General features: G+C 39.3%; 5 protein-coding genes and 1 non-coding gene across 36 annotated transcripts; 2 read left to right on the top strand and 4 right to left on the bottom strand.

Annotated features, from left to right (window-relative positions):
• Positions 1–8,948: 8,948 nt before the first annotated feature.
• Positions 8,949–46,770, bottom strand: TECPR2 (tectonin beta-propeller repeat containing 2). Of its 6 annotated transcripts, none has more exons than XM_090141639.1 (21): positions 46,636–46,770; positions 45,581–45,999; positions 42,776–43,060; positions 42,507–42,635; positions 41,976–42,107; positions 40,869–41,026; positions 39,484–39,796; positions 38,579–38,711; positions 36,764–37,228; positions 35,134–36,119; positions 33,689–33,872; positions 32,057–32,230; positions 28,543–28,723; positions 27,063–27,204; positions 26,011–26,251; positions 25,191–25,280; positions 24,149–24,382; positions 20,606–20,754; positions 11,126–11,267; positions 9,710–9,859; positions 8,949–9,493 (listed from the first exon to the last, which is right to left on the bottom strand). In XM_090141639.1, the coding sequence occupies exons 3-21, from the start codon at positions 43,007–43,009 to the stop codon at positions 9,339–9,341; spliced, it is 4,392 nt and encodes a 1,463-aa protein (XP_089997765.1). In that variant the 5' UTR covers positions 43,010–43,060; positions 45,581–45,999; positions 46,636–46,770; the 3' UTR covers positions 8,949–9,338. The 6 variants fall into 6 exon arrangements, with proteins under 6 accessions (XP_089997765.1, XP_089997764.1, XP_089997763.1 ...); XM_090141638.1 differs by having other exon boundaries at positions 45,581–46,031; positions 46,636–46,766; XM_090141637.1 differs by having other exon boundaries at positions 45,581–46,179; positions 46,636–46,742.
• CINP (cyclin dependent kinase 2 interacting protein) lies at positions 46,691–51,733 on the top strand. The gene is made up of 5 exons (XM_031592982.2): positions 46,691–46,822; positions 47,359–47,527; positions 48,710–48,836; positions 49,826–49,955; positions 51,408–51,733. The coding sequence occupies exons 1-5, from the start codon at positions 46,816–46,818 to the stop codon at positions 51,608–51,610; spliced, it is 636 nt and encodes a 211-aa protein (XP_031448842.2). The 5' UTR covers positions 46,691–46,815; the 3' UTR covers positions 51,611–51,733.
• Positions 51,734–54,727: 2,994 nt separating this feature from the next.
• On the bottom strand, positions 54,728–69,201 carry ZNF839 (zinc finger protein 839). Of its 5 annotated transcripts, none has more exons than XM_031592972.2 (8): positions 68,352–69,201; positions 63,475–64,395; positions 61,936–62,187; positions 61,168–61,260; positions 60,676–60,828; positions 59,005–59,145; positions 57,915–58,053; positions 54,728–56,102 (listed from the first exon to the last, which is right to left on the bottom strand). In XM_031592972.2, exons 2-8 carry the CDS (start codon positions 64,354–64,356, stop codon positions 55,117–55,119), a joined length of 2,646 nt encoding a protein of 881 aa, XP_031448832.2. In that variant the 5' UTR covers positions 64,357–64,395; positions 68,352–69,201; the 3' UTR covers positions 54,728–55,116. The 5 variants fall into 5 exon arrangements, with proteins under 5 accessions (XP_031448832.2, XP_089997769.1, XP_031448831.2 ...); XM_090141643.1 differs by having other exon boundaries at positions 63,475–64,392; XM_031592971.2 differs by lacking the exon at positions 68,352–69,201 and adding an exon at positions 65,198–65,846.
• On the top strand, positions 65,810–86,719 carry MOK (MOK protein kinase). Of its 15 annotated transcripts, XM_090141655.1 has the most exons (15): positions 65,815–67,001; positions 70,244–70,375; positions 71,644–71,758; positions 72,352–72,456; positions 73,265–73,354; positions 74,552–74,622; positions 77,147–77,225; positions 77,709–77,757; positions 78,978–79,156; positions 81,540–81,641; positions 82,071–82,244; positions 82,480–82,591; positions 83,344–83,544; positions 83,631–83,721; positions 83,946–85,340. In XM_090141655.1, exons 5-14 carry the CDS (start codon positions 73,335–73,337, stop codon positions 83,718–83,720), a joined length of 1,077 nt encoding a protein of 358 aa, XP_089997781.1. In that variant the 5' UTR covers positions 65,815–67,001; positions 70,244–70,375; positions 71,644–71,758; positions 72,352–72,456; positions 73,265–73,334; the 3' UTR covers position 83,721; positions 83,946–85,340. The 15 variants fall into 15 exon arrangements, 12 of the variants coding, with proteins under 12 accessions (XP_089997778.1, XP_031448837.1, XP_089997777.1 ...); XR_016467064.1 differs by lacking the exons at positions 70,244–70,375; positions 72,352–72,456; positions 83,946–85,340 and adding exons at positions 85,349–85,494; positions 86,511–86,719 and having other exon boundaries at positions 65,814–67,001; XR_016467063.1 differs by lacking the exons at positions 70,244–70,375; positions 72,352–72,456; positions 83,946–85,340 and adding exons at positions 85,349–85,494; positions 85,634–86,342 and having other exon boundaries at positions 65,814–67,001.
• Positions 66,012–66,085, bottom strand: TRNAI-AAU (transfer RNA isoleucine (anticodon AAU)). Its single transcript has one exon. It is a non-coding gene; the product is annotated as a tRNA-Ile (tRNA).
• Positions 86,720–86,741: 22 nt separating the features above from the next.
• Positions 86,742–130,177, bottom strand: WDR20 (WD repeat domain 20). Of its 8 annotated transcripts, none has more exons than XM_090141648.1 (5): positions 129,804–130,177; positions 104,371–104,553; positions 98,324–99,601; positions 89,499–89,507; positions 86,742–89,134 (listed from the first exon to the last, which is right to left on the bottom strand). In XM_090141648.1, exons 1-5 carry the CDS (start codon positions 130,065–130,067, stop codon positions 89,066–89,068), a joined length of 1,803 nt encoding a protein of 600 aa, XP_089997774.1. In that variant the 5' UTR covers positions 130,068–130,177; the 3' UTR covers positions 86,742–89,065. The 8 variants fall into 8 exon arrangements, 6 of the variants coding, with proteins under 6 accessions (XP_089997774.1, XP_031448833.1, XP_089997770.1 ...); XR_016467062.1 differs by lacking the exons at positions 86,742–89,134; positions 89,499–89,507 and adding exons at positions 93,052–96,100; positions 96,571–96,637 and having other exon boundaries at positions 129,804–130,176; XR_016467061.1 differs by lacking the exon at positions 89,499–89,507 and having other exon boundaries at positions 86,742–87,756; positions 96,571–99,601; positions 129,804–130,176.
• Positions 130,178–130,511: the final 334 nt, after the last annotated feature.

Here is a 130,511-nt window from a genome sequence, read left to right as displayed (position 1 = left end):
GACTTAAGTGGCTTCCTAGGGCTGGGAAGCCACTGCATCTGCAAGGTGACAGGACAGACACAAATATTTGCAGGCTTGCCAGCAGGAGGGATGCTAGGACCTTAGGGACCACAGAGCTAAGGAAATGCACTGACAACACCACAGGGCTTCACTTGACAGCAGGGCATTGGTGAGATGAGAGGGATGGACAGACCTCTGCCAGTGATAACTGCAGCAAACACTTGGCCCCAGCAGTGTGACAAGAACCATCAGTGAACTCCAGTGCTGGAGAGGGAAACATGGTAACAGAAAAAGAGCAGCATGCTGTCAGGTTTGTCATCTTCAGATGCCCAAGGTTTGACTCAGCAGCAGCACTGGGGATGTGGTTATACCAAGAACACATGGGCAGAAAAACACCCTGTGAGACAGACGTGAGGTAAGGAGTTGCTGGGAGGCAAGACCAGTGAGTCAGTTGCTGATTCACTCATTGGATAGAATATTTCAAGGACAAAACCTCAGAGGTGTTTGTACACATATTGCTCAGGTTGTCTCCACTATGGAGAACTTAAGAAGTGGCTGTACTGTTGGAGCTCTGTACAGCCAGGCAGACCATGGGGCCAAGCACCACAACATCTGTGCCAGGAATGCTGTGAGGACCTGAGGCCTTCATCTTTTGGTACCATACAGTATCAGCTATGCTTTGGTACCACACAGCTATCAGCCATCACATCTCCTCCCTTACCAGTTCACTGAGTACACAAAACAGTTACAATCCCAGCTCTTCAGCTAGAGCTTCTCCCTCAAGTGATGTCAGCAAATGCTGTTTATCACCAGAGGTCTCTGTCTCAATAATCATCCTGTGGTGGCTGGTAATCTTCAAGCTGCACACAGGCAAGCTGGTAGTCTTGTCCTTGTCCTGCAACAGTCTGCTCTATGCTGTCCCTACAAACAACATTTTTGCTTCTACAAGTCTGGGAGCTGTCAGGCAAACATCTTTTCCTATTGCCCAGCTAAGCCTACGGGGGCAGAAAAGAGCCACAATTTTCCGTGCTCTGTTCTAACAGCAAGACTCTTAAGTTCCAGTTCTCTTTCTACTTCTGCTGAATGATGGGAGGTGAAAAAAGGAGGAGCAAATTCCTTTGTTGCCCTGACAGCGAGGGATTAACTTTATGAGTGCCACGCAAAAGGGAGGAGTAATGCAGAACTTGGCTCTGCCCATCTCCGACTCATGGGAAAAGTGTTGCTTAGAGAATGCTGTGCTTTCTAGGGGATGCTAAGCAGCACTGAACATTCACTTCGGGAGGTGACAGATCCCAGCTGGTAGTCTGGATCTGCATGCATTCACCTTTTCAGCATTTGCAGTTCATGCATGGAGAAGTAGTATCGCACTGTGCCAAAGCTCGGGTATTGAGCTGCAAGGGGATTCAGAAGTCTTTTGTTCCAGAATCGAAAGAACTCCTTCCTGCCTACTGCTTGGCATTTGATGCTTTAGAAACTGGTTGCTCAGATACCAAACAAATCTTGTGCAGGCTCCCTGTTAAAACAAAAGCAGAGAAATGTATGTAACCATATCCCTGCTTTAGACTGTGACCTTACCAAGTTCCATTTGTTATTTTAGGCCACAATGAAGCTTTACTCAGACACAAATCTGACACTGATGCAGTGACTCTGTGGGAGACACCCTTTCCCATGGGACATCACACTGAACTTTCACTCTTACAATGTGATGTTATAAGCACCACAAGTATCCCTGATGGCCTAGGCATTAACTATAGCGTGGCAGAGATGTGTGCCCTACCTTTGTTAGCTGGTCTCTGAGACAAGCCCATTAGCTATCTGAGCCAATGGCTTTTAGTTTGGCTAGTGGACTGCACTGTGAGAGGAAGACCTGAGCTCAGAACCTACGGAGAACCCATATCCTTTCAAAACATCAAAACATTAAGCTCTAACATGATGACTGTGGCATTTTTTGCTGCCTTCCTAGTTTCCTAATCTCTGCAATGGGAAACTGCTTTGTTGCTCACTCCTCTATTACTGTAGAATGTACTTGCTCTGACCATCGTGCTATCCTTGAGCACACACCCTTGCTGTAAAATGCAAGCTTGACACTCAGCTGAACTTCTGGTTAATTAGTCACATCACCCTGCTCACCAACCAGGTTTAAATCTGAGTAGTGTTTGGAAACCACTCCTGAGGACAGGAAGTCTGTCAGCAGCAAACCTTCACCTTCTACTTTCTGTTTGCGTGCCCTCCCTCTTCACCTGACTACAGGTAAAGACAAATTGTTTGCTTCAGAGTGCTGCTGCCCAAAGTAGGCATGGAGAATGATGCAGTGGCTCACTTTGATGCAAACCAAAAAATAAAAAATAAAGGGTAACATGACATAGCTCAGGCCTGATGAAGAAAAAGCTGATACTAGACATGAGCATCCACTTGTGGAAGGATAACATCTGGGAAGAAAGATTATAGAAGCCAGCACCTAGAGCCTGACGAAATGGACATCAATGTGAGACATGCATATTCCATACCTTCAAAGGCTCTTTCTGCTAAGGGCACTTCCATCTACCAAATAGAACAAAAAGGCACAGATACTTAGAAAGGAAAACAAAATGATGCCATTTACATAGAAAAAAACCATCAAGCAAAGCAAGAAAAGATTCAGTGGCTTGATGGGTGTTCTCACCCCTTGATAACCTTCATATTACAGGGATTGTTCCTTCCCTTTATCCAGTGCTAAATGACTCACAGAATGGAACTGCTACCATTTCTTATCAAAGACAGTAGCAGAGCCAAAAAGTCCTATTATGAGGACATATTTCCTGCCATTAAGATTCTTCTTCACTCACTCTTCTTCCGTAGGTCAGAATTATTCTTTTTAGCATCCCCTGAAACATCATAACCCTACCCCAAGTGGCATCTATGTCAAAACTTTGAGTCACTGCCAAGAAGAAACACTTGGTGCCTGGCTATCACTTCAAACAAAGTAGATGCATTTATTTTGCAAACTCTTCTGCCTGGGATGGTTTTCAAAAGCATCCTTTGTTTGGCTGAACACAAGCAGAGCTGCCTCTAGAGGTATCATATGGTGATACCTTAGATCCTACTAATAATGTTCCCAAAGCCATATTCATATCCATTGTAGTGAGAGCTTTCCCTATAGATTTATATAAGGCAAAATACGACAGACAAGTGTTCCAACATTCCCTACTTGTCTGGCTGTGTGTAGGCCCTAATAAGAACTGGTCCTAACAGGTATGACAGCAGAACTTGGGGACTGAACAAAGCAGGGCCTTTTAAGTGGAAGCTGAGCTCATCTTGCTCAGTATGCTTTGCAAAACTCATCTGAAAAGACATGGGCTCTCTTGCTCATTAAGAAAACAAAACAAAACCACACTTCACTTCCCATCTTAAAAGTTCACTGTTAAAATCATGTTTAAGATGCTACCATATTGCAAAGAGCCAACACTGGTGAAAAGTGCTGCAAAGGACTATGGACAATGGTGTATCAGATCACAGTTGGACTAGATGATCTTCTAGGTCCTTTCCAACATTGTGATTCTATGATTCTGTGATCAAAAGTATCACAAAACTGTATTGGCATTAACTTCCATTTACAAATTAGCAGAGCTGAAGGAGAAGGAGCAGCTCTGCTGCCACCTTGGACCTTAACTCCTGGTGTAGAGCAATTAAAATAACAAGATGGGAATGGAAGGTCACAAACAAAACCACTCAGAACAGCCTCTACAGAGTCTTGTGTTTTCCTCCCAGCAATGTTTTGTATGGGCACCATGTAATCATGCAGTTATGCATGGAGGATGGGAGAAAGTTCCCTGCACCAGGCAAAGAACAGGATGAAAAAAAGTCAGCAGGTTTTAAGAGCAACAGGATTCAGCTCTCCAATTTATCTGTTCTCAGCACAAACATTTCAGATTTCTATTGTTGTTCTTTTAAATGAACACCTCATGCTGACAGTATATCGTTAAGCAGCTAATTAGAACTGAAGCCTGAGATCTCCCCTACACAAGTACCTCTGGCATCAATGTTAATATTTAAGACGGTTGGCATTATTATTACAGTAATTATAAAGTGAATTAACAGTGGTAAACCTGTTATTTCAAAGCATTCCACCAGTCACTTCCAGTGCTCTCCCTAACTTAAAATACTTGACTTCCACTACAGCACAGTGGAACTTGGTGCAGATCTGCTGGTTCACGTTCGTTACTCCCAATTTGGAGTGCTGGGCACAGCTCACAGAGGGAACAGACTACACAGCCCATCTGTTGAGGCAGAGCACAGATTTAGCAGGACAAGCGTGGGAGCTGAGCAAATAAAATCTCCGTCATTCTAGCACTTACCCTACTTTGCACTTCCAGTGATCAGCTGGCTGCTCTGTCCCCTCTGACAACCAGGGATTGTGGGGTTTCTTGCTGGCAGTTGCATTCCGCCTGCAGCACAAATGAATTCATTCTTTTTCAGATGCTCCCCGGCTGCTTCCCCAGGTGCTTGCAGCAGGCAGCCTGCTGGGCACTTCCCTGGAGATTCCCTCCAAGTCTTAATTTTTCTGATTGTGCTCTAATTAGCTTGACTTTTCATCTGACCCAGGTGAGCTTTGCTAAATTTAGCCAGCACATGGCTAGGCAAGATACAGCACTGTAACAACTTCAGATAGGAATCATCTACTGTGTATTCTTACTTTATGCTTTACAGACATCTCTACCATTTCACCATTCTAATACAAGATAATAATAATGCACATACTCTTCCTGGAAGAAGCTCACTGTACTGATAAGGTTCCAGGTCTACGACACCAAACCAAAGTCAACTTGTGCAAAATCAAGACGATAAATACAGGATGTTGATAAATTTCTGTATCTTTTAGCATAAAGTTTTCAAGCACAAGCGTTGTAAACTGAAGACTTTTCCTTTTGCTGTATCTGCTGTATGTGAATCTCAGCTAAGGTCATGAGAAAGATGTATTAGAAAAAAAAATCACTGTTTCTATCCAATATAGAATTAATCAGTGAATAACATCTGAAAGATTAATTCAGCTTTATCCAGCACTGTTCAGTTGTGCACTATTTGGTGCCTCTGTCAGGCAATCACATACTACAAAACTCAGCACATTTTAGTCATTTCTGAAGGCCAAAAATAGGGCATTTTTTAATCTGGGGGAACTTATAATATCACCAAATATCAAAATCATTATCTACTTATTTTGATATTTATTATCATTAGTGTCAGCTTTTAGAAAACTTAAATAAATCAAAAATATTTGATTTGTAAGTTCACATTTCACTGGAATATAAAGTTTCTCAAACAGATCTTTACTACCTGTACAGTTTCCCCCCCCCCCCCACCAGCATCAAGTAGGATTTCAACTTTATGGCTAGAGTAACAGCTTTAATAGATGTATTCAAACAGCCTTTGAGTCAGACAACCTCAAAGACCAAGCATATTATATAAGTGAATTCACCTAGCTTCCACAATGCCACAGTCTGCAACTGAACCCCAAACCTCTCTATCTTCATTTTGAGTGATGAGAAAGCCACAGTTATTTCTGTGATAAACCTAGATATCACCATTCAGCAATGTAGGGAGATAGTTCTATTTATCTAGATATGTTAATCGTTATCAGAAGAGCTCTGGCTATAGTAATTCACAGAAGATAATGACTGCAACTCAACTTTCACTTTCCACTAATTAAAATCCAGTCCTCTAGATTACAAGTTCACTTCTGTTCTGGGAGAGTGCCATGGTTATTTTTAATTGGAGTAACTTAGTATCAACCAACCAGGGCGATCTACCTAGTTTGGCAAGGGATACAGCAGCTCTCTTTGCTGACTACTTGTTGCCATAAGACATGCCAAGTTTTACTTTCAGGAAGGCTATAAGGGGAATAAAACCTGCACCTCACATTCTACACTTTAATTAAGTGTCTTTAATTAAGATCTTATCTCTTTACTCATGAAGGCAGGGATAGGATATGGATAGGCATGGTTAATGGAAAAACTAAGGACCAGAGATTTTTCACCAACGTAATTAGTAGACCTGCATATCTTCACAGATTATTTATACTTCTGTAATGGCTAATTAAAAAGGCAAACCCACAGGCATTCAGGCAACTGAACTGCAGGCCTTTACATTCATAACATCATTTACTGAAAATCTATCCAGAACTCCAATAAAAACAACTAGCTCACTCATTAAGGGAGCATTTGTGAGGAAAGCAAAACGATAAGCCAGAATGCCATGCTACTCTGAAATAAGCCACGAGTGCCTTTGAGACACCTGAGCACTCAGCTGTTGGGAAAGCAATGCAGGAGAGTCAGAGTTGTGATCTGATAGTCACACATTTGAGAGGAAGTGGGTTTTTTGTACATTGCATCAAAGATGCTCTTTGAGAGGTATAAACACTCCAAATTCTCTGTGCCTGTATAAATAAGCCTATCTTTAAACGATGACATAAAGTCATAATTAAATATTCTAATTATCATTTTCTTAGCAGTAACAGCGTTTCCTAACAACTCTATTATCTCACTTAACCAATTAAAGCATTACAACATTTTTTAGTGAAAAACTTGCTTTGTACCATGTAGCATTATTTCATTCTACTTTTTGTTGCTGCAACACAGAAAAACAAGTGTTATTTATGTATCTACATGGGTGTTTCACACCAACTCACCTCAGGTATCTGAAATTCCGTAAGTGGTGACATAAGGATCACTGTTGTATAACAGAACAGGCTGATGCTGTAAGAAGACTAGAATTCCCCTGCAAGAACCAACAGAAGCAGATGAACCAGTTTGTCAAGATAAAAGCTATGGTAATTAGTAAATACACAGCCATCAGAATTTGAACAGGATTCTTATAACTGGAAGCAGGCATCAGCATCAGAATTGTCATTAAGCATGACTACACCTTCTTGTGAGAAACTACACAGGTCTTGGCTCTGTCAGAAAACAGCTCTCCTATGTGGGAAATGAAGGCAATGGTGCTTTTTTATGTCTCAGAAGCGGTTACAGTTAAAGGCCAGAATCACAGGAAGTCTTCAGGTAAGCTCTGATATTTTAGAATGCAAAGAACGGTATGGTTACAGGATCAGGTACAATGACCTGTTTTCTGCTTGACCATTTTTTACCATTTTTTCCTGGGTAACAGTAAGATAGAGGTTTCATAAGCATGTCTATCTTCAGCAGCAAGACAACTTCCAGACAAACAGAACTCTTTGTGAACCATACGACAGATGAGTCTTACCACAGTAATTTATTTCTTAAAAATCTAATTTATTGCACTTGTCTCAAAGCACAAACAAAACAAAAAAACTAAATACAAAAAAAAAAAGGGAAAAAATATATCCTAGTTTTAATAAAGCTACCCTAAAAAGTAGTCTGAAAAGAGCTCTTGACACCAATTTAATATTAATGACCATAGCAAGATACGGTATTATACAGTAAACAAACAACTAGCAAGCTCAAACCATTACTAAGATGACTTTGAATAATGCAATAGAAAAGTGTCACTACTAAGTAATGCCATTGTACTTAAGCACCTGGAGCTTGGCAAGGTGCAGAGAAGTACTCATATCCCTGCTCCAAAGTGGCTGACACATGTGCTGCCAAATTATACTGTTAAGGTAAATTTCAGCATCTTTGGGGTCCTCAAGATAGCAAGCTGTGCTTGCAGAAAACAGACTGGTTTACTTCATGAATCAATCCACTACAATCCACTGCCAGACTGGCTAAAAAAAAAAAACAAAAAAAAACAACCTTCTGGAGTAATCACCATATATAGATATCAATGAGGCAAACATCTAATCTGTAAAAGGGAAATAAGTCCTTCCTCTCTGTAAGACTGAAAGATCAAACTGAGACCTGACAGCCAGTATCACAAGTGGTACAAAAAAAAAAAAAAAGCAACAAAATGTGACATAACTTGGTTCTCTCTCCACAGATGTACATTCTCACCTTGCACCACATTTGTTCCAAGTTTAGTGCAGTACATGCACGACCTATTCTGAAAAAGAACAGAGGTTAAAAAGAAAACATCCTTCTCCATATGTGCTAAGTTCTGAAAACAGAAACATCCCCACAATTTAGCACCCGGCCTTTTTCTGAAGCTGGCTCATTTACAGTATTGGTTAGCAGCTGCTTAAACATTCTGATGATTTATACGCTTAGAACAAATACAAAATAACTCTTCCACCTACATACTGAACTCAGGTTCTCTCATCTATAGTTCTATTGCTTAAAAAAGATGAGGTATCTTTCAGAGAAGATTTAAAGAAAAATAAACTGCAATGGCTAACTTAGGTTACTTCCTGGTTCATTACATACCTCTGCTGCAACATCTGTAAGCATAAGACACTTCAAAATTTAGCTAACATAGCTAAAAGTTACAATATTGTTAAGTATTTTCTCACAATATCACAATTTTAATGGGATATACAGGTAATTCTATCAATTACCATTTTACTTTTAATACATCTGTGTTTGGTACTCAAAACAATTTGAGTCCAAAGGTTAAAGCACTGGCTGGAGGCACAAACGTAGCACAACAGGTATCATGAAAGCTACTCTGTACATTCCTACTTTGTACTACAAACCCAACATGCAACTTCCTTCTTTTCCAAAGTGGGACTTACCCCTGAAAAATTGTCAGCTCCCTGATGGCTGCATGAAAAGGGGAAAAGTTCCCTTCATATTATGTGCAATCCAAACTTCTCATGCTAGAAACAAAATTTCTAGATGTTGAATGTTAATATAGCCTTGCAGATGTTTATATGGAAATGGACCAAACTAAGATCATTTCAACACTGTGAAATCAGGATGTTCTAAGATCTCCCTAAGAAATACCTTCCTTTATTTTCTTCCATGCTGCAAGGGAAAAGTCATTCTAAACACATACAATAGTTAGTTGAAGAGCATTTCTAACAGTTTGGAGTTCCACATAAAAAAAGAAATTGAGAAATATTTAATGTTTCTGATGTAGAGAAATATTTAATGCAATAGAACTTCTTCTCAAAATAAGTACACATGTATTAGTGTGCATGCTACTGTGAAATAGTCATTTTCATTGCTAATCAGATTAAGTTAAAGAGTTATGTTTCCAAAGGAGCTGCTACAGTAGTACAGTATAACAACTGCAGTATGCCACACCTAAAGAGTCTCCCAAGAGAGACTGGAACAGACATCAGAACTCATAGCTTAGAGGCTATTTAACAGGTCAGTTTTTTTAATACAAAAGTGCTAATATGACAAGGTCCAGTATGAGTGGCTTTTACATCCAACATTCTGTACATACATTACAGAAGTTCTATATGCCCTTCTATTTTTTTCACTGCTTCACAAGCTTGAGAGACTTCATATCACTTCCCATTCATCTTCAAAATCATCAGGGTGAAGCAGAACAGAAGTATCGTTTTTCTGCTGGTTATGGGAATGGCTGAAGGTCTTAGTGAGGCGCTGGAGAAGGGATCCTGAAGTACTGATCGCCCACAGTTCATCCAGAGGGGTCACTGTGAAGCATAAATTAGACATTAGATAAGTAACATTTGCATTTATTTTTTTTTCTAATTGTACCTAGGAAAGGTTTTTACTGATGTGATAAAAGCACGTTGATGAAACTGCCAGGCCACAAAGCTCTCCCTGCTTATGGTCAGCTTGAACACCATCAGGCAGAAATCAAAGAAGACATCACAATGTTTTTGAATTACCACATAGAACCAACTTGCCTGTTAAATGTGCGACATTTCCAGGAATCTTCTTCCAGTAGTCACCTGCTGGATTCTTGTCAGTAATACCATAACGACGAGCTACATCTCCGTTTGGACAGCGTGCCCAAACGGTCCTTGTACTTATAGCCAGCTCACATGCCTGCAAACCTAAAGATAATCAGGCATCAAAAGGCAATAATCACAAGCTTTCTTCTGTACTAAATACACTCGCTGAAAAGTTTACTAAGACAGCAAGATTGTAATATTTTTATATACTCTTACATTAATATTAGAAAAGCACTTTCCATTATAAAAGACAGAAAGAAATAACTAAATTTCCCCATACGCTTTCCAAGAAAGGACTGGCAAGATGACAATTCAGGACTGCATTTTTCCTTGTACTAACTTTAGGGGAGTTGAACAGAGAAAGTTCAAATAGCATCTGAGCTTCTGGCCTGATGTAAACAGAATAAAAGAATGAAGCCACTTGCAGTACACAGAGCACTTAGAAACAAAAAGGTTTTTTAATTGCGGACTTTGTAGACACTGCATCTATCTACTGACCATACTGATCTCACACTGTGGATACACTCTGCTCTGTGGCCATAGCCATAAGCAACGACCAGACAGTCTTTACAAACCTATTTCTGGAACCTTCACTGTATTTTACTTCCAGATGGTAAAATCTGACATTTACAACATTAGTTTGCCTAAAAATGGTTAACATCATAGACATTGTGGACATTAGTGTCTGGTTGGTTTTTTTTCATTTGTTTTTTTCCACAACAAATTGTCCTCTTCACAATCAAGCAAGTTCTCTGTAACTGAAGTGCTATGCACTTTGAAATATCTTTACAAAGCAGACAGCGTCAGTAAATGGTTATTTAGAAAGGAACAACTAAAATTTAATTTTACATAAAGGCAAGGCAAAAATATAATTACTTAAATAAGAATGCATCCAGCACACAGGATTAACAGAAAGATGTGCAAAATAACATTAAGTTTCCGTTAGCCATATCTAGATGGGAACTCCCATGTTGCATCACTTTTCAATACCAAACTTCCCAAAGCACAGTGGTTTCCTATTGCTTAGGAACACTACTTTAATCCCAACTTAAAGGTAAATGTGGCATTTATTAATCCAGTGGCAGCAGCCTGAAATAACACACAATATAAATTCATGCCAGAATCAGATTTCTCTTCAGTTAACTCTACAATGTGTTTAAATAAAATCAAGATCTTCTTTCAAAGACAATCCTTATCAAACACTTCACAGGAGTTTCTATAAACAAACATACTTGATTGCTGAGAAACATATCTGATTTATACATCACTACCAAACTTAAAATGCAACACGGAAAAAAAAAAAATCACAGTGAGAAAACAGCAGAAAGCACAAGAAATTCATGCCTTACTTTTTTTTTTTTTTTTTACCTGGTACATGTTCCCAGTCGGTGCCTACAGGCATTTCCTCCGTAATTCCCACTCGTACATGGACATTCCATTTGCTGTCAATGGCCCACAACATCTGATCATTTGGACTTGAATGAATGCTGACCAAGTTGATTCCTACTGGCTATAAAATTCAAGTGCAGTATTTAAATTGTGTACCTATATTTATATAGGTATGAAAGTCTCATCTTAGCAATGGTACAGTGAACTCCCTTCTTCCCCATATGTCATTTTATAGGAATACAACTCTGGAATTCAGCACAGCCCACTGCAGTACTGGAGCAGCCACACTTGTAGAATATCCACACCATTATCTATTGGCAAGCCCAAGCGACACGCTCTTCCCGTTCTTTATTCTATTTGCTCTGATGAATATCTGTCTTAACTGCTGGCAAAAATCAGTTTTACTGACCACAGAATTTCAAAGAGATCAAAACAATGATGATAATTTTATGGCTAATATATTTAGTTAACAAGTTTAGTGAACGCAAATATCCCTTTGGTGCTGGGCAGGGAAGGGAAAGCCACACACTTTAAATAAAATGCAGGTAAGAAAAGGATTTTTCTCCCCATGAGCTTACAAAATACTCCCCCAAAGACAACAGTAAGATGCCCTGAAACATGTCATCATCTGACAGAAGCACTGCATTTCTCACAATAACCTCAGGCCTAAGCTCAATAACCAGTGTGACAAACCTAAGAGCAAGCTGCTCTTTATACGTATAAACATGTAAAGAGGAATACAGAATCATAATCTTTATGTTTATAAGAACACGCAATCCAATGCCAGATGGGCCTTCTGTGTACATAACAGTTACCTGCTTTGTTCTTGCTTTTGAAATTGTGCTGTTAACATGGGTCTGATTCAGTTATAACCAAGTTTGACTTGAAAATTCCAAACCAATCCTGTCTTAGGTTGTAAGACCTTTGACAGACTGTCTTCTCATGTTTGTGCTCTCATTAAGTATTTGCACATGTTGGAAGCATGGAGCTGGTAGACTTGAAGAAGTGTTTGCATCTCTGGTCACAGTAAATTGACAAAGGCTGCAAGTTGAACACTTACAGGAAAATGCTATTTCTATTGAACAGCACTGAATACATAGAATATATAAGTACCTAGTTACTTTCAAGTTGTTATTCTGTCATTTTACAAATAAACTACTGGATTGCAAAAAACAAACAAACAAAAAAAAACAAACAAAAAAACCAACAAAAAACACCCCCAAAAACATCCTCCAACACCAATGCACCATTGCCAACCCTCCCCCACCATCTCCCATGTGCTGACATTGAGGAAGGAGAAAGAAAAAAATAAAATAACCCACAAATATGCCCTGTCTTGCTGCCTCTACACCTGCAGTCATCCTCACACATGCCTCCCCTTCCTCTTTTCCTCCCTCTTTTCTACTTTGTCTCTTTCTATGATTACTTTGATTCTGACTCCTTACTTCAAGCCTGCCCTTCTTCCCACATCACTGCCATGCAGTGCATCTCACCACAGTGCTGTTTCCAGCTTCATCACATCCCTCTCTGTATTTCTGATGTTGTGGTCCCTGCTTTCAAAGAAGCTGTGCAATTAGTAACAGCTTGTGCAAACTGAGTTACTACATGCAAATTGCGAAGAGCAGCCCGGTGTGACCCTTGTTACTGATCTGCTGGGATCTATGCACCTTGCTCTTCACTCTTCCACATCAGCAAATCATTCCTCTCTTCCTCAATCGTTTGCCTAAAGGAGAACTCCCTTAGAAATAACTGGAGGAATATTTCCATCCAGAAGGACCTACTGAGGGCTTATTCCTAGCTGATAAACCTATGCATTACTATGGAATTACTGGTGCTGCAAGCTGGGTAAAGCAAACAAAATGTCCCAAAGGGGCTGCATGAAAGGAGTTGCTAGACAGCTTTTGCTTCAACTGCAGGCTTACGAATAATCAAACTACCTCTACCCAACCCTGCAGCACTGATGTATCTAAGAAATAAATGGAATTTATGGAGTCCTAAGTAAATCTACAAGCTTGGACAAAAACTTCTGTCATTCTCTGACTTTCTTTAAATAAACTCCTCTTCTCTTGTTGAGTTTTCCCACTTCTCAGGGTATTCTGCTTTTGGTTTCTTTTCCTTTCTCAAGCTACTTAGTTCTTTCTGACAAACCTGCATCAAAGAAACAATCCTCCTACTCACTGTCATTACAAAAGATCCAGGCAAGACACTGATGGCAGCATCCAATGCTCTTAGAAGAGAAGTCCCTACTCCACTACAGCTTTCTGATGTGTCACAGGCAGTAGAGGACAGGACCTATAGGACAGCTAGTGATGTGGTGATAACCAGTAGCTTTTGGAACAAAGCACTGACAAGACACCAGGAATCAGGGACAGGCAATTCTTAGAGGTGTTAAATACACTAGATGGCTATGCATCCTCCACAAGTACACATCCTCCTGTCCTCTGGTCTTGCACCTTAGTTACAAGATCTTCAGTCTCTCTCCATGTTTTGCTAACAAAGATTTCCCAATACAACATGTACTGCCACACAAGCCAGCTATATACTTTTCAGTACTTACAGTTACATGCTAAGAGCTGTGAATATCTTAATTGTCTGCTATAAAAAAGAATCATGAAAAATAGTCTGCTAGCACTCAAGTGTCTGATGACAAAACAGTGCTGACAAAATGAAGTGAACTTGAAGTTGTCCATTAACCTTGTATAATTATATGCAAATCATTTCCGTTCCTTTTGCAGACCACCGAGAAATCTTCAGTGCAAGCCCTCTGTTTAAACAAAGGAATCAAATAAAATCTAAAATAAAAACTAATGCTGTTTTCCGTCCCTGAGCTACTATTCAGGAATCCTGTCTTACTGTAGTTGCTTCAGTCACAGATGAACCCAAAACAGTTCTCTGTCAAGGAGAAAAGCATTAGAATATATTCCAAGTCACTATTCCGACATACATCAGCAGGCCTCCACTATCTCTTTTCTGCTGCAAATACCCAGGATGAGAAAGACTAAACATAATATTCTCAGCCTGTTTAAGTCCCTTTTCCCTCTTTTTTATTTTTAAAATAATGGTTTAGTGGTTGCAAGCAGCATGGATGTTCTACTCACATTCAAAAGACAGAAAAACCTTCAGATGCTCCAGGCCAGGATGAAAGAGTATCACATCTGAGATATTTCCCCCACTATCAAGCACTATCTGTAGATCAGACTAATATGACTATTTTGATTGCTAACAGACATCCAGACCCTATAAAGTAGCATGACAAAGAAAGAATACAACTTAGAGAGATTCTGTAATATAAACCTGACTACTGCTCGTTTTTTTCAGACCTTCGTTTGAAAGATGGTGGAAGTGTTTTACAACCACTAGATATCAAGAAAGCACAAGCAATGCGAGAGCAGTACCAAACAGAATGGTTTGCATTCAGACTTCAAGGAGAGCAGATTGCTAAGTTAATTACCTCTTTTTTTCTCTGTAGAAAAGTTCAAGGCAGTATACAAGAGCAGGAAAGATTACGAATCTATGTTTAGTCTTCCTGGAAGCCACATGTTTTTCAGTAATGCTGCCACATAATTGTCAGAGATTATTTATTGCCTAGAGCATTATTTTCCTCAGAAGCCTTACAACAAGCAGCACAATTCCTTCCCCCAGTTTTAGCCTTTAGTGAGTAAACAGACCACAGACTTAGCTCCATACCTCCAGTTAACGGCTAGTGCAACCAAGAAGAAAGGGCAAAAAGGCATGGAGTCTGTTTTCTTCACCTTTGTCAAATTTAGTTTTTATCCCAATCATTTTCTCACAGAAATATGCAAGAGACTACAACCACACATGGCAGGCATCAATTTCTAGAAAAGGTCACACCAAACCCATGCGACTATTCAACACACTAAAGCTCCAGCAGGTCCATAACATTCTTCCAGAATATTTAGTACAACAGCTGCTTCTTACAGGCAATGAGAATATTATTATTAATAATGCAAAGCATTACAGCACTAGTTAAAAGAAATATAGACAGACTGCAAGAGCTCAGATTTGAGGCTGCTGGCAGTATTGAGCAACTGAAAGTATGAGAAGGAAAGCTTCTCACTTTTTCTGTTTCACTGTTAAGTCAAAACACAAATTAAGATTTTATTTCTGAAGGATTTGGAAAAATCGTCTGCTCGGTTTTCTGAGTGTCTCACTTTGTGTATCCTTTTTGTGAACCAAGGCTCCTGGTGCTGATAACAATTACTATCGAATGTGACAGGCTACATGTGTGCTCTTCTGGACATGATGATAGCAATGCCTTAAAAAAAAATACCAGAAGGCTATAACTCCAAAGCAGTAAAATACAGTGAAATACAGTGACAACAGCTGCTCCTAACTTGCAATAAAAAGGAAGACAGTAAGCATTGAGCAATGGACACGAAACAACTTTAGTAACAATGCTTAACGTGCGTTTCTGTAACCTTCAAGAAAGATGCATGTCTATGGAGAACAGTATATATTTGAAGTTAAACATTGTGGCATTTTGAATAAGCTAAGCAAAACACATAGCAGCAGGAACTTTGATCCCATATGCTTATTTGCAACCCACCTCAATACAGCTAGTGTGACTGCTGCCAAATGTAGCTTTCCTTTACATCTTCTTGAAAACAGTGGGGAGGGGATTTTCCTGGAGGACTACTAATAGCTTCAAGGAGGCTTCACATGAGTAAACATATATGGAACAACAGATCAGTCCTGTCTACAGGTAACTAGAAGGCTTCGTGTGTGTTTTACCTCTCAATCTAAATATAATTGATCTAATGAAAGATACTTCCTGTACATCTCTCTTCTTAACACCACACCAAAGTAGAATTCACAGCAGTGCACAAAGACATCTACACAACAGTTAAGTAGAGCAAGCTATTCTGTGCTAGCAAAAACAATCTGGAAAGAACAGTCATGTGGATTATACACCAGAAATAACAGTTTTCCACAGCAAGTATTTTCAACACCAGTGTGGATGATTCTGAAGTACGAAAGACAAAGCATTCCCAGCAGAAAAATTCCTCACCCTTCAGATATCCAGTCCTTGCATAATTGTTTCAAAAGAACCTCTATTACAGTTCAGCTTTGATTTTGGAATCTATTTAAAAAAAAAAAAAAAGTGCTCATCACTTCCTCCTGTGAAGCACGACTTAACAGAGAACTGACCTTAACAGGAACCTCACTGAAAAATGCAATGCAAAGCAGGGAAGAAAGTCTCCAGATTAGTACTGTGTGTTCTGTATGGTAAGCAGTGCTCAAAGATAGGAAAGGAAACAAAAGATCTGACAACCATTTCTAACTGACATTTGTAAGGCATAACCACTCCCCTTATGCTGAACATAGATTATGAAAAATGAAGGTATAGAGAAGAAAGAAAATCCACTGTGCACTCATTTTTGCACGCAGACAGAATGACATAGAAATTATTAAAATTTCAAATGCCATTTCTAACTAACAGTTGCTCCTTAGTTTTAAGAATTTTTGAATCACAGTGAAAGCAATCCATAATTTAGTTTTGTTCTTTTAGTGTGTGTATATGGAAAAGATGGAACTCTTACTGAACTTGGGGAAGCTATCTTCTCTCAATTGCAGTATGAAGCTTAAAACAGAAAGACAGGCAACAGAAAGTTGGAACAGTAATAAAAGATTCTCTAACTTGAAACATCTATATTGCAAGAGTTCATTTTATGGCAAACTGAGTTAAGCAGCACTCTGCTGCTGACCCTGGGAGCTACAAAGAATCAAAAAAGCCTTACACAGCAGTTGAGCAGCAAATGTCATCTTAAATAATTTCCTTCTACCATTTGGACAGATATTTAAATAAACCTCTTGATTTAATAAAAGAGCTTTTATAATTTCATTTTCTATGAAATTTTGCTTATGAAAGAGCACAATAGTAATTAAACAAATTGCAATTAATAAAATGTTTATTTTTAGACTAAGATAGATTGTTTACAAGCAATAGATGACTGCAACTCATCACAAATGTGTCCTCATCTTTGCATCCATTTGTTCTCTTAAATAAAAGTTCTACTTATCTAACAGAACCCTTAATGTAAATTTTAAAAAGCATTTCTCAAAATCAGATTTTTTCTTCAGCATCTTTTTCAGTATGTGCCCAAAATCAAACCCCAAACTTATTAAGAATTACTTTCAAAGGAACCTTCAACTTTTAGAGATCTGTCAAAACAGTGTTTCAGGTGAAAGTAATTTTTAACTTCTAATCAACTTGTGCTCTACAATAACCCAAGTTAGTCTTATTGACTATTAATTTTGTCTCTGATTTTTGATTATTTCTTTTGATGACAAGTTTAAAAAGCATTACATTTAATGAATATATGTGCACCCTCATACACACATACTCCATAATATCTACGTTAATATTTATGCTGCTTGCTCAGTATTTGTCCTTTATTATGTATTTATGTTACTATGTATTTATGTAGATAAATGTTAACACAAACCTAAATGTATAACATTTATTTATAATTTATCATATATTTGTATCACAACGTTTTTTTATACTAAATGCAATTACATTTAAAGTAAGTGCAGACAATAGTTTTATTCTGAATATTAAGAGTGGAATGAAAAACACTTTCAATTTCCTGGACTAAACCCATTTCATCAAGGAGTTTTGATCAGCTTTGTCAATGCCTTTAAAGCTGCTTCTGAAAAGCAGCTTAACTACATAATTTTGACATTTAAACCACAGAATAGAACGGATGAAGTGCAGAAGACTACAAGACTATATAACTACTACTGTTCATGATACTGTAGTATTATCAATCACTTCTTTCTCTCATCCACGACTTCAGATGATGGAGTGCAGAGAACACAAAATGCTGTTTTTCATGAAGAGATACTGCAATCAGGACTTACGAAGGGAGCAAAAAAGTGAGAACAGCTTCAGTTCCAGATTTTGAAAAAGCCATACAGAATCACAGAACAAAGACTGAACTGGAATTACATTCACTGTTTTTGCATAAAATCTAAACAGAGCTATTGTCCCTGAATACCTTCGTGAAGCTGTGCAATACTAGATGCTGCTCAATTACAGTACTCCTCGAACAAGAAGTGACACTGTGCAAGCAGAGCCTATAGCTGCTCACAAGTCATGAGATCTGGGATATGGCAAGTCACATCAGCTTTGACATTTACTAGGGAATGAAATATCCGCAGTCGGTTTTAAATTATGTTATTTGAGAATGCTCCTGTACTTAAAGCAAGTGAAAGGCAATTTTCATTTCCTTCTTCAAGCAGAAAATGACTGAATCACTCACAAATACTTCTTACAATCCTTCTGCTGTTGTGAAGATAAAGTGATGCAGCATGAATTATGTCAATGTCAATTAAGAAACAGATAGCAGCTACTAAGAAGCAAATATTCTTCACTGAACAGTCCACTTCTCAATCAGTTGTTATCCAAACACTGAGCTAGTATTTGGAGATAATTTTCAAGTTCACATTCTCTTACTTTGCATTTAACCTTTGCAAAAGCATGGATAGTTGCTCCCTCAGTACTTCAATGATTTCTTTCTATGTGCTGGAATTGTCTCAAAACAAGCATGTAATCCACAAGTTTTCATCTCTGCAAGCAATGTTTGAATATTTGCCCTTTTATATTGACTCATTAGAGTTTGCAATGTCAGGAATTGGCAAGATAACAGAAAGAGAATGACAGTGCTCCAGGCGGCAGAAGGTTATCATTTTGGAAGGCAACATCCAAAATGACTGCCCATCTTCCTCAGTAAGAAGTAACCTGATTTTCAGCCTTTTCCAATTAAAGACTTTCTCCAGAAGGAAGGCACTGCTAAAGCCAAAGCAAATCCCACCTTCTTGCAAACATCTTCACATTGAGCAGTTTAATCAATTTCTACATAGGATTAGAGAATGCAGTCAGTACAGACAAAATAGTGTGACTGTTTTAAGGTTTCATGAAGTTATTTTCCTGGATAAACAAATCTCTGCTGAGAAGATACTGCACAAATTTATCTCTCTGCCTCTCTGCAACTCAATTAAGTGGAATATGTTCCCCTTCTTTTAAGAGTACTATGCTTAGCCTCCTCTTCCTGCTACCCTGCACTCTCTTAACAAGCAAATAACAAACATCCATTCCGCAGCAGTTAAATCTATCCCTTGTTGTATCACTCAAGTAATTTAATACTTATCAGCCTGTTCTGTTATTCTGCAAAACAAGATATCATTTCTCCAGGCTTGACTGACACATTCCCAACGCAGAACTAGCCTAACCAGTGCTGTGCTAACTGATAAGATGCAAAGCTGCAGTTTTGTTTCCTGGGCCTTCTTTGCTGCTATACCCCAAGATTCACAGAAGTAACTTACTTCTGCTCATCTCCTAGCAGCCAAAGAGAATGATGTTAAAAAAACAACAAACAAACAAACAAACAAAAAACTATTGCAACTACACTACCAGAGATCTACTTTTATGTCTTAGTGTGATCTTTTAAAAGTACCACATATTTCAAAATCTTCAGAAGAAATTCTATAACACTATAAAATGTAAATCGAATGTGCAAACACATCTAGTGCTACTAGATCAGCACACAGTTCAACTGATTTTGTGCCAAGGAGCAAAGAATGCAATCACTACTCAGAGGTCAACTCTCTTACAGCAGTCCCAAACCATGATACAGAATTACACCCATTTCACAGCTTGACTTGCTAAGCATTTGAGCAGCACTGAGGTTTAAGAAGAGATTAAACAAGAAAACAGACACTGGAGAAAATTATTTTGTCCAGTCTGTATTCAGAAAATACGGTCCTAGGATTTTAGAAGGCCTTTAGAAGGCTTACTTCCACCCTGATCCTCCCAGCTGGTAGGCAGAAAGGATGCTTTATTTGCATGTTCTGGGAACAAAGGAGGAAAAGAACTGCAGTTGTACTGAACAGTTCTAACCACTGGGTGATAAGGAAAGTCCCTAGATCCAGGCACTGCACCCTGGCAAGCATCCCAGACTCACAAGGGTGAGAATAAAGGAAGAGGCAGGAGGCACTACGCCATGAGCAAAGCCTTTCCACATCCTCTGCTTAGTGCTGCTTTCCAGTCCAGCCTCTTGGCTAGCAAACAAGAAGACATTCAATATACACTTCAAGGTTGCATTTTACTACATGCCTATAAAGGTGCTGCGTTACTATTAGAGAAATTTTTGGCTAAGAAAAAAAACTTTGACTTTTGGAAAAACGTTACTTGTAAGAATTAGATGCATTTGTAATAAGGCAGCACATTCAGAGTGCACTGTACTGACTCTTCGATTGTGGGGTTGTTTTTTTTTTTGTGAAGATGAGTAGATGTTGAAACTGAACATGTGGTTCATGTTTAAGACATACAATTAAAATGTGACCCTATTGTTTTCCTTAAGTGTTAACTTATTCCTTTTTCGAAGGCATAGAGCTAAAGCATTGTGTTATAAAGAATTAAAATCAACATTTTACCTGTATAGGTGGCTCAATCATTATCCACGCAGGAAGCATCAAACTCGGGTTAAGAGGTTGGGTTCCTACACGGAAATAAACACCACCACTGGTGTCACACGCCCAAACATGCTGATTTCCACAGGCCAAGCTGATCAGCTTCACAGCTCCTAACAGTAAAAAGACTGTTAGCAACCTGGCATTTTTATTTCACATTCAGTTAATAACGTGCACTTTCATTACTACTGCATATAATGATTAAAACCAAGAGGTAGTATACAAGAGGTATTTTTCTCTTAAATTTAAAAATAAGTCACAGGATACTGCCACTTCTAAAGCACACTATGAATATGCTATTAAAATAACCGAATTCAAGCAGTGGAAAAGTTCTGTAACAAATGTTATCAGTGTCTAGACAAACTTTCACATGACCTAATGTGAACTTCTCTCTGTATCTGGCCATGCCTATGTATTTTTCACAGTGTTTAATCATACATTCAGCAACGAACATTCCTAATGCTACCAGTACTTTAAAAATACACGAGCACATGGATTGTACATCTCTGTGTTAACATACCAGTGTCACATTTGTAAATAAAGGAGTTGGTTTTCAAATGGGTTTATATTCCATGTACATATCTATTATTTATTACATCTATGTCAGAAGCACAGAAGTATTTTAACTCTGTGCAAGTCAGCAGAATGAAGACAAAATTCCCAAATAAGTAAATTTTGGATTTTTTTTTTTTTTTCCATAACAAATCACACCCATCAGTCTTGTTACTAAAAGTTGGTAAAGACAGAACTGCTAACTCTAAGGGCCAGCTGGAACTCTTTCACATTCATTTCAGAATAGACATGTGATGTAATATATGTAACATCTGATTTTTTTTTTTTTTTTTTGCCTTCCAGCACTGGGAGAACACAATGCCAAGCAATGGAAAACATGTTCTACAGAAAGAGAGACTCAACCAGTACAGATACACCACAGAAGGAATGCCCTGGTCGCACTCCAAACTAAAGACTAAAAATAGGCCTTGCTGGTTGACTGAACGTGCCAGCACCTCTTGGGATATCCCATTCTTGGTAACAGTTTTCTATTTTGTGATGTGAATCTGGGAACAAATCCCTGTAAAGTACATCACTCAAGGAGAGGGTATGATTTTATCCCATAAGAAGGAATTTAAAGCACTTATTCCTGCAGAAGGCAATACTCAGGAAGGCTTGCTGGGGCAAGGAACAGGCAACAACAGGACTATACAGCTTCCATCCTTTAGTTAACTGAAATTGTAAACATCTCAGCATCAACCAAAATTACTTAACTTTCTGAATCAGTGAAATTTGAATTATCTCACTCTAGAATTTCCTTTCATTTTCCAGCTTCCTATTGAAGAATGACATACAAAACCATACGGAAAAACTTCAACTGCTTCAGGTAAGAACGTCCAGCACAACTTCCTGCTGCAAGCAGAGGCTTGACATTCAGCAACAAAGTCCAGCTTTTATTTAATGATTCCTTGGAACAAAGTACAACTGCTAGTAATGGCTTTGCCACATGATGTCTCAGCTGTTGAAGTGTTCTGATCCAAACAAGCATCGCAGCACTCAGACACGGAATCACATATCACCTACTCGGCATAGCTGATTTATTTACGTCTACAGTACAATTTGATATTCAAAAATGCAGTCCTTATGTAAATGTTTTGGGGTTTCTCTCTCTTCCCACTTACTGCTTTCACATTAGGAGAAGGTCGTGCTAACCACATTCAACCACTGTTTAGGAAAAAGTAGTGTAATTCAGAGACATTATAAATAATTGAGGCCTAAAGGTCATTCTACCCTGTTTAGAAGCCTTGGTAGAGGAGCCCTAATCAAAATAATTTACTAGATAGTTCTCCCAGTACATAGCGTATAGGCAAGAGGAAGGTACTACCAACAGAATACTAATATTTACACGTAACTGATGGCAACATGATCATTTCCACAGAGAATTCTGAATCTCACTTTACAGCAACTTGCTGTTTTTCTCCCATTTACATTTCCTAACATTTCAGGAGTGAGAATAAACACACATTTGAACACTAGCAATAATTCTCTGGATTTCTTCAGTCCCATTAGCACAATACAAGTCTGAGATCACAACTGTGGCTATGCAGCAGTGACCTACCATATGCAATTAGATGGAAAAAAAAAACAGGAAATTTTCTTCATACTTAATAATTAACCCACAGTACCAAGTTAGGCAAAGTGTCTGAATTATTTCCTGGCCCCAGATTTCCACAGTCTCACCAGAGTGTGCCACAAAGCTATCAGGAACAGCTGAATGTGATGGCTGAACCCCAGAACTGCTGAAGTTAGTACACCAGGTATTACAGTCTGCTAGCACTGATTTCCTTTACCAATGTTTTGAGATTTGCAGACAACATCAAAGAGCTATTACTTCAGTTTTGCAGCTATTATCTAAAGTGCTAGAAAGCAATGGTATCTTGAGGAAAATTTTAATCTCTACTGAGCAAGATGAGAAGGAAAGTACAGACAAACCTACTCTGTAGGTCAGTGGAGACAAAAGGCATTGAGTATTGCTTAAATTATGGTAAAATTAGTGATTTGAAACCCATTTGTCAGGTCTGGAGAATGTGTTTTATGACTGGTAGATGAATTCTTTTCAAAAGGTGCTATTAGAAAAGTTTCACATGAAGTATACAAGAGATAAAATTGCTTATTGGGACAATCATGAATACTGCCATTAAAAATGGAAAAAATACAAAACAGCTTAAATTTATTCAGGCGCAGAGTCTCCCCTTCTTTTACATTCTCTTGAAATAGGAATGCAGGTTATCATAAAGAGAAGAGAATATTCTAACAATCAAATTACCAAAGAAATAAATCCAATTAGAATACAACTGCTGAAGCTGGCAAGTGGCCAGAACTACTCTTAATTCTGATGCAAAGAGCCAAACTGTGAGGATATTTTAATGATCAAAATGTAATCAGACAACCTTGCTCCTGTTCCTAACCAAATAAAAAGGGCAGTTAACCAGTAGCACATTCTTGACATTATGCTGAATCATGAGATCACTATCAACTCAAACATAAGAGTGTCATCAGCTGTATCACCTATGAATGATGCAATTCTTACAGCATAGTTTTTCCTTACCAAGATCCCAATGAAGCTTTAGCCACTGTTAAGAATGCATTTACCCACAAAATACAGGGCCTTCAGTAGGGAACTGCCCAGTGCCATGTGATTATGGTTACCCTGCTTATAGTATGAGAAATAGTTAAAGCTGCTGGTATATCTGCACAGCATCGTGTCAGGCTGAATGGTCTCAAACTTAAAAACTGTAAGTAGCACAAAAGCATAAGAAGTGTCCTGCAAACACAGATCATTGTTTGAAAGCATTCACAGGTTAGTTATCATGTTTTATGGTCCTCTGCTGCAAAGTGAAGTACTGTTTAATCCAGTAAATGTAATATTCCAGATCAATAAAACAAAGACATACTTGAAAGAAAACACTGTCTTCTAAGAGTTAATAGATAGTCTACTCAATAAAAATGTCATACCTAGTTGAGAGAGATCCAGTTTTGTCCAGTGCATCCCTGTTGGACAGCTGGATGAAAGAGTTCTGATAAATATCTGCCCAATACTATCCAAACCCCAAATGGCATCCTGGCAAGCAGAGTAGTGCACCATTTCAGCCTCTGGTGGCAGCTGCACCGTAGAAGGACGAAACTGAGGACTCTGATCACTGACACAAAACAGATCCTTGTTGCTTTGGCACAGCCACAAAAAGCTTCCTATGGTAAGGAAATTTCTGTTATTAAAATCAATCCTAATCTGCTCTGAGAAAGCTAATTCTTCCTCTGAAAATGATCTGTACATTTGAAGACAAAAATAAAGATCTTAATCTAAGACTTCCAAGTACAAATAAGCACCCTAAGTGCTTATTTAGGCACTGAAATACTCCCCCCCTTACATCAAGTAAGTTGCAAATGATCTCACTTGAAAAACCTTCTCACGTGAAGAAACTAAAATGGAGAAGGCACACATAAGAGTGCACTGTTTTCCCTTCTTTCTTTACTTGCTTTCTTGATAATTGCTTTTGAAAAACAGCATGCCTTCCCAGTTCTATATTATACATGTTTGCCAATAAGGTTAGTGTATTCAGCTGCAATTGTTAGCAACTGCATTACCAAACAGTAGAATTCTTTCATGTCAGTGTCACAGTTTTACCAATAAAATGTGAAACTCTGCTGCAACAACTGCACCGACAGGAAAAGTTATTGGTTAGCACAGGCATTGCAGCAAAGCATGCTCCAGAATTTCATGTCATAAATTCTGGCAATGCATGCTGCAGCAAGCTAGAAAGTTCCTGTTCCTAAAGGACTACTTATTCTCTATTGGATGTCACTGCACCAAAGTCAGAATGACTTTATCTCCACTAGTTTTTCAGATTGTTCCCATCTTAATTCAAACCTTTTAAATCCCTGTATACAAAAAAGGCAACCAAAACCTGAGGTAATTCAGTATATTTGATTACTTACACCATCAATTCCACTCTAATTAAAGTTAGACCTTATAGGCCCGCACTGTTGATTCACTAACCTTCTTTAGATGAAGCTGGGGAAGCCAACACAAAAACCCATTTTGTGGCTGAAGCAGTACCACGAGGCACAATATTATTCCAGTAAGTGCCTGAAAGGAAAGTTTCATTAGTATGACAGTTAATTTTCTGTTAGAATTCAAATATCATCTAGACACAATTTTCTGCACCAATCTTTCAGTAGCTGTTTTTTGGAAAGAAAATTGCCTCAACACATATATATGCTTATTGCGTGTTCACACAGAATTTGGATTCAGGAAAAGAGAGGGGAAAAAATTAATGGTCTTCAACAGGAGACCAAATGGATGATGAGTTTAAACAGACAGTAGTATATACCTATCCCTAATGTTTATCTAATTTAAAAATGTAATAAATGAAAGTTCTACTTGGGGAAATATATCTGGAAAAATAAAGCAATTCCTCCATTATTGCTGTAATACCATAACAGTGCTGTTCTGTGTAGTCACACTGATCCTGAACTGCGATCCATTATGCCTACATACAACGGGAACAGTAGCATAAGACTGCCTTCTCACACAACAGAAGAGACAAACACAAGTACTAGCAGGAGTAACTTGTGTACAGGAGTAACTTGTGCACAGTCCATTCGTGCACAATGAATTTGTCATGAAAAATATTTCCCTTTGGATGGGAAAGCATTCAGACCGTTTGCTAGAGAAACAGTTTTCAAACGTGGAGTTGCTTTGTTAAAGCTGCCCTGACTCACCATGGATTATTCCTGTGGTGATCGAACTGTAGTTTAGTTACTTTCTCCTGTTTATTTTTTTTAATTTGGAAACATTAGACTAAAATCACACCAACCTATTAAGTTTCCCTTTGCCACATGGAATTCATTTTTGCCTGAAGAGATCCAGACTCCGCTGCCATTAACTCCAAGGAGGCTGGGTTGACACTGAAGCTGCTGTGACCAAAATGCCATTCGAAGTTTGTCAGCCACTTTCTCTACAGGTGCCTGAGCTGCTGTTGCCACTGAATGTGTGGCCTGGATTATTGTCTGGAACAGGCTGCACTGGTCAAACACTACATAATCAGTGATGCTTACCTGGAAAAGAAAAAGTGTTACTGATGACTCACTAAGCTTTGGGGTGAAAGACAGAATATTCCACTAAACTATCAAATATTCCATCTATTTGAGTGGAATATTCTGTACAGGATATCTATCACAAGATTAGAAGACTTCTAAGTCTTGGAAGAGAAAAAAATATATGGGACATTCTGATTAAGCAAGTCTTGATAATAAACCACAACCCCCGCCTACCTAACAATCTACTTTAAAATCTGCATTTTAAGAAAGTCCTATGTTTTGGGATGACTGAATATCATCTCTCTCCAACTAAACCCCACAAATTAAGAGGTGGAATTCCAATTCACCAAAAGGAAGAGAGAAACCTGCACAGCATAGCAGTTTAAGTCACATGGTGAAAACCTGGTAGGAAGAGGTCTAAACGATCCATTGCACAAGTTTTATCATGGACAATTAGGATGACAATGGTCTGGGTACTTCTAGAAAGGAAAGAAATGCTTGAGAGCAGCAGAAGAAAAGCAGTCTGTGCTAAGGTATCGAGCTACACGTAGGATCGATACAACTTGGCAGACCACTTCTTGTATTCTTGAAAGCTACCATGATGCTGTTCTGGATGACCATGGAATACTCATTTCCCCCTTTTCTGTAACAAGAAAAGGGATTTCAGCCATAGTCATCCTGAAGTTTTAATACAGCGAATAAAGAATGCTATTATTTATTGCGCAATTCATTAAATTTTATGCTTAGAAACTTGTGAGAAAACAAACCCTGGGTAGAAGATTAAACTGAAAGCAAAATTAAAAAATGAAGTAAATAAATAAATGCCTACTTGCCACCAATGGTTGTCATCTCCTTGGGGTTTCTTTGAGACTATACCAGTTCTGAACCACAGATTTCCATGGATATCCAAAGCCCACAACGTCTGTTGATCTCCAAGGGTTATACACACTGGTTCCAAAGCTTGCATTTCACTGGAAACGCGAATCAGAATAAAATTAAGAAACTCTGCTTCAAATTTAGGCTTGTGGTTGATTTCAAACTTTCAGTTATTGTTAGGCAAACTAATAAATTTGAATGATCACAAGTAAAAACCATTCAACAACAAAATACAACTCCTTCAAAGATCATTAAAGATTGAAACTCTGAAACATAACAGTAAGACAAAAACTAAGTTGTTCAGTAGTTAATAAATAAGCAGCTTAAGTTTTTGGTAAAGTAGCTCCATGAATACATCTCCTTCAATTTCTCACCCTATTCACAGATCAGTTCAGGTATCATAAATAGAAAACTGAACCTAACTACAAAGCAGAGATAACTACTGAGTTGGACTGCGAGTTTCCTGTAAAATAAATCATCTTTAAGCTCAGAAGATCAACAGTATCACACAATCTTATCAGGTATTTAACAAGTAGGCAACAATGCTATTTCTTTCTGATAACTTTACTTGAGAACTTAAAAACAAATATGGATTTCTTTCTACTATTTTATTATGAAACAGAAGAACATTACGTATATGTAAGTTGTAGGCCAAGTAAACATCATCTTTAAGTAAATTGGCTAAATGTTATGCAAATTTCAGATTTGAACAAGACACTGAACATATCTTCAGTCTCTTCAAGAAGAGTCAAATACAGATTGGGAGGTAACAAGTTGGAACTTCACAAAAGGGTATTTGGGAGGAAATAAAGTCATATGACTGCAAGAACTGGAATTTCTTTCTATACTTGCTTCATGCTGATGTTACAAGAGACTGTATTCCTGATTCTCAAAGCCAGCAGTGAACACTTGGAGCTTTTAAATTTATCACAAACTACCTACTCTGAACACAGGAACTAGGAAGCAAAATAACAATTACCCAGAATATCTATTAAAAATTTGTGACTGGAAAGTAGAAAAACTGTGGACAAGACAATGCTGAGATTCAGTCTCTGAAAAAAAATAGCTTAGTACATTAGAGAGTACATTAAAGCCATTAGAGCATAGTATTCAATCAAAGAAGTCATGTTATCATACATTAGGAGTCTTTTAAGCATTGTTCTCACTTTCCTAAAGTTTCTTTTAACTGAATTATTACTTCTGTTTACAGTGGTTTCTTTCACTACATAAAAGCCATTCATCAGACAGAAAAACACTGGATACATCTATACAAAGACTGAAAGGAGATACGTGTGCATGTATACAGACATATAATACCTGCATGCTATCCACAGCAAGGTTCAGGTAACAAGTTTGCAAACTTCAAGGAGCTCTAACATGAAAACAACTTGTTTCATTCTGGTTATGAAGCTGGCCTGCTGCAGTGTCATTACCTGACAATATCGCTCTTCCACTGCTCTCCTTCAGGACAAAAGCTGCGCACTCCCTCCCGGTAGAGCAGGGCCCGCTGCTCACTCAGTGCCCACACAACATTATTTCTGGATGTAACCTGCGACAGTGGATAAGGGCAATCAACCTTTACTGCTCTGGCACAAGGACGATCCACACTCAGGCCTAGAAATCAGAAAAGGAGGATTGCTTTACAAGCTTGGACTTTTTGCAACTGAAAGAAAAAAGCTACCAACAGGAAAAAAAAAAAAAAAAAAAGCTGGGGGAAATATCTCTGATGTTAACACTTCTCATTTGATTTTGTCTTGATAGTCTGCTCTTTTAATCAACTATTAATCATTTCCTCTAATATCGCTGGATTTGTATTTTAAGAAATAAAACATTGTACATCCTTCAACATCTTGCAGAGCCTACGAGTCCTGCGCCATCATTTCTGTTCCTTTTCTCCCTCTAGTGTCAGTATCAGGAATTTCCGTTTACAAAATGTGTTAAGACTTCGGAGAAGCACTGAAGACAACACCACAAGAATTTTTGCCCCAAACATGCCAAGGAGAAACAACATGATCTGAATAGAGGCAGCTGAACAACTTCAGAAGAGCATACCACAGCAAGAAGTACTGAAAGGAGAGAGGTTCTGATAGATTACAGGCAGTTTACATCTTTAAAACTATAACCTGGAGGAACACGCATCTTTTTCACAATTACACTGAAGACACATCTACACACCTATATGAAACACCCTAACAGATAAAGCTTTTGCTTAGTCTTCTCATGCTTCTAACTCAAAAAGCAGAACATGGAACAGACCCTCCTAAGGGCCCTACTAAGGCACATAGAAAATAAAGATGAGGTGATTAATGGCAACCAACACGGCTTTGCCAAGAGCAAATTGTGCCTGACAAACTTGGTGGCCTTTTATGATGGAGTTACAGCATCAGCGGATAAAGAGCAATTGATATAATCTAAACAGACTCATGCAAAGCATTTGATCCACTCATTGGATAAGGAATTGGCTGGATGGTCAAGCTCAGAGAATTTGGTCAATGGCTCAATGTCTAAGTGGAGACCGCTGACGAGTGACATTCCTCAGGGAATGGAACCAGTGCTGGAGCCAGTGTTATTTAACATCTTTGTAGGCAACATGGACAGTGGGACTGAGTGCACCCTCAGCAATTTTGCAGATGACACCAAGCTGAGTGGCGCAGGTGACATGCTGAAGGAAAGGGACGCCATCCAGAGGGACCTGCACAGGCTTCAGAGGTGGGCCCATGCCAATCTCATGAAGTTCAACAAGGCCAAGTGCAAGGTCCTGCACCTGTGGCAATCCCAAGCACAAATACAGGCTGAGCAGAGAACTGCTTTAGAGCAACCCTGAGGAGAAGGATTTGGGAGTGTTGGTTGATGAAAGACTCAACATGAGCTGGTAATGTGCACTCACAGCTCAGAAAGCAAATAGTATCCTGGGCTCCATCAGAAGAGGGGTGGCCAGCAGGGACAGGGAGGTGATTGGCCTTCTCTACTCTACATTTGTGAGGCCCCACACAAGAACGACATGGAGCTGTTGGAAAAGGTCCATTGGAGGGCCACAAAGATGATCAGAAGGTTGGAACACCTCCTCTTACAGGGACAGGCTGAGTGAGCTGGGGCTCTTTGGCCTAGTGAAGAGAAGGTTCTGGGGTACTTTACAGTGGCCTTCCAGTACCTGAAAGGGGGGGTCTAGGAAAGCTGGGGAGAGACTTTTTATAAGAACATGTAGTGATAGGACAAGGGGAACTGGCTTTAGACTGGAAAAAGGTAGATTTAGACTAGGTATCAGGACGAAATTCTTTACTGTGAGGGTGGTGAGACACCAGAACCGGTTACCCAGTGAGGCTGTGAATGCCCTCTCCTAGAGGCCTTTAAGGCCAGGCTAAATGGGGTGCTGAGCAATGTGTGCAGGGAGGTGTCCCTGCAAATACCAGGGGGGACTGGAACTAGATGATCTTAAAGGTCTCTTCCAACTGAAACCATTCTACAATTCTGTGAAGTAGACTAATAACTGTATGATATTTTAGAATGACAATACGACAATTGCTAAGCTCCAAACATCCATTAGAGCGTGGGGAATGAAAAGATCCTAAAGAAGCAACTACCATCACTAGTTGCCTCACATTAACAAGACATATAGTGAGAATTTATTTTCGGCAATGATAAATTTAGAAGCCCAAGAATAGCAGAATGCAAGCTGATTTAATCAAACCAATCTCTCACAGGGAAGCAAAATATTGATTAAAACCCCCACAGAGCCCTGTGTGACTGGCATCAAGTTCACTCTATCATCGCTAGCCGCGCTTATTGGCAATATACACGTGACCTTGGGCAGGCCACTTGACTTCTCTCTAACTACCAAGCATACTAAAAAAAATAATTTAAGAGCAGAACGTATTTGAAATAATGCTATTCAATTTTCTTGATCAAAAAGAATTTCTATATACACTACAGCAAGTAAATCTACAAGAGAAATTAGAAAACAAAAGCTAAACGGAAGATAAATAAGAATTTTGACAGCTACTTGGAAATATTGTCCTGTGTTAACATATTTTATTGGTTTTTCCTTTACTCATCGTTCTCTTACTTGTACAATAATTCCTTCAGCACATTATTTGTGATTTTTCTCTATCAACTCAGTTCTCTGTGCGAATTCCCCTTGCCCAAACTTCATCCTAGAAATTGACTTCCCTTTAGCTGCATGTATCTAGCCTGAATGCTCTCTGTACAACACCTTCCAAATGTATTCTCCTCTTTGTGTTGAAGCAGATAAATCTAAGGCCATTGCTTCAAAGCTGCTACTGCACTATCCCTGTCTCTGATCCTTCCTCATTCATAGCCAGTGACAAAGCAGCTCTAGACTGCTGCTCCCTAGCCACTTCCATTTCTCCACGGACCATTTCTCAACACTTCTGAATCCATTCACGGTCTTCCATCTCACACTACCTTCCTTTCATTATCAACTGGTATATGTTACCTTCAACAGATTATTGTTTTCAAAACAAATAGCTTCTGCTTTCACTTGCACTGTCTCCCCTACACTTGAATTTCTTGGCAATATCTATACACTATCTAATTTCATCTCAAATTCCTACTTAAAACTTTATTAAAATCCTTCAAGCAAGCAAACAAAACCCACTCGAGGATCACATGTTTTAGCGTACCATGCCATTTTCAAGGCAAGAAAATTAGTTCAATATTTTCTGCAATCCTGTTTTCATTTATCTGCATCCATCCCATGTCTTCTTCACAAATCCTCTCTATCACATGTACTCCACTTAACACAAAGAACAAGTGGCAATGAATTGGCTTCCTCAGCAGCCCCACATAAAATCTCACAACTGTTTCTAAAGACTTCTCAAGATGAAAAGGTTTTTCTATGTTTTGGCTGTGAACAAAAGTTTAAAACCAAATGCAACTGTTTAATAGACTTGAACTCTAGAATTTTAGCCTGTAAAAATCAAAAGGTACCTGTTTGTAGATACAGATCTCCATTTGTTCTGATAATCCAGGCAGTATCATCACTTAAAGCTACAAATACAGCCTGAGGTAAAGCCTCGTACCAGTGTCGTTTTCCTTTTATAGTTACTTTTCCACAAGCAAACGCTTTATTAGTCTTCTGTTCGATCTTCCAGAGAAGAGCCCCTGTATGAGAAATAAATAGAGAGAACACAAAATCACTTAACAATTACTACAACAGAGATGTTGACTTATCCTACCCACACCTTAACTAACACAAAGGAAAAACAACTACTAAACTAAAATGCAAGATTTATAAACCCATGCAATTTCTTCTTAAAGGCAAGAACAGAACTAGTAGCCAACTTCTCTAGAAATTTCTGAAATGCATTTATCATTATAGATTCCATGTGATTTTTAAGTGTTGAAATGAAAATCACTTCTTAGTTATACACATTGAAAACTAACAACCAAAACTTCACATCAGGATAAAATAAGCCCACAATTAAGAGATTAAGCTTACAGTCTGTCTCCCCACTAGTTTAGTACATCCTCGGTACATGTACAGAGACATTGATAATGTCTGCAACAAATCCTTTCATCAAAATTGTACTTCCTGATTTCTAAAAAAGCATATGAAGAGGGGATAATTGTACCCCTCCCACTTCTCACACATACTAATAGTTTTAGTAATCCAAATCATAACTTTGTTGGATTGGTGACAAAGACCTGAACAGACTGCACCATGCCATACACCAGCAGGCATTGCTATCACCTGTCTACTTCTTAGCACGTCACAAGTAGACAAAACTCAAAAACACAACTGCACAAATCCATCTTAGGAGCTTTTTCCAATTAGAAAAAGAAAAGCAAATGGAACTCCAAATTTAACTACTGATTAGCATCCATGCTGGTTCATACCAGAGTAATATATTATATTAACTGCCTTTGAGTAATTCCTGAAATCAGGATTTGATTCCATTTTGACTCTTGTAAATATATCCAATTTCAAAACTGTGAATACTAGAAATCCACGCAGGCTCAAGAAAACACTGGGCAAGTTCCTGGAACAGAGGGAATAACAAATTCGCAGAAATGCTTAGGCCACCACCAACTGCAATCTAAAACTACTGAGGGCAAATGTCAGACACGCTAGCCCTATTTCTTCCCTGCAGGCATCTGCCTTTGTCCAGTTTCAAAGACATGATACTGAGCTGGATGAATCTATACTAATATAGCCACTCTTGCATTTTTTTTTCTAGAACAAAAGTTAACTACAGGTTCAAAGAAAAAAAATCTTTCTTCTAAAACCAGACAGCAAATCTTTTACACAACGCAAAGACTGATGTCCTTTTAGAGATGACAGAGGAAGAAAAGTAATGGCAGAACAGAAAGTTTAGAAAATAGCAGGGAAACTTTTGTTTGCATACCAGTCCTAAAGGAATCTAAACAGCTAAAAATGATGCAAGTTCATTACCAAAGACCATCACCTAAATTAATTTGGTATGTACATGTACTGATGATGCAATCACATCCTTTGAGTTTTTCTTCATCTAATCAAATAACAGTTAAGTATTAAAAAACTAAAAAGCAAAGGGAATGCACAATTCTATTAAAGTTACAGTGAAGCAGAAGCCAACCAACCTGAAGGGGAAACCGCCACCTGCTGGACTCCATCTTCAAACTTCTGCCACCGCAGCCCAGCAGCTGGAAGTGCACTGCAATACAGGCTGCCTCTGTAGTCCAGGCACCAAATATACTTCTCTGAGACGGCCAGGCTCAGGATGCCATAGCCAGGGCCAGAGTATCCCATCCAGCTCTCTGCAAACTAAGAGCTGTACAGTCAGCAAAGTGGCAGATGTCTTCAAACTGCACAAGATAATGGCTGTACAAGCATGAGCAGCTGCCATGTTTTTGATTTTAAAAAACACTAAACTTAAACTTCGATGTACCCTAATCAATAAATGCCTAGGGTAAAACAAAACTACATTTATCATTGTTTTCTAACATACTATGTACTGCAAACTAAAAATCCTACAACAAAAGTTATAGCAAAAAGAAAACCAGATCATAGAATCATACAATCATAGAATGGCCTGGGTTGAAAAGGACCACAATGATCATCTAGTTTCAACCCCCCTGCTATGTGCAGGGTTGCCAACCACTAGACCAGACTGATGCTCTCATATGTGACCAATATTGTAAGCACCTACACAGCATTTCTAAACATTTTGGAGTATGACAGCCCAAAATTAATTTAAAAAGGAAAAAAAAGGCTTCTATACTTTGGGCTGTAGCTGTGACTAAATAGGATTCTACCAACTTAAAACTCAACATTTCTCAACACGCATTTGGTCGATCTCAATACATGGAACAATTAAGACCTCTGCTAAAACTCCTTGTGGGTTTGTTTGTCTGTTTTACAGTTTTTTAGTTTTATAGATTTTACAGTTAATCTTAGTACTTCTCTTTTATAATCTATAAGAATATTCCTACTTTTGGCTATGTTTAAGTCATAAAATAACAATTAAGAAAAGAGGGGTTACAGGAGAAGAAAACACACCAGCGTTTAAAATAGCACTAACTGCTGTCTATGACACAAAGAAAGATTAATCCTCATTCTGAGTATTTGCAGGAAAAATGAACCTTAACCAGATGCCATCCATGAAAGACAATCAGCATTAAATTCCTAGCAAAGTTAATGGAAGTTTGGATACTATCTTGCAGGACTCGGACTACTGGAGACCTGACAAAGAGCAGCCTTTAAGCATGACTACTTCTCACTCTTTAACGGATGTGCTTACAACACAACTTTTTGTCAACTGGAAATCACAATAATGTTTATGAAGACAGTAGCTTCTCCAGCTTCTAAGGACTCATCCACCATTCTGAAGTCTGATACATCACATTTCATAGGAGTCATGACACATATTGTTGCTTTGGTTTTATGTTCTACTTGTTGAACTAAGCAAAAAGAAAACTGCCTCCCTGAAGATGTAAAGAACAGTCACTACATGCAAGTGTGCTTTTTTTTTTTTCTTCAAAATATTGAGATTTAAAATATTTTTAGCTAAATTGAAAACATATACCTGATCAGATTTTAACAGCACCATTTCATCTAGGCTTATCCTGGTCATATCCTGAGAACCAAGCTCAGCACCAACTTCAGGCACACTAGTCTCTGAGGATGAATATGGTAATCCATGCCCATAAATATCCTCTTCATCACTTGAGGCAGATTCCTCCTCTGCCTTACTCTCACGTGTGTTTGTTACCCATTCAGCACTGCTAGTACTAGATTTAACTTTGATTACGCTTTCAAAATTCCATCCAGAAATGGAACTATGCTCTGAATCAACACCTTTAGAGATGTCAAAGTGGTGAACAGAAGGAACTGACAGAGCACTGTCTGTTAGAGAATGCTGCTGTTGGTCTTCCCTACCAGTTTCATCACTTTCATTCAGTGTCAGTGATGTCTGAACACCAAGTACACTGTTACATTCCAAAAGCATTTGGTCCGGCTTTTCAAAACATTTTTCACCATCCTGCAGCTTCATTTTATCTAGATTTTCATTTAATTGACACGATGTACTAAAATCCTGTTCTTCTTGGTCTAGCTTTCCAAGACAGCATTCACTGCTTGCAGAAAACACACAATGGTTATTTTCAGTAACAACAGTGCTTGTTAAGTCTTCTGTGAGGACGGGAGGAGAGACAGATGTCAAAGCATCTATAATTGTCGATGTACCCATGCCGCTGTCACTGTTGGGAAGTTTCTGTAAGTCAACTGTATCTCCATTTTCTTCATTAATTAGTACAGTTGCAGACTCAGGAGACTGTAGGACACTAAATGTTTCTGAACCATTATCTTCTTGCAGGACTGTATTGGACTCCACACTGAACATGCTTTCCTGATCTGGAGACCCGGTACTCAAACGATCAATGCTTCCACTCATGAGGCTGGATGTCATAGAAAATGAATCTGCGTTCACTGAATGCGGGCTGTCGCCAGAAAGCTGACGCTCATAATTTGGTGTACCTTCCAGAGAGATGTGGTTTCTCTTGGTTCCACTTTCTGTTCTCACAAAAAATAAAAATAAAAGGGAGAGGGGAGGAGGGCATGAGTCATATTAGAAAGATTTAATAACATTTTTATTGGTGCTAAAAATAGAATTAAATCTACATTTTGGCATACTGATTATTTTTTCTACTTGAACACTAAATGATACATAGAAAATCAAAGACGACTGAATAACAAAACATTTTAAAATTACAACATCCACATAAAAACCTTTTAGAATATTTAACTGTTTACACTCTTTCAATAAACTACAAAAGAATGGCTGAGAAACAGTGTCAAATACCTTAGGATGAATAGGTAATACACAATTCCAACAAACTGGAAGTAGAATTCCACTGCATATTACCAACAGCTATATCTTACAATATGAAGCATGTTTACAAAAAGCAAAACAACCTTAAAAGGAATAAAATAAACAGATCTGAAAAGAAAGGTATCACCAATGTATTGATTTCAAAGCAGGTATTCATCTTAAAAGATAAAAGATCCACCACGACCACTCCAAATATGTCAGATCTTAGATTTTATGTGAGAATGCAAGATCAACAAAGCACATTAAGAAAGCACTCGCGTGAGATGTATCAGATGTGACACATCCTAATAATGACCAGTGGCAGGCAAAGTTCTGCAAGACTTACCTTGTTTCTTCTTCTTTTTCTTTTTCACCTTAATTGGCTTTACAATGAGTTCCTGATCAAAGTCTTCAGAGCTGATAGTGCTGAACCGTTGTGAAGAAAGCTGACATTCTCTCTGAGCTTCTGAGAATTGGTCTGCACATATCAGAAAACTAGAGCCACTGTCCACAGAATTTACTGAACTGCTCCTGCTTCTTGATTCACTTGCTACAGAGCAGCCCCTTTTTCTTGTTTCACTGCTCAAGTCTCCCACTCTATCAAAGCTTTTTTCCAATAGCGCTGGAGTTTCCAAATCATCTTTCACTAAAGAGTCTCTTTTATCACCAACAACTGAGGGAGAAGTAACTATTTTTTTATCTGTTTCCACTGAAGGGCTGGATGATGCGGATGCAACTACTGATATCGGCGTCAGCAAATGAGGACTTGAATCTGTTGAAGGATTCAGCAGTTTTGAACTCCCATCTGAAACTGACCAAAAGAAAAATAAAGGTATAAACACTAGGATGTCAACTTGGTTGGAGGGTGCTCAGAGAAATTTTATCCAAAAGTATTTTATCTAAATGCACAACATTTAAATTAGATATACATACACAGTGTAAATTTCATGCAAGTAAATCTATATCAAGTTATTTTAGTGAAATCAATCCTCCAAAGTCTGCATCAAAATTTTATTAGAAAATTCTGCTTTTATGTTCACATAAAGGGAATGGTTACAGATCTTTAGTGTGGAAGATCTAACTGTGCTATGTACTGAAGTACCATCATTTATTTTCAACTTCTTTAAATGTTCAGTATCTCGGGCAAAATGAATTTAAACAACAGTAACAACAAACAAACAAAAAACAACAAAAAATATCCACCAAGATCAAGGAAAATTGACCAGATCAAATCACTGTAGTAATTAGAAGAAAATACATTTCAAGAAGACTCTTCCCAACCATGCCTGGAAGTTAAGAATAAAATAGTAAATGGTCCCTAGAAGTTTGTGAGTGTTGAACCACTTAAATGACCAAAGCTATCACTAAGCACGAGGATCAAACTAAGTCCTCTAACATCTCTAACATCCAACAGATCTTCACAGCATATCTGCTAGCATTTTGCTAATAGAAAGCTAAGACAAGAGACTTTTAAATACATAAGTAATCCTTCTGTGAATTTAATGTGCTGGATAATGGTGTTTACTTTTTTTTTTTTTTTTTTAAATGAGGAGAAATCAGCCAGCATCATCGTTAAGAAAGTACTACTAATCCCTTTTACAGAGTTCTAGAAACACAGATGCTGAGCTCAGATGTCATCAAGTAAGAAAAGAAAGCCTTCAAATTATTTTTGGAGATTTCATGAATATTCTTCGGGTGCTTTGCCAGATCTTTCTTATTCATTGCTGGGAAGGCTGAGATTTCCTCTGGAACACAAGTGATGACAGGTGGAACAAAATCATCCCACTCAATTATCGCCAACCCAAACAATTGGGATTAACCAGTAGTTAGATAATCAAGATTGTGAAAGCAGATTGCTCAAGCAATACTGTTTAGAATAAAGATGCTTGGTAAGGAAAATATTAATCAACTCTCAAAAAAATATAATTAATTTCTTAATGCCTTCACTCTTGCAGACAATAGAGACAGACAAGCAGATAAATCTGAGCTCTAAATATAGTCTTCTGGAAAAAAAAAAGAGCAATTCCAGATAAACTAGTAGGTTGGGTTGTTTTTTTTTTTCCCAGTATGCAAATACATAACAACATAAAACCGACCACAAAGGTATGACAGACATCATGTTCCACAAGGCACATGCTCAAGTTTGCTAAGTTGTACAAACCTAGTGATGACAGTCCTTCAGGTCTGCTTGAAATTCTTATGATGTCTCTATCTCCCTTCAAGAGAAAAATCTCATTGCTGGTGCAGGACACAGACACAATATCACCATATCCTTCCAATCCACCAATCAAAGCCTATAAGGAAATACCAAATAGAGAATTCAGTGGCTACAGATTAATCCATTGTTTGGACAAGATTAGGCTCTTAACAAATTGTTCACTGAAATTTAACTCACACGGACAGTTATTGGATGTTAAAAGAAAATTAAAAAAAAGAAACAAGAAAGCATGTTGCAACCCTGGCATAGTTTAATTTTTGTACTCATTTCCATTCTAATGCCACAAGTCTTATCACTTCTGTCTCAACAAGAAGCAATCAATTACTTCAATAATACACAATTTGGTGGCAAAAAAACCACAAACTACTCATGTTTGATATCATTTATACAAAAAGATACTAGCTTGCATTCATTTTCATTCACACTTTTGTGAATGTCACTTAAAAGACAAAATAGCCAGCAGCTTTTTCTAACAGAAATAAAATCTAATGCTAGTTTTTTGGCTGACACCAACAATTGTAGAAAAGAAATAAATAGTTCCAGGCATATCTTCTAGGCATAAAGTTTCTTTTTGCACGAACTATCACATTTTATATACGCTTTTCTAAGTATTTAAATTGAGTACAAAGTTAATATCTGGACTGAAAGCTTTAAATATATTTTTGTTACATTCAATATACAAACACTGTGAGTATATCCTTGCAACGACAACTTGAAGAGGGAGAAAACCTTTCTAGGTTTCAGCATGAGTCTAAATCATAGGAATATAAGGACACAACCCAAAGAGTCTCACAGCATAGCATGAACAAAAGCAAGAAACAGAATATGCACCCATAAAATTCATCTACCTGATTCACGGTGTCTAATAAATAGATGCTGTACTCATTCCAGGTCAGCACCCATCCTTCTCGAAAAAAGCACGAAACAAGCCCAAGGTGTTTCTCTGGAGAGCTGTAACTTCCTCTGTCGGGTGGCTCCAAACGAGGATACAATTCAAAAGTTCGTATTCCTCTAGCAAATAAATCTTTCAAGATGAACGTGGCCTGAACAGTTCCATGGACATCAGATTTCCAGAGGCGAAGCCCAGGTCTGGCAGCAAACAGCGTCAGATCAGTCTGCTTACAGAGGCCAGGTATAAAACATGCTCCAAATTTGCCACTGCTAAAATGCAAAACAAGAATGTATTTTAAAAGCTATACACACAACACAGAAACAAATGTTAAAACTAATAAATTAACTCATAAATTTACAACTGTAGGTTATCAACATTAAAAATGTTGTCCATTTGAAGTATTCCATCAAATGTCTGAAATACATATAAGACAAGAACTGTATTTCCAAATAACATGGATTTTTCAGCTCAGCTTCAGGTGTCAGACATCAAGTCTGTTAGACAAATTAAATGACCTTCCCTAACACAACTCACAGCCCCAACATCACTCTGTCTATCCTAGAAAGATCCTACTATGCAGCCATCCTTCTCCCAGTATTAATGAAAACAAGCAAAACTCCACTACAGAATGCTAAGAAACTGATAACCTCTATTTGCAAAGAACAGATCTCAGCTGTTAAAATCTTTGTCCTTTGCACATAAAAACACCATCACTGAAGAAATAAAAAAGTAAGGGGGTCCCTGGTGTTCCTATCATTACCCGTATGTCTGAAACATACGTTATAAACCTCCTCTAAAGAGTCACTGTCCAATATTTCCAGATACAGTCAGTCATGCTGATCCAATACTGAGTACCCATTTCTTTCATAACCAGAATGATAACGCAATAAAAGATGCCAGGAAGCCATATTAGAAGTTCCTAGCCTTAAGTGATTCCTATACACATTCCTTTTTAATTCACTTTGGGTTGTTAAAAAAAACCCAAAAATTAAGTCACTGACTGCATCAGCCACGAGACAGACCCCTATTTACAATGGTCGCTCACCCCAAGCCACAGTGAAGAGTGAGGGACTGCAAAGTTTAAAGTTCTTTCAGTTTAAACAAGAAAACACCTTAAATAATTTTTGCATTGCAAACAAAAAGACAGTAATACACTTGCAACCAATTTTCTAAGTAAGCAAAATTGTCATTTCATGTTTGAGCATACATTGCTACTCCGTGTTTTTTGTAAGTGGACTGCTCTGTTCTATTAATTTCACTGCTTAGGTCACCCTTTCTATAATCCATCCTGAAAAGCTAGAATTAACTAATGTGCCTGCATCAAGATTTTATGAGGGTTACTTTTTTCTGGGCTGTGTTCCAACTTGCTTGACAGATCTCTCTTCTGTGTAAAAAAGTATGGTTCGTTGTAAAGTAGAGACAAGCAGCACTTTCTGGTTGTAATCCAACTGGACAATTGAAGATGGCTCTTCCAGCACAAGGCTGGAGTTGCAAACACCCTTTTAAAGATACATGAAATTAGTAACAGTCAAACTTTCTAAAAACATATGATAGTAACAAACACTTTAAGGAAAAGAACGCGCCCAAAAATGTTAAAACAAATAAAAAACAACTTTTGACCCACTGTTCCATCGTGTTCACTTATTGAACACAAAGCTACTTTATGCAGACAGGAGAGCTGTTAGATAGCATGAGACTGCTGGTATGCACAATGAAATTCAATTTCCCTGGGAATTTAGCTTATTTCATTTGAACTCAACAGAAACCCTCAAATATGTATTTTCTTCCTTCTTCTCCACTGCCAGGCTACAGGAAGCTATGACAACTGTTATGTTTGGTGACATTAAAACTTTCTGTCATATTAGTCATTGGCAGTCCTAGACCACCCAAGAGTCACAGATAAATCAGGATGGCAGCTGTTTTCATATATGTGAAGAAAATTTTAAACAAGTTAATATTTGTTATGTTGATGTCCCAGGTCCATATTAATTCACAAATGATTAGAAAAATCCTACTCACTGGTAACACAGTAGAGCCACCCAGTAGAACCCAATCCTATTTTCATTCTACACTCTAGACTGAGATGCTGGAAAAAAGGAAAAAGTACTCCAACAACCCAGTGAACCAGCAAGCTGCATCATTTGAGTGTACTCTTTCCAAGTAAGCAAGGAAACAGTATTTGCTGAAATCTGAAGAGGTGTACAGTTATTTCAGAAATAAATACTAAAAATACTGATCCTTCCCATTTGATATTTCTTAAAGCTGTTGTAAAGGATTCCCAGTGATCAACTTCATGGGTGCACGCACATCTACCTATGAGTTCACACACAAATAAAACAATCCAAGTAACTACATGATATTAAGCAATCCACCAACTGCTACATATTTAAACACAGAAGCTTTTTTCCTTCCCCCAGAAAGTTGTAAATTAGAATAAGGGTCTTTTACGTGGTCTAGATCGAGGGCAGAGTAGACAATCTTCCCTCTGTCATCTCCAGAAAATAATTTCATTCCATTGGGACTCCAAGCTAAAGCTGTAATGCTACTTTTGTGGATACCAGCAACATCAAATCGCCGAAGCTGTGAAACAATACCAAAGAAAGACAAGAATGAAGGGCAAACACAGACACAACGCCTACTTGGTGACTTGGACTGATAAATCAGTGGCTCAATCCAAAAATGCAAGTCATTCTAATTTTTGTTAGAAAAAACAAATAACAAACTAACCAACCACTGAATAGCTCAAGTCAGCTATTACAGATGAGTTCAGCGGAAGAATTTTTGATTAAATTCCTTTTGTAATGAAAAATATGTTTTAAGATCAGTGCTTTTCTAAACTTAACATATGAAGCATAAAACATTCCGAAAAATTTAATCAGGCAAAATTCTCTGTTTTTCACTACTACAAAGAATCCCCATAATACTCTACTAGGATCCACCATAATAAATCTCACAGTTTAGCCAAAAGCAAAGGTTTACCTGTTTGTTTCTTCCAGGCAATGAAGACACAAGCTGAAAAACTGCAACTCGACCCGAGGCTGTACCAACAGCAACTAGATCATCAAAACAGCTCAGCAGCTTCACAAAAGTTATAGATTCACACTTCCCCTGTTGGAAGAAAAACCATACATAAAACTTGAAGAGTTACTGAGAGTCAAAAAACCAGTTATGAATAGCCACTCAATTCTGAGCACCTTAGCACAGATAAAAACTTCATTAGAAGGGACACAGTAAAAGTCTGTATTTACCTCAAAATTATATTTCTTCATCTGGTTTAAATGTCTGCAGTAGAGATAAAGCATTCCAATGCTGCTTCCCACTGCAATGTAGTCACCATTGGTATCAAGTGCTGTGAGGTACACCACAATAGAGCGAAAGCCTTTTTGGATCTTTGTTGGAATGGCATTGAGTAGATAATATAAGGGACAAAACTCCTTAAATAGAACCGGTGAAGCCACAGATGCCATAGCAAGTACTGGCATCAGTAATTTTAAGGCTGAAACAAACACATCTACTTCATGGCATAAGGAAATCTGAAAGACAAAACCAAAACATATAAAGTATAATCCATTAACTTCCTTGGAGATAGTAAGTAGTTAACAGAAAGTCACTGCCTAACAAGTAGGCATGCAGAAATTGTCAGATTTTGTTTGGTATAAAAAAACAAAAGCTTAACTCTTCCAGGGGACATAAGCTGTTCTTAGAATAATCTCATTGTGTAGAATAAGCTTGTTTTTTCAGTTCAGTAATCTAAGGATGCATGGTAACTGCTAATTCTGGGATAAGCTTTTTTCCTTGCAGCTACAAGCTTAACAAAGTTGAGAAGATAGAGTAATTTGAACTCAGTTGGCTAGTGAAAGATCTGTATGGGCTATGCCTGACACGGAACAATCCACATGGACTGTTTCTTCATCTATCTGAAGATTCTCCCCTCAACCTTGCCAGAATTGAGAGCACGGAATGTTCACTGTAAGTAGGCATTGTGAGATCAAAGTGTTCAGCTCCCCATTCTCCTTGCCCCCGGCCTCAAGAACAGAAATCATTTGCTACAAGCAAACCCAATTAATAGAGTGGTTTAGAGTTCCCCAAAAACAAATGCAGCTTTCCAAGAAGAGAATTGTGGATATCTGGAGAGATAAGCAAGCAAGCAATGTTGAAGATTTTCTTTAGCTTCAGCAGTTGTAACTTCCTTAAAGAAAAAAGAAACAGAAGTACAGCAAAACACACAAATGCTGAAAATTGTTCTGAAAAACATTCCTTGTACAGTCTGCGTGGTATGTCCTATTTTGCCTAGTTAGTATTTCTCTAAGGATGAAAATGGTATTTGTTTCACAGCTTCACACATTGCTTGCAGCGTATCTCCACTAAATTAGAAATAACATCGCTGCACTCGTTTAATATCTCCATTACTGTGAAAAGCTCTGATGTCTCAATTTCCAAGTTCTGTCACTGTGCAAGAGGATTCGCCGTGCTGGCTTCGTGCCCTGCAACACTTGCTGTCAACACACAACTCCACCAAATCCAAGGGATTACTTATGATGCATTGCCCATTCAAGCCCACGTTAGACAAGACAGCAGGAATAGAGTTGTTCCTGGACTCCTATGTTCTCAGTTACAAAAAATAAACCAGCCACTGAAAAAGCTAACAGCAATTATCAACAGTTCTTAATTGTGATAAATTTTACTGCTTGATAGAAAATAATTCCACTTTGACACTGTTTACAACAGTCGTGACTCCTATTTCACAACATATCATGGGGATTAGCAGATGAATGTGTCCAAACCGCTTCTCAGGCAAGAGTTCTTTATGGAGTCATTGACTGAGTTACAAACAACCTAAGCACATCACTACTCTTATATAATATTTTCACACGTCTTTCCTATCTGAACTCCTTTCCCCTAGCATTTTCTACCTTCTATCCATACAGGTAACTAAACATCAACAAAATCTACTGCTGAAGTCTCCTGCTTGCTCCCCTAACCATGCTGCTTTGCTGGTTATGCAATTTTAATGCCTCCTGGTTGACTTTCCGTTTTCTTTAACTGAAACCCAGACTCTGTCCTGAGTCCCACACATACAAAACTTCCCCTAATGTAAACTTCTGCCATAAACTCCCCAGTTACTGCTTCGTGAACTTCACATTTATTTCTTTAATTCCTCTTTGTCACCTCTTAGCTGACATCAGTCTCTCATCATGCTAAGATGCTCCCGCACCTGGAACCACTGCACAATGCCCAGCTGCCAAAGGACCTCACAGTCCTCAAAATTCACTCCCTCTCATTTTCCATCCATTACCCTTACAGCTCAAATGCAGCTGTTGAAAAAATAACCTATTACAAACTACAGAAACTTCTTTAACTCAGAAAAAGTGCACTCTCCTTCCTTCTACAACAACCCTATCTGCATTTTTTCCTGTTTACAATGAATTGAAAAAATATATATATACTATATATATATAGTGAAAAAAAAAATATATATATATATATCTTATATATATATTTCTCTCTCTCTCCCTCTCTCTCTCTCTATAAACAGGGAAGTACTTGATAATAGTACCTCCTCCCCATCCCAAAGCACTGGAAGGAATTATTTTTTGTCATATACTGAATTAATTTAAAAAAATGCAGTCAGGTTAGGGATCTCATTCCTCCTAAGATTGCTGTACAACATTATCACTCTTTCCTCCAATGAGGAAGTTGTAAACAGTAATGTTTATTTTTGTTTTCTATAACTTATTTGTCCCATACAATTAAAATTGTATTACTAAACTGTAATTTCTTGTCAACAAAGAAATTAGTTTAATCTTGAGTACTTGCACTGTTTGTGTAAAAATATAACTGGAAGCTCCAATCACCACTTTACTAAAAATACTGCTAATTAAGCAATTTTACCTAAGCCAAACAAACGTATAAAGGAGCAGGGAACCGCAGCACAACCCTACACACTCAGACACTTTGTGTAAATGCAATCACTCTCCTCTACCGTCTTCAATCTCTGATTACACCTACACATCATAGATAGTTTCCTATTTATTATCAGGATTCCATTTTACCTTTCTTAGCCAGAGGTGAGCAGAGGGCTGTCTCTGCAGACGGCTGTTGGCTCAGCAGCACCGCGTCAGCACCCCCTTGGAACAAGCGCTGAGCAGCGGATGCAGAGCGCAGGCAACACCTGATGCTGCCCGTGGAAAACCAGATCAGAATCCTCCCTTTGCAACTCGCAGACAGCATTTAGGTATGGTGTAAAGTGAAGCATTTTGAAAGGCAGAGCTGTCGCTGCCTTTCCTTGCAGAGGGCTCGGCGCTGCCTCACAGGGACGGCCAACGTGGGCGATAATCCTGCGCTCAGACAGACGCTCAGCTGGCTGCGGCTGCAGCTCCGGCGTGTGTCACGGGCTCAGCACGAGAGGCCAAAGCTGCCGCTGCTTTTCTGCGAACCAGGCATCCTCTGCGTACAGCTCTGCTGCTCAGCTCTTCGATAGAAATAACTCCTTACATTCAGGCCCTTTGGAGAGGGACAAATTCTGACCTCGGACACATCCCGCCAGCTACAAACGCTTCTTATTTTAGCGCTCACGTTTTCAGGCAGCTATCACGGAATCGCGCACACACGGCTCTGAGTTAACCACGAAACGCTGCATTTTTTGGCGTTTCTTCAGAAAGCAGAGGGGAAAAAAAAAAAAAACAAGAAAAAAAAAAAAAACCACGAACAAGAAACAACGCTGGGTGACAGGGGCTGCGAGAAGGCCGGTCCGTGCTGCTGCCCGCACGCACAGGGGCAGACACCGTCGGTGCGAACTTTCCCCTCCGACCCGCCGCGCCCCGAGCTCCCCTCAGCCCCGCAAAGCTGCGGAGAAAGCGCCCGCCGCGGCCCGGATCCCTCAGCCGCCCCGCGCCCAACGCCCGCCCGGCGCCGCCGCCCGCGCCCACCGCAGCCTTCCCGTCTGGAAGCCGGCTTCCATCGGGCGCGGCGCTCGCCCGCGTCCGTCTCCACAAGCAGGGGAAGGAGGCGGAGAAGCTCCGCCGGCCGCACCAGCGCCGTCGGCCGCTCGATCGCGGCGCAAAGCCGCCGAAGGACGGAGGCTGCGCGGAGACGCGGCGGCGCTCACCTGGTTGGGAGCCGTGACCGCTCCCGGCTGCCGGCGGGGCGGGACGAGAGACGGACCGGAGGGAGAGGACGTAGCACCGCTCAGGCCCCGAGGCACCGGCGGCGGCCCCGCTGCCTGAGCCGCTCGGCGGGGCCGGGCCTGGGCGGGGCCGGACGTGAGCGCACTTCCGCGGGCGCCGCTATGGCGGGTGAGTGAGGGAGGGAGCGGGCCGGGCCTGCGGCACGCCGCTGGGCACCGCCTGCCTGGCTGCGGAGCGGGATGGCGGAGCCGGGGGCGGCGTGGGGCTGGGGGAGGCGACCTGTGGTCAGAGACAGGGCTCGCGTTGTCCGGGTTAAAGTACCGCATCTCGGAATATGCTTTTAATAACGTGACTTTCGCGTAAGCGGTAACAGAACTGATAGGTGAGGAATTCCATTTCGTGAATGTAGTTAACGTGAATTCCGTTTTCACTGAATCACAAAATCGTTTGATTTGGAAGGGACCCCTAAAGGCCATCCAGCGCAACTCCCTGCAGTGAGCAGGGACACCCGCAGCTCCACCAGGTGCTCAGAGCCCCGTCCGCCTGACCGCGGCTGTCTCCAAGGACGGGGCATCCACCACCTCTCTGGGCAACCTGTGCCAGTGCCTCACCGCCCTTATTATAAAAAACCTTTCCCTTGTCTCAGCCACACTGGTTTGTTTCCGTAAGTTTTCAATGAACTTCCCATTTTTTTTCTTACATAGCAAAAAGCCCTGCTGATGGTACTCCAAGAAGACCTGTTTTATCTGTCAGTGCAAGAAAAATTAAAGATAATGCAGCGGACTGGCATAACTTGATGATGAAATGGGAGAGACTGAATGATGATGGATTTACTACTGCCAACAAAATAGTCAACATGAAGATCAGTGAGCAGTAAGTATGCAATATAGAAGTAAAGACAACATGAGGATTGTCTTGCTGACAAATTAATCTGTTTTCTTCACTATAAAGATTTTTTGGAGACTGGGGATAGAAAAATCTGAGAGGATGAGTGAACTCTTAGATCAAAATCAGAAGCTGCACTTTTTGGTTCCATAACACATTTTCATTCAAAAAAGATGTAAATGTCTCATAAATGCTAAAATGGTTTCTTAAGGTAATGGCATTTGCAAGAAACAAAAAATGTTTATTACACATATCCAAGCATAATGGCTGTTTAAAATGGAATAGAACTTCTGGAATGTACAAAATTAGAATCAAGTCCTACAAATGTGTGCCTATACAGAGATTTGTGACAGAGATGCAAGAGAGTTTCTTCACACTGATGCCAAAATTACCAGATTTTACTGAAGTCAAGAGTTCAGCAGATTTTAAGAAAAATAAATCTGTGTTTTATATGGACAGAAGTTACAACGGTAATGGTTTGGGAAAAAAAAAACCCAAAACAATAAAATAATTTTGGTAGAACTTTGTCATCATGCTGTGAAGAAAAACCTTCCAGCAATCAGGCTTTTGAGAAGTAGCTTCTGAAGAGTCTGACAGGTGAACAGGGTTTGTTTGACAGAGTTCAAACAGACAGGCTCGGGAATATTTTGCTGTAAAGGTGTCAGATGTTGCTTTCTCTCTCTAGCACCTCCCTCTGCTCTGTCAGTGTTTGCAGGAAAGTAAAGCAAGAGAAGTGAAAGAGTCAGCAAGACAGGACACGCCTACTCAGTAGCTGCTCTGGTTTGCAGTTAAACCTTAGCACATAAATCTTTGCATAAACTGTCAGTGAAAGTGACTGTGGGGAGGTACCAGGCTGTTGGCTCAGCCAGTTGAAGCCTGGCATATATTTCCCCTTGTCACGGACAAAGTAAAGTGGGAAAAAGTGCTATCTTAACATTTGTGAGTGTTTTGGGGTTTTTTTTTGAGCACAGGCTCTGAAGTAGAGAGACCCCATGTTCTTCTGAAGTTTACCAGCCTTAATTGCTGATATGGTTAGCTGCATTCCTTTCTGGTTTTATGTTGAAATTCTCATGAACAGGCTCTGAGAGATTCTGTGGGACAAGATCACATGGACTTTAAGTCTGCACAGCTTGAGTAAACCTGTATGCTTGACTTACGTTTCTGCTTTAGGTTTCAAGATAACAAACTGGAGATAACCTGTGATAACAGTACTATAGAATCTGAAAAGCCGTCTCCAAAATACAACGAAGAACTGGACAACTGCTGCACAGAGTTACTAGAGACCTTAAAAAAAATGGTAATATTCATTTTTCAGTCTTAGAAGTAGTATCAAGTACACTATAAGAACATGATGTTCAGTATCTGTTGTAAGCATAAAATCGGGGATTTTTATTTATACTTCATTGCCTTCAAACCTTAATTATATAAATCCAGCATGCTCCATTTGTTTGATTGCTTGATAGATTGGAAAGTTGTTTTTATATCTACCTTCTGCTTAAAATTCTACTCCTCACTTTTAATGTTATTTATAGTGTGATCCTCTGAAAACAAGTCATATAATATTCCATTCTAAAATTGCACTTGATGTCTGTTTCCTTATCTCAAATATCCCCTCTGTTTAGAACAAAGTAAACACCAACATAAAGTACAGAATAGTCCTTTATCTGCCGTGATATCCATTGCAGCTATCTTTGCTCAAACATTATGCAATTACACTTTCAGTCTGCCTACCACTTCTTTCTGTGCAGAGCTCATTCTTTCTATAAGGAGTAGAGAAAGATAATTATTATTCTGCCCACCTTCTTTCTGGATACATTGCCAGGAATTAATGTCACATTTCAGTTTGGCAGGAATTTTTTTGCTCAGTAGTGAGATGTAAAATTTTTAGTAAAAAAAATGACTTTTACAGCCATTTTGGAGGATCATTAAAAAGATAATAGATAGGCTTTTTATACAAACACGCTACCAGACCAGTATTTAGAATTAGCAGGAGCACTTAGATTTTCCTCAGATTGCGTTCTGTGGGAAGAAGCAAGAGTAATTTGGGTGTTTTCCTCTTTATGCAAAATCAGAATCAGTAATTATCTGCAGCATCTGAAATTTTAGGGTATCTCATTAATTCTGTATTAAGTTCCAGCTTTGATTCCTAATTGGAGTTTAAAAAGTAGTGAATCAGAAATGCTAAGAGTAAGTAAAGTCTTCAGAAAGTGTTTAAAAAGTGCTGAAGACTATAGTGACTTAATGTTCCTGAGACACTCATTAGTTTTATGTATTCATTGTTTTCAGACAAAAATACAGCTGAAAATGGAAAAGCTCTCTTCGACTACCAAAGGAATCTGTGACTTGGAGAAGTTCCACCATGGAGCTGGGAGTTGCACAGCACCCCTGTTTCACACATGGCCAACAGTGTACTTCTGTAAGTAAATTATTGATCGTTTTAGATAAATGCACTTTGTTGTTGAAGTCATCCAATAGAGGACTGGAAAATACACCCTTTTATATCTGTTTATCCTCCCTTGGAGAGAGAAAGTGTGTGCATCAGTCTTCTTTATAATTGACTAATCGATAAACACATGAGTGCATTACTTAGTTTAGGATTACTGCTGATGACTGCTTGTATGAATTGCCAAGCATTGTCTGACATGCAACAATTATAGCTTAGAACTGAGCTTGTCAGCAGCTTCTAGTGCCCAAGCTGCAACAGCCACATCTTTTGTAGAGAGAGACAATTTTGCAGTTTGGTAATGCTAAGCTGTTGGCTATAGACCGACTTGTTACTTGACACCAAAATGAAATCCTTGAATGCAAAGAACAAGATACTCCTCAGTTAATTCTCAGGCAAACAAAGAAAAGTAGCTCTTATCACAGTGTCAGTCAAGATAAGTAAAGAATGTTGTTTCTGTCTTCTGTTACTATCAATCTTTTTTGGATTCACTTGGTTGCAAAAGATACTGCTTCCTAACTGCTATTCTAGTATCGAGAAGCCTAACTGCATGCAAACCAGCTGGCTTCTCTGTGCAGTGAAAGTCATGCCTTGTGAAAGCCCTGCTTCTTATTTTGCTACCACAAGCCAGTGGGAATCTTACATACTAGTTTGTCAACTTGAAAGGTTAAGAATGATGATGACAACCACTACTGTCAAAACACTCGTTGTAACTGAATCATTTAGTGATGGTCTTCACTCTGTGAAGAATAAATCCTCTTGGAAGTAGCAATAGTTCACACTAAGTTAGAAACAAAAATCAGTCTCTCTTCACAATGAATTTATGTGGCTTTATTTTTTAGAAAATCAATGAAGTAAGTGATTATATAAATGTATTTTAAAGCCACTTCATATATTACGAGTATAACTAGTAACAATATTAGTTTTTACATTATGCACTTCAGGTTTGGTCAGTTGTCCTGTTTCCCCATTCTTCTTCACTATTGGTGTTTCTTATTGGCAATTATGCATTGCTGAAGGGCTTGACAGCATGTGAGGACATTCTTTGGATTAGACAAAATCAGCAGTGACTGAAATTTCAAGTTCCTACATTAAGATAGCATTGCAGAATCTTAAATAACGTTTCAGGTATTTACAGGAATGGCTGTAATAGCTGCCCTGAAAACCACTGCTTGTTCCAGAATTAAAAGGGGATTCATATCAAAATCACTAGTGTTTAAAAGTATGTCCAGAAACTGACTAAAATATTTAGCATTTTATGCTTCAGTATACCAACATTATTGACTGTATAAGAAATAAGATGTTTAAATGTGGGGATCAGCTTTTGTTCTTTTAGTGATCAACATAGTACGGGTTGTAATTCAGCATTAAGCAAACTGCTGATCTCTTACCATCAGTGGGCTTGGTTTTTTCAATCCATTTCAGATGAGGTTTCTCTGAAGCTCTCTGAAATGTACAAAAAGGAACTACAACTCAAGCAAACAATCGTACAAGAAATTGCTCATTCTGCTAACCAGGATCTGATGATGGTCTATTTATCATCATGGTTATACCAGCCTTACCTTGACAACAGCAGCAAACTACTGCTTGAAGCCATGCTTCTGGAAACAGGGCACAGACAGTGCTAGAATTTCAAATGTTGCTTGACTTGCTTCTAATGATGCTTACGTGAAACTGAAATGACAAATTGACAAAGCTCACCAAGTAAATTAAGTTTTTGTAAAACTTATTAAAAACATTTTTTGCATTTATTACTTTGTCTCAGCTGATACTCTTTTCTTCACCAGACAATGTGGTTTTGGTTGCTTTAATCCTTTTTAAGCATATGACAGAGGCTATGGGTAGGAGGATGGATAGAGGCTTCATGGTTGTACAGGTTCTCCATAATGAGAGATGAGCACTTCTGTAGTGGTCTCAGGAAGGAGATTCAATGCACATAGATACCTGGTACAATAATTAACTACTTTCCAAGTCTTGATGTTCTAACATATCTACGCTGTTTCTCTTACCATAGAAATTCACTGCTGCTTGACGTGTTTGGGGGGTTGTTTTTTGTTTTTTTTGTTTTGTTTTGTTTTTAACACCAGTGTTAAAAAGGCCAGTGTTTTTTTTTACTAACAAGCACTGGTAGCTCAAATTCTTGCTTTTCTTTTTTTGTGCTGCTTTCTGCCTTCCTTGGTAAAAGAGAGTAGAGAGGATGTTTGGGAAAAAGTTAATGCAAAAGCTAAATGCTGAAAGGAATTCAATACCCTTATTTGCTTTCACTCCTAAAGACATAATAATCCCTTTGCATACCACTGCATCAGACCTGGGTGGCACAGAAAAGCTGTGACACTTACCAAGCCTTTAATAACTGTTGGCTGTTCTTGCAAATTAGCACTTTTCAGCAAAGCGTATTACAACTTAGAAACTCTGCAGCTGTTCCATCATTCTTTATTCCAGTTCAACCCCTAATATTTTGTGAATTTAGGCCTTCTTTCTTACTTGAGATTAATAATCCAAATTCCTCCCTCTTACTGACTGCACATATGACCTGCTCCTTACATGAAATGTTGCTTTAGGTCTTCCATTTCACACCATTAAAAAGCAATCCTAAGTGCTGTTGGATCATTGCTGTGCCATGAAAGATGTTTGCCCTTGATTTCTTCCTGAAACAACTATTTGAACTAAAAGTAATTTGAAGTGCATGCTGCTATGAAATGGTGATAGCAGCTGTGGTTTGATATAAGAAAAATCTCATTAACAGCGAGCGATTCTGGCACAGATTTGTGATAGGAAAAATAGGGTGATTTGCTTAGCTAGTTCCAAGCTGAAACCCCATAGGCTTGGTAAGGGAAATGCAAAAGTTGCCTGCAGCAACCAAATGGACATATATGAATCAGAAGAGTGTTCTTCTGTGTTCAACAGAGAGGTTGTTTCTGACAGCTTAATAGTGTCCTACTGTTAGCCCAATTTCTAGTGTCTAAAAAGAAATTCTACTGTACCTCAAGAATGCAATCAATTAGGGAGAACTTTGTTAGCTTTTACTGTTTTTCTTTGCAAGTGTTCCATGCAGCTGAAAAGCCACCTTAATTTATTTGAGTAGGTCCAGACCCTTGTCACTATGGAAACACTTTCATACTTGGAAAATATTTTGCAAAGAAACAAGGTGTGTTCATTTACAGAATTGCTCTTTTAAGATGTGCATAGGTACATTGCATTTCCTGCCATGAGAAGATCAATAGTGTATGAAAACAAGTACTCATTTTCTGCAGAGGTGGAAATTGTAGTTTGTTCTTATTTCTGAGAACTAAGCTCTTCAGGAAGGAGACTTAATGTTTGTGAATCCCTTTGCTCATTAGTTGCTGTAGGACAGAAGATGGCTGCAAAATCATCACTGCAGAGATGCTTTGATACAAAGCTCATCGTTACATTTGAGCCCTCAAATGTAGTTATTAGACAAACAGTCTGGAAGAGTAGTAAAAAGGAATTGCTTACTGCAGTCAAAGTCTCAGAAAGGCTGACAGAACTGTGCTTTGCATGGTATCTTCATTACCTCCTTTGTGAGGTAACGACCATTATTACCTCCTGAAAAAGAAAACAATAAATCAAAAACCAAACAAAAATGCATCACAAAATCAAAACCTCCATAAACTTGAGAACCAGACAGGATCTCACAAGCATGTAATGACATCTTCCACAACCCCACAAGAAGTGCAGTGTTCTGCCTAATCATAATTTGACCTTCTATTCAAGCAATAAATAAATAAATGGAATATAATAGGACAGGTAGTTTAATCTCTGAATTGTCTCACTCTCTCATTTGGATTCTTCCACGTTAGTATGTTTTTCCTTAATAGCTATGAATATTTGATTTAAGAACAGTTCTGTACATAATAGGTGCTTTTAGCTGATTTGTCCAATCATCTCAGTAGTTTCCATGAGGCAACAAATATATTTTATCTTATCAGTTTTCATTAATGTCTGCAAGAGTTTGCAAATAAAATTAAGATAATGGTCATTTAGGACTGATCCTTTTTACCTGATAAGCTTTTTAAAAGAACAGTGGCTTGGACAACAAGCTGCAAGAAAGCATACACAAAAATATCATCCAAGCATTAAATGCCACTTCACTACCACACAGGATAGCAGTAGGTAATAAATAACATGTGAACTTTTAATCTCTGCATAGAGAAACAGGAATTACAGTCAAGGCTAAATTTTTATTACGATTAAACAGTACAGAGCAGTGTAGAATAACTAGGAAGGCCAAAGCTTAGAATTTATGAGATGGAGGAGAAATAGAAAGATATAAATCTAGCAAAAAGATAATACAAATCTAAGAATTAAAAGAGACCACCAAGCCCTAGAAGTTAAAGAATTTGTTATCCTATTAAAGAAGTTCAGTAGTTTTGAACCTTCTCATTTCTGTCCAAGTAACAGCAAGTGTTGAATGCACAGCTGACCATTAGGACAACATTAGCAAGAATACTTAAATACATTGCCAGTAGTTCAGTACAAATCAATTCTTGTTTGAGGCTATTTTTGTCTCTAGCTCAGTGGATGCATAGCCTAATGCTATTTAAATAAAGATCAGTTAGGCTGTCACATTGTTCCTGGAGTGCACAAGCATGGATTGTATTTGAAACCCCCATTTTTCCAGGCGGAGCTGTGCACGCCAAATCTAGATGCTAATGTATTCAACCTAGCTTTAAGAAAGTGCAAAACAGCAGTTTTCTTGTAATCTCAGCAGCACAGAAAATGCATACTTTCAGATAGCTTTTATTTTACCCATACACAGTTTGCCAGTACACAGCACATCACTGCCAAAAAGCAGTACAACTTACTGCATTTTTAGATGGCTAGAGAGAAAAGGAATTGCGTAACAAATGGGAATAGTGCAACAGCTTTAGGATTGACAGATTTCCACTTTCTACCCACCCCCCCAACATATAAAGCAAGGAGAACAATGTTAATTTTAGAATTTTTGGTTGCAATTGTTTTAGATTTTTATAAACATAAGTTATAAAAAGTATAGGGCATAGAAACAGTTTACAAATAAGTTAAATTTCAGTTATCTCACTATTCACATTAGAAAAATATACATTTTATATAGTTGGTCTTTCCCAGAAGAAAGACTGTGTAGTATTCTAATTTATGGCTCCAATTCACTTTGTGAGAGCAGAATATCTTCGCTTTGGCCATCTGCTTCCATTGCCAGTAGTGCTTCCACAGTTTCCAAAGGTATCCCATCAGGTGTGCGAATGTGCATTGTAGTACCATCAGAATCAGTTACAATAACAATACCTTCTGCCTGAGACAAAACAGCAGCATTGGGATGAGACAAAATAAGCCCATCAGAAGTCTGAATAAAAATCTGTTCATGTCCCTGAGTCAAAAAGTCATGGCTCTCATCAGTAATCTCAAAAGCTACAGTTTGATCTACAGTAACTGCATTCTCCAGCTCATGTTGTTCCTCTGTCCCACAAGAAAATTCACTCATGTTGTTATAAGCGCAGTCATGGTTCACACCAGCAGACAGGGTGGCTTCCTGGACAGGATTCTGGTGCAACTCAGCCTGAGCACCGTGTGGATAATTTATTGGCACATGTGTTGAAAAAGCTTTTTCCATTTCCTGCGTCTCAGTCATACCAGCATCATGAAGTTGTTCAGATTGTCCTTTCGTAGCAAAATTCTGGTTTTCTTCTTGCGGTGTCTGACATTTTTGATTGAGACCATTTTCCCCACTCACTGCCAAGTTAGTGCTCTGAATGCCCACTGCATGCTCAGAGACAGAGTTGCAGGGTTCAGCAGCTGACAGTCCACCTGCCGTGTTTTGACTCACCAAATGTGCTTCAGCTAATTCTGGTGAACCTCCCGCTTCTACGGGCAATACAATTTCAGTATGTAGCAAAGATGTGTCAGCTGAAATACCTGGTCCCTGTCCATCTACAGGTTGGGAATACTCTATCCTCGTTTCCACAGTCTGAGAGAAGGTACCTGAATTTTCAGCATTGATTCTAACTTCTGAATCAACAAGTAAATTATGTTCCTCCTCTGCAGGTAATATGCTTCCAGTTGGGCAGCAAGTGACATGTCTGTCTTCTGAAAGCAGGATTTCTCCATTTAATGGATTAAGACCTGAAAAGTTGGAAGAAATAGTTTTGTTGGGTAGTCTAATACTGCACGTCCAAAACATCATTTTTTCAGTGATAATTTTGGAGGAAATTCTAGACTGCTTTCCTCTCTCAAATTAGCAAGCCTGAAGCATATTCTGTAGAGTTTCAGAGCACTTTGGGGTGAGGGGGCCAGCATAACACTCCAGGTATTTTTTTGATAGTGAAATATTATTGTGTATTTCAATACAAAAGAACCTTAAATAGAAGTAGCTTTTTCTTCCTGTTAATCTTGAAAACAACCTGGGCTGAAAGTCAGATTTATCTTTTTTCCCAATCTGGCATACAGCCAGTAACATTAAGTGATAAAGAACATGGCACAAGGTTGCCAGTTGTTCATCCTCATTAGCATTAATAAACTAACAGAAGCTTTTAAACTTGATAAAAATTCTGTTGACAAGTCAAGCTTTTGAAGATTCAGAGAAGTCAAATTACTTTGTGGCTAATGAGCTGTGTCAGCAGATTCAGAACCACATTCAGCCTGAGACAGAAAGGGCAAAACAACAGGAATTTAGTTTGTTTTGCCACTTATATGACTTGGACTAAGGGCTCTCAAACACAGCAGGAAGCTGAACAATAACCGCTAAGTAGCAGAAGATTGAGCTGTCAGTTTTTATAACTGAAGATCAAAAGGAACAAAGGTAATTTTTGTTACGGAAGATATCATGGCACAAAAAAAGGAAACCTAACAACTCTAAAAGGACTATTTTAACTTTTTGTACTGTAAACTAACAGAAGCCTACCAGCCTGTGCAAGTGAAACAGAATTCTTTTAAAACAAAAACAACCACCTAACCCACCACCTCATAGCTCAGAAGAAAACTGTATGATAAGAAGAAATAAGCACTTTCATGCAAAGAGCCTTTCAGAGAAACAAAGTTAAACTGAGGGGGTGAAGTGGTATGGGGAAGTGGGTAACAACACAAAAACAAACAAGAAAGCAACCACTAACAAAGACATGCGAAGAGCAAAAGAAAAGCAGCTCATAGCAACATCAAAAAGATAGGTACAAAGCAAAGAGATGGAAGCAGTACACATTTTACTAGAGATGGGTAAGGGCTGGAATCCTTCACGACACTGATCACAATGCCTCTGAATAGTGAAACACTTTCAGATTAAAGACCAGTGGAATCTGGGGATATTACAGGTGGAAACAGTCTCACTTTCCTCTCTATCCCACTGTTTGCCTGCCAACCTCAGGAGCCAGAGGAGGAAAGACAAAGAAGGGAGAAAAATAAGCACATGTGCCAAAGACCATCACACAAAATACTGTCTTAGTGCCAGTCGCTAGCTCCTGCACCTCCCATGGGACACAGGATAACCTCCAGTTCTTCTCCTCCCCCAGGATCCACAAAGCTCAGATGATTCCATCCCTGCAGTCTGATAAGGCAGCAGGAAGGACATACACATTGCTTCCTCTTCTACTGCTCTCCCACTGCTAACACAAAGGTTGTGCACCATCACCACTCTAAGGGGCAGTGCAGACAGGAAGCAGGCAGGAAGCACACGGTAGAAGAAAGTACTATTCTCCCAGTACTGCAGTAACACCCATGAGCGCATTACTGTGCATTTAGAATTGAGCTACTGCTATGCTGTGCATCATTCTTAACTTCCCCTCCTGACAGTGAGGACTTTCCAGTAAAAAAGCTGCTTTTGAAGAACCTGGGAAGCAAGCTGAGAAATGAAACCTTAGGACAAAAAGCACAGTAGCTTGAAGAACAAAGATTCATTCAGTTCCTCGGTGAACACAACAGAATTGGAAAATATGAAGAGGTTACCATCTTTTTCAAAGAGTGTACATAAATTTCCACTCTTTTCTTTCACTTCATCTTGACTGGAATAAGCATTATTCACATTCTCCATTATGTCTTCTAACTTGGTCCTTTTGGCTGATGGCAACAGTTCCTCCCCTGAGCTCTGTCAATACAAGAGATAATTAACTGGCTGCCACCATAACAGCTAACAATACTGGAAAAGAAAACAAGCTAAGTAGGCACTTCACAGCAGTACTATCCTTAAAAACAAGATTTTGCACTGAAGTAAGAACTTCCTGAGCAGAAAGAATTTAAACACATTTCTCACATTTTGCCAAACTACCACTGATAGATTTTGATATTTGGTAGAAACAAACCAGCCTAGCATTAATATCAAAGCTTCTCTCTATGCTTTGTGGTTAGCTGTATTGCGTGACACCTGCCATAAACTCTCCGACTTCAGTAAACGGCTGTGAACAACTTGTCCAGCATTGCTGGCTTAATGAAGAACAGATCAGCTCAAATCTAACCACAGGCAGAAAATGGAAGAGTACTAATCTTATTTGTCCGCCACCAGAAACAACTTCAGATTAAATAGAACAGTTGAGGGAAAGGACCATAGAGATATGACTTTCAAGAAAATGAAATAGAGCACACCCTGCTCCAGCTTTCAAATCTGGTAAACTGACTTGTTAGAAAGAAAGCAACTATTTTTACACACCTCTGCCAACCAATTATTAGTGCAAAACTTCCCCAATGCTCAAGCCTGCTATAGGTAAGCTCTTATTGATAAGAGAAGTTATAGAATCTGAGGATCCTTCTTACCATAGGGCCCATGTACTGCCACTTCAACAGGATTCTTCTCTGTATCATAATATATGTAAACCTTTGAGATTCTGTCCCCAGTATTACAGAGCATTAACGCAAAGTACATCTTTAATCTGCTAGTTCACAGCTCTGCTGTGACACCACAGTAGAATTCACTTGAGTATTTACAAACTCTCACTTTAATAGAGGTCAGATAATACTAGTATGATTTCTAAAAACTTATCTATTTTAACAAGCTTTAATTTGTTCTGCTTCCATTTTTAATTTTCACAAAAGCATTCCATACCTCAGCTAATCGTTTTTGTCCCAGTGTCTCCACAGGCACTTGCTCACTAACCATTTTAATTATACATTGTGAACAAGAGTCTACACCTTGCATCTTTTGTTCACCAGAGGTTATTTCTGTAATTCCTAGTGATTCGGCAACCTGTAAAAACAATTACAGGAAAAAATAAGCGAAAGTTAGTCTCTCCAATCTCAATAAATTTCTTCAATCTGAACTAGAAGTACAGAATTTCAGTCTGACAGCTCAATTAAGTATTTAGCCTGCTATGTTTTCTACTAACTTCCAGATTAATAGAATATTTGAAAATGAACATTAACAGGTAAACTCAAAGAATTACAAGTACATTTGTTATATATAGAATCCAGGAATGCTTACTAAGAGCAGAGCTTAATAGAGAACACTGTATAGGCTCTTCATTACTTAAAAAAAAAACCAAAACATTTAAGTCCTCCTATTTAAAAGGATCTGTTAGAAGCTTATATGTATTTTCCAAATTCTCTTTTCATCTTTATGTAGGTATGCTATGATACGACCTCTCTGGGCTGTTATCTTTTAAAGAGCATATTCTAAATTAAAAAGGCATGAAGAAAAGCAAGAAACAGGTTCCATTTTGGGACTGACAGCATTAACAGCATCCTTTTACTTGGTACACCTTCACTACTCCAAACAGAAACATCAGTGGTAATCAGCTACAAAACAGCCAGATGAGCACGCAGTAAATCTAGGAAGTTTTTCAGTACATACAGTGAACATGGTGACTTATTAAAAAAAGAAGAAATACTAACTGCTACTAACAGCCCACACAGGACTTCATTTCTTAACCGGGATTATTATAAAAGCCAGCATTCTCTCTCTCTCTCTTCTACTCTGAGTTTTCCAGTATGTTCTCTCATTTGTGGTTGCAAGTTCAGTGCAGACGTACCCTAACAAGCACATCATTAGAAATTTTATTGGAGGCAATATGGAAATAGAGCTTTTGCTACTGGAAACCGAGAAGGGAAAACAAAAATATGTTAAGTACAAAGATCTGTTTTATTCCAATCTGGAGGAATATAGACTAAATAAAGGATAAACAGATCCATATAAACACAAAAAAGTCTTTCTAGACACAACTGCATATACAATGAATCTGCAGTTATTGAAATAGCAGTTTGTAATTTCATTAATTTATTCTCTACCTTTTCTATTTGCTAGTATGACTGAACTGCACAGAAGCATTCAGTTTGTCCTCATTTTGCAATGAAACCACGGATCCTTTTAAATCAAGGTCACTCATTTTAAATACGGCCCTTTCCCTCCTAACTAAATATCACAATATACTTCCAATGTTGAACACACCCTGCAGTAATGTGCAGCTTCATAGTATTCTAAATACACACAGGTATCAGAAATCAGCACTGCTAGAACTGATGTTATCTTTTTTTTTTAAATATATATATTTCTAGTTATGTATGTATTGCCACATACTAGAACTGTAGTTTTATTATGGATTTCTTTTTCTCTTTGCTTGGTTATTGTACTTTTTAAACACTACCACTTTTGCTCATCAGGAAACATGTTTTGTTCAAATAACTTTACCAGGATAAAAAAAAAATTATCAGAGAAAATATTTTTTTTTAAATGTAAAAATAGACAAAAAAAATCCCAGTTCCAAGCAGAGCATTTTGTTACCTTAGCATCTTTTATTTCAATAGGCTGCTGGCAGCTCAGAAAATCAGAATTACTGAGGTAATCATAAGCCATTTTCTTTACCATATTATGCAACTCTTCAAATTCTCTATACACATCAGGGAAGCAAGCTTTGGCTGGACAACCTTTTTCAACCTGGAAGAGAAGAAATGTGTTGCTTCCTTCTATATATTTCAAACATGAAAGAAAAATCTTTTGTTTTGTTCAATGTTTAAAAATACTATCAGTCAAATCAAGACTATGGAATTTTCAGAAACACCACTGAACCAAGCAGCAGAGTTAGACTTTCAATAAGGCCCATCAGCATTTTGCCCATGTAAAACTGAAGTGATATCCAGAACAGCTATATTCTGCACAATTCTAACTCAGAAAAATCGGATACATTACTCATGAAAACTTTTTGCGCATATTTAGTGAAAGCCTCCCTAAAATAATTCATATATTTACATTAAAAAGATAAAATAATAATCTCACCTTCATCAACAGGAATTCATACACTGTAACAAGCTCTGTAAGACGTGGGAGAACCAGCTCCATCAGGTCTTCATTATCACATTGTTGTATTAGCTGTCAAAAGCCATAATGAGTTTATTAGAGAAAAGTAACCTACAAAGTTAATGCAGCCCACATTCAGAAATAAAATAGTGCTGCTTTTCTGTAGGATACACGAAAGTACCTTACACTGCAGCGATTTCTTTATTTCAAATAGACAACACACAGGCTCTCAATCCTATAAGGCAGTTGCCATTTAAAAATGCAAGCGAGGAGTAGGTTTGCCTTTTGGAAAAAGACTGGAAGGATATACATACTGTATGTTTAAGCAGCTTAGAGAATAGAGGCAAATGTAACACAAAAGAGATAAATGAGAAATACCTCAAAACAGTTACTACCCATGTTTACAGACAACACTCAGTCCCATAAATGTTGCTAATTCAGAAAAGGAACACAGGTGATGCACAATAGTAGCTAGCAACTTCTTCAGAAGAAATTCTTCAGAAGAAAAGCAAGAGTACATTTACATGTCAAAAAGACTCTTTCCACAGAGTTCCCATTTTCCGTTTTTTTCCCTTAAAAGCCATCATTAATATTTTCTTCTCAGAAAATGCCTTAGGCTTTCATCAGTAAACAGGAATGTCAACTGCCAATCCTTCTGAATATAAATCTCTGCACTGATTCGAAGACTAAAACCAAAACGATTCTGAAAAAAGATACTTATGAAGTAATTGCAGAAGAGAACCATACCTCTTTTAACCTAGCTCTTCTTCTGAACACATTGCGCTCTGTTGACACACTACTAAGGGACTTTGAAGGGGACTGACCAGGTCTGCTAAGCCTTCCAGAACACCTGGATCTTCCACCCATCCTTGGTCGACCGCGTCTCTTTGGTCGTCTGGGTCTTCCAGGTCCTTTTGCTGTTATGGGCCCCCGCTGTCCTGAACTGCTTTCGTTCTGTTGTTCTGCCAACAGGTTTCTGCTTTCTGCAGATTTACAAGTCTTAATTAAAAGAAAAACAAAAGTCTTTTTTTATCATTTTAAACAGTGCTTTAAGTACAGCATCATTTTATAATGAAATTCTTAGTCTGGGCAAAAAATATATAGGATATTAAACAAATGCAAGGCTGAATACAAGTATAATTCCAAAGGTCTCATTTGTTTTCCTCTATCTATCCATGTACCAGCTTTGGTTAACCTGATATTCTTTCTAGAAGACCTTTGCCTGACCAAGAACATTGTTTAAAGCAATGAGTTACAGTATAAACTTTGAGAATTGGTGTTTTCCAGCTAAAAATTGCAGGTACTACAGCAATCTAGCAGTCAGTAATAGTGCTGATTGTCTGAAAGAGAATTTCCATCATCTTGCATGAAATGAATGCTGCACAGGAAAAAAAAACATAATAATGCAGACAGCTGAGTTCAGTATTCTGTGTTTCTCTCTTATTCCAAAGATGACAGAATAGTGTAGGGAATGAGTTGTATTTGCTGCATTGGAACTCCGACCTACAAATTTTCATGTTTCTGACAACTTCTGTTTTATCAATGAAAGTAAAAAACGAGACATTGCTACATCTAAAAGACTTTTTTTTTCCCCCTACATAACAACTGCATCAGCTCTTGCTACAGACTGTAAGTTAGGAGGTAACTTCAATTGGAAGAGAAGCTTTGAGTTGGCCAGCTTAAAACATAACAAAAAAATGTCACTGAAGTAGCTTCCATCTCAGAGAGTCAAGATGAAAGTACTCAGTTTGCAGAGGTAAGCTAAGTCTCACTTTCAAGACCTGCTCTAGGAAGAGCTGCAGTCCACTCTGATTCCCAATAAGTTTCACCATAGAAAATCTTCTATTTCAGTAAGAGAAACTGATAAAGCAGTTGATGCCTTGCTGTCTGTCATGCAAAAGGCACAATCAGTGTTAGCATTCTTCTCTGAGTAGACAAGAAAAGGCTATTAATGCAGACCTGCAGACCATATGTTAGAAATCCAGTAACAAACATTCAGGGAATGTTTAATATGCCTCTGCAGGAACACTATTCCTGATGCAATTTCAAAAAAACCTGAGTTGTCATCTCTTACGAGCATTTGAATGAGCAGTGTGTCTAAGTTTGCATATTAGTAAATATTACCGAGGCTTGTATGTACAAGTGAATTCACATGTATTTAAATTTCTACCTTCAGTCTTAAAAAAAACACTGTTGTCAGTAGGAACTCAGATGAATGAGTGCAGTATGCAGCTATTAAACTGCCCTTCTGATTTCTACAAAACTGACAGCTGTAACACACTTTACCTGTTCAACCTGTGAGCCAGCAGTTTCTTCCAAATTGGTAGGTAATGCATTTTCATTATTTAAAGTGACAGCAAGGGAATTCAAATGCCCTGGACTCATAATTTCCTCTCCTATTCCGCAGAGGTTGTCCACAGATATACTTCCATTAGGTTTATTTAAGGACATTTTTTGAGGTACAGACTCCAGCTGTCCATGACCAGGGTTAAGTTTATAATGTCTTGCTAATCCTCCTTTTCCTATATAGGACTTTTCACAAGTCTGACACTTAAACATTTTGGGTTTCAGATTATAATTTGAAGAATTGAACAACACATCCTTTCCCTTCACCTTTCCTTCTTCATCATCTTCTATAATCAGCTCAGAGTAGTCGTCAGAATCAGACTGATGACTATCAGCCAAATCCTCCATTTTAATGAATTTATAATCTTTAGCCTTGTACTTTGGAGGGCGGGAAATCCGTCCAGAACGAGTTTTCACTTTCAAAGACTTTTTTAGCTTGTCATCTTTTTGTTTTTTTTCAAGGCATGGCATCAGAGGGTTTGTTGAGCTGGCTGCAATATTTGAAGACCTTGCAGGTGATACTGTGGCACGTGCAGTTTTCTGTCCGTTTAGCACCTTACTTGTAGGAATCTTGTTCACAGGCACTGATCCATGAGACGGTAAAGGTTTCTGCATAAGCAACTGAATTGGAGACTCAGAAGAACTATGCAGGAAAAGCTGCTGCTGCTGCTCAGGTCCTGTAACAGGCTGTATCTTAATTATCTGAGGATTAATAATGCCAAGTCCTGGCATGCTAGAATTTCTACCAACAGACTGACTCAGCATTACAGTTTTGGACTGGACTGGTGCCAAGGATGGCACTGGCCTTTCTGTTTCCTTCATCTGTCCTGGCTGAACTTGAACACAAATGGCTTCCAGCTGCTTTTGTGGAAAAAGAGGAAAAGCTGAGATTACACAAATACTGCATTTGTTAGACAAACATAGTATTTACCAATATGACACATATATACCTTTAAAGGAAGGCATAAAGAAATGAGCACACATCATTCAATTTCCATTTCAATGCATCAAAGCACTGATTTAATGTCAGAGCACAGATTCTCTTCCTTCAAGCTATGGCTTCCCTGCACGTTCAGCAACGTAACTGCTGTCAACTAAAGCATGTAAAGTCTTCTCCCGGGTCACTCTGCAGCACTGTTTCCTGCAAGCAGGCCGGTTCTGGGACAGCAGCACTGCCATCACCCAGGCACATCTGTAACCTTTATTGAAACAAGTGCAGGAGAACTACAGCCTGTAACATGATGCAGGCCAAATGCCAGACCCAGAATACAGCAGTAAGTGCTCTGTTCAAGAAAACTTGATGATGACTGGTACCACACGCTCCATGCTTCCTCTTATCCCTTCCTTCCCATTCTCCCCACTTCCAAGTTCCTGGCTTAGCTCTGCCCAATCTCCCAGTGGCTCCCCTCCCCCGGGGGAGCAGGCAACCACCTGCCTTACCCTAGGGTCAAAAATCGTTAAAACTGGAGATGCCTTAAGACCACCAGTCCAACCCCAGCCCATCCCCGCTGACCACGTTCCTCAGCGCCTCCTCTCCACGGTTCCTGGACACCTCCACGGACGGTGACTCCCTCACCTCCCTACGCAGCCCGTGCCGCCGCATCGCCACGCTTTCTAAGACATCCTTCCCGCCCCGCAGCGAGGCGGTTCCTCGGAGCCCTACCTGCCGCGGGAGGAGGCGGGCGGGCGCCAGCGCCGCGCCGCGCTGCAGGGCCACGCGTTGGGCCACGCTCCGCAGCCGCAGGGCCGCGTTCTGCACGACGGCTGCCGGCGGCGCGGGGGGCTCGGGGCCGCCGTCCCGGAGCGGCGGCGACGCTTCCCGCAGCTCCCGGCTCCTGCTCACCCTCTCGATCACCCTCCGCAGCTCCGCGGGGGCCAGAGGCGTGGCGGCGCGGCGGGACGGCGAGGGCGGCCGCTCCTCCGCGCTCGGCCCCGCGCCCTCCGCCTGCACGTAAAGGACGGTGCCGCCTTCCAGAGCGGCCGAGCTCCCAGCCAGCTCCTCCGGAACCGCCCGCAGCTCCACCCGGGCCGGGAGGCCGCCGCTTTCCTCCGCCGCCGCCGCCGCGCCGAGGGTCGCCTCCCCGCATGCGGCTCCCGGGGGCTCGCCCTCAGCCGGGGGGGGAGGGCGCGGCGGCGCCTCGGTGCCCCCCTCCTCAGGAGCCGCCATCTTGGCAGGCGTCAGCGGGCGGCAGCCGCATCGACCCCCCCGGGCGGCTCTCGGAGGCGCGGGGCGCAGTCAGGGCATCGTCGGCGCGCGGGCCAATGGCGCCCCCGGGGCGGGGCCGCACAGTACCGACGGTGGCCTCGAGGGGGCAAAAAGCTGCGGAGGCGCTTCCAGAGCCTGACCGACGCGCGAAGACAAATGACGACTGCGTGACGTGGAAGGGGGAGAAGAGCGCACGCTGCGTTGGACCGAAATACTAACTGCCGAGGGGTGAGAGGGGGGGCAGAAACGTAACAAAAACTGTATCACCAGCTGGCCCGTACGGGGATCGAACCCGCGACCTTGGCGTTATTAGCACCACGCTCTAACCAACTGAGCTAACCGGCCGGGTGGTGTACATAGCTTCTACCGCAACCCCCAAAGGGATTTAGCTGCAGCCTTCTACGCGTACTCCAAGCCTCACAGTGGTTGTATTACAGATGAAGAGTTCTTTCGAACTCGAAAGCACGAGAGAGAGATGTGCAGAGACCCGGCCACCAGAGATGCCACAGATTCACCTCCCTAGGAAACGTGGGAAACACGCGAGCGCTCAGTGCATTTTTTGCACTGTTTTGCAAGTCTATACTGCCCGCAGCTCCTTTCAGCAGCAATCGCTTCGTATTTCAGGAGCATCCCTTCAGGGTTTTCCAGAACACCTGCGCTGGGGGATGTGACCAAAGAACGGAGCGCGGGCGCTGCGCTTGGTACGACCCGGCGTGAGCCGGATGCCCTCAGCGATGCCATTCCCACCCACTGCGAGCCAGCGGCGCGCACACTCTGAAACGTGCTGCAGTGGCAGGCGGGAGCCGCTAGGGATCAGGCGGCCATCGAAGATAGGCGCCGGGATGCAAAGGTGCGGCAGCACGCGGCACAAACCAGAGCTACAGGTGCGGCGTTCGGCGTCAGGGAACGCCTCTCAGCTAGAAGCGAGGGCTGCGCACGCCGCTCACAGACTCCCTCCATTCTAGGATTACGCCTGCGGAGGGCGTGGAGAAAATCACCCACAGCGGGACAGAACAGGGACACAGAACAGCGGCACAGAATAACCCCGCGCCCACCCGCCGCCCCGCCTCCTCAGCCCTGCGGCGCACGCGCAGTAGGCGGGGCAGCGCCGGCCGCCGCTCGCACTGCGCCTGCGCGAGGCCGAAGCCCGGGGCGGGCAGACGGAGCCTGCGCGGTTGCCAAGGCGACGGGAATACAACATGGCGCGCTGAGGAGCGGCTCGGCGGGGCTCGGGGACCCGCAGGCGAGCGCAGGATGAACAGTAAGGGGCCGCGGGGGAGGGCAGCGGGAGCCGCTCGGCCTGAGGGCGGGAGGCTCCTCGCGAGTCGCGGCGTGGGCTCGGGCGTCTCTGAGGCGGCACCGCCGGCAACCTCGGCTGAGGGGCCGCGGCGGCGCTTTGAGGCCCCGGAGGCCGCAGCCCCGAGGTTTCCTCGCCTTGCTGCACGTTTTCCTGCACGCCCAGCCCGCTAACGAACGTTTCCTGCTCCTGCAGAGCAGCAGCCTGCCTGCCCCCCAGTCTCTGCAATTGCCTTTGCAGAAATCACGAAATTCCCTCTTTCTCACCACGATCTGCAAGCCGTGCCTTCCATTGCTTGGCGTCAGTCTTCCTCCGTGCCATGTCACACCCCACGCTCTCAGCAGGTCACTCAGTGCCTTAGTTAGGTGAAGGCAAGCTTTCCATTGCTGTCTTCACTTCTCCCTTCCCACGTGCCTTAATGCTATATCCAAACACTGTGGCTTTTTCTTCCTCAGCCTCACAACACAATACCTGCCTTAGGTGTTATACTACCCCATTTTGGCTGTTGCAGTGCTGTCTTTTCTGTCACTTCACAATGGATTCTTTAGTTCCAAATTGTGATTTTCTGTGCTCTCTAGATACAGAGACATGGACCCAGACTTTGCATTCTATTACATGCACATAACTTTCATTATTCTTTCTTTCTTCTGTAGCTTTTTGTTCACCAGACTGCCTTTCTAGTGAAGGATTATTTCTCTGCCATTCTGTTGGCTACAACTCTGATGTTAGACTAGTTCAAGTTGCCATAACTTAGTCCTATAAATAACCAGTACATCCTAGTCTTTATTTTGCTGACTTGCATGGAATTTTATTCCATTTTCCTAATCTTTGTCTGCCTTCTCTGACCATTTGAAACCTTAGCCTCTACACATGCTGAAATAGCCAGGAAGGAAAGGTTAGTTAATGTCTGCATTGCTATAGATGCCATTAAAAAAAAAAAAAAAAAGCAACTGGGGATTAGATCTTCTGCATTCCTTGATCTTACATGAGCAAGAATAACACTGTTTACTTAATTTAATCCTCAAAGTAGTCAGTCTTAAAACACTCAGGAAGTTTTAAAATCTTGTCTCTCTTCACCACAAATTCAGCTAAACTCACTGGTAGTTTTGTTTTGCAGCTGTATTAAACTTCATAGTTTAACACTGAAATGTTTCAACCTGGTTATTTGGTTTCAGTGTTTGCTTGAAGTTACTATAATTTACTGATTAATAGTGTCTGTCCTTGGAGGCAGTGAAACTGCTACGTTCTTTGTGATACCATGCAAAGCATCATTAGGAACCATTAATAATCACATACAAGAAAAAGTTGGCTCACCCAGCTGGTGATGGAGGCCTCTGACCACTTCTTAACAGACAGCCCTCACCCAGAAGATGTTCTCCTTTCCAAGGAAAGCCCTTAAATAAGCCCATGGAGGGGTGGACTCTGGGCCCACCTCTTTCAGTCATGTGGAAAGCACAGATGAATCTCTTGCACCTGTGCTTCCTGGGCCAGCCACCCCCTTCACCAGGTGCCCAATCATCATTTTGGGCTGTGACATAACAATTCCCTACAGACTAGTTGCCATCTAGTCACTTTTGAGGAATCAGTTATGTGGAAGTGAATGTTTAAGGATCTTCATAAATCTTGGCTTGAGGACTTCAAAACTGGTATTAAATTGTTGGTATGCTGCAAGTCTAATTTGTTTTCCTTCTCAATCTATAACATCATGCTATTATTCTTATCATGTCTGAGTTTCTCTCAGTTTCTCATTAAACAATAACTTGTTGTGTGATCACTCTCCCATTTCCTCCCTACGAGAAAGGCCCTCCCATCTTCAGTGACTTGCCTTGTTGAGAGTTTACATGCTAGTTTTATGCATCAACAAAAAAACAACATTTTGACTAATGCAATTTTCATTTCTGATTCTGCGCTTCGGTCAGTTGATTTCAGTTACTGTGGTCTGTGCTGTCATTCTTGTCACTGGTGGAGAGGATGGCTCTCCAGTGTTTTCCTCAGGTGTTTGTTACTTGCACGTGAGCTTTTTTTGCATGCCTAGCAGCATTTTATTGTGAAAATAAGTACACCTGTGGTGGTTTCAACCTAATGGGCTTTCTCACTCCTGTCCTCAAAGAGGGAGAGAAAAGGTGATGGAAAAGTGCTCAAGGGTCAAGATAAGGACTGAGGATTAATCACGTATTGCTATCATGCCCCAAACAGTCTCAACATAGGGAAATGAATGCAGTTTGTTGCTCACTGCTAACAGACCAGAGCAGTGAGAACCAGAAGCAAAGTAAAACTGTCTTCCTCCCGTCCACCCTCTTCTACCTCCTTCCCTGGAGCAGCACAGGGGAATGTAGGCAGTCCACAGTGCTCCATCACTGCTCCACCATAAGCCTGCTCTGGGCTGCAGGGTGCTGCTGCACCATGCCTGGAGCACCTCCTGCCCTTCTCCTGCACTGACCTTGGTGGCAGCAGGGCTGCTTCTCTCCCTCCTCTCTCCCAGCTGCAGTTCCACAGAAGTTTTTTCTTCTCTTAAATCTGCTCTCCCAGAGGTGCACCCAGCATCGCTCATGGCTCAGTTGGTCAACAAATAACTTTTATGGCTACTTGGGTATTTTTTTGCCACGGAAATTGGCTCTGTTGTATGAGCATGTAGCACAGCTATTGTGTTTGTGTTTTAGTGGAGATCAGTTGCTAGCAAAAACTCTACTGATAAGCCTTCTTTAGAAATGTTGGATTTAACTGCTTTGAATTTATGACTCCTGTTTTATATTTAACTGTTTAGATGGGAAATTAAAACTCAAGGAGGCACATGCAAAACGTGCTTCTTGCTTGTGTTCCTCAGAGCTCACAAAGATTAGGAATCACCCTGCTTGAAGCACTGCCTGCCCAGTTTCTGCTAACAGCCACACATACTAAACCCCATGGTCTCAGCCACACCTTGGAGTCTCTGCTACTGTCTCTTTACCCATAATGGTTTTCAAATTCTATTTCTGCTTCTAATAATTGTTCCATATGTAATTGTGTAGAAAGCATTAGACTGTGATTGGTTTTAAATTGCTCTGTTTTCTCTCTTTTTCTAACTAGAAGGCCTAATTTGTGATTTTAAGGGAAAAAAGGGGGGGGAAACAATGTAGGAAATGAAAAGACTGTTTGAATTTATGGAGAGGACTAGGTTTTAAAGAAAATCTGGGTAAAAAATATCTATATTTTCTACACTGGAGCAGCATGAAGTGTGATAATCAGAAAACCTCAGCAGCAGATGATAAAAACAAGAAAAGCAAATGACAGTTTTCCCAGAAGCTTCTTTGTTGGAGAAAAGGGGGATTTGCATGGGGACAGTTTCTGCTAATTAAAATGTAAGCACTCACATCACAAGGTAAGAAGACTTAACAAGTGTGAAGCTTGGGGAGGAGAAAAGAGGTGAAGGCAACACAAACTGATTGCTAGTTTGAAAACATCATTCGAATGTCTCTGCCTAAGTGATTTTTCTCTCTGCAAAATTCCTTGGCAGGCTTTCTCCACTGTGAGGCTGTATTTATACTTGTAAATTAAACATATCTGGAAATCTTCTTGGCCACAAAGAGCAGCTGGCATGAAATGACCCACATCTACGCTAGTAAATTCCCTTCTCTCCAATCCAAGCAGTAGGACAGAATCTGATCGAGGAGTGACCTTAGAAGGAGTCCTCCCATCAGGTTAGGAAGGCTTCTGGGAGAGCAGTGTCACAGAGCACATCCACGGCTCAGTGCTGTCATGGCAGCTTATGCAGACAGCTGCACTTCCTTGGAGTTACTGCTCTTCTGCTGTTATTTCGACTCCCCAGAGGGGCTGAATAAGGTAGAGGAGGTATCCTGCTCTGCCTCCCTGGGTTTGGATCTTTCTCAAATAATAAGGCTAGCTCAAAAGCAAGAGCAGCGTAGAGCTTAGCAGAGTTGGGTTTTGTGCAGGTAAAATAAATGGAAGGATAGAATCTGTGGGTGCTATAAATAAATGGAAACAGGAGGACAAGGTGGGTGAAGAGAACCAGTCAGTAGGATTGAGAATAGTTGATTAGAATGCTAGAGGAGAATAAAGGAGGAAAGAAATGTCAGTTTTGAAGGAGATCAGAAGAAGACTAAGAATATTTAAGAAAAGCCTTATTCTTGGCCTACCTGGATACTCTTGTCGATAGGGGAATAAAGCTTTAAAATCAGTAATTACTTTTCCTTAAAAAAGAAAAAAGTGAAACAATGCCAAAGTACCCTTTCAAGAAAATGATACATTTCTGAAAGACACAAAGCATAAATGCATTCCTCAGTTGCTAATGCACTGCACAGAAAGAAAGGGTAAGAAGTGCCATGTGGAGAGCATTGTGTCTCTGAGCAAGGAGGCAGTGGTTACTCCTGAAGCTTGGGTTAGTGTATTTCAGGAACATAAGTTCATGTAATATGAGCAGCAAAATGTTGTTTTCTGTTATTCCTTATATTTCCTCTCAAACACTGGATGTGTTAACAGAAAAAAAAAACCACAAACTTTTATAAAAAAAAGATTCCAGTAGTCAGAATTTAGCAAATTTTTATGGATGGCTATGCAATTGTTATAACAATTTCCACTGTAAACTGAAACTATGTGTTTTTGTTTTTAGAATATAAAGCAGTTTGTAAGATAGGAGAGGGAACGTTTTCTGATGTTCTGAAGATATTGAGTCTTAGAGATGGAAAGTACTATGCATGTAAATGCATGAAACAACATTTTAAAAGGTATGTGTAGTTAATTCTATTCCTGCAGGGTATCTTATTGAAATTTAGCGGGGAAATGAAAAATAAGGATTAAGTGAAGGTTTTTGAATACTTGTGTAGTAAAAAGGTTTGCGTGCAGTGTAGGAAGTGATCGCTGCTGCTTACTATGAAAGGCCTTCCTATTTGGCATTGGGGTTATTTCCTTGAGTACTTGAACTGTTGTCCTCTATTAGAGCAAATGCTGCCTGACCACTGCTGGATCGAGGGTTAAACAAGAAAAACAGGGGCCATGTGGAAGCAGAGATATTCACTTGACATTCTTCTCCAAATACATATGCACCCAACTCTGCTTCTGTGGGTCACTGACCTTGTATTCTCAGTTCAGTCTCTTAACTTCCTACTGATCACAGTGGGAGTGACACATTTGTACAGAAGACGTAAATTAGGACATTTTGCTCTTAAGTGCAACTTCAGTAATGTCAACGGTTTACTGTCTCAGAGCTTTAGAGAAGAATAAGTGGAAGTGTGAAAAAATTACTGTAAGCTCAAACAAACACAAAAGAACCCAATTATCTTTAATTAATGATGTGACTTCTGATTCTCTGTCACATTAGACAACTGTTGAGTCATTTATGCATTACCTACTACTGACCAGACTTGTCCAGTTTATGATCAAAAGAGTATTGAAATCACCTGCTCAGCTACATCAAGATCAGGAGGTATGCAATTTGGTGGTAGGGAATAACAAGCCAACTTGTGTCTCATGTAGTACAGTTTTAATGTTTTTTAGGCCTTTAACCCTCTGGTGAATTGACTGACAAATTCTCTTGGTAAACTTTGAGGCAGCAGACAAGTGTTTTAAACAGAACAAGCCCACTCAAAGCATTTCTCCTAGTTTCAAATTGGAAAATTGTGATTTCATGTTTAGCTTTGAAGTCATGAAAAAGCTTATGTCTCCTGTTCTGATCCATTTAACAGCGTACAAAGCTTTTTTTTCCCCTCCTCCCTCCTTAGAAGTTCTATAGCATGTAGTTTTGTTGTTTATTATAGTCTAGGAGGGCAACAAAATAATTAATCAACAGCTGAATAGCATATATTTTTCATATAATTGCTTAACATTCAAACTGAATTTTAAATGTTAAATTTGGCAAGGCTAGACTGTCACTTCCAGCAGCGTGCTGAGCAATAATTGGTACGTATGCTACACCAGCTTAGAATGAACACAAAATTCCTCCCAGCTATGTCCATGGCACAGTAACTGGTGTCTGGAGCACAGTACACGACTGATCATGTTAAGGTAAGTCCAGCTGCTCTGGACTGCAACAAGAAATAGAGCCAATAATCTGCTGATTATTGATTTGTTCCATAAAGAAATAAAACAGGCAAACAATTTATCTGATCTTGCATTTGAAAGTTCAGTTTCAGACTAATGTGGAGTGAGTTCTGACAGTCATGGCAGGGGAGAACAATTATAATCCGGTCTCTGACTGCAAGTCAGTTTTCTTTTTCTTTTTAATTCAACTTTAGTATTGAACAAGTGAATAATCTGAGTGAAATACAAGCCCTGAGGAGGTTGAGTCCACATCCTAATATCCTTATGTTACATGAAGTTGTTTTGTAAGTATGGTTCATTCATTTCTTCCTCATTTTGTTCAAGCAGTATGTGGTAACTTCTGGATCTAGAGGCAACCTGTAGAAGTTTAGCCAGTTTTTCCTTCCAGCAGAAAGAAAAAACAGCTGATCTGTCAAATTCTGAAGTCATTGTGTTTTTTGTTAAATGAGAGCTTGCTGTCTTTTGTAGCAATCTGAAAAACACTTCAACATCCGTATTAAGATGACAGGCTAGCTGTATTTCTAGCCTACCTAAACTTCATGTCGTAACCTATAGTACTTGCTGATGATTTGAACCCATATCCCAAACCCACTGAGTTACTTTAACTACACAACACTGAGTCTGCTGGAGACTCCTGGTTTGGATTGCTCAGAGCTTATTTGCTGAAATATGCCCTGGTACTTCAAGGTACTTCAAGGTTTGGCCTGGCAGTTTGAAGTCAGGATCCAGACAAGCTATTTGGCAGCATCATTTTGTAGGTAGGTTTACAGATACTTCTTTGCAAATAATACATGAGAAGCTGGTAGTCATATCAGCAGCTCTCTGGAATTCTCAACTTCAGCTGCTGTACAGTGTCATCCAGATGGCCAACCAGCTCACCTGGCTCTTTCTCAGTCTGTCTGTGAACTGGATTGCTGATTGTACCCTCACTCATTAGTTGTCAGGGTTAACAGTGTTGCAGAGGGGTGTGCTTTAGTGCAATTATCTTCTTAGAAAAACTGAAGACCAAAAGACATCTGCCTCTGCAGGGCAGTGAAATGGAAAATAAAGTATTAGATATAGTATCATGTACCTAAACTGCTGTGAGCAGTGATTCCAGTCAGATGCTTATTTCCACTCAACACACTACTGATGACCAAGCTAGAAAGTATTTTCATGTATGGCATAGTGTTTTTCCTACCTCGTTGTAAGGTTGTATCACTTCAATTTACTGGAAATTTCTTGATACTGAACAGTGTTGTATAGCTCAAAAAAAAAGCATTCCAATACCTTCACAGAGTAAGTCAATTAAATTTTGTGAAAGACACTCTGGATGGTGTAAACTATAAATATGAAATGTCAGAGCCTAAGCTGGAAAACATGAAAGCATCAACTGAAAATGTCCATTTTAGTACTGGTTAAATTACTTTTTCTCTACACTGTATACAAATCAACATGTACATTTTATTTCTAGTTTAAAGTCTCCTAATTTCTTTCTTCAGTGATAAAAAAGCTGGCTGCCTTTCACTGATATGTGAACTTATGGATATGAATATTTATGAGCTGATAAAAGGTATGTGGCATATGCTTAAACCGACAAACTCTCCCTGTGTAGACTACAAAGTGGAATTAATTATATTCTCTTCACTCTTCCATGTTATGAATTTTGTAGTGAAATTCTGTGCTGTACTGATTTACTCTCTTTCATCTACCTAGTTGTTTAAAGCATGGATGCATGCAGAAGGTTTCTAAAGAGTCAGGTCAGTGCCCCTCTATTTCTGCAGTTAAACTTTACATGACAACTTGGAAACAACCTTGACTACAAAAAAAAGGCTTTATATAACAAAAAGTGCAACTTGAACAGGCTCTTGTTAGGTCAGGATTGCAATAAAATAACTTGAAAATTATTCCAGTTTGTTTTAAAGACCACTCAGTAATGCTTTTCCACTTTTCAGTGAACATTTTTCACTGAAAACACCCATTTTGAAGAATTCTGAATGTGGATGTCAAAGCAGGTGTGATGCCACGGGGCTTAAGGAAGCATTCCTACAGAAGGAACAAAGAAAGGATCTGTAGACACCAAAGGAGTTGGTTACAATAACTGAAAGGCAATTATTTACAATTTCATTAGTAAAAGAGGATTTTTTGGTGGAGTTATTTAAATTTTACTGTCTTTATGGCTGGGAGATTCAGTTAAGTAACCCAACACGCTACTGATATTCAGAGTAGTAAAATAAAGACTTGCTCTCACATTGTATCTGTGACACTGGGCGTTCAGATCAGTAAAGATCTGAGATTAAAATAGAGTTGTTTGACTCCACTGCTCAAAGAAACAAACATGAACAATTGCTGGTTTTATTAAGGCTTTTTTTTTTTCCATGATGAATTTGTGAAGTTAAGTCAGACGAGTAGCTGAGTGCAGGAAGGAGCCCTCATTGATATGAAATTAGTTCAGTGCATTAACAGCAAACCTGCATTTTCTCCCTCTAGAAAATATACTACAATTGTGGAAAAAGAGAAGGCATAGATTTGCTCTTTAAATGCCTTTATTTTTTTTCACCCAGAGCATTTGCTTTCTCTGTGTGTGTGTGTTTTTTTTTAATGTGAAAAAGCCTGCTATATTAAGCATTGAACACAGATGGAAATTAATCTAGTAGTTTCAGTGTATTCTGGTTTTAGTGTTTGGTTAATTAGTTAGTTTTTGTTTTTAATTTTAAAACAGCAAGGTTGTTTTCCTGGTAGATTTTGTTTGTTTGCTTCAGAAAATAACTTTGGTGGTTTCACAGTAGGCATCACTAGTTTCCTATGGGGCAGAAATTGATCCTTCCATTTTGTTCCTTCTGTTACACTGACAGATTCCTGTTAGTTCAGTTAAGGCTATTTGTGCTTACATGAAGCCATCGTTCTCTTGTTCTCAGTGCATAGGGGTATCAGTGACAACCAGCCTTGCCTTTGCTTCAGTCAGAACACTTTGGTCATTTAAAATGAGGAAGTAAATAGGGCTCAGAGAGAGGTGGGGAAGATGCCCAAAGAAAAATGACTGCAGCCTCCTAATGCTGCCTTCTTACGGTTCACTTTGTAATGGCTTCCCAGTAAGCTTCCTGCAATGATAAATCTGAAAGTAGAGGAGCATCTGCTCCAGATTTTAGTAGTGACCTGTGAGGAGGAAAAGACAATTGAGCACGACTTCTTTTCAGGAAGGTTTGGTTTCTTAAATACTACCAGTAATCAGAGTTGATTTGAATGACCAAATCTTTTAACATCTTTTGTACTGAAAACAGCAAAAATCCTGATGTTGAAACACCATCTCTACTGGGCTCAGAATATGACATTTCCTGATGTAAGTGTGCTCAGTTTCCAGTGCCCCGTGAGCTGATCCTGCTGGGTGGATTACAGAGGCAGACTGGAGGTCCCCACCTCCTGCCCCACCTGTTACCCATGCTGATGGCAGTGGGCACAGGGCTACCTGCTCTGGTTTGCAAAGATGTGATCGCTTCTGCCACTGTTGACAACACTGCAGCATTATATAAAGGCATTATAGCGAGATTAAAAGGCCTTTGGAGCCTATAAAAGAAAAAAAGTCCTGTAGTTACTGTAGGGCTCTGAAAAGTAGATGCATTTTATAACTGTCATTACGGTGCAACAGCAAGCAGCTACCTGGGTTAACCTGTAATTTGCAAGTCAATAGTGAATCACAGACATTTAAACATCGCACTAATTTGAGGTGATGGATAGGAATCATGAACCTGAAGGCCTGTAACTTTTTTTAGAAAGGAAATCAGACGTTTGGAAATGAAATACTGGAGTTCTGTCAGAATTTGGAGATGCAGATAATGGAAGAAAAACAGGCAGTAAAAGTTAAGGCCTTTTACAGACTATTGAACTGACAGTTATGTTAGCCCAACTACTCTGGTTCTCACTGAAATTTAAATTATGCCTGAATTTTGAGTGGAAAATGGATTACAAAGCTAGCTTTAAATGACAGAAATAGTGTAACTGGAAATGTTATGTCAGTGCATTACTGGAAGCTGAAGAGTATTTCCTGGTATTCTCTCGTTTGCTAAAAATGACCTGGACAACTTGAAATTTAATTCTAGGACGGAGAAAGCCGTTACCTGAAAAAAAAATAAAGAACTACATGTACCAGTTATGCAAATCTCTTGATCACATACATAGGTAAGAGACCAGGCGAGCAAGACCTTTGTGGTAAATGCATCATTCACTGATTTTGGGGTCATTGCTAAGTAGATCCATACAAATACCTGAGGCAGCAGACTGCTGCAGGGTGAAAAAAGGACATTGCCCACCTGCAGGCTGGTGGCCAGTGCTGTTGCCAGCACCTGAGGGGAACTGCAGGAAGCCCTTCTGGGAGTGTGGGGGCCCTTCCCATCCTTTTGTAACCACATGAGAGCAAAAGTAGAAAGCTTGCCTCCCCTTCCTTCACTTACCATTTCCTCATTCCCATACCTGCAGCTCTTGTCCCACTGTAGTGGCAAAATTAATTTTTTTCTCTGCTGTTGGTAGGGCTGATGGAAGTGTTAGTTACTTTATGGTTGATTTCCTTGGTTGGTTTTTGTTTGTTTTACAAATAAGTGGAAGCACTGATAATATTTATCTTTGCACTGAACTCTTTTCTCTCATGTGTTTATATTGGTACAGAAATGGGATATTTCACAGAGATGTGAAACCAGAAAACATATTAATAAAGGTAATGCATTTTGTGTGGAGAATTTTTAACTGAAAATGAAATGTATTGGTATGTTTTTGTTTATGCTGAGAAAGTAATACTTCTTTAGGAATACAAGCACAGTTTTTATTTTATATATATATACTATATTGTTATATATTATATAAGTAATTATATACTTATATAAGTAACTACATATGATATTATTATAATATTTATATTATATACAAAAATATATAAACATTATATAATTTGTATTAATTACATAAAAAGTTGCCTCTGATGCTTCAGTCCTAATCTAGAGGAATGAAGGAACAAGCAGATTTGTTACTGGCACAAACCTGAGGTAGATCAGATGTGTTAGAGCTTCCCTGTGTCCATGCCCAGGTGTCAAAGCCCTGAGGCCAGGCTGGATGGGGCTTTGAGCAGCCTGCTCTAATGGGAGGTTTCCCTGCCTATAGCAGGGAGGTTGGAACTGGATGATTTTAAAAGTCCCTTCAAACCAATACCATTCTGTGATTCCATGATGATTCTCTGCCAATCTGCAAAATGATCCTTAATCATGTGTCAGTATACATTTTCCTCTGTGTTTATTTAGAGACGAGCAATGGGGTTCAGTTCTGCATCTTTTTTTCTAGGTATAATCTCTAAGTGTAGTGGAAGTTACTCCTACAGAAGAGAGCAGAAGATAGTAGCTTTCAGAAGATTTCTTCATTGAAATCTATTCTCTCACCAGTTCCAGAATGTTATTTTGCTAATATAGTCTGAAAAACAAGGATTTGAAAGTCCAGTTGATGAAATTTTATTTTCTGGAGATATTTTTTTCTTTTTTTATATCATAGAAACATACAGGAGAAAAACTGTTGCAAAAGGAAGCTGAAACCATCCATTATATCACTGCTAAACGCAAGAAGTCAAAGAAAATAACTTAATCCAGATGTCCTATTTAGCGGGCTTCCTTTCAGTAATTGTCCATATGCTTTTCAATTAACTCTTAGATCTGTCTTTTAATGATGTAGAAAAGCATTTCTTCATATTGTGGGACACAGATCTCTTCAACTCTTGGAGCTATGTGCTATTTAAATGCAGTTTTACTGCTACAACACCCCCCTTGGGCTTTCTGAAATTTTATTCTTTAAGTAATCTGTGATTTCTTTTATGGTGACTACTTCACACGTGTCAGGAAAATCCTTGCCTGAATATTTCCGCGTTTCTAAATTCAGGATATTTTATTTTTGCAGCAGAATACCCTGAAGTTAGCAGATTTTGGATCTTGTAGGACTATATATTCTAAGCAGCCATACACAGAATATATCTCCACACGCTGGTACCGAGCACCTGAATGCTTGCTTACAAATGGCTACTATAGCTACAAAATGGATATATGGAGTGCTGGCTGTGTTTTCTATGAAATCACAAGGTACCGTGTTCAGTGGAGGGTCTTTCTTGTTGTTATCAGGAAAATCAAAGGTAAATAACTGAAATAAGGAGCACGTGGTAAAGATAATCTGGTCTTTGTTTCCACCATTTCGTGGAACTTCACTGCACGATCAGTCTGCAGGGCTGATGAGGCAGTAATCATCCCTTGTCTGGCACTCTGTTCACCTTATTGTGCCAGTAGTAAAGCAGCAAGCTGTTTGGGAAAACATCATACCCATTACAAAATATTTACAAGGAGAATAACGTTGAACAGTCCCCTGCTCCCAAGCCTCTGCCTTCATATTTGAATTTTACAGGAATGTACTTTATCTGCCGTGTCTCTGAAGTACGGCTCAAGTCCTGCATGGGTATCACTGTTATCCTCAGCCTTGTTAATACACTTGATGGCAAATTTTCCCCTTTTTTCATGACTTCTGTGAAAACAGAAGATCAGTGAAGACACTCCCTTGCGCTTACTAGGTGGTGTATGAAATAGGTCATTCAAGACCCTTGTGCCATGCCAGAACCTTGTGTCTTGGGATATTTTCAAGTTGGGTTCCAGTGAAGGAAGTGTTCAGAAAAAAATAGATTAAAGCCCTGTAGGATTATCAAAGATGATAAAACCATAACTCAGTGAAATTGTCTTCGGTCTTCAGAAAACAAAAAACTAAAAACCATGACTATTCCTCCAGTATCTCTGTGCCATAGCAACAGCAGCAGTTCTTCTCTATTCTCCTCCCACACTGCTGCCTCTCATACGCAACCAGGAGTGGTAACATTTGCTTTTTTCTTTCCTCCTCCTCCACATGGCAGGCGCAGCTGCTGCCATCACATTAAATGACAACTCTTATGCTTTGGCTGCTAACTTGTAGAAACAGTTCTCATTCGGTCAGAAAACTGTTAACTGAAAAATTCCAAATGTGGTAGTTCTCTTGCAAAGTAAATTGGGAACAAATGTTTTAAAAATGCCGTGTTTTCCCATTCCAGTTTGAATTGGTGTGCTTTGAAGTTTTGCAAGAAAATTACACACTGCAAAAGAGATACTTCCTCCTAATTTTAGCTTAATGTAACAAATTTCAGTCTTTGCAACCGCTGCACATTTTCAGAGACCTAATAGATGTGTTCAGAAAGAAATGAGGAATGTTCCTTGGAAATAAGTGAATTTTCAAAAGTACAGCCTTGCCAAGCTGAAGGAAGTTATGGACAGGTTTGTTTCTTCTTAAGAGGATCTTGCAGTTTTTGCTGTTGAACATTTGCCAAAGTCTACACTTGAGACTGCATTTTTGGAAGAATCTTTTAATCTTACTCAGTCACATTTGTCTTGCAAGTCTTCTCCCTTTCTCTACTCCTCATAAACCTGGGTTCCTGGATTGCTCAGGATTCCTTCCTTTTGTGGACTGTGCAGTTGTCGTTCCTTCAGTTGTAGTGTTACACTTCAAGATGGTGCATTTTTGACATTTTTGTCATTCAAACAAAAGCCACTCCCACTCCTGCTTGAATTGTGAGATACAGCTGTGCAACGGGAATCAAATCTCTTTTTCTCCTTCCTCTCAAAGCCTTACAAAGACATTCAGAGAGGTGAGCAGACAGCTGTTGGATTGAATTTACCGACAGTTAATAGAAATTAATTAATAGAAGTTTTTCCCTTCTACAAAGGGGGCTGAATGTTTTGCTTTCAGGAACCAAGTGGTGCTAAGGAAGAAGTATTTCTTAAAATTATATGCCAGATGAAATGTTCTGCCTGCATGGAAGAAGGGAACATATGCAAGAATTGAATGTTAGTGGACCTAAGTTGCTGAGTCAGATTGCTATATTGATAACAATGTTTTCAAGGACTATTTGCAAGTTTTATATTAACTGAGGATAAGGCTCAGGAATGTAGTTCAAATTACCATCTCTCCAGTGCTGCTGCTTGAAAAGAACCTGTGTGTAGGAATGGAATGTTTCTTATAAATATGTATTTCTTTGTGCATACACAGCGAAAGGGAATGCTTGGTTTTGCTGTCTTAAAAGGAGGAAAACACTCTGTTTTGTGGGATCTGCAACTATGCTAGAAGAAAACAAAATTCTATATCCATTACCTTTCACAAGGAGGGATGTTGTCCTTACGTATTTTACCCCAAACCTGTGAGGAAAGGACAACTATAGATTTCTGTTTAATAACCCAAACTTCCTCTTCAATCAAAAAATGCAGCTGTAGTAATCTGCTGCTCACATATTGTCCTGTAATTGTTGGCTGGTATTAAAACTGTTCACAAATAAATAATCCTAAAGTTTATCTTTGTCTTAAATGGAGGAAAAAAAACAAAATTGGTGACAGTGATGTCACTTAAACTAGTTTAACTAACTGTGGTGTAAACCTACTACCACCTCTTGCTTTGCAGTTTTCAGCCTCTCTTTCCTGGATCTAATGATCTGGACCAAATTTCAAAAATCCATGATGTGATAGGCACTCCTGCCAATAGAACTCTCAACAAGTTCAAGCAGTAAGTATGCATCCTCATAGTTATTAATCTCAGTGGTTAAATATCCAAAATACAACTGTACAGCTGGGATGTTTCTGGGCAGAGAACTGCCACAAAATTCTGCTTGTGTTGTGACAGCTGCTGACCAAACAGCGTTGTCTTCTTTCTACCCCTCTTCCCCAGAGGCCATCACACACTTGTGATCCTTGTAGGCACAACAGAGGAAATCTGAGCTTAGAACAATCTTATTTGGCTTTTTTTTTTCCCATACTAAGGGAAAGTTGGCTTAAGGCCAATGACATAACTTGTTAGGAAAGAAAATGTTTTGTCCAAGTATTACTTACTTTCCCCTAACAATTGATTTACTAACTCTGATTTTTTTTTTCAAGTGTAAGTTGCAATTTTGCTGTGAATATTTATGAGTAACTGTTCTCAACTTGCTTAACACAGGTCAACAATTTTGAATTTTCATTTCCCTTTTAAAAAAGGAAAAGGAATACCTCCTCCAGTGCACAATTTATCTGCTAAAGGATTAACTCTTCTGTACGCAATGATAAAATACGATCCTGACGAGAGAATTGCTGCCCATCAGGCATTGCAGCATCCTTACTTTCAGGAGCTCTGGCAAGTGACTTCAAATCATTTCAATCTTGAACACTAAGATGAAGAAGTGGAAGAACACTGTGTGCTTGTTATTTCGAGTGGATTGAAGTGAAGTTTGCTTACAGTGCTGATACTTAGCTTTTGCAATACAATGAAATATCAGTCAACGTAATTCTTTGCACTAAGTCCAAACTTCACTTAAAGCATAACTGACATTTTTCCTCTTTTTTTCTTCTTTTTGCCCCAAACTTTTTAGGGCAGCTGATACACAAGCGTTGGCCACGCACAAAAAAGTAAGATTACTAGAAAATACAGTAGGGCAAGTACCTCTGCATTTGTGGCAAATTTCAAAGGGAAGTCAAGGAGAGGTAATATTTACATGGAAGCATTGATGGTCCGTTTCGAGAAAGTAATTTGTGAGACTGAGCTTGCTGGCTAGAAACAAATGTCTTACTTAAGCTGATTACTTGGTTTTACTCAGTCTGCCCCAAACCAATCTTCATTGGGTCTGGAGCAGAACCCCATCCCCCCAAACCCTGCAACAAATGAGTTAGAATTTAAAAACTGTGACACAGCATAATGCCTTTGACAGAGAGTTTTCATAGGTGCTGCTATTTAGGCGGTCAATGCCTCATTTTTCAAATTATGGTCTTCCTCATTTTTTCCAATTTACCCGAGTTTAAAACAAAAAAGTTTTTCAGATACATTTTCTGTCTCTGCTCAAACTTTATTTTTGCCTTTCAAGGCCTTCAGTCTGTGTATGTTTTTTTGGTTGTCTTCTTTTTTAACATTGTTATTCTGTGTTCAGCTGATATCCAGACAGATCTTGAACTTAAACTCGACTCAGAAAATCAGTGAATTAAAATTGGATTCAAAATTCTGTCTACTAAAACTGTAGTCAAATAACATGAAAAATACCCAACAGATGCACTCTTAGAATTCACTGTATCTGCAAAGTGAGACAGAAATTGGTACTGCATGCAACTCTCAAGTGCAGCTTTTTCACAAAAAAAAAAAAGCAATCACCATAGAAATATATGTGCTTCTAACATTAAAAGCATTAGTTCTTCTTTCTCTAAGATGTTCTCAGAGATTAAACATTATTTCTCTATCCTAAAAGCATTCTCTTAGGAAAGTCCAGGATAAAGTAAAACGTCAGCATGTAGTTCCTTGTGGAGAACTACCAATGTTAAGACCTTCTGGAGCAGCTAACTTGCCTTCCCTTCCTACACCTACTTCACATTCAGTTTTTCCTGCAGCTAAGGAAAGTGGTGAAACTTCTGTGCTGCAGTCTGCTAGATTTATTGGATCAAATATGGAGGTACAGATTCTCACTTGCTCATTAAAATGTAACAACAAGATATGTTTTATGAAGCATATTTTAAACTTCTGTTGTTTCTTCAACAGTCTGAGAAACAGAAGACTCTTAAGTCTTCCCTAAAACATTACCACTTACCTGCTATAGAACGAAGAGGAAAAGGTTACTGGCCATTTTAAGGTATTGAGAGTGTGAAGAAAAACAAGAGTATGCAGTGATCACTGTTAGAGATCCAACAAGAACAACAGTGCTTTATTTTGTGTTTTTCTGACAGTTGTCAGAAACCCCCCAGAGCTATAAGGGGCTGCTTACCTAATGCTTTGGTGTTCTGCTACTGAAGATGATCGATATTTAATTAAACACTGTACTTGGACTTTCTAAATATATATTTTTTTTCCTTTTAGAACCCGATGGAAGAAGGGATTCGTTAAAAATAACATGAGAGGATTTGTTGAGGTTCAGTGTTAGGAATGGAACATTACCTACAAAATACAAGTTTTCATATTAGATAATAAATGACTGCTAACTTCTGGAAAGTATTTACCTCCTGTATTTAATGACTTCAACCTCAAGCTTTACTGAGAACTTGCAGATTATACAAACATATATTTGGTTTTGATACAGTTAGCATAACTGGTCAGTATTTTTATATACCTACCAGTTAAAAGGGTAAGCAACTTTTTATCTGATTCAAAAGCAAACCAGCTAAGACTCTGCTCACATACTTGTCTTAGCGGAAGAATTGCAGTCCAACAGTAGGTCAGAGAAATTAAACAGCAGAATGCAACGGCATAGGTAGGTGCTGTTTCTCTTCTTAGTTTGAAAGTCATACTGAGTGAAGGTCATCTTCCTCCTACTTCTAAGTAAGCTAAAGTTCTTCTAAGTAGAAAATAATTCCTAACCATGATTATATCAGAAGTGAGTGCGACTACATGAAGACACAGTGACCAGCTGAGTTATACTGTCCTGCTACTGATATTCATCTTTGTTTGTTAGAAGTTCATACTGTTCAAGCCAAACAGGTGGAGAGCTTGAATGGTAATAAGGCAATCCAGTATTTGTTTGAGTTTCTAGCATTGGTTTATATTTAAAAAAATAATAATAAATTAAAAGGTGTGATGCTAAGCTTAGGAAACGGAATGAAGGACTGAAGCTCTACAGGCAACAAAGTACAAACAGTAACCTCCACCTTTTTACATTTTTTGCTGTGAGCTTATCCGGTGGTTTGTGCTTTTTTTCCTCAAGAGCAGGTGGTGAAAAAAGGTTATCAGACTTTGTATATCACCATCAATTTTCTCTCACATCAGTATTTGGTGTCACATCAGTATTTGAGGCTGTTGGTCTGTTAGAATGAAAAAAAAGCAATTCAGCAGATTGCTTTTGCTTTGAAAATTGGGTATTTCATATGAAGCACCACTGTGGAATGTTTTCTTCATTTATTTTAAGCTTTCAGGTGGATCTTGCACATTTGGGCACATACAGCACTTCATGGACATTTATTTAATAACAAGTTCCTTAATATTCTTCTGGAAACCAAATATAGTTCTCTGACTGTTGGACTGGTGGGCAAACTTGACTTTTCCCACTTGCTTTCTAGTTAAAACACATTCAACTTTAAAATATAAATTGGCAAGCATTGTTCCTACCCTCATCCTTCCAGCTAAAGTTCTGCACTGAGACCATTTATTTTATTATTTAATTTGCTTTAATCTATAATTATTTTTTCCTACCATGTTAAGAGCTATATCTTTTGTAGAACTCTACATTATTTCCAGGTAAGTTGTTTTCTTTTTCTTCCTAAAATCAGTTTTTCCATAGTGGAGAAAGGATGGGGGGTGGAAGACTTCCAGGTGATTGCCAAGTGGTAGAGATACTGCAGAAAACCAAAAGCACACATGGACTCCTTCTCTGCTATTCAACTATGATTTGCAGCAGGATGTGCTCTGCAAACAGGTATGTAAGTAGCTGCTGTTATTACCCTAATGTTGGATGCTATGGTCCTTATGGTACTGTTGTTTTTGTTTTTTTTTTTTCCTACAGCTGATAAATTACAAAAAGTCCTTTAAAGGCCTTTATTGCATCTTTTCCTCAGCTGTTTCACTTTGACTCAGGCAGTATGAAGCACTGATACAAAGAACTCTCCAGGGAAGTAACTGCATTAGTTTTCAGTGACAAGGTTTATCTGTATTTTAACAGCTAAACCCAATACATTAATAAAATAGAACTTCTGAACAATAATGCTGCTCAGTTTCAGTATTTTCCACATTCCTTGTATTTTAAAAAACCCCAAGTATATGAGAATTGTAAAGTACAGTCTTTAAATGATGTAGACAATCCAAATGCCAGTTTATAAATACATCTGGCACTTCTTTATATGCTAGCTGCATGACAAGAATAAGAGATGTAGTTACAAGCAGCTATGCAGTTTGTTTCTCTCCAGGTTTTCATTCATCTTCTTCCTAAAGGTGCCAAATGGTTACTTGCAATTAAAAGCATTCCAACCCAGCTACGTGGCTGGGAGCAGGACGGGCAGTTGGTTGCCGAATTACGGCCTCATGCAGAGCTTGTGCCTGCTATCAGGCACACTGCACTCTCAGGCTTCTGGCCTCAGCTCTGCTCTGCTGACCGAATGCCCATCTCCAAGATTGGCCAAGAGGCTGTGTGTTTCTGCACAGCACTAAGAGATGGCAGGGACGTGGGTCAGTGCTGGGCCTTGATATGAGACAGCAGCTCTCTGTCTTTTTTTCAATCTTTGCAAGAAATACCAAAAAACGGTTTAAGTGTTCTGTTGCCAACTGACTTAAATTTGTGTTTAGACAAGCAGCATTAAACTATACAAATGCGTGGAGATGCATTTCCATAATAGCTCTCAATTTAAAACTGTTGAATTGTAAACAAGATGCCTATAAGAGGGAACGACAAGTTGTCTCAAAACCATGTCTTCTTCTGTATGCTGACATCATTTTAAGTTTGCCAGGTCAGAAGGTGGCTGTGTCTACTCCCGTTGGATTATTCACTTCTAAACTCCCAGGACAAATAGCAGCATTATGTGATTACAAAATCCTCACCCCACAAAGCTGTCTGTGAGATTTCCGCTGCCTGATGTGCTTTGAGATAAACCATGAAGAATGAGAACGGACCAAAGTTACTTCATTTTCCTAGTCAAAGTTCAACTATATTAAATATGAAGCAATGTTCCAGGTGAGATTTTTTTTAAAAGGAATTTGTTCTACAAAGTTTATATTATATTTCTGTACCAAACATTTAATTCAACAAAGGATTGATTACATCAAAACGGATCAAATTTGAACAGAAAGTAAACAAAAATGCATATTCAAGATAGTTTAATATGTATTTTCTGAATTAGAAATATCACTTTCTTAAATGACTGAGTTTCTAGTGTAATGATCCATTAATCCCCTCCCCATCACTGAATTACATTATTTATACATATAATACAGAGCTGATTGCAGTTGGAAACAACAATATTAAAATAAATGTTTAATAGATACAAAGGATCTTCTCTCCACAACATAGTTTTTCTGGTGTTTAGACACCGATTTTAAAGTAATTTTCTATTAGCATTAAACTATTTAAGTGCAAAACAATTCTGTTTTAAAAATCTATGATTGCAGCATCCATCTTCCTGAATAACATTTGAAGCCGGAAAGTAATGACTTTCATGTTCTATGAGTGCATTCCAGGCTGTCCTCTTGCCATCTCTGGTTAAAAAAATCAGTGCAAAATAAACAATGGTGAAGTACTAATTTAACCATTGAACTTACTTCAATTTAAGAAACATACTTTATTTTACACTATATATATTTTTATTTATATATTTTTATATATAGATTAAATTACACTGGACTTTAAAAGTATAAAGGAAACCCAAAATGTTACTTTTTTTTTTTTTACCGCAGCACCAAAGGAAGCTTTTTTTTTTTAAATGAAAACTTCCTTGGGTGAGCAGCTAGCAGTATTAGCTGTAATAAGAACTCATTACATTATTCCTTTTCAAATTACTATGTGATTCACATAATTCCATGTTTACACTCTGCCACATTATAATTTGTGATGCTCTTTGCCTGAAGAACAGCTCCTGGTTCCATTGCCATTACTTCTTGTCCTGTGTTCAGAGATTTGCTAGCAGTAGTGTGGTGGCTATACTACAGTTCCACTTGGAGAATTGGCCTGGTTTTGGGATGACAATAAACCCTGCAAACAAAGCAGTTTACATTAATCCAGCAAGAGAACCTGAGAGTACTTTTATAAAAATTATTAGCCTGAAGCTAAAATTAGTACAATTTAGTTTTACTACCCCTTGCTTACTGAAGGTATCAGCATCTGCTTCCCCACAAAAGAACCTAAGTATCAGTCAGCAGCACACAAAAGAGATTTCAGTAGGTCAGGACGCGTGTGCGTTTCAGACACGTGGTGCATAGGATTCCAGCACTGGGTTTCAGTCTGCCTTGCGCTCTGAGGCGCTGTGCAGCTTTAAAGATAGTACACCAAAGAAGTGATCATTTTATTGGGGGTATCAACAAACGGACCTATTTCAATAGCAGCAAGGTTGACAACCTGATACAGGAGAACGTTCAGTCTCTTATATGCTATTGAATATTACAAGCTTTAAATAGAAAACTAGACTCTCTAACCAAATACTGAGTTATGTCATTGTAAGGAGAACGACACACTGAGTCAGAGCTCAGTAAAATTCCCCATTACAACTTAAGCTTGTGTTCAGAACTGATTTAAACTGCACTGCCATTCTAATAAAATGAGACTTTATTTCAAGTGTAATTCTGCTCCTGTGTGGCAGCCCTAGCTCAGCAGGGGCTACCGTTCTGAATTAAGGCAGCCATACCATGGGCAAAAGACCCCACTTTCGATGTATGTGTAGTAGCCCCTTTTTATTTATTTGCATAAAAGGAACCATACACCAGTTATTTAGGAAAAGCTTAATATCAAATTACAATTTCATTTTCTTGCACTGTCATTATTTAAAAAACTGCCAGCAGACTCGCACAATGGCAGCTAAGCTGGAAGCACACCAGTGACATTGCTGTGCCACTCGCACTATGTGGGCATGATAAATGCACTTTTACCAATTCCCCTCAATAGCGACCAGCTTGGTTTCTTACCTCAAAAATAAAGTTCCTGTGACTCATCAAACCCGACAGGTTTGGGCAGCAGTTAACACACAGTGCAGAATTAGGTCACATCTTTAGAATCTACAGGAGCTCTTTCTTGCTTGGGCTGCAAAACTGAAAAGTCACTACTGATGGAAAAAAGCCCTGACCACAGACAGAGGTGGAAGGGGGACTGGATGGGCTGGGTTCAACTCAGAGACACTGCATTTTCAGTAAGAAGAAAAAGTTTCATTGTTATTATTTATGGAGTAGTGAGAGGAAGCACTTTTAAAGCAAACAAGTTACTGAAGCATTCCTGACGATTTTTAACCAAGAAAGGTTTCAAAGCAAGGAAGACAAAACAGAACTCTACAGTTCGTTTACCGAAGCCTTCTTCAGAAGTCAATTAAATCCAGCAACAACTGGAAGGTCTTTCTTGCAAGATTACATCCACTAAGCAAGTTTCACATATCGTGGAAAAAGACGTCCAAAAGGTATTATTTTAAATCTTTAATAACAAACGGCTCATATGCAAATGTGTGCTTTATAAGCACACAGAAAATAGTAGGAGTGGTGTAACACAAAGTCTTTTTCAAGAGGATCAAACAAAGAGAAATAAGCACTATTCTAATACTGCATTTGTAATGCAACCATAATTGAGACATGAAGAGTCATTTATTTTCCGACAACTCCAGTAGAAACTGGTAGCAAGTGCTGAAATGCAGTGTGGTGCCTGATTCCCAATGCCTACAACCACTCTGGAACACACGTAAGTTCCAAGACCAGGCACACGGATTCCCTGGGCCCTGGTTTCATTTTCCACACTGTGCATATTCCCTGCAGCCAAAGCACCACGTAGCTGGCATACAAGTATACGAGTATGGGAACAGTGGGAACTCCCACTGCAGCCCTTGTTCTAAATGATTGCTGCATCTGTGAGTGGGCAGGGCACAGGGACACCAAACTGGAGAGAACATTATGATTGATGTGTGTACACATCCTAAAACTTAGCAAGTATCTTCTTAAAACATGACCAAGTTACAGCAATGCAATTGCTATCCCAAAATTCACTTCTGTGCCACAGATCAGTGTTGCGAGTTCCTCTGAACACTTAGTCTTCCAAAATCATCTCAGACCACAGATGTTCATACAAGGAAAGCAAGAATAAAGGTCAGGGCTTCAGGTGTGAAAGTTATATAGAAGAGGGCAAGAAATCCAGGTAGGTCCTGAGTAGCAAGAAAGATTCTATGAAGCTTTGCCACAACAAAGAAGCTTTAGAAAATCTTGTTTAGAAAAGCATGCGACCGCTCCAAAAAGTAAGTTTTGGTACAAAAACTATCATGTCAGACTACAATCTGTAATAAAAAGGCTGCGGGACTGGAATGTTTCTGACGACATTCTCCAGGAATAAGGTTATAACAACCTCAAAAGTTCCTGTGTGGAAACAAAGGATGAAGGGATCAGAGCACAGCGCTTTCTGTGGTGAAACCGCCCAGCCTGGGCAGGCGGGCGCTGGAGGATGGAACAAAACCTGCAGCACCTCATTAGAGCAACAGAAACACTGCTGCTTAATAAGTGTGACAGAAAAAGTGAATAATGGAGATAATACAGCTTCAGATCTGCTGCGCTGAAGACATACCACACACATCAGCTTAGCTTAAGAACAGACTGGTACTCAGCATGCAACAGAGACAAATCAAGAGATTGTTCAAAAAAGTTTTGAAAATAAACGCAGTCTTTTATTAGCACTGTTATTTTGTCAGCACGTGATGCTAGCAGGGAGTGAGAAACAGAGCAGTTATGAAACTCAAGTCAGGAATTGGATAGAACCACCTTCATCAGAACCACAGAGAGAGCCCCAAGGAGGTGCTGCATGACTGCTGTTCCACTGGGCCTCTGGCAGAGGGCTGGGTTGTTTTTCTGCCATCAGTTAGCAACGTGGGAGCATCACGCGTGCAGTTTCAGGGCACACTGCCACACCACATTGATCCACACGTTCTCTGGCTTCCCAAAACACACAGCACCTTGTGTATTTAGTAAAAACTTTGAAGACATATCAATAGGCTTGCATGAGAATAAAAAGTATAACAAATGCAATCAAAATGACCATTTCCATCCAATTGCACAGTGCTCAGCCCTGTGGTCTGCTCAGAAAGCCCTGCAGAGACCAGCCCTCACAATTCCTGAGATGGCAGGGCGTTGTTTTAAGATTTGTTTTTTTCCCTCAGACAATTTTGTGAAACACAAAGTTTCTTAATAGAAACACTGTAAAAGATCAGGATGAGACAGCTGAATGGAAAAATACATCAGGAAGATACAGCTAATCAGAATAAAAGCTATCAGTAGCGACAGAGTTAATATTTTCTTTTCGTAAATTAGAACAAATTCTGCCAAAGATGTCACTAATGTAGATAACAAACTGCACGTTTGGACACACGGTTAAGTCACTGTAAAGCTGCTCCCTGTGTGTGAATGCACAGCTCTGTTACCTGGATGGTAACAGCAGCAACTCGGGAAGTCGCTGGATGGCAGAGCTCTGCACACTTCTGCTTTGCTTTGAAATTGAAAAGGAGAGTGAAAAAAAAAAAAAGCAAAGCAAACAGTCCAGTGCAAATACAACTAATATAAAAAACTGTGGGCTAAAAGGTCCCACAGTACACATCACTAATGCAATTAGACCAGCAACAAACAACAGTGGAGTTAATGAACGTCCATGCAAAAATGCCATTGATCGGTTATATCATTACTGCTATTGCCAATATATGAAATAATAATCACTGGCAGAGCATTGAGCACACAGTTCTTGTTCAAAACTGTGATGTTCAGAGCCACCTGAAACAAAAAGTCATCCAGACTGAAAGCTCAACTTGGCAAAAAAAGCCCACAGCCTAATCCTGCATTTGAGCAATAAAATGCTCAAACAAAATGAGATTTTTCACATCTGTTTAAAATCCTGCAGTCAAATCAGATGAATTGGATTAAGATTAGTGTGAACAAATGGCCAACAGTTGCTTATCCAGATGAATCAGCATTTATTAGCTTAAATTGTTGAACTGCATATATTTACCAGATCAGATACTTAGTAAATCAGTCTCTGATGGAGTCAAAATTTATCACTGAAGAATGTTAAGGAAGTTTCAGGGAAGTACTTGCTGAACAGTAAGAAAACCTGCCACAGAGAAACATTTTATATGGGATTCAGGAGGACAGAGCCAAACTGATAGCTATCTTTACAATCTATACACTGTAGAGAGTTCTAAATGTTATTTGCACTTGGTTGGCTTTGTTTTATTCTAGTAGTAGTATAGAAAAGTATAACTTCTTGAACCATTTGGCATATCAGATCTCCTGAAAGCACGTAGTAGCAACACTCAGATTGCACTTGCAGCTTCACTTCTTCATACCCAAAGGAGTTTGTCTTCTAATAGGAATGCATCACCATTTTGCTTGCGATCAATGAAAAGCTGCTAGAAAACTAGCAGGCTAGCAAAAAACCTTGCCTATGCAGCAATATGAGGTATGATTACTTCAAGACTAGTTTTTGAATGGCAAATGGAAGAATTCTTGCTTATTGTCCTGTTGAAGATGAATAAGATGCAACTAAGTGTGCACTGGAAAAAGCACAGAATGCTTTTGCCAGCAGAAACCTGATTTGACTCAGTCAGTAGGAACTGCAGCTTCACTTAGGCAGTGAGGGCTCACGTGGCCAGAACACTTCTCTCTCCAGACTCTGCAAACTATAAAAGCCAGTTAAGGTTTTAACTTTTTGGATTAGAAAATAATGCAATTGAAATAAACCAGGAGAAAAACTGGGGGAGAAGCAGATGACTTAAGGGAAGCTCATCTTGGTTAGTTGTAAAATAAGCATGCTCACAGCATGAGAAGAAATGAAACAATGGATGAAGCACCTACCTAACATCCAGTTTTAAAACCAGAAAATAATGGACCAAGCAAGTTATTTCCTTGAGAAGTTTGCGCAACATTATTAAATAAAGGAAGGTTACTTCTCGCTTGCATGTTCCAAGTCATCTTTTGTTATATTCTGTGACTGCAGACCTTGTGGAAGTTGGACTGGTTTCACACACCAACGGTAGAGAACTGGTTTGAACAACCATTTCTTGCATCACATGATGTAATTGGTCCACATCAGTTTTCAGGACTGATTTGTTTTTCCATTGGCCTCTATTCTTTAAAATACATTATACACAGACACAAAGTGGCCAACTGGTACCTTCTGAAGTATCAGCATGTTCTCAGGTTCATACAAGAGAGAGCATTTCCTCAGTTGTAGTCTACAGATGACTTCCTAAGAGATGAAGAGAGCCCTACCTCAGTCAGACAGGACTGAGACTAAGAAACTACTTCACCGAAACTTCTCCGAAGTGCCTTTGAAACCCTTCAATAAACATCACTTGTTTGCTTCCTCCAGGGGTTAACACAGAACTATGGCTGCAGGGGTGAAGCCACCCCTAGGCCACCCAGATGAAATGCGACTTTACCTAAAGCAGTTCAAGTTCAGATGAGCTTATTTCCAGACTAGTCAAAACTTTCCTAGACTAAAGACACATGAATCATCTGAGCAAGCCGTATCCTCAGGGCTGCAGATCAGCATTCATTAGGTAAATGTCAAAGTCTAACACTGGAATAAGCAACGTACCCTGCACTAGAGTCCACAGAAGAAAGAGCTCCTGGAGAGTCCTAGAAGGAATAGCAAATGCTCTGGCCCAGCTCCTGCTTGGTGGCTAGGCAGAACCAGCCTAGGTACATCCATGTCTGTGTTTTATTGAATCCGAGTTTAAACAAAGTTTATAAATGGTTTTATAAATACTCTATTACTCTAATCCTAAAAATATATATATGTATATATATCAGAACACACAGTCTTATCAGCAAGATTTAAACATCAAAATGCACTATCTTGAGCTGACGGGAGACATTTACTCAGAGCGGGTTACAGGATGCGCTCAACTTCTTACTTTAAAACATGGCAAGTTAGCAGTTTGCATTGTGGCCGTTTGTTCAGCACAGTATGATAGCAAAGGACCACCTATAGACTGCAAGATAAATTAGAACTCAAGTGTGGAAAAGGACTATTGAAAGTTATCTACATTTACAGTTCAATCACACATTTTTATTTAACATCAGTATACAGAGGACAACCCCAGCAAGTTATTTTGTAATGTCAAGTATTTAGTAAAGTTCTTCAGCTGTAACAGTGACAATAGAACAGCTAAAAATAAGCAGTATGAAACAAACATGATTTTCTTAAAATTATAAATATACCAACAATACTTCTTAAAGCTTAATTATTGCAACAGTTAAATTAACAATAGTTCATGTTAGAAAGGCTCTATGAAATTTATTCAAGTTGTCAAGAAATTAGATGGAAGTGTAAAAAGGAAATACATATGAATTTTACTTTCGATTTTCACTAAAGGTAGTCAATACAATTTTGTACAGTATCACCTAACATGGCAATCTTTAACAAACTCCAGTATACAGAATTCATAAAATGCAGAAAAAATATTGTTTAATTTTTTACATGTAAATCGACAGTAAATTAACTGACACAAATTTTATTACTGTAACATAAGCAGGCCAGCATTTTAAATATTAATTTAGAAGCTTTATATTGTTAAAGGGGCAGACATATACAGTCATCGCAAGTACATAACCAAATTGTAAGAGGTGATAATTCAGAACATGGGTCTTCTAAAAAGTGTTTAGTAAAAGTCATGTTATTTCCTAATCCAGACATCCTCATCATAAAGCCTTTGCAGGGCTACGGTCTTTCCTGGCTTTAGCGGAGCCGCACCTCCTCACACGCGCACACACACACACACCTTGCTATAAATATCACGCCAGTGTTCTAGGTTTAAGTTCACCCTGATAATGCGGGTATGCTCTGTGCAACTTTGCTATTATGCACGTTACAGAAAGCTTCAAATTTCAGCACGGTAACCTGAAGTCATAGCTGTGTTTCAGTTTTACTAGAATCATCCCTGAAGTTTATACAGATACCGTATCACGTTGAAAGAAATCTATTTGATAGTACTTAAATACCAGCAATTGAACTTCAATTGTAACGATGAAATGCTCCTTTCCACTGAGGAAGAATTAGTATGTATAGCTGCTCATCTCACTCAAAATATAGTGCATGAATGTTTAAGTACTCTTACTAAAACAGAAGTCATACTAAGACATGATACTGTACTACAATTGTAGTTAACTGGAAAGTTCAAGGATGTTATAATTTAAGTCTAAATTTTCCTGTACAATAAGTCAAATAAATACATTCCATGTGCATTTGTTTTACAAGATGGTAACGTGTTTGTCTTGCTAGGTTATACACTGCCATTTCACCTGGTCGTGGCTCTGCCCAATCCTACCTTGAGCTTTCTGACAAAGGAAGCATCTCAGCAGCAGCTTTCATTTCAAGAAACTGAGCCACCGTGCACAGCGGTGAGCAGAAGTCACAGAGGGTTTCTCTGACCATTCAGTTCAGAGAAAGCTTGTTGTGCATATCTAGGCCCCACTTCACTCTTTGTTTATGGGTTTGTTTGTTTTTAGTGTTTTCCTGCTTTGGTTTTTTCTTGTTGTTGTTGTTGCTTTGCTTTTTAATTGCTTCTGCAGTTCCTGTAATTCAGTTTGAACGAGCTATAAAGGTCAGACACGAAGCCTACCTCAGTTCCTTTCAGATTTTTTTTTCCCCTGTCTTAAGACAAATACAACAGCTCTACAATGCCACTTACATTTTCTGCAGGGCTGAGAAATAAACGGGGAAAAGGAGACAGTTAATTGTCACCATGTAGTTAAGGAAGTCCATACTCTTGTTAAGGCAACCTATTTTTCTTACTACCCTGAACCTTCTCTCAGAAACAGGCTAAGAAAAAATGAGAGTAAAAAATTAATTTTAATGAACCCTGAGTCTCAATCAACTTGTTTCTTATTAAAATTTTTCCATTTACTTGACCTTATTCTGATTGGGAGCTAGCATAATAGTTGTGGGAGTGAGATATAAGCATGGTATAGCCAGTGAGGAAGCTCAAGGTATGATTATGTTATACACATGACATAATTTGGAAAGCTTGTTTACGAACTGCGAGGACACTGTATGCACAGTACAGCCTATCCTAAGGATCACAGCTGAAAAGAAGTTTCTGGATTTGTTTTTTTCCACTAACAGCAGCACCAGACCAACCACAAAACTCAGAGACCTTGTCGTGCACTGTCCAATTATCCAGCGTGTCTTTTGATGGCTACTAAAAATGAGGGAAAGGTAGCACTGGCTCAATGCAAATTATATTAAACGCTGCAAGTCTGCTTCAGCGTTCCATCCAATTCTTTCTTTAGGCTGGCAGTGCCAGGAATTTACAGAAGGCCTTTTGAGGCAATGATGGAAGAAGCAGCAAGATTCAGAGGCTTTCACTCTAGAGTTGGCAGACAAAAAAAAAGTGACGGAGTTTTAAGATCACTTGGGGACCCATACTTCAAAAGGAAGACTAGAAATAGCAGCTTTAAACCCCGAGTCATGGGATAGCCTAGGATAAAACAGGTGGCGAAACAGAAATGAATGGTATATAACCCAGTAAGAAAGACATTACCATGAGTGTTTTATACTTTGACAACTCTCATTAAATAAAATTAAGTGCTTTTCTATAAACAAAAAGAATGCTCATAACGTCCTTCTGGCACAAATAGTTTCCTACCAAACCCCTGTAAACATGCCATCAAAATTCAGTTTTTACCATCAGAGTGAGCTCTCTAGAAATGCAAGTGATATCAGAAAAACAAGTTCATTTGAAAATTTCTAAGTAAATACTTCCTAAACAATATGGCATTTACATCAGTGTGCAATATTAATTTTGAAAGTGATAACTTCAGCACGAAAATTACTTACCTGTAATTAAAGTTTTCCATATTGGCCAATACATAAATCCTGATTTTTGGTACTGCATACTTTATCTCTGAAATATTTGAAATGTCATATTCCAAATCAAAGTTAATATACAAGAAAGAATGTGTTTAAGTTATAACCAGTCTAACAAAACCCACTTCAGCCACTGAAATTTAACAGTGTAGCATTTAGTAGTACAAAGAGGAATTTTAGAACAAAAAGAAAAAAAATAGCTCACAATAGAAATCTGAGGCACTGCTGTACATATATAATGCTAATTCTTAAGACTTACTAATTTTTTTTTAATTAATGCTGGAGCTGTAGTTCTTAGGCAAAAAATATTGTTAGGTACTACCTTCCACTTTTCTCTGCAGAGAAGGGCTTGCAATTCTTAGCATTAGTTATAACCCTGAAAAATGCACTGCAATGTAGAGTGGGCACAGCTGTCTTTGCGTACATAAGTAGTGACAGATTTTAGAACACCTCAAAGAAACCTACATCATATGAAACGTTTTAAGAAAAAATCTTGAGCCTTACTTAAAATCTTATAGCAATGAACGAGTGGTGTTTATTGTTAAACGTTTACAGTATCTCCACTCCAAGAGTGAGATTTACGAACAAAGTAGTTAAAATATCACAACCATCAGATGGTCATTTATGCTGCCTGATGTGGCACTATTCAGATATTGGCAGATTTTTTCCCTTCAGGTGATGATCTACATTGCCACAGAACTCCAGAAGCTTTCACAGAAGTAATGGCCCTTTTTGGTAGATCAGCTCTGGCAATGTTTTCCTAGCTGTACTCCTTTAAAATACTGCTGACAAACAAAGCCACTGTAGCACAAGGTACTTTTTAATAAAATAATCACCACTTTTAGCTTCATTCCAAGTTTAGCTTGCTGTTGAACACTGAACAGAAGAAAAATAAGATTTTAACTGCATTTAAGTGCATTAACAGTGAAAGTTAAAACTAATAATATATTTTAATGAAGGTTCAACTGATGGGTCGGGTGCCATCAGAAAGCACAAGCTTGCGATGACCAAATTCAACTAACAGAAGTGACAGTAACATAAAAGTGGAGCTACTTAGAGCAAGCTTGTACAATTTTCCCTAATTTGACAAAGAATACATAAGTCAAGACCAGCTAAAATTAGATTTCCTTGACAGTACTGATTCACAGTTTCAAAAGCATAAACTACAGTCAGTAATGGGCTCACAAATCTGCTCATAGAATGGTCAACACTTTAATAAGAAGTGGTTTTACATTAACGGCAGACCACCACAGAAAAGTATGGAGGAATAAAACACTTTGGTTTTAATTTTTCAGAGGCTCACATTTCTCGTTAAGACTTGAAAGCAGCAGCTTTTATAAGCTACTGTTATTGGGAGTGCAGTTATTTTGCAGAAAACACTTGAAATATAATTATTTTAGTGATTGACATGTTTTACTTCAATTTTTACATAAATAGCTTTCACCATATTGTGGTTACGCTTAAGTATAAGAACACTGATCAATAGTTTAGATGCACAGTATTTATTTCTTCTGCTGGAAGGCAACTATACTTAATAATTGTATCCAAGACACTTCAAATCATTCAGAAATATGGCATGCAGTATCCAAAAGTATGGCTCTGAGGATTTTTTTTTTTACATTAAGCATAAAGAAATTTTATATTCAACATTCATTTATATCTCAAGAAAACTACCTATTCAGAGTTCTAGTTCTTTGATGCAGCATTAAGGATTAAAACTTACCACTTTACCAGGCCTTGCCCATGTGCAAATAAATCCCTCCTGACAAGCAGTGACTATACAGTCTTCAAGAAAAATTAACACAGTCAGTCTTTCATGTGCTATCTTTTTACAGATTAGAGGCTCTAACAAGGGAACATCTTCCATTCTGGGACAGAGAGGTGTTCCCAAAGTTTTAGCTGGGTCCGTTTTGGTTTTAGTAACTAGGTTCAGTTTGTCACTGCTCTTGCTAGATATATGTCCCATGCTATGATTTCTCTTGTGATCTTTTTCATGGTGTCTTTCCTTCCGATCATGTAGTGATAAGGTTGCAAATTTACTAACACCAGAAGCAATGGCACCATCCATGACACTGCTTTTACTGCCAGCATTTGAGACTGCAGAGTGTGGAAGGCTGTTTGACCGTGGAAGAGGAGGGGGTACAGAGTTTCCAGGTGTTGTGATACTGTTTCCGTTACTTCCTGGGTTAGCTCCACCACTTCCAGCAGGTGGACTTGTGGCATTCATGACATTTGTATGTGTCCTTGCTCTTGAGAGAGGTTGGTGGGGGAAGAGGATATCTTCTGTAAGATCCCACAAACAGAGCTGTGTGTCCTGGCCTACTGAACCAAATCTATACGTAACACTTACTGGACGACTGTCTGTAGAGTTCCTTTTGGATAGTCTAGATTGCGTGCTATTTGCTCGATCTCTGCCAAAATGAAGGTCTTGGAAATCCTCATCGCTTCCACTAAATTCCATCGGGTCACTCTCTTCTACACTAGTGGTATATGGATCAAACGCAACAACACTGACCCACGATTTATGTCCGTGACCTCTTGCTATTACTCGACAGTCCACAAAAGACCAAACTGTTACCAAGTCATCCTCTCCACCCGTCACTATGTATTTCCCATCGGGACTCCAACACACACACAGCAGTCCTCCAAAGTAGCTTTTCATTGTACCATGCAATTCCACGGAATCAAAGTTAAACACGCGAAGAAAACCATCCTGGCTCACACATGCCAAGAACTTTCCATCTGGGGAAAAGGCAAATTCATTCAGGGCACCCTCACCTACTGTCCATTTAAGCAGAGGGTTTCTTGTGGATTTACTCTTGCAAGTGTGAACTGCAAAACTTTCTCCTTGTTTAAGTAGCTGGTAGTGCGGGGCTGTGGTACCACAAGTGTGCTCCACGTTATATAAGTACATATTGCCACTGGAATGAGCTACTAGGAAAAGGCTTTCCGAACCTGGTACCCATTTTACACAGGTTACTCTGGACTTGTCTATTAGTCTCTGTGAAAAACAAAGAAGATACACATCAGAAAGTCTGAAAAGTAAAGTTTTAATGATTAACTGTAAAGGTGAACTTTCTGGGGAGAAGGAGGAGAAACTTTAAGCAAAGTCGATTCAACTTTCTGGAAAAGAGCTACGTTACGATATTCACAAACACTTATAATCTTATCAAGCAATTAACAGAAAATGATTTTTAGAGAAAGTGCTACCAAAGGTTATTGTTGTCCAGTCATATTGCAAAGAACATACTCTGATAAACCCTATCTCTTGCTATGAACCTCAAGGTAGAGTCCTGATGTTTACTTTTCACTGTGTAGGTTAAAGGGTATAAAAATAACAAAACACCAACAACGCAGAATGAACTGAAGGGCAAAAAGGCTGTTACTTATCTATGCTACAGGGCAAATACATTCTAAATCAGCAGCAGTAAGTTTAGACTCAGGTTTTATCTGAAATCACATATATAAAAATCGTCCCTTGAAGGAAAAAAAAAAAAGCTTTAGGAATCTTGACCAGCTTACTGATTTATGGAGCAAATGCTACACAGTGCCCCCTGGTTGGAGAGTTAATAGTCAGATGCATGTAATTCAGCAAATTCAGAAGGCACACATCCTCTTCACCTTGAAAACCCCATCCTTCAATTACTTTTCATTCATTAGCCAAGAATCTATCTATACTCCCAATTATCACCTGATTAAGAAGCTTCATTTAAAGAAAAACATTTTAATAAAGTCCATCATCACAAAACAATGAACACATAAAATAAACATCCCCAACTCATGTTTTCAATGCTCTAAGAAGTGAGAGGTAAAGTCAAACTCAGGGAGTCAAGTGCAATTCCAGTGAACTGGTCAACAGTCAGCCATGGCATCACTCAACTGAAACTTGGAAACAAAATTCTTTACATGCAAATTCAAGGTCTGTATTTGGGACAGACTGATTATAGGCTAAAAGGAGAGCTGAGTTATACAAAAGACAAGAATGCAAATACAGAGAGTCTGAGGAAATTCCAGAACAATTTACAAAAGCCACCCTCCTCACCCCCCCAAAAAAAAAGCAAAGAAAAAATCCCTTGATATGCTGTTTATCACAAAGTGAAAACTGATGGATAATAAACTGAGTTTTATCAATTCTGGGCCTGTAACTATCAAAAGCAGCACCTGGCCATTTTGTGCTATAATCTTCACATATGTTTGCTGCTGTCAAGTTCAATATAAGACCAGGAACCCTCTCTTCCATAACTTCTCATTTTGTACTCGAGAGCTAAGTTAATCTGTGAACCTTTTCTCAAATCAGGTAGTTTTAAGAACACCATCATCTTCTCATCTTTAATAATATTTTAAATAATTTGTCACATGCTCATTAAAATAGATCATTTGCATCTCAGTAATAATGATAACAGAACTGTTAGACAGTAAACAATTTTATACATAACTAAAAAAAGACAAATATTTGTCAGGTTAGCCTGCTTGAGGCAACAGTTTCCTTGTTACAAAGCTACGACTAATACAGCAAAGTGAAACTGCTTGCTTTGCTGTATTACAACAGCTCAACCTGACATACGATTCCTACTCACAAAACACTCAACTTTCGTATTGAAAATTGTGTTTTAAGTTCACAATCACGTTGAGCTACACAGCACAGAGTACTGCAGAAGAATTTCCCAAACCTGAACACCTTTACCTCAAAGATGCTCTGAGCAAAACAGGATTGCGATATATAATGAAATCACATTGGTCTGAAGAAACAAGATATATAGCAAATGACCACAACTCATCCCTTCTCAACCAGCAGAGCTTTAAAATTCAGGACAAAGATTCAAATTTTGAAGTTACGACTTTATGTTTTAAAAGTTTTTTGACTGGGTTCACACATCTGGAGTGAAGCACAATAAGACCTTAATTCAGTATGACACAATAAAGGACAGAATGAAGTACCAAACAACTTGGTAGAGCAGCTGGGATAAAGGGCTTGTGTTCAGTTTGGTGAAATAATAGTAAATAAAGGAGCTTCAGCCATCAGCCAGGAATATAAACTCCTTCTGACTGCTGTTTTGAACAACCTTGAACAAAATTTTAGGCACAGGCCAGGAGGCAGAAAAAAAGTGGAGGCAAGTAAGGCATTTGCATTAAGGTTTGGCAAAGAGCTCTAGCAACACAAGTAGAAGAAAAGTTTATAAAGAAAAGGTGCAGCTTAAGGCTTTGGTTTAAATAAAAAGATTATAAAAAATACAATAAAGGAAACCTATTTCAGCTGGCTACCTTGAGGATAGCCAAGTACTGCCTGGAAACAACTGCATGTGTAAGGCACACTTGGTTGGTTTGGGAAGTAGAAAAAGAACACATCACTAATTAGATTCTGACACAACTAGAAAGAATATCATTACTGATCCAAGTTGTTTCAGGCAGACTGCCACAAGCAACACAGTATTAAGCACCCGAGCTTTTCAAGGTTTTCTTTCAACTCTTGATGTAGAAGAAAGTTACAAGTTAAAAGGCAATAGCCTTCATTTACTCCAGCTTCCACACCACCTTGTGTCTTAAGATGTTAAGCAATTTCACGTATCGTTTATCATTAAAAGCTATCCTGATTGCTTTATCACAGGTGATAATCAAAACAGAGCCTTGGGCTACCTGTATCACCAAGTTACTACCAGGGTGAGTGGATAATTCTATTATCTCTACTACTCTAGCACCAGTGCTACATCTGTCAAAAGATGTAAATGCTCATTTAGACCTCCTTCTGACTAGGATGGTATGTTTACCTTCATGTACTGTCTGAAGTATAAATATATTCAAAAACCAACAGACACCTTCATCGTGAAGTAAATGTACTAACTCAAACAAACACTCACTAATGTTTCTCTGAAATGGTTTTTAGATACAAGATAAAATTTCTAATCGTAGCCATAGCAAATTTCAGTACTGTAACTGACAGATTGAAAATAGACATTTTGGAGTTCGTTGTAACCACAGATGAAAATCAGTGTAGGAAAAAAGAACGTGTCTTCTAACTCTACCCAACAGGTGAATAAGTTCTGGTAGCACCAAGCAAATCTCTGCTAGAGTTGAAGGAAAGAAGTATCATTTAATTTCCACCAAACAGGCAGAGGATGCATTTCCATCACAGTGAAGTACTGTCAGTGATAACAGAAAAGGCTGCTTTTTGTAATGTCAGATTGCTGCAGTGTTTCTATCACTTTTGGAATATCAAATGAATTATTCAGCCCGCAATGCATCTCTACACCACAGAAGTTAGACAGTAAACATCAAAGCAGGTAAACATGCATTTGATCTTTACATAAGGTATTTTCCTTAAGGCAACTACGGGTCAGCTACAAGAATGGCAATTGCTCTGTGAAAGGCTATTTTAGCTACTCAGTTTTCTACTACCACCATTTTTAATACTTATGCTACTATCACAGAAGATTACGTCAGAGCTGTGTTGACACAAGTAATTTGCTCACATCCACATTAGCACTCCCAGTGGTGAAGCTGTACCAATGCTCAAGTTTTGCGCAGGTTTTCTGCGATTGCTTTTTGTTGTTTTTAAAAGGACAACATTAGAAGGAATACATACAGTGGTTTCTACCAAAAAGAATGTTCCATGCAAAATTAGGAGGCTTTCCAGCACTGTTTCCCATTCTACACAAGCAAAGAGAACAGGTGTAAAAGGCTTGGAACAAAGAACACTCCTCTTCTGATCTAGTTGTAGCTACTTTTAGAAAGTCGAGAAGGAATTAGACAGTTCTAATTATAAAACAACCCCATTGAGAACAATACTTCAATTTTCTTTGCACAGAGAAAGAAAACAACTCCAAGAGGTTGGAAAGATACGCTTTCTCAGTCTGAAAGCTGAGCAAGGCTTAACTTAATCTGCAAAGCCCTTATCCAGATTTGAAGTCTCAGGAAAAAAAAAAACTCCAACAACAAACCACCTGCAAAGCTCTTTGTGATTACCTCATGCATTACCTGCAGTTGGATTAGAACATAAAAAGCAGCAATAAATAATCTCTTGCTTATCCTCTGCAGAAAACGCTGCCCGTGTTTTATCAGTTACAGATCTCTTCCCCTGTAAACTTACACTCACCTTTCTAAGAATACCAGTATTACCAGGCAATGAGAGCCAGTGGTCTTGCAAACCGACCTAAGTGCACCACCCACCTTAGCACTGCCTCTATTTTTATTTTCTTCCTTATGGCACAGATGGAGATTCTTTCAGGAATGTCACAGTCTAGACCTTGTGAGCATTCCGCTTCCCCTATGCAGCATTCGGTTTAATATCCTGGTCTTCCCTAAGGAAGCCTGTAGGAATCCTTGGTACAGACAGCTTTCTGACCATACAAAACTGTATTTTTACCTTAATTAAGATTTAATATTTTGACAGCAACATATTAAAAAAGGGCTCAACTGTTTTCTTCTCCATTTGGAATTAAATGCGTCTAGAAGCAACTGTCTGTAAGAGAACATGCAGCAATATTTAGATGTGAAGATATTTTTCTATTAAGCTAACTATCATTAGTTCCATTTACAGTATCACCCAAACTAAGAAGTCCTGACTTTTTTTTTCCCTTAAAACCATGACAACCCCAAAAGGCTCCTAAACGAATAATATTTTTCAGTACGAATCTAAATCAATGAAGCATCTGGAAAACAAAAGGCAGTGACTGAATGATGAGCTGTATAGGCAAACAAAGCCACCTATTGCACTTTGAAGATCTTTTATATCAGAAATACATTGCATGCAACAATGTTAAGATTTCTACTTACTTCCTCGTTAAATAATTTGCTAGTTTCTTTTTTAATAGGGTCTATAAGCTGGACCTGGCCTGCTGAGAAGCCCACTAGAAGAGAGACACTTTCTGCTGTGGCTGTTAAGTGATTGAAGTCATGGCATGTAGGTTGTGTTCCTTTGTATATCCTTTTGTCTATTGGTTTACTCAAGTCCGCAGCCTGCAAAAAGAGCAAACAGAATTAAAACAGTTTATCACAATGTATACACATGCAAGTTCTACCTACAAATGAGTTTATACTAAGCAACAATTTATGCAGTCATAAAATTGTACTTTCAAATGCAGCTCTGTATTTACTGAATACTTTACTGACATCAAAATACATCTTTAAAAGGTTGGTCCTTTGATAAAATGTAACACTTTCATGTTTTTCAAGTTTGCAAAACACTACACCTACCCAGCCTTTGGAACTATATCATATGACAAACCAGTGACAACCAATGTGCTCAGTAACACAAAGGCTCCAGTGAGTCCTCAAGATCAACCTATTCCCAGAAGGCTTTTCTTTCAGAAGCAGCATCCCATCACTGAGAAAAGGTACTTTCTATTTATCTAGTAGCAGCTTTCTCAATATCAATTACAACTGGTTCTGGTAGTCAATTAAAAATAGTATATGCTAATCTTTGTACTGTAAGTGCATCCTCTTTCAACATGCAAAAATAATCGTGGTATCCGTATTAAAAAAAGACTAACCAAGATACAAAGAGAGAGATTTCTAGGAACAATGACTTAGAACGTTGATACTGTGATTTATAAAGCACTTCTTAACTGTTAAGCTAAAAAACAATTGTGCTTCTAACATTGACTTATGAAACGTGAAAGTACTTTGCAGCATCTGCAATCAAAAATTATTGTGTGTCAATATAGCAATTTTATTTACTCAACAATCCAGACAGATATTAGACAAAGAAAGTGCCAACAAAAGAGAAGAACTTCAACATAAACAAATGAAGATCTGGCACTGAAGCATCTGAAGAATCACAAGGAAAAGTAATTTAAAACACTCTCAGTTGTGTAACCCATGCTTATCCTGTATCACTTCAGAACAGGCACTCTGATCTTTCATCATCCCGAGATTATAACCCACACATCTACTATGCATCACTATATACATCAGGTTCAGCCTTTTTTTTTTTTTTTTTTTTAAGAATAAAACCTCTCTATTTACTGGGCTCAGAGCCTGTAGCTACAAAGTTCTGATGCAGCTGTGTTTTCAGGCCTGGTTTCTAATTCCAATATATACTTTTACAGTACTTTTAGTCAGAGGAAATCAAACTTGTTTGAGGAAGAGGACAAGCTTCGCTGAAAAGAAAACTGCTCCACTGTATTACATCTTGGAGAACAACATTTAAGGAGTAACCAACCCACTGCATGCACAGAGTTACACATACAGAAACAGACCTGTCTGTCAGTAGGTACAGACCAGGACTAGCTACGCTGTGAATCACACCAGGTGAGCCATTTCCAAGGCAAATTTAACTGTGGGATACATGTGATCGGGAATAAATACTAGAGCACTGGAGTTACACTTAATGTTTTGCAGCATATTATAAATCAGTTTAATCAGCTGTGTGGCCTTCTGGTTGAAAACTTCAAAAGAAGACAATATATTCCACCTTCTAAAGTCAGCAGATTATGAAGTTATTCTCCAGAGCCCAGAGATCCATTACAAGCTAAAAAGAATACCAGCAATACCTCTTCAAGGAGAACTTTAAAATAGAATGCTAGCTCTACTGGGACCACAGGATAAGGCACAGGCCTATCGAGGCGCATTCTCAGGCATGTAAATCTGTACATTGAAACTGGAAAAGCAAATCCTAGAGGCCACGCAGTTGGTCTCCCATATTGTGCATGATTCTCTTGTCCTAAATCAGCACAAAGTGATACCAAGAGATATCATGTAAAATGATGGTAATGTTTTCATCTGGAAGGCCATTTTACAGAAACGCATCCCTCTGCACCTCAAGGAAATGCCAGGAGCGAGCAAGGTACTGTGCCTCCCTCCTTTCAGCTAGGAGACTCCAGGTATGGCCCCTAGCAAAAGTTTCATCACAACGCAGTGCCTAAGAAAGAAGATCCCTTTCAAAGTAAATGGAACTCAGCCTGAATCATGCTGAGAGATCAGAATGATGGACTCTCCCATTAGAGGAAAGCAATTATTTCCAGGGCCTACTATGTCTGAATCTTTACTATTCTTTTAAGTGGCACGGAATCCAGACATCCAATTACATGTTGAAACTCTTGTCTGGTCAGAGTTTTGTACTAGTGCTAGAATTTTCCTTGTCCAAAAAACTTACTGTGCCTAAAGCCTTCTGAAATTGTGAGATAAATCTAGCAAGACATGAAATTCTGATAAATGAAATCTACGCACAATTCACTGTACTTGTCCTACCTGCTCTCTGGGAGCCAGATGGCAGTGACAATCTGTCTGAACTTAAATGGAGTGTAAGTAAATTAATTAAATTAGCAGAAGATAGGCTTCTAATGACAGGGATGCCTTACCTTTTGTTTGTTTACATGCTGCTAGTGTTTTCAGTTATACTTATGACATAGCTGTCTCCTGGAGATCAATCAAAACTACAAGCACCAAAATACTTTTCTGGTCTTGTTCTGTCTTCACCGAAAGACAGGATAGAATCAATGATCTTGAGAACCAAAAGCCATTTTGTCTCTATTTGTGCACATTTGAAAACTGCCATTGGATTTTTGATAAGAACAAGAAAAGCACTTACTCATAAAATTCAATAGGGCCTATGACTCAGCATTTCATTAGCATTCCATTAAGTCCATTTGCTATAGCTCTACTGTGGAGGACATGATTCTCAGAAAAAGAGAATTCCAGTCCACAGCTGTGCTGGTATCTGACACGACTTACTCAGAAAGGTGATGTGAACTGTCCTTATTTCAAAAAAAAAAAAAAAGAAAAAAAGAAAAAAACACAGTGATGTACTTTGAAAGAGAACCGAAAGACCTTGGGTTAAGTGTTACCAAACACGGCAGCTACAAGCACATAAGGCACTCTTGGCTATACTTGAGTTGGTAGCTAATGATTTTTGTGCTTTTTGTCCTAATTGTTGTGAATTTTTCTTCTGAAAAAATACTTAGGCTTGACTAAAATTAGATTGGAACATTTAATGCAAGGTTAAGGATTAATACCGTTCTCCTTTGGAATAAGAAGTATCTACAAAAGCCATCGAAGTATATAATATTTATTAATCAATTTTCATTAATAACATTTGGGCCAACTGACATCTGCACTAGAAGTCTGTCCTTTACAGCACTTGTATTTCAAGCATCCCCTGAGCAAAGGAAAAAGGAATATTGGGTACTGGGCAAAAAAGAGCAAGAAGAATCTCACTCAACACTTGTCAGAAGTCAGTGATGCAGCTAACAAAATTGGTGTACCTGGAACACCAATGGTGTCCAAGTTCTGTCCTAGTACAGATCGAAGTTGTCTTTATAAAATCTTAGTTACATGCAGGAAAAAAAAACTGACAATATTGCCAGTTGGTTCTTTTTGGTGTATTCTAGAAATAAACATGAATCATGCAATTGTCTTGTGGACATCCCAACCCCATTTAGTTAACTCACACATCATACTGGGTTAGGGAGAGGGAAAGGAAATGTATATATTTACATATATGCACACATTAATACACAGAACTAAGGGTTTTTTATATATAAAAGTGTGTGTATGCCTATATAATTTGCCCATTCACCTTGAACTGAGACATCCAGAAGAAGGGTAGTTGAGCAGAACTCTTAATACTAGGAGCAGAATGAAAGAAAAAGTCAGTTACTTCAATCTGAAGCAAATATTAAGTTCTCATATTTGGACACTTGAAATGGCTGATTAGGATGGGCACCAACAACCACACAGAACTGTAAGGTCAAAGCCAGATTAATTTGTCTGAGATTCATTCTTCTGATGTACTACTGATGTAAGACTTTAGCTTTCCTACTAGTTTCACAAACAGTGAATCACATTACTTCAAATCAGCATTTAATCACGCTCCTTGACAGATGCCAAGCTCTTCCTGCATCTTTTTCCAACTTCCATCTGCAGCTTTCTGCACATTTTACATGAAATACATAATAGCTATTACACGTCCTGCAAAGCTAAAAAAACGTCTCCAAGAACAGACAGGGAGGATTTACTTATTAATTTCTCTCAGATAATTTCATTAGTCATTAAAATGTTTCCTTCAGATACTTAATATTGTTCAATATCAGATTTGCCAGTATGCTGGCTTTCAATGAGTTATACGAGTTACGTGAGTTTGAAACAGAATAGCAGGTCTTTAAGGCTGGAAGTAACAACAAACAAAAATTTCACTTCCAAAAATCCTCATAAGAGAATCTCCCTAGTCCAGAGAATTAAGTATCCTGAATGACAGATTACAGGTTGGCTATACACACACAGCTATAGCAACAACAGAAAAGGACGAATCCTACACTTTAAAACAATTTTTCCAGAGTTTCTGGAGCTTGGAATTCACACCATTACCTGTAGCTTAGTATCCTTAGTACCTCTTCAGGGTTTTAATCATCCCAATCTATAAACATACTATTTTGGGAAAACAGTGCTTGTTACAATGCTTACAATAACATGACAAGTCAACTCCTGTAACTGTTACTAAGAACAGCCAGGAAGCCCAATGCTATGCTGCAGTGCATTAGGAAAAGTGCGGTCAGCATGCCGAGGGAGGTGATCTTGCTCTCTACTCAGCCCTTATGAGGTCCAGCGCCGGGTTCCTCTGTACAGAAGAGCTCTGGAACTACACAGAGCCCATAGGGCCACCAAGAAAACAAAGGGACTGCAGCACCTCTCTGATAAGGAAAGGCAGAGCGCTGGACGTGGTCAGCCTGGAGAAGACAGATGATTTTGTCCACATATACAAGTACCTTCAGTTAGGTTGGCAATAAGATGATGGCCAGATTGCCCAGCTGTGCCCAGCAGCAGGCTAAGAGGCATCAGGCACAATTTTTACCACAGGAAGTTCCATATGAATATGAAGAAAAATTTCTCTGCTGTGCAGGTGACAGAGCACAAGAAGCAGCTGCCTGGAAAAGCTGAGGAATCTCCTCCCTCTCTGGTGATACTCAAAGTCTACCTGGATGCAATTCTGTACAACATGCTAAAGGTGTCCCTGCTTGAGTAGGGGGCTGGACTAAATGATCTCCTGACGTCCCTGCCAACCCCAACTGTTTGAGTGTGTGTCAGTGGTATTTTAGGCACTTCTGTAGAATTTTCTGGTGAAGTCTACTCAGTGCCTCTGCACACTATTTTTTATTTTTCTGACAGAAATACTAGCTTGAACGCTTCACACTGATAATCCCTCTATATATTTCAGTAGGAAAAGAGTACATCTCTGGAATATTTTTGTAAAGCCCCAACACGTGATGCTTCAGGCTGCTCTGACCTTCCCATTGACTCTGCTGTGGGCAGAAGTTGAAAGCAGTGGCCCTTAGAGGTCCCTTCCAACCTAAAAGACCCTGCGACTCTATACTCAGGACCAGCCAAAGCAACAGCAATAGGGCCAGTCCGGCTTACTTAACAGGTCTGGTTTATGTCTTAAAGGAAATTTAAGCTGGAAGAAAACTACAGGTCAGTTGACTACCCCTATAAAGATTACTGACGTAGAGCAAAACTTCTGCTTAATTTATATGACATACACAGCATAAAGTCCAGGCATTCACTGCATACATAAAGCCCTAATAAAACACCGTTTGGTAAAGATGACAGTACACAGCCAATCAGTAATAAACTGCTTTCTACAAATACAGCCAGCAGCTCGTGATCTTACATTTCTGGGCAAAAAGCGTAGTTTGGCAATCTCACATCAGTCCCAGGACCAATTCAGATCCTAGGAAAGCTTCTGGGAACTTTGTAAAAAATGCAAATATTTCATTTCTCCTTAGGACTCTAGAAAGTCAGCAGTCACCATTTGTAAAATCACCCTATGTATACAGTTATACTGTAAAGACAGATTCTTAAGTAACTAAGGACAGTTGAGCTGCTTTTCCCATACCTAACTGATTTGCTTAGCTGTAACAGTTGCATAATGGGTGTTCGGTGCATAACTAAAGACCAGTTCTGTCTCCTAAGCCTTGCAAAACCACTGATGCTAATGAAGTTATTGCCTTTATTTTGCAACATCACATTCAATGCATCAGCTCTATCCTGAAGTTATGCTCAAGCACACACAAAACATCATTTCATTTTTGCTTTTGCTTTTAATATTTGTCTGAACTTTAAACTCTGGGAACATCAGCAGCTTAACACTCAAAACAGCACAACCAGTGCTGAATTGTTTGCTGCCAATTAAGAAAAGGGCAAGTACCAACTAACACCAAAAACAAGCACACAGCCACTTTCTCTTGTTCTTCTCTAATCAAAAGGAAGAGCTTGTGAGAAAGTGATGATGATTATTACACAGGACAACGGGAAGTTGGAAAATCGAAAACTAAGAAACTAAGACAGAAAAACAATTAGCAAGGGGAAAAATCATCTATTATTTTTAACACGCAGCCTCAAAGACATTCCTTTAAGGTATTTCTCCACAGATTCCTTTACTCCAAGGAGATTTCAGAAAGTGCAGCTGCCAATCTGTGCTAGTTTTACTTCCTGAAATTCTTTAGATTCAGGTCTGCAGCAACAAGGGCACATTTTCTGATGTACTCTATCTACTACATAAAAGTGTTCAATGATCTCACTCAAAGTACAAAATAACTTGCATTAGCTCCAAGCAAAAGCAGTTCAAAATTTATTTCTACTCAACAGAACATTTACTCTCCTTAATATCACTGCTCCTCATAAAATGGGCTCCTGTACCTTTGCAGAAGGCTTGTGCAAGTTACAAAGCACTTCATTAAAGCTGAACAGGAACACTTCAGGTACTCGACAGAGTTTCTAGGATACTGCTTCAGAACAGCTCTGTAAGTAAAACAGGGACACCAAGTAATCTTACTTAACCTATTTTTTTTTTTTCCACAAAACTTATCCATAACAAAGTCTTAAACATCCATTTTGTACAAAGCTGCCTGAAAATTTTGAAAGCTACTTCATGCTCTTCTTTATTCTAGATTTAACTTCCACTTGGGGGCCATACAAGACAGCCATGAATTTCAAAAGTGAAGCATTACTTAGCAGGATTTCAGTGGTTATTCACACAGCAGACAACTCTGACCATGTAAATTGCGATGAAAGCTTTAGTCCAGACAGCTGGACATAAATCTATTTAGTTTTCTGAAGCATCCAATAAAATTATCATTTTCTGTTTCCAGAAGAATTATTCTAAGCACTTGAACAGAACAAAGAGCACACAATGGTTTGAAATAAATATACAAGACAAACAGAACCTATGACAAGATTAAGAATATGGATGTGAACACCATAAAGAAGAGACAAAGAATTACTTGATTTGCAACCACAGCAGCACTGCTAACTCCATTTCATTAAAACTTGAACAAAAATATTTATCTACATATCAACCACATAGTACAGACCAGCACATCCTATTGGAGTATTTAGGGTGCAAGTACTGGCTTATCAATGCTACTGAGCTTAAAAGAGTTCAAAAACAAAACAAATCAGAACAGCAGGCTCCTTGTCCTCAAAATATTGTTTTTGTTTGCAAATCACTTTTCACTTCACAGGTGCACACAGAATCAAGTTACTCTTTGTTTCCCTGTACGATTGGCAAAGGGCATTAAAGTAGGACAGGAACATTAACTCATTTGCACCAGGGAAGTCGAGTGAAATTGAAGAATTTTCATACTTCTCCCTCCCCATCCCCCCAAAACCAAGAACTATTGCCTGTATCTGTGACATGCAAGTCACTTCAACTGTTGCTTTACAAATTCAAGGGATTTTCAATTCAACCTGTTAGACACTAGGCAAGACTTGATGCCCAAGCCAATACTGCTCCTTTCCAGCAGAAGAGCAGAAGCACAACTTGTGACAGGGTGCTTCCAGAGCCAGCTCTGAGCCCACAGCTCTCACAAGCTGAGCATGACCCAGCACAGCTCCCCAGAGTGCTCCCTGGTCGGTCCCAAAGGGGTCTGTGAGCAGCGCGGAGCTCCTCCGAAAGGAAAATAACAGCCAGGAAGTAGACTGGAAGCACTCCAAGTAACTTGAGCGATCTTCAGCTGCTCTATAATCAAATCACTCAAGCTCTGGGGAAATGACATGACACTGCAACCTTGCTTTTTGAAAGGTGTTTGTTTCTGTACATTTTTATAAGTTAATTCTTACTATTCCTGCAGCAGAAAAAGTCACTTTCCTCCCTAGAAGTGCCTCAATCCTTTACGTCACACTTTCCACAGTACCATTTTACTATGCAATACAGAAAGTGGAAGAGAGCTTTAACTTTTTCTTGAGCTTCTAGTCAGTCACTCGTGAAACAGCTAATAAAAGTAGTATTCCACAGACCTTAAGTTCCTTTTGCAGCCTTATGCTTATTGTGAGCATCAGCTCATGACACAATGCAATTCAGATGAAACTGACTTTGATTGCAGACTACAGGATTGGTCACACCAAATCTGTAAACAGGCTACTTAAACAACTCAGAATATAATCACTGTATCACACACTCCCAATAGGCATGAACTGATTTAGATGTTCTATTTTGGTTTAAGCAATTAGTTGCCTTTTTGTGCAATTTTTTTTTTTAAAGGGAAGTAGTGAAAAAAAGGCACGATATTGGTACTGTCTCTTCCCTGTGGCTGTTCTACAGAATTTTGGCTCAAATGTAGTTCAGCCAGCTGGATAAAAACCTCTGAAGCAGAAACCCAGTTCAGAATCACGCACGTTCTGCATGCAGTGCAGACACCTTCCTCCTCTTCTCCCCCTACTCAGCTCTTTTTAAAGAGAGATGTAAAAAAGATCTCACTGTGCAGTTTTAAGTTCAAAACAATGATCTCTCGGGGCTATAATTAAACCATGGGTGAAGGGTTCACATTTTTATACCAGTCTCTACTGTAATGGTTTAAAAATTAAGACGTAGATTTAATAAGTCATGGAACATGGACACTTCATTATCACGGGCTGCAGAGCTGGACCACAATTCAGACTTTTTGTTTCAATACCATTTCTTCAGCACTGGGCAGAAACATGACCCAGAAGAGACAATAAATGAATGCAGCTTGTTTCTTATCTTCCATCCTAGATTTCTTCTGAGTAGTCATTTGAATTGCAAACATGGAAGTTTAACAACACTTGATGGGATTTGTTTGCATTAACAATTGCACAGACCTGTGAATGTCAGCAGGTATTGTTTTAATACCTACTTTTTTGCTTGTTATTTGCTTAGGTGACTGAACCAACACCTTCTAGTCAAATGAAATCTGTAGAATAAAATATAATTTCTGAATTTTGTTCCCTCAGATTTCACTGAATGTTTCCTGTTTCCAAGGAGAGACAGTGCTATTTAATATTTCTTACACACACAGCACTTATATTGCTTATTAAAATAAGCAGTCCCAGCCTTTTCTGTAGTTTCACAGATGTTTTAAGATAACTTAATTTTCACTTCTCTGAATCTTTGTAATAATCCTTTTTTAGCTATCTGTGAGCACTTTGAGATCAAGCTACCAATTTATACAATGGAGTATGATTTGCTTCATCCTTATTTCTAAAGTTTTCCTTCATTCCATTTCTCACAATAAGGAAAAATCAGTACTCAAGTATTGATCAGTTTTAAGGCTGAATCATTTACAGCGCCTTCCCTTCCTTTTTGGTAGTACCAAATTGATTTGAGTTTCTTCCTCCATAGCATGCCACCCAGCACACAGTGCCTGTGCTCACTCACCTTGCACAATGACATCTCTCACTGCCTCTTGCCTTGACAGTTACGCAAATCAGACCAACTGCAATTTCTTCTGTTTTTCACCATTATTACTTTTCTCAGAAGTTTCAGATCTGCCAGAGAACTTTAAATTCTAGTATGCTAAGCTTATTAGGGCAAAGTTACTTAAAGCTTTATTTAATGTGCCCAATAAAAGGCAACAGTTCAAGTCATCTTCCTCTGAACTATACCTTAGTATAATCTTCCTGATGTTTTCCCATTCTGTGGTGTTATGAAGCAATGACTGTCCCTTTCAAAAAAGGCCTGCAAAAAGAACCAACTAACCTGTAGTCCACTGTAACTGTCCCATTCGTAATACATCTGCAGACCAGTCTACTTATTCTTAAACTCACCAGAACTTCTGAACACCACTTCAGCCACAGGCTGACTTTTCTCTGCAACACAGCTTCCCCTCAGGGGGATGAGATTTCAAAAAAGATATATGTAAATACACATACTGATTTGCATTCAGAAAGAAAACTAACTGCATGACTTGCATGCAGCCACACCTGTGGAAAAAGCCATACTCAAAAATTTCACATTTTGCCATAATCTACTGACATAGCTGCAACACGAAACACTGTGCTCACAGCCAAACAGCTGACTGAACAGGGAGTCAGCAAATTGAGAACCACCCCAATTAAAACACCAACTTACAGATCTCAGTTGCAGTTAGCCAGCGTTAGGACAAACAACTGTGACAAAGCAAGTTAAATTCTTCAAGAGCATTAACATACATACACACATACATGATCCAACAGCTATCCTCATCACACCAGATAAACATGACAAGGCACACTGAAGATACGTAAAACTTCATTACTGTACTCAAGTAATTTATCCAGCTCCAAGAAGCTATTCTATTCACTCAATGCCCTTACAGTTAGAGGGCAAGCGAACAAAGAATGCCACTCTTCCCTGCTTGAGAATATTGCCTGCATTGTGCAAAGCTCTGGACTGGGAATTAAGGTTTGTTTGATATTAAAAAAAATAAATTACTACCCTTCGGAAAATGCATCTGAAATTATGAACAACTGCATTTGTTCTCTGACGTGACTATTTTGGTTTAGAAGTTTTCTTCTGTGTATCTTAGTTTCCAAACTTTGGCATGAGTTTCCTACTGTGTTTGCCATGGTAACCAAGCAGGCTGAGCGTCTACTTGAAATTCTGTTTAACTGTTTAGTGTTGCATATTAATCAGGACACACTAACACATCCTAAGTATTTCAACCAGCAAAGCAGCAGCTCTCATACTAAAGCAGTGGCCTTACGAATTACAAACCTCAAAGGATTTTGTTGTTGTTTAAATGGGAGGGTAATAGGGACACTCTGTTGCCAAAGATGTGCAATAAACAGAACATATTCAAATGTGAGGGACAAGGTGTATTCAATAACTACAGAACTATAGCAGAACAGAGAAAAGGCTCTGTTTGACAGTATCTTCTCTCCCATGAATTAAGATTTTCCATTCACAGCAGAGAGGAAAATGTATTCCAAGAGTGTATTTAAGACAGTTTCCATACATCAAAGCTCGTAACCTGGGGGAAAACAGTCCTGCTGTTCTGAAGCAAGAGGAGCCAGGTAAGTGGCCTACTTGAAGCTCTATGGGTAAGCAACAGGGCCAAGCCAAGCAACAGTTACCAGCTTCTGTTAGTTTCCATTTCGAAGAAAGATCCTTCTTCAAACATTCATTTCAATTACAGAATCATGAATATGAAAACACCTGTCTGGGTGAGCGTATGAAATCTTTCCTCATTCCTGGAAAATGCATCAAATGCTTTAGTGTACTAAAGTTCCAGACAGAAGTAAATAACATTTGGAAGTCTTGAAATAAAAAGCAGCTTATTGCTTAATTGGTTAAGATCCCCTTCCCAAGAAAAGAAATAAGTAAGTAGTTTGTCACCTCCTTTAAAATAAATTAACAGACCCACCACTACGTGATGTTATTATTCAGGAAAATCTCACGCTTACAGATAAATAATTCTGACCTTCAATGCCTGCTGCATAGACTTACAATACAGAAAACCATCTCCAAGAAAATCTAAGAAAGAACCCCCTCCTGAAGCTTGCTTATAAAACTACTGAGATTCCACAAAACATTGTATGTGCTTTCTACAGTATCTGCAAACTCAGCTGTACTCCCACTCTTTCATTGGGCTTTACTGTCCCCAGCTCCTCTGCGTCTTGCATTTCATTTCCTCTTCTGGATCTAAAAGCCAGCAAGGCAGTCTCTCTGGGTACCACAGATAGTTGGACATGTATCACTATAAATACATTTTCTTCACTTCTTTCATCCAGCGGGGCTCTAAGAAGCTTCTGGATGAAACGCTCTGCCTGTTCTTAAAAGCTGTTCTGTACTTCCCATGGAGTCTATAACCTCTGACACCGCACTATTTTCATTACGCAGTCGTTCAACTATTAGCAACAGCTTACAGCAGGGTTGGTCAAAGAGCAGAATCCTTCTGAATTAATAGCAAATTTTGGGGGATTAGGATTTATGGCAGATCTGGCAATGTCTCTCAGACATCTCAGGAGAGTTTTGTATTATTTATTCTCCCCTTCTTTTCACTCACAACCTAAAAAACGGTGACTGCTTTACTAGGCTACTTAAAATCACATTCTTTTTTTGACAGTATTACATTACACATTACCTTCTAACAGCAGCAGCTGAAATTCACTTTCATCAACACGAGTAACTAAAATTTTCTACAATATTAAAGAGAACTCTTCAGTGCCTCATATAACAGCAAAGACACTTCCCTACTTGTACTGATAAACTCGTTTCACTGATCTCTGAGTTCCATTTACCTCCTGCCTTCAACAGCTGTACCTCAAGCTAGCTCAGCTCGTAACCACACTGCAATGTCTACATCTTCTCAAAGCTTTCAGGCTGAAGCAAATACTCCATAAGTACATCTCCAATAAAGTTCCTCATTGGTTATGGTTCTGATATTGGCTTGTTTCACCATATAGAATATTGAATACAAACAGTGATCCCTCTCAACTTTATTATAAAAACTCTGTTTACTATTTTCATTGGTGACCTAAAGACAAAAAGATGGCGTTTTCAAAATCACTGCTAAAATACCTCATCCTGAGGTTCTCTTCCCAACAACTTACAGACCTTTCAAACAGCAAGGCATGCAAAAGGAGATCAAGAGTTGTTCTGATTCCCCATTTCACAACAGAATGAGCTTAGGTTCTAGATCTCCCTCAGTTCAGATATCTAATAGATGAATCTAGAAGTGACAGTTCAGAAAAGGATGGGGATTGAAGCAATGCTTGAAGCTGATTTGAACAAATCATGAATGACATTTAAACTGAGATACCAGGGCAGTAGGCATTCAAACACAGACAGTGGTGAATTTCTGAACTAAATAATGATGGTTCCAGTCCTCCTCTGCTACTGGAGTAGTAAATGTACATATTGTAGCCTCTTCAACTGAGAGAATTAAAGTACTGAAGCAGTTATAAAGTAGTCAAGGAAAGATATATAATTAAGTTTGACGAGATTCTCTTCAGACGTACACTTAGTTAAACCACAATTCCTTCCTCAGCAGCTACAATCTAGCAGGTTATAACACATTCACAGCTCTGGAGTAAGAAGGTTACATTTCTGTTTCTTTCTTATTCTTCACACTCCAGTAGACCCTTTTATTTTCTCCTATAGTCTACCCACACAATTTGCCGCACTTATAATCAGTCCTCTCCCACCTATTTTTAATGCTAAAGAAGTTCAGACAAACTGTACAAAGATACACACACACACACAAGATGTAAGAGACAAAACAAGGAAAATAGGTATGTAAATGTTAAATGGATTCCACATAAAAGCACACACATCCAATTCAGCAACTGCTACTCAGTTCTCTGGCTCAGGAGGGATACTTAGAGAGCACTGCAAGTTTCTTTCACTTGGAAACTGTTTAAATTGGCTCATCTCTAAGTAAAACTTACAAAATTGTAACTACTAAAAGTGCTGTTTGTTTAAATTAGAGCAGGCTGACTGCTCTTAGGTGGCCCCTGAAACATGGCACAAACTGAAAACATCACAGGACTTGATAGCATCACCCTTTGACTTCTTCATCCTGAGCACACACAAGGAAGTTATCCAACCTGTTGGACAAGAGTTCTGCTCAAGTCACACCTCCAAAGCCTGGACTTTCAGTGGAGCTTTGAACTAATTATTTTATTCTTCCGTTCTCAAATGTGAGCATGATGTTGTTCTGCTATCAGAAAAAAGAAAAACAAAACACTTCAACAACTTCAACAGAACATACATATCTATGAATACTGTCTGTTAGCATTGACTTTATATTGCCAATACTGTTCTTGGTTCTTCCTTCGAGTGCTCAGACAACCAAAGTATCCTTAAAACACATCACACAAGATTAAGTTCCCTGCTGAAAGACTAAAGCCACAGTAGCTTCAAAACCACAGCTGTTCAAATTCCATTTCTTCCAATTTTCAAAAGACCAAAACAAGTAACAAATAGTTACTTCCAAAAGGTGGCTTTACAGGTGTGCCTTGTGGCAAAAAAAAAAAAAAAAAAAAAAAAAAGCTGTCCCTTTATAAAACCCTTGTATTTTCCAGTTTTGACAGTGAAGCCTGCAGCAGAACACTCCTCTCTAAGGGCATTCACAGGTATCAAAACAAACAAAATATGCAGAGACTCCAAACATGCACAGAACAAACAAACCAACAAACAAGACTGATTTATGGAATCAATATCAACATTCAGTTCATTAGGACTAAACTCTATTAGCCAATTTACTTGTAATCTCCAAGCTGCTATACGATCATTTTTATCAAATTAAAGCAAGCTCCATTTCATGTAAACTTGTCAACAGGTGGAAGTATAAATTCATACTGCTTAACAACACAACCATTATAGCTCTGTTATACTAAATAGCCTACAGGCAAGCAGTATTAAGTTGTTTCCACCAGTTCACCGCTCTAGTATTTATCTTCTCATGTTTTTCCCACCTCTCTTTTAGCACAAAAGAGACCAAGTTATTTCTTCAGGATTTAAAAAGGAAAAGCAGCAGCCAAAGAGCTCAGGATTATCCGTTGCTATAACAAACCAATGTTTTAGTCCAGCAGCGTAAATTCGCTGCTTGAAAGAAAAATTTTTATCTGTTCCAGAAAAGCAGCTTGAATAATTGTAGCCCACATTGCACTGTTGCTATAGAAACTTATTTCACTGTAGCAGTTAATTGTTAATCAATTTATGGTTTTTTTTCATTACAAAGCTCAATAAGAGTCAAATACAATATAGAAATGTCTGTCCAGCAAGTCAAAGCTGTGTCCCTTTCTGGCTACTGCTGGATTTTGCAAGCCCTACAGGAATGCCAGACATTTTTCATACACTATTTTTATTAAGCCAACAACTCCCTCACGTTGCAGCAAGTTAACAAAATATTACTAGAACAAAGCCTACTTACTTTTGTACTAAAAATAAGATGCAACTTGCTGTTGTTCTTACAGCCCCAGAACAGTTCTGCAGAAGGTATGTGAATAAGATATCTACTAAATATATAATCTATGCTCCGATCCAGAATAAGGCCCGTTGGTTTATACTTTTTGTGGTTGTATTTAGTAACAGACAGATGAAATAACACATCTGCCTTAGCTCTTTGTTCTGACGTTAATTTACAGTACTGTATCTTCCATCTGGGCCTGAAGATATTTCATAACCCAGGCCAATGAGGCAAAAAGTGCTGCTGAACAAGAATAAGAGGCAGGCTACTAGAAAACATACCGAGAAACAAATCCCTGACAGATACACTGCTGTGAACTCAGATTTTCCATAATCACACACATACAAGGTCTGAGATATCACCTAGGTTGCAAACCAGAATCCTGTTTTGGAAGTTTGAGAGCAAAAGACAACAAATTCTTGATCTGGGCACAAGTTTTCCCAACAGACTTATTTTGAAGTACGCACAGTACTAAAGATACTCTAAGTAGCAATGAGAGCTGAAAACTCCAGTGGCACAGATATTAGGTGGGGGGAAAAAAAAAATGGTGCTTATTAATCATGTTCTTTAAAATTTACCATTAAAGGGCTGAAAGTGCTTAATTTACCAAATGGACACACAACACTGCCTCTTTCCTATGGCTGATTTTCTCCTGAAGGACAGAAGGAAGCCATCTGCCTACTACATGTCACTTACTGATCTTCCTGCACACAGCTGTGCTGGCCACAAGTAACTATCCACATTTCAAGCCTTTTGCCAAAGGTCATAAAAGCAGCCTGTACTAGAGCATGGAGCTGAACAGACCTCAGCTGTTTAACCATCCATCCCATTGATATAGGCATACGAATATTACATGTGCCAGGGACTTCTGCTTTCAGAATCATTCATACCTTTCAACCAGCCCAGTTCAAATACTGCACTTTGGATCAAACACAGAACTTCACTTGGGTCAGTAGAATTTATCCTGTCAACTCTGTTAGAAAGTGACAAACTTCATCTAGAGGAACAGCACATTACAGCTTTGCAGGAGTTTGCTACAAGTTATTCTGCAGAAGGGAACACAGATTCCCTGCCAACATGAGAAAGGAAAGCCATGGCACGTGTTAGGCTAACTGAACATCAATGGACAGTTTCCTTGAGAGCACCCTATATTTCTGACAGTCTTCTTCAGGGGAAAAAGCAAATAAACAAATGAAAAAACATCCATCTGGATTAATACAGCTGCATCTATAATATAAGTAAGAAACACTGCATTTTCAAAATATCAAACTTTGAAAGTTGTATTGTCAAATCGTGCAACTATTCCTGCTCTCATAAATCACTTTTTCAAGATGGACCATTCTGACACCTTCTGTGTACACAGCTAGCTATTTAAGACTTCTGGCCCACACTCCTATTAAAAAGGTCTAAAAAAGTGATGTTGCTCATATTTATTGTCATCCTTGTGACTGTGCAGGCTGAAGTGTCTATAAGGCACCATTCCAACAGTTTATTTCACAATACTTCTGGGCTTTTTAAACACAGCCTCAATATATATTGACATCCACTCAGTCTCCTCTTGTTACTGCTTCCTCTTCCTTTAGTCAAGAGGGAGCTTTAAAACCATAAGCTGGAATCCCATGGAAGTTTTCCGTGCTATCACTTTCCTAACAAAATGTATGCAAACTCCTAGTACAGATAATAGGAATTACATTTTGTTTTCCTAGTAGACTGAGGACAATAACTTTGCTTATAACATCCAGTGTTCACGCAGCTTCTCCTCCTTACTCCGGGGCTTTCTTTACTTAAAAGCTCTTGCTTAGGCCAGCAGTTACTCTAATACAGCATTTCACATTCTCCATGTGTGCAAAGATAAGGATTATTAAACAAGAATCTGTTCATTACAACCACTTTCCAATCCCACAGACCTAACAACAGAAAAGCATTAGTACTTTGACCACTGCGGTCACCTGAGAATTCCACAATTAACTTATGAAATTAAAGACTGATCACAGTCGGTACACCAGAACTGAAATCATTTTGCAGAAGGTATCACTTAAAGATTTGTCACTGCATTATGAACAGCTTTACTGAAAAACGCAAGAGTAAATTCCAACTCCAAATTATGTCACTGTCATTGGAAAGACTTCAGTTGCAGTGCCTGGTGGTCCTGCCCACAAAAACTATAGGGCTATGTTTTCTACCAGCAGTCTGCTAAACAGAAGCTGAAACAAGAAAAAAACAGCTGCTTTATTTTAAACTACAGGAGGCAAGAAATTGGAGCAATTTAGATGCTGGAAGACAGATCACATACACATTTGTACTTACTAGTAGAGTGAGGTAAGGAAGGAAAAATTGTCAATTTATGAGGACGTAACAAAAGATCATTACTTCAACTTACGCTGTGGCACAGTTATTATTACTGTTTAGTTTCCTTCAGTTTTCTTGAAGGAGAATGGCATATTTTCAAACAGCATCGTTTCCAAGTGTGTCAACTAACAGTTAGGACAACTGGACAGCAAATGGCCTTTAAATACATATCACTCACAAATAAGCATTTCAGATAGCTTCTTTCACACAGAGACTTGCAATACTTCAATCTAGGGCACTAAATTTGATTTTGCAATGTCAAACGCCAATTATGGCCTGTGAGCCAACCAGAGATAAGATTATGCAAGGCTTAAATAGAGTCTGAAGCATCTTCAATATTCATTTTAATTATTAACTGTCAGATGTCAAAGCATAATGAAAACTTCTTGCAATCTAAACACAACACAACTCTTCCGTAAATATTCTGACAAAGCTGGCCCACAAAGCTCTCTACAGAAGCAAAAATGTTTGTACTACAAATGATCATTATTTGCGTGTGAGGCATTATGACTAAAATGTTGTTGGCCTGCAAAGATTAAGTACCACAATTAATGGTTTTATATTAGTTTAAATTCCTCTTACTTAGTGTACTAGAAATATACTTGCAATGCCAAACAAAAATTCTACCTGCAGTGGCAAAAAAAAAAAAAATCCCTAGTTACAAAATACTGCCTACAAAATGCTGCCTACCAACATAAGGGTTTGGCCAGCAGGGCCGAGCATTGACACTAAAACACTGCTGCCATGATGAACGACCTGTTCCCTCAGAGAGCAATCCTTCCCAGCACTTGCTGCAACATACAGCTTACTGAGGTCAAACAGTTGCAATGCAGGCTGGAAGCACGGACTTGAGCATGCACTAGAGAAGCTGAAAGCACTACAGACTAATGCTACTACCTATACATCAGAAGCAGCCTCCAGAGAATCATCACCTTGTAGGCTTCATCAAGTGCAAATATCCTCTTCTTTTCCACAATAAGAGATGTTTAATAGGGTCATTATAAAACAGCTATTTATTTGTCAGGTTTTCTCTCGCGTCAGCCCTCATTGTTCTGTATAACAGGGTTAACCTGTTAAAACTACCTGTTATCCTGTAACCCACCACTAACTCTTGGCTATTTCCCTCCAAAGTGCCAATGAAAGAAGTTTGTTGAAAACAAAAACAACTAAGAAAATCAAATCACCAGAACAGTCTGTAACAAGTCTCGGCAGTCCTTAGCATGGGGTCCAGCTAGAATTAAAGAAAACATCCAGCTACATCACAACACTTGAGTTAGTGAGTCTACCTATCCATTAAAAGCCTGGATTTTCCAAAAGTCTTTCAAGCAGAAATCCATAAATCCAAAAGTCTTCACAAGCACAAATACATAGGAAGCCAATTAGTGATCCAACCACAACAACCTGCACAGGACTGGTGAATCCAGTTTGAATGTAACTCTTACCTACAACACAAGGAAGAAAAACTCAGAAAGAAGTTGAGGGATCTCTTGGGACAGACACAAACAGAAAATAACCATAAAATCACACCCAACCAAATCTGCAATGTCTTTTTAAGAGGGTTAATAGTGAGCGTCACATCCACGACATCTGAATAGATGTGGACTACATAAGCCCTCATAGCACAGAATAGAAATATTTACCCAGTTACAGGATTGCATCAGACACCTTTGAGGAAAGTTCTGATTTCATTTCCACAATACTTCTAGTAGCCAAAAACTTTGTAGTAGAATTTGACAGTTACAGCAGACAGCCTTTTCTTGGTATGAAAAATACCAAATATCTATAAGCACCTAGACAATCAAGGGAAAATTCCACAGATGGCAAATTTGCCAAAAGTCAGCATCAAATCAATTTAATTGTATTCTGAAGAAAAAATAAAAATAACAGGACTATAAGAAAAAGGTCAGCAGCAAACACAATACCCTGACATTAGGAACATTTCTGGTAAGTCTCATGTGATACCTACAAACAAGCTAAGTATCGTGGTTTTTAAGCATTTTTTTTTTTTAAAGGACAAGAAAACACACCAAACTTGTGAATAACAACAAGATTAGAAGGATTATTTGCAGTACGCAGCACAGAATTGGAAATAAAAACACCTTTTAATAAAGCAAATAGAACAGAATTCAGTGAGTACGCCATGTGACAAATTAAAAGCAAGCATGGAGGAAAGAATAAACCATCCCAGCAAGTCAATACCATGAGAATAATTCAAAAATCTCAACATTCTTCAATATGGTAGCAAGAGTATCACAAGAATGGCACAGGAAATTATTCTCCCTTTTTCTGGAGCGATATCTCCTTTAGGTGCTGCAAATAATGCTAGTTAATTGAAGCTAACAGAGAAGAGCAATCTAATGCTTAAAAGTCACAACATGAAAAGAAAGGTTAAAAGATATCTAGATTTGTTGCCAGAGGCAGTCAGTTGTTCTCCACAACCCCAGCAGAAAACAGCAGTCAGCTTTTTTCCCCTCGAGAAAAAAGTTTTGTTAGATGTTAGGAAAAACATAGGAAAACTATGCTTAAGTGATGTATGAAGCTTGTTCTAAAACTGATCACAAAGATGTAGGTACACCTCACTATGCTTCAGAGCAAGCGTATCTAAAAATATCTTCACAAATCTCAACATTTCTATAGCTCATATACGCTGTTGGAATGTGCATCTTTTTTGAGGCCTGATATAGCCTAGTGGTATCGAATATAAAGTAATATTAACTCACCTCCCCACCACATTTTGAGAAAATGTGCTGTTTCTGCAGATTCCAGCTTCCAACCTAGAGCTGCTGAGCACTACCCTTCCCAGAGAAAGCAATATACTAAGCATGGTGATAAATGCCACTCATTATCATTCCATCATTAGGACAAGATCCTAGATGAACATTCTATAGAACACAAATCATCACCAAGTATAATACTTCTCAGCTGGACAATAGAGATCCCAATAACGACAGATATTTAAGAAGGCAATTTAGAGTAATGCAAAGGAAAGAATCCTATATGTCAGCAGTACTTTTGCTGATAACCAGGGATTACCAGAATACTGTAAAAGAAATTAAGATATGAGCTTACCTTCATCTTAGTACAAATATAATTATTTCTAAGCCCTGTTCAATGTATGGCTGAAAAGACAGCACACAGATTCCACCCTCCATGCCTTCTCCAACCTGGGCTCACCACCTACCTATTTTTTTACTACAATACCATTATAACACACTCTAACATCACATAGCTATTGACAGACTGCTGCTTTAGGTAGCTGCAGGAAAAGAAATACAACTGAAGACAGTCTCTTTTGGCAAGACAGAGTTCATAATAAACAAGTAAACCAACAACTACTGTTGGGAAAGCCTGCCACAAAGAAAAAATAATATAATAAGCTGAATGGCATTCAAATTTGGTAACAACCCAATGTGTGGTAAAAACCAAGACTGTATACAGTGCCACATTGCTGCTAATATGCACCTTCATATGACTGTATTGAAGCCTCAGCTGCATGCTGACTTGCCCAGAAGCCTTTATAATAAACAGAGAGAATACACTAATTATAGTGGGGGGGGGGAAAGGGAAAATGCACTAGTTTCCTAGTAAAAATGGAAATGAATTTGGTAGTTAAATGTCAGCAGCAATCCAGAAAGCCTTGTCTTGTCAGTCATTCCTATGACAAGAAAGATGATGAAATAGCATGCTCCTTCTCAAGATTAATGAATCAACTAATAAACCATTTTGCAAAACCAGACACAAACCACGCTGAAGTAGCTCGAGAGTGTCTCATAAGCAAGACTCGAGCAACAGCCCTCATTCCTGATGTGTGCTGCAGAAAAAGGCGACCCATCCAAAGCACCAATGCATCATGGCTTGATCAATCATTTTTGAATGATTACCTTCTACTCCATGAAACAGAAAAAGCCTCCTCTGTCATCTATAACTCTCAAGATTAAGTCAACAATCTCTAAAGAACAGATCATTCTGAATCTGACTTAAGGCAGCAGTAAAGGCATTGCTCAAGTGAGACCATCAGGCAACAGATCCAACCTGAGGCAACCAGGAGGCAGCTTTGTTCCTTCTCCCTTCATCCCTTTCTTTGCTCTCACTGTGCTTGCTCATATCTGAACCCAAGATGAAATGGTTCAACTCACCAAATCAAAATTAAAAAAGCGCATGTATTGAACTGCTAATTTAGCAAGCTAAACGAGCTCAAACTGAGGCTGAGCACAGCCAAAGCTAGCAAGGATACAGGGAGCACACTGCCAAGAAGATACTTTGCTGCTGTACCATCATTTCCAGCTGTCACTAGATCACTTGAGTTCAAAAAATTCAACCTTTTAACAGGAGATCACATCTTGCCTTAATGCCAAAGTTAAGGAGGACTGTAAGGGAAAGCCTACTGACACTCAGCATAGTTGAGAATAATTACATACTTACAGATGTAAAGCAACCACCTGTCATTCAATCGCAGTTCAATTTCTCTTTTCTAAACTATACATTCACTTCCTTTTTCAATGGATAGAAACAAGAAAAACAGTAGTTTTCTGGGAGCCTGCACTACCTTATTAGCAGAAGGAAAACTGGTTAAGTTTTTGTTAAAACACAAACAAAATAACAGACAAGAAAAAAAACCACAACAGTGATCCACAACTGATGTGCTTTCGTTGCCATGAAAGACATGACAATTTGGTGACACGTTTCATGGTAATGGCAATGCTTTATAGTAAGAAAGAAGAATAGAAAGAAAGCTGAGCTTTTATTATTTTAAGAAATATTCATTTAAGAATAAATTTGTGTGGAAATACATTTTTTACTTTTTAAGGAAAAAAAAATCTCTAAAGACAGCTTGAAATGTTACCCAAAACTCCCTTACCGCTCTTCCTAACTATCATCATTATCTATCAGTACTCCAATCCCAATACAACCATCCTGGACACTGTTCCTCAATCAGGTTTCTTAGAAAATAAAACAAGCATAAAGAAATGTCTTGAAAAGATTTTACTTTCTGTAGTTTGAATATCCTAAACTGAACACGAATGTTAGCAAAGTACTTTAAAAAATGATTCACAAACTAGACATAGAGGATGCAACATATTTAAGATTTAAAGGAAACTTAGCATCACTGATTTCAAGAAACATCCTTACAAGTGGTACTTTTCACTTAATATTAGCATTATCTATCATTCATGGCTTGAGTGTGACTCCTGCTTGACATGTACTGATAGATTACTGATACAAGAATTATCTCAGCATCAGACAGAAACTTCTCCTTAAAATAAAATCCTGGTGGTTCTTTCACTCATTTTAATAGAAGTATAACATTTAAAGTTTGTTCCTGTTCTTGCTCTGGAAAAGCAAGATAAAATTAAAATAAGACACAATCTTAGCTACCACAGCTAACACAGCTTCACTAACTTCCATTTGTACTCTACTATCTTAGTGACTTCACTGAAATGAAAATTACAGTCTGAATATTATTAGGGAGCATTTTCAAGAGACACTTCGATAATTGTGAAGTAACTTAAAAGAGAAGCTGTTAGCATTTGTATTATGCAGAGATCACAAATTTTTGGGTCCCTCACCCAGCTCCACTGCCAAGAAGTGGAAGACATGCAAAGTTCAGTTTGTCCAGTTTAAGACAGACATACATACTATCAATTTAGGTAACAGTAGCTCCTTCCTGCAACAATAGCCGAAAAATATGTAACCTTTTATACCAAAGAACTCCAATCATCAGTTGAAAGTATCAGCCTGTTCTTCTCTAAACTTTGCACAGAGACAAAGGCATCTTTGAAATGAATAGTTCCAAAATAAATTCCAAAGAAACAACCATTACAAGTTCAAGGCAGCCCACCTTCTCTATTCTCATTTTAAATACTTTCTTTAGCTTATTTCAGCTATTTCTCTAGATTAATTTTACAGAACTTAGCATATTACATAAAAAGATTTTGAAGTATATTTTCATTCGTTAGTATCATAAGAGCTCACTGAAATGAATTCTGAACAATGCATACATTTTATATTACTATGAGGAAAACAATACATAGTGCTGTGACAGGTATATCACAAAGCTCATAAGTTAACAATCTGACAAACTAATATTTTCTCTGTTACCATGTAGCACAAAAGCTGCTTTTAGCAGCCAGGAAAAAATATATTGGAACACTAATCTCAAAATCATTTCTACAATTTGAAAAAGTTATTCAGTTCCCTATTTCCAATGCAGTTCCAAGCTTCAGATTTCATTTTTTATTTATTTTAAGCGTGGCAAGAGGTTACTAAGACAACTTGCAAGAATCACACATATCATTACTACACTACATAAAGGCCCATTCTGTAACATGCAAGAGAACTCCACAGTTACTTTGTACGGAAAAAAACAAACTCAAGATATATGAAGACGAACATGACAATAGTTTAAATGCCAGATTTTCAGAGATACTGTCTTGATGTTATCTTGTAAATAGGAAAGACAGCAGTTGCTTAAATGTTTGATAGAAGAGCACTCATGACATGCTTCAAGAAACTGTTGACTAAGTATTATTTAAAACAACTAGGTTAAGAAAATTCACTGCAATGCAAAACTAAGATCCATAGCATTATACAGAACTTATCAGATCTGTCAAGTCACAGTAAACAGATAACGAGGAAGACTTAATTCTCCAGTAGATGCTTACATTTTACAAAGGAGCAGTGATTTGGGTGTTTGCTTAGCAGCCTGCAGGCTCAGTTATGACTCCCTCCTCACCCACAGGCTTCCTCACAATCCTGGGTGTATCACCAGTCCTCCACCTCCTTATCCATATTACATGGTAGACTAAAGGCAGGAAGGTTTCAAACGACTCGCTTTATGGAAGCTAAGTCTCAAGTATACGAGATAACAAACCCCCATTTCTTGAACCAGAAACTAGAAGCCTAACAATCATTACGTCTGTGTTTTCATATATTGAGTGGCATTCATACAGCATGACAAGTTAGAAATGCTCTTCTAAATGCCATAAAGGCAACGACTCTAAGAAACAACTAGTAGAAGGGATTTATTCGTAAATATGGTGACCCGAAACATCAGACGCACACACTACTGGTCCTACATCTAACGTTAACCATTACAGAGCCTATCTCGAGCTGCGCCAATGAGCGTCTTCCGTAAAAGCAACTTTCTCTGCATTAATTACCTGACGTTTAAAACTCAGCTCTCCGCACCGCTCCCTTTTAGGAACGACCCTGAAATCAGACCGCACTTCAAAGCCGTGAGAAAGGCCTGTAATTACAGCGAGTACCGCAGCCCTCCGACCACAGCTCAGGAGCCTTCCTCAGTCCTACCGGGGATTTGACACCGCCGTAATCACGCCAGGCACTGGCGCCCGCCAACCTCCGACCTGAAGCAGCGAGCGAAGGAGGCCCGCGGTTCCCTCGCTACCGAAAACCCTTCCCCCATTCCCGCACAGCGAGGAAGGCCCGAGCGATCCCACCCCTCCCACCTCCCCACGCACCTACGGGTGCGACAGCGAACGCGACATACCCCGGCGAGGAGCGGGCGCCGGCTCCCCGTCGCAGCCCTCAAGCCCGGTGCTCCTCGCGAGCGGCCGAGCGGGCGGCGCGGAGCCCGGCCGGGCCGCCGTCAGCCCCGCGGTCCCGCCGCCCCCGCCCACGACGCAGCCCCGCGCCCCCTCGGCGGGCGGCCCCTCGGCGGGCGGGCGGGCGGCGCGGAGGCCCTCAGACCCCAGCGCGGCGGCCGAGCCCCGGTACCTTGCGGACCCCCTTGTAGATGTAGAAGTAGAGCTCCCGGCCCACATTGAAGCAGAGCCGGTCCCCGTTGCCGCTCTGGTCGTTGACGTTGACGAAGGAAACGCGGACCGGGTTGGAGCCCTGCGAGTTGAAGGGCACCCGGTTCGGCCGGCTGTACTCCGAGTGGCTCAGCAGCTTGTACAGCCCCTCCCGGGTGGTGAACTGGGTCTTAATCTCGTTCATCTCCTTCCCTCCTCCCTCCGCCGCCATCTTGGAAAGGAGCATTCATCCTGCCCCAGTGCCCGGATGTAGCTCCACTGCGCAACCGCCGCCGCCGCCGGCGCTCGCGCGGCCCTGCGCGGAGGCGGCCACGCAAACGGCGTAAGGGGGAGGAGCGGCGGCCGCTGTTTACTGCGCCTCCGCGCATGCGCCGGGCTGCCTGCACCTGGGCGGGACTCGGCGGGGAGGGGCGGGGCCGGCGAGCGGGGGGAGTGGGCGCTCGCTGAGGGGGCGCCCGAGATGGCGGCGGCGGGAAGAGGGCGAGCGGGGGTTTGTTGTGGGAGCTGCCTGTGGTGGGTCGGTGAAAGAGAACGAATATCAACGCCCAGCCGTAGTTGGACGCTTCGAGTCGACCCACCGCTGACTCGATTCTATGGTTCTGTAAAGGGAGGCTGCCTAAGGTGCTGCCGTGTGCAGGGCCAGGCTGGGGAGTCGGCCCAGCTGAGCATT

This window comes from Phasianus colchicus, chromosome 5, assembly GCF_987193195.1.
Source record: "Phasianus colchicus chromosome 5, bPhaCol1.hap1.1, whole genome shotgun sequence".
Lineage (NCBI taxonomy): Eukaryota > Metazoa > Chordata > Aves > Galliformes > Phasianidae > Phasianus > Phasianus colchicus.
The sequence above is the reverse complement of the archived record's forward strand: the minus strand, read 5'-3'. Positions and strand labels throughout refer to the sequence as shown.

Coding starts and splice junctions, on each gene's coding strand:
- ZNF839 (XM_031592971.2), bottom strand. CDS start 65,701: ATGGCGGCTCCTGAGGAGGGGGGCACCGAGGCGCCGCCGCGCCCTCCC. Junction 64,396..65,197: donor CCCGCCTCCTCCCGCGGCAG/GTAGGGCTCCGA, acceptor TTTCCACAAAAG/CAGCTGGAAGCCATTTGTGT. Junction 59,146..60,675: donor TTGAAATAAAAGATGCTAAG/GTAACAAAATGC, acceptor TTGTTTTTACAG/GTTGCCGAATCACTAGGAAT.
- MOK (XM_090141650.1), top strand. Junction 77,226..77,708: donor TCTCTTGATCACATACATAG/GTAAGAGACCAG, acceptor ATATTGGTACAG/AAATGGGATATTTCACAGAG. Junction 81,642..82,070: donor ACTCTCAACAAGTTCAAGCA/GTAAGTATGCAT, acceptor TGCTTAACACAG/GTCAACAATTTTGAATTTTC.
- CINP (XM_031592982.2), top strand. Junction 47,528..48,709: donor AACATGAAGATCAGTGAGCA/GTAAGTATGCAA, acceptor TTTCTGCTTTAG/GTTTCAAGATAACAAACTGG. Junction 49,956..51,407: donor ATGGCCAACAGTGTACTTCT/GTAAGTAAATTA, acceptor AATCCATTTCAG/ATGAGGTTTCTCTGAAGCTC.
- WDR20 (XM_090141648.1), bottom strand. CDS start 130,067: ATGCTCCTTTCCAAGATGGCGGCGGAGGGAGGAGGGAAGGAGATGAAC. Junction 104,554..129,803: donor TCTACAAGGGGGTCCGCAAG/GTACCGGGGCTC, acceptor CTCTTTTTGCAG/GCTGCGGACTTGAGTAAACC. Junction 99,602..104,370: donor GCAAATTATTTAACGAGGAA/GTAAGTAGAAAT, acceptor TGTTTTTCACAG/AGACTAATAGACAAGTCCAG.
- TECPR2 (XM_090141636.1), bottom strand. Junction 39,797..40,868: donor GGAACACAGCCCAGAAAAAA/GTAACCCTCATA, acceptor TTTGCATTTTAG/CAGTGGCAAATTTGGAGCAT. Junction 24,383..25,190: donor CCCAGCTTCATCTAAAGAAG/GTTAGTGAATCA, acceptor TCCTTACCATAG/GAAGCTTTTTGTGGCTGTGC.